The 144,179-nt window shown below is 44.3% G+C and overlaps 1 protein-coding gene, 1 non-coding gene and 2 pseudogenes across 3 annotated transcripts; 2 read left to right on the top strand and 2 right to left on the bottom strand.

Moving 5' to 3' along the window:
• The first annotated feature begins 10,360 nt into the window (after positions 1-10,360).
• On the top strand, positions 10,361-10,480 carry LOC113834010 (annotated as a pseudogene).
• A 4,743-nt stretch (positions 10,481-15,223) lies between these two features.
• Positions 15,224-15,306, bottom strand: Mir101a (microRNA mir-101a). The gene has a single exon (NR_162748.1). It is a non-coding gene; the product is annotated as a microRNA mir-101a (primary transcript).
• A 59,090-nt stretch (positions 15,307-74,396) lies between these two features.
• Positions 74,397-126,458, top strand: Ak4 (adenylate kinase 4). 2 transcript variants are annotated; one of them, XM_035439774.1, is made up of 5 exons: positions 74,397-74,560; positions 104,946-105,065; positions 119,198-119,370; positions 122,154-122,272; positions 122,838-126,458. In XM_035439774.1, exons 1-5 carry the CDS (start codon positions 74,512-74,514, stop codon positions 122,950-122,952), a joined length of 576 nt encoding a protein of 191 aa, XP_035295665.1. In that variant the 5' UTR covers positions 74,397-74,511; the 3' UTR covers positions 122,953-126,458. The 2 variants fall into 2 exon arrangements, with proteins under 2 accessions (XP_035295665.1, XP_027256304.1); XM_027400503.2 differs by having other exon boundaries at positions 74,397-74,656.
• A 7,257-nt stretch (positions 126,459-133,715) lies between these two features.
• On the bottom strand, positions 133,716-134,569 carry LOC100755115 (annotated as a pseudogene).
• Positions 134,570-144,179: the final 9,610 nt, after the last annotated feature.

Genomic DNA, 144,179 nt, shown 5'->3' with positions numbered 1-144,179 from the left:
ATTTAATTTTTTTGTTTGTTTTGTTTTTCAAGACAGGGTGTCTCTATGTAGCCCTGGCTGTCCCAGAACTTGCTCTATAGACCAGGCTGGCCTCGAACTCACAGAGATCCACCTGCTTCTGTCTCCCAAGTGCTGGGATTAAAGGCGTGTGCCACTACTGCCTGGCTGAAACTTAAGTTTTTAGAGGAGGAGGCCAAGCAAGAAGGAGGGGTGGGGAAGAAAGAGAGGAAGGAGGAAGAACAGAGCGAGGCCCAGGAAGAATGAAAATAGAAGCTGCAGACTGTAAATTGTATCCTTGGCAGTGCCTAAGCGCATTCATCAAGCCTAGGATCTGCAATCAGACAAAAATAGATGATGATCGACACAATCTTAGACACTTGTGACTTTAGCCCTCAAATACAAAATAGAACCAACATCTCTGAACATAGTCCAGAAGCTAAATGAGCAATGTATGTGAAATGTCTGGGCTAGTAAATACTCCTATTGACATAATGGCCCTGTGTGTGGCAGGAGGGCACAGAAGGGGGTGGGTGGGACCTACAAGGATCGTTAGTGTCCGTAATCAGCAGTGGGGCTCAGCTCTATCTGTGGTTGGCTTTTTTCCTTCTAAAGTTCAATAACATCCTCACTCAAACTATGGGACCATGAGCCACTGAAGCAGTGTGATTGCCGGAAGCAGTCCCAGAAGAGACTACCCAGTAATGTGCCAACCAGCCATGGTGTGCTGGGGAACAGCCAGGATGGACAGCAGGCAGGACGAGGCCCTATGAGGAAGGCGTCTCCTGGGACAGGAGAAACGCTTGTCTCTCTTGACCTGAGAAATGACCATCTGAAGGGAAGGCTGTTCCATTCTCTTCTGCTGAGCCCAGGCAGTCAGGACTCACACCAGTACTTACCTGGGCAGACATTCGGTTCAGTACAAAGAATTTCCCATCAATGTGGCAATTTAGTGACCATGCAGCTGTCTGTCAGTGGGACAGGCTGTCTAGCTGAGAGAAAATTGAGGCCCAGAATCTGGCTAGGCTTTCCAAGCCTCTCACAACTTTGAAATTCTATTTCAAGAGAGACTATGGGTCAGGCTGGTGCCTCACATCTGAAATCCCAGCACTTGGGACAGTGAGACAGAACACATATTCAAGATCATCCTGGGCTACATAGTAAGACCCTGTTAGAGACAGAGAGATAAAGTATAGATAAATACACAGGTAGATAGAAGATGGACAGAAAGACAGACAGACACAGAGCACATGGGCTCCAATGGAGGCAGTTTTGTGTTAGCAAGCCATTTCTGTGGATTTTCCCTAGACTTGGGGTTAGCAGCGTAGGGTAGACACAGGGGCTTCCTATTTATTATTGGTTCTGCCACAACTATAGATGAGATGACAAATATATTTATCCCAAAATTAGAATATTTACCTACTTTAAGGAGTGTGCCTGAAGTACCATATTAGCCTCTCTTTGTGTTAAGTTATTTTTATTCCAATAATCCAGTGGGGGCAGGAAACTGCTTTTACCACTAACATTCAAAAAACTGATTTTGAAGTTAAGAAAAACTACTTCTGCTTTTGAGCACATTATTCAGTACAAACTCCAGTTCCCTTATTTATAAATAGATACAACAAATGTTTATTTAGCCTCCATAATTGCCTGTATGTCAACAAACATTTGATCACCTATTATAACACCAGGTTTGAGGCTGGCAAGATGGCTTAGCAAGTAAAGGTCATTGCTGCTGAGCCTGCTGACCTGAGTCCAGTGTCCAAGACCCATGTGGTAGAAGGAGAAAACTGACTCCTACAAGTTGTCCACTGACTTCCACAAGCGCGTGCACACACACACACACACACACACACACACACACACACACACACACACACGCACACACACACACACACCACATAAATAAAGTAAAGCACACACATACCAGGATAGTATGCTTGTCTCCATTTGCTTGGGACATGCATTATCAAATAAAAAACACAAAGCTGCCTTTCTAGGGGAAAATGATGCAGCTAACATTGTTGGTTCATTGATGTACATGTGTGTCTACACACTATAGGAAAGTGAGAACATAAGTTGGGGCAGCTACAATGGAGGACAATGCAGATAATACAGGTCCAGCAGACAGTGTAGATGCTGATGTTGCCACAGTGCCTTCGGGGCTGGCAGGGCCTGTAGGCAAATGACCGCCCCATTTCCAAGTTAAGTGGGTGATGCACGTTCATGGCCAAAACCCAAAAGGGAATGGAAGTGATACTCTTTTCAGGTGGCTGAGAAAGCACTGGCTTCCGAGTTCTGGCATTCTCTCCCCTGCTGGTAAGAATGGGCAGTAATTTGAAAACTCACAACCCCAAGGCTTGAACTGAGTTATATCAGAGTAGTGACATACTTATTTGACTGTGGCTTTTGTGATACCTGGTCATGACCTATGTAGCAGGGCACTGTGGCACATGCCTGTGGTGTCAGCTGCTCAGAAGGCTGAGGCCACAGGATGGTTTGAGTTCAGCAGCTCAGGGCTAGCCTGATTACATACTAAAACATTAGGGATACTGTACAGGGACGACATTGCCTAGCATTCTTGAAGCTCTGAATACAATCCCTAGGTCTGAAAACACACACACACACACACACACACACACACACACACACACACACACACACACACGATGATAAACACACAGGCAGATATACATAAAGACAGATATCAAATACCAGGCATACAGCACATTATGTTAGCTCTCATTAATACCCCAACCCAAACAAACTCATCTGAAGTTGAATCTGAAAATAATTTCTGCGTATTTTCAGCCTACTCAGGATGAAAAAATAAGGCAGTATTTCCCAGGAGGGTACATTCCACAATCATGTGCTACTAGCAGTTGGGCTAAGGTCACTTTTATGAGCACGAACCAGGAAAACATAAGGAAGTATTCAGCCAACTAAACGCTCCAGCCAATACTCAGCCTTGCTAACTAGCTGAGGCCTTCAGAATTCCAAAGGATGCCAACAAAGACGCATGGATTGGCAGATCTGAGAATTTTGCCAGAAGGCATGGGGAAGGATTTGCATTGTGAACCTAGCCTGGTAAACCTCTCCATTCAGTCACCCACTGGCACCTGGGTGGCACTTCTCGGCTGTTTGCCATTCTGAGTCCTCAGACCTGGGCATTTTAACGTGTTCACTGGACTCTTTCCTGTGTGGGCAGCTTCACAGGCAGCTCAGCACACTGCCAGGGGCAGAGCAGACATTTACCCTGCCACTCCCTTTTCCAAGTCCTAGGTAAACAGAAGCCTCGGGGTGGACACTGGTGTTGGTGCCTTGTCTACTAGCCATCCCCAGGGTGAGGGGAGTATGTTTAGAATTGGAGGTTCCTAATTGACACAGTGTCTCCTGTTCTGCCTTGAGGGGGGGGGAGGCATGTTGTTTGAATAATCAGTCATTTCTAGCAGTATCTGTGACCACCTTACATTTCAAAAGGACTATGGGGTCATCAAGGACAAAACTCTTCACTCTGCTGGGTCTAAACCTGTGCACACTGCAGTGTTCCTTATACATTTTGTGGTGAAGGAAAAGTTTGGTTTGTTTGGTTTTTCGAGACAGGGTTTCTTTGTGTAGTCCTGGCTGTCCTGCAACTCACTCTGTAGACCAAGCTGTCCTTGAACTCACAGAGATTTGCCTGCCTCTGCCTCCTGATTGCAGGGATTAAAGGTGTGTGCCACCACTGCCTGACTCATTTTGCTTTTAAGAGTCAGGGTTTTACTAATGTAGACAGACTTGTCCCAGACTTCCAATTCTCCCTCAGCCTCCTTAATGCAGTAAACAAGCATACTACACCAATGTTTCCATCATTAGATTTAATTGACATAAAATTACTCTGTTAAGCTGGGCAGTGGTAGTGCACGCCTTTAGTCCTAGCACTCAGGAGGCAGAGGCAGGTGGATCTCTGTGAGTTGGAGGCCAGCCTGGTCTACAAAGCAAGTGCCAGGATAGGCTCCAAAGCTACACAGAGAAACCCTGTCTCAAAAAAAAACAAACCAAACCAAACCAAACAAAACAAAATAAAAACATTATTCTGTTAAATTTCACGCCTCCCCTTTTGATACAGTCTGGCCTTGAACTCACTGAGATCTGCCTCCCCTCTCCCTCCCCAGTGCTTGGGACTAATGCCCTGCCCTCATCGAACTCACTGTAGAGAGACAGGGTAATAGATAAGACTCAGGTTTACTATTTTGTGTGTGTGTGTGTGTGTGTGTGTGTGACAGGAGGGGGTTAGTTGAGGGCTGGAGAGAGAGGTGAAGGAGAAAGGAAAGAAGAAGGAAAAAAAATTAAGTAAAGTGGATAGTGTGGATGTCCCGGGCAGAAGGAAATGTTCCTTCTAGAGAAAAGGTCTTCTCTGGGAAAAGGACAGGGACAGAGCAGTTGACTATGTACAACAGTTGGGACATGCCTTCAGGTAACACCTGTAATCAAAGCCTGTCTCAAAACAAAGTTAAAATGTAGCTCAGTGGGAGAGTGGTTGTCTAATATGGAAGAAGATACAGGCTCAATTGCAAGTACTGTAAGGGAAAGGAGAGAGAAAGGGAAGGGTTGTCAAACAGTAATGTCAAGGCCACATTATCATTTAAAGAAAGGAATGAGGGCCTACTGTGGTAGTGCACAGCTTTAATCCCAGTAGATGGAGGCAGAGGCAGGTGGATCTCGGTGAGTTCAAGGCCAGCCTGGTCTACTTAGCCATTTTCAGGCCAGCTAGGTTTATAGAGTAAATATATTTATAGCACTGAGATGGCCAGCTGGTAAAGGTGTTTGCTGCAAGAGCCCCACAACCCAGAACTCCTGTAAAGGTGGAAGGAAGCAACTGCCCCAGGCTGTTCTGTGATCTCCATGTGTGCCATGGCAAATGCAGCTAACATTCTCTCTCTTCATCTCCTCCCCCCACTCTTGTTTTTCTTTTCTTCCTTTCTTCCTTTGTTTCTTTCTTTTTTTCTGAGACAGGGTTTCTCTGTGGCTTTGGAGCCTATCCTGGCACTTGCTCTTGTAGACCAGGCTGGTCTCGAACTCACAGAGATACGCCTGCCTCTGCCTCCCGAGTGCTGGGATTAAAGGCCTCTGCCACTATCCCTTGGCTATAGAAAAACTTTTAAAGTAGTTAGGGCAAGGGATGTAGCTCTGTCATGGGCTATTTGATCACACTGTGAAACCTGAGACTGTGTTAATAAAATTAAACTTGGATTAAGAGGTGGAGCCAGCAACTAGTTGACAGGAATTAGCCATAGAGAATACAGAGGAGCTAGGAATACAAATCAGGAAGCACTTGGAGTTTTGGGGTCTTTTTAGTTTGGGATGGCTGGGGAGATGCTCTCTTGCTGGGTCTCTGGCCAAAAAGGAAGGTCAGCTGGTTGCTTCTCAGCCTCCCTGAGCTAGTCACCCCAACATCTGACTCCCAAGTCTTTAGTAAATAGAACGATAGAGACTACATTTGGTGACTGAGTTTCTGGGACTGGAAATCCCTCCAGGCCACAGCTTGAGCAGTGTGGGCTCAGATTGAGGGACCATGGGGCTGCAGAAGGAAGTTAAAATACCAGCAGATTCAGGTGCAGCCTCTAAGCAGACAAGGGAAAAACACAGCTCAGCTGGCAGGGCACTTGCCTAGCATGTTCAGAGGTAAATGTCTAGCATGCTGAGTTTGATTCCTAGCACAGCAGAAACTGGAAGTGGCAGGAAATCCCTGTAAGCCTTGGGTAGGAGGATCATCTTTAGCCACATAGTTCAAGGCCAGCCTAGAAGGAGACAGTGTGTGTGTGTGTGTGTGTGTGTGTGTGTATGGTAGAAGGTGCCACAGTGATTTTACAAATGACTGATCTGGCTGTTTCAAATTTTCACTTATTATGATGATATACAAAAGCCAGTGGGAGCCAGCAACATTGCTCTATGGGTAAATGCACACGTTTCACAAGCTTGGCAAATGGGGTGAAACCCACAAGGTTGTCCTTTGACCTCGTGGCATTTCTGTGTAAACATGCAGTGCAACAACTTTTTAAAGCAATGCTATATTTATGTATATAACTTGTGTTTGTATGTTTGCACATGTGCTTGCCTGCCTGCTGTGTGTGTTCTGAAGTCATGCCTCTACTCTCAATTCTCAGGCACTTCATCATACAAACTCTTCTTCTCTTCAAGGGTGAAATGGGGTGACGGATTGCACACTTGCTAAACAAGTACTGAATCACCGTAACCAAACAATACTGTCAATTAACAAATAAAAGGGCTAGGCACTAGTTCCTGCTGGTAATTGCAGCACTTGGAAGTCTGAAGCAGGAGGATTTCCATGAGTTTGATGCCAGTCTGGGCTAAAGGCATTTTCTTTTTTAACGTCTTGCTTCACCAAAACATACATGTTGTGGAATATGACTTTAAGGTGTGTTACATTTGTTTATGCTGTGGAACATTTAATTATGCAAAGATGTGTTGCATTCTTTTATGTTGCATTTGTTTAACTCTGTGAGGCTGTCTAAAACACCTGATGGTCCAATAAAGAGCTGAATGGCCAATAGCAAGGCAGGAGAAAGGACAGGCAAAGCTGGTAGGCAGAGAGAATAAATAGGAGAAATGTGGGAAGAGAAGAGGAAGGAGCAAGACAGAACAAGGAGTGGAGGACATCAGGGGCCAGCCACCCAACCACCTAGCCAGCCAGCCACCCAACCACCTAGCCAGTCAGCCACCCAACCACCTAGCCACCCAACCACCTAGCCAGCCACCCAGCCAGCCAGCCAGCCAGCCAGCCACAGAGTAAGAGTAAAAATAAGATACACAGAAATATGAAAAGGAAAAAGCCCAGAGGCAAAAGGCAGATGGGATATTTTAAGTTAAGAAAAGTTGGCTAGTAACAAGCCAAGCTAAGGCCGGGCATTCATAAGTAATAATAAGCCTCCATGTGTGATTCATTTGGGAGCTGGCTGGGGAGCCCACAGAAGAACAAAGAGCAAAAGATCCCAAAGAGCAACAACAACAACAACACACACATACACACTATACAAGGGACTGATGAAAACACATTAAAGTGGCAAATTTTATATAAGAAAATGACTTGACAAGTGGCTTTTCCCCACCTAGTGCTGAGGGTGAAACTCAGGGCCACAAGCATGCTGAGCCACAACACTCAGGTCTCACAGAAATGAGACAACAGTAAGTGGGGAAGACAAAATACATTCCACTGTTTAACTTTGTTATTAAACATCCATTGATGCCCTTCACAAAAAATGGCTCTCTAGTCCCAAAGGCATGCCTTTCTAGAAGTCAGTCCATATTAATAGTTACATCTGGGAACTTCTGCCTTCTGTACTAAAGCTTCAGTTTTATAACACGTGGGTAGCAATACAGAGAAAACCTGTCTCAAAGAACAAAACAAACAACAACACACAAAAAACAACAAAAAAAAACCCGCATGGGTGGCTGTCAGATATGAAGCCTTGCTCCTCGGTTTGATGCCCCCAGCACTGCCAGAGGATCACAGAAGAGGTGGATTGGTGAGCAGTTCTGGTACAGCTTTTCAAACTTCAGTAACACTCCAGGAAGCCACTACTAATGGTCCCTAAGGTTGTCTCTGCCTCAAGACACTGTTTTCAATGTGAGAATACCAGGAAACTATCTCCATCGATGGGAATCCCAGAAATTCTGCCATTTCACTTCAAAGATAGTAGCAGAAAAGTGGATATGGATTTTCTTTTTCCTGTTTTGGTTTTTCAAGACAGGGTTTCTCTGTGTAGCCTATTCTGGAAATCACTCTGTAGACCAAGCTACTCTTGAACTCACAGAGATCTGCCTGCCTCTTCCTCCCTAGTGCTGGGATTAAAGGTGTGCACCACCATAGCCGGGAGACGTGGATTTTCTAACTACATTAGAACTTGCACTCTTTCCACTTTTCAACGTTACTCATCCCACATGCTCGTGGAAAATAAACGTATAGGAATAGTCCACACATAAAGATATATAATCCCTCTCACTCTATCCTAGTCAGGTGACTCTATCATAAATTATACTTTACATTATAGGCATGTAATCCAAACTAAAAGAAACGGAGAATGCTCCAGGCATGCCTTCTCTCATCCGTGGCTCTCTTCAAGCAAGGATGTATGAGTTATATGCTGGACAGGGCAATGAACAGACAAAGTGGACTTCCAGTCCAGTGAACAGGAACCATGCCTGACAAAGGAAACAACCTAACACAGATTTCTCCTGCAGTCTGCTATTTTCTGGTGAGCTTTTAACATCAGATCTGCAGAGACACAATGAAGCTCCTACAGAGGGTGTGTGTGTGTGTGTGTGTGTGTGTGTGTGTGTGTTATGTTTGGAGACAGAGTGTCACTCTGTAGACCAGGCAGGCTGGCCTGGAATTCAGACATCTGCTTGCCTCTGCCTCCCCAGTACAGAGGTTAAGGCTATGTGCCACATACCCACTGGAGTTCCTTGTTTTTGATAACAATTGCAGTTCTTGAGAGTACTGGTCAGATGTCTGGTACAATGCTGTATTTGTTGGGTGTTCTCATGGATTTTTGAGTTTTTAAAAGAGACCATAGAAGTGAAGTGCTATTTCATCACACCCTAGTAAATGAATGCACATGTTCACTGTTGTCAACCTTGGGTACATGGCTAAGGTCGTACAAGTCATGTTTATCCATGGCAGTTGTCCCCTGGGCCATTCTTCACTCTTTCTCCAGAAGGGAACAATTTTTTAAAAAAAATCAGCCATGTGTAATGGCACACACCATTAACCACAGCACTAAAGTAGGAGAACTGCCTTGAATTTAAAGCCAGCCCTGGCTACAGTAAGAAACTTGTTTCAGAAAAACAGCCAAGGTGGGCTCACCAACCCTGCAACTTCTCAGGCCCAGAACCAGGGTTATGAGTTGGTCCATCCCAACACCCATCTCATCTATGATCAGCTGGAGCACATAAAGGGGCATGTCCTACACACCCAAAGCTGTAGGATCTCCACAAAACAAGGCAACAACAGGATATCCAAGAGGAATCCCAGTGAGGGCCCAGAATTGATGGTGTAGTAGAAACCAGAGGCCTTGAGCCAGACCAATGACTCCTTACTATGAACACTTGCAAGTAAAGATATATGGATAGAAGGGTTTGCTGTGTGACCCACTGTGTCACACTGCAGCTTCCATGAGGAGATCGATTTTTCCTTTTTTTTTTTTTTCTCTTACATTTTATTTTGGGGAGAAGGTTGCAAAGGCAGAGGGCAGATAAGAAGGGACAGGGAAATGTATGGCATGATATGAAAGACACAAAAAATAAATAAAGTTAAACAAAAAAACAAACAAGCTAAGGACTGGGCATGTGGCTCAGCTGGTAGAGTGCTTACCCAGTGCACACAAAGCCCTGGATTTTATCCCCAGCACTGTATAAAATAGCATGGTGTTGCAGGCCTGTAATCCAGGATTTGGAAGGTGTAGGTGGTAGTCTGAATGCAACTGGCCCCCATAATCTCATAGGGGAGTGGCACTACTAGGAGCTGTAGCTTTGTTGAAGCCAATATAGCTTGTTGGAGGAAGTGTGTCACTGTGGGGGCAGGCCTTGTGGTTTCCTATGCTCAGGATACCACCCAGTGTTTTAGTTGACTTCCTGTTGCCTGCAAGATGTAGGGCTCTCAGCTCTTCTTCCAGCACCATGTCTGCCTGCCTGCCACCATGGCCTCCTCATGATGACAATGAACTGAACCTCTAACTCTAAGTGAGTTACCACAATGAAATGTTTTCTTTATAAGAGTTGCCATGATCATGGTGTCTCTTCACAGCAACAGAAACCCTAAGTGTAGAAGGCTCATCACTTCTGGGTCATCATCAGAGAGCCTGGGCTACATGAGACTCTGTCTCAGAAACAAAACAAACAAACCCTCAATAGGAACAACAGGACGCTCTTATTGCCACAAAGAGCAACTGATCAGAAAGAAAGAAAATCTAAGAATGATAGTTTGTCACCATATAACTAGCTTGCTATTACTCTCAAGGGCTTGCAATGTTCTAGGCACCGCAAAACATTTGAAGTCTATGTGGCATGAACAAGAGTTAGCTGTGTGCTCCAACTCCATGCTGACTGTGGTAGAAGGCCTGGGGTCAAGCGGGGTGGCCCAGTATCCTAACTATTGATGACATCCACAAATAAATGCTTACTTGTGGCTTTGTTTTGATTTTTCGAGATAGGTTTCTCTGTGTAGCCCTGGCTATCCTGGAACTCTGTGTAGACCAGGCTGGCATCAAACTCATAGAGAGCTGCCTGCCTCTGCCTCCCAAGTGCTGGGATTAAAGGCATGTGCCACCACTGCCAGCTGGCTTTTTTTTTTTAAGTGATTTATTTACAGCCAATTAGGTTGACCATCTCCATCACTGGGTCTGGTGTGGAAACAGCAGCTTCCTAGGTAGTGTATCCAGCCTGCTGCTTCTATTGGTTGTCCTATGGGATGTTGAAATTGGTTTCCTGGTGGATACTTGTATCTCTGACATCAATGTCGTTCCCAGCTGAGGCTCCAGACAGGTACCCAGAGTGCCTTTAGAAAGCTTCAGGGCACACTGACCAGGAATCACATGGCAGGTCATCATATCATCTTGCATCAAGGTGCAGATGAAGAAACACGTAATGGATGTCTTCAAGGACAAATTCAAGTTCCCTGGCCACCGGAAGAGTCACATCTCAAAGAACTGGGGCTTCACCAAGTTTAATGAAGATGCATTTGAAGACACAGTATCTGAGAAGTGGCTCATCCTCTATGGTGATATGGTCACACACATGCCTAACTGTGGTATCCTGGACAAGTGGTGTGCCCTGCCCTTCTGGGGGCTTTCCCTGTGCTGAGCCGAACACCCTACCAAACATATCCACTAATATATCTCACGTTTAGTCTCAAAAAAAAAAAAAAAGACTATTTAGCTTTTTTTGCTCTTTCCAGTCTTAGGTTTTGTTTTCCTTTTCAAAACTAACATTTTTTTTAAAATAGGAAAGCCATTCATGAATGATAGAGAGCAATAAAAGAATGCCCCTTCAGTGAACAGGTTGTATCTGAGGTTCGTTAAAACCGAATTCCCAAAACATTCCAATAAAACAATACGCTATTACCTCAGACATGGATGCAGTATGTTTATGTCCTAACAAATAACATGCCACACTTCATTACTTTGGAGAGAAATATGACTTTAATTTTTGCAGTAATTGTCAGCGCAGGTGATGTATGTGGATCTCGGGCAAACGTCAAAGTCAGAGGACAACTTTGTGGAGTCAGTTTTTCTTCCCATCTTTACAAGTGTTCCCTCGGACTGAACTCAGAAGCCAAGCACCTTTACCCAAGGAGCCATCTCAACAGCCTGAGAGACTGATGTAAGTTTTAGCTTTACGACTGTACCACAAAAGTCCAAGCTGAGGAGACCGCCCGAAATCCAGTACTGCTCGCTTCCGCCAGCAGAAGCTGCCATAAACAGGCTTCTTGTATAAAACCTTCTCTCGTTCTGTTTTAGTACTCTTGTTTTTCTATTTCACTAAACAAACACTGCCTTAGGTCTGGACATATACCCAAGGGGCTACAGATTTGAGGACTTTAAACACAAAAGGACATAGCAATTACATTTTAACTTCTTACTTTGAACAGTAAGTTCTAGTGATACCTTCACAATGAAAATGGAGGCAGCAGGCCACACAAGTCTTATTGCTGGACATCCAACAGCATCATCACCCTAAATGTTCTATTGTTGATATGCATAAAATTTACCCTTTTAGCTAGCCAGTCCTGTGGGTGTCAAGTACATTCATATTGGGCAACCATCACCCTCCCCAAATGAAACTCTGTATGCCTTAAGTACAAACTGCCCACTTCCTCCCTGCTCTAGACTCTGGTAACAGTAACCTTTTCTAAGATCCTCAAGTGAGTGAGTCATACAGTATCTGTTCAAAGTTGCGCCTGCCTTCACTTAGCATTATCATAGGTCCACTCCTGGTGGATGGTGTGTCACAACTCTCTCCCCTTTAAATGCCTACTATTTTAATGTCTGTACCCATCTTTCATCCATCCATGAACACTCTGGCGGCTTTGACCTTTCTGCTAGTTCTAATAATGCCATGAATATGGATACACAAGGATCTTCCTCGGCCCCTTTTTTCACTTCCTTTCTATACGTACAGATATGTAATGAATATATTGACCAAACGTAAAAGGCTGTGGGTGCCAGCAGCTTCTTACATCACAGTTACATCACATTACACATGTAACTGGATCAAACTCGTCTGTCTTACACCTAAGAACTACTCACAAGTGTCCTTGCTGTTGAGATAGGGCCTTACTAGGTAACCTGGATGGTCTGGCACTGTGTAGACAAGGCTCACACAGACCAACGTGGCTTTGAACTCATGGGGAATCCTCAGGCTTCTGTCTCCCAAGAGCTGAGATTATAGGTGTGCACCACACCCAGCTTTTTGGAGACGCCAAATTTTTCAAAAGCCCTAGGCTTGGGTGAACTTCTGGAGCCACTGCCTCAGTACTCTTGGCCCAGCCTGACTCCTGCCCAAATTACAGCCAATATTGTGATAGTTTCGTAAACTTGACAAGTCCTAGAAACACCTAGGAGAGAGCTTCTGGGCATGCCTGTGGGTGGGGGTATTATTTTGATTACATTCACTGAAGTGGAAGAGCCGCCCACTGTGGTTGGCACCACTCCCTAGGCAGGGAATCCTGGATGGGATAACGGGAGGAAGCAGGCTGAGAGCTGGTGTGCTTACACTCATTGATCTCTCTGACTATGGACAGAATGTGGGCAGCTGCTTCAAGCTCCTGATGCCTGGGCTTCCCTCAAGTGATGGGACTATAATCTAGCACTGTGGTTTAAAACAAACCCTTTCAGGAGCGCTGACTCAGCAATTAAAGAGTTTTGGCTGATCTTCTGGAGGACCCATGTTCAATTCCCTGCACTCACAGGGAAGGCTCACAAGCGTCTGTAGCTCTAGTTCTAGAGGATCTGGCACCTTCACATAGACATGTGTACAAAACACCAATGCACATAAAAATAAATAAATCTTTAATAATAGAAATAACCCCTTTCTCCCTGAATTTGTTTTTGTAGGGCCATTTTATCACAGCAACAGCAAAAGGAACAAGACAACCACAATGACCCATGCACACGAATGTGGCTTCTGAGGTCAAGCCCGGGCAAGTAAGAAACCTGATGAATTTTTGTAAAGTCAGTAAGAGGGAAAACAGGAAGGTCAGGAAGGTGGTGAAATCCACACGAAAGCCAAGCATTACAAAAGCGGTCCTTCTTCAAGCCTTTTTTCCATCTGCTAAAACAATGAAACTTAGAAGTGTTTCAAATTACTTGAAGACTCACCAATCCCAAAATGCTCCCTTTGAGTTCTTTCAGGTTTTTTTTTCTTTTCTTTCTTTTTTTTTTCTTTTCTTTCTTTTCTTTTTTTTTTTTTTTTTTTTTTGGTTTTTCGAGATAGGGTTTCTCTGTGTAGCTTTGGAGCCTATCCTGGCACTCGCTCTGGAGACCAGGCTGGCCTCGAACTCATGGAGATCCACCTGCCTCTGCCTCCCGAGTGCTGGGATTAAAGACGTGCGCCACCAACGCCTGGCTCTTTCAGGGTTTCTGTCAAAAGCTTTTCCAAGGAATTTCAAGAGTGGCTCTCCCTCTCTGTAACTGATGGAGCAGCCTAGCTGATGGTTTATGAGAAATTGTGAGTGTGAATACGCTTGAAGTACCGGGCTGTAAACACAGTCAGTGTGTTTCTGGCCAAGCAGGTGTGACCCAAGTCACTGCTGGCTTGGCTCCCTTTTGGATGGAGAAGGGAAAGAAGAAAGAAACCAAGCCAGCAGAGAGACAGTGATGGCTCCCAATGCCTGGTTTTCCTCATTCTGTCCTGTCCCGTCCTGGTAGGGAAATGATCTAAGACACTAAGTGACAATGTCCATTCTTAAGGTTCAGCATACGCTACAAGTCCCATGTGGTTTTGCCCTCCCTGGCCCATGTGGGCCCTTGTTGTAGGTAAGTTCATTTGGGGCTTGAGTTGTTCCTTCACTCCTCAGCCATCTACAGGGAGTAAGGTTCCCAGGCATACATGTTAGCCTATGAAGAGAGAATAGGGCCCTGTTTAAGCTTGGAGTCTAAAAATCACATTGCATGTGATTACCTGAGCCCTGCAGTGAACTGTGACCCAACAATGTCATCAACTGTGGTACTCATTGGCTTGTCATATTCAGTGTCCTTGGGAAGAGGGATAACTGACAGAATGTGATAAACCCTGGGTTCTCTAAGAGCCCTACCCCCATGCCAATTATACTTCCTGCGTGTACGTGCATGTCTACACATTCAACGTGAGTGTGCACGGAGAAGCCTCAAGTGTTCCTCCTCAGGAAGCTGTCCCCCTTGTTTTGTTGAAGTTTCTCACTAAGATTTGTGGATTCATTGAGGCCCAGGGATCTGTCTGTCTCTGCCTTCCAGCATGGGGATTACAAATGCATGCTACCATGTCAGGATTTCCAGACAGGTGCTGGGGTCCAAACTCAGGTCCACAAGCCTGCACACGCATGTTAGCGACACAGCCACCTTCACAGCCCCCAGCCACGGTACTGGTAATGAGGACTGAAAATGCATGCTCTGTTAAGGTTCTAGGTTTCCACACAACTATGATACTAGCTGGGATCTAACTTCATATCCCTGAAGTTGACTTGTGCTGCTGTCCTTAGCTACTTAATAGAATAAAATATTTAATTTGCATGTAGAGGTGATATACCACAATGTTTTTGGTTTTTTTTTTGAAGAGCCACATCACTATCTATTCCTAAAGTATGGATGGAATTTTTTTCATGTGACATTGATAGTTTGCCACCTAACACTAATCTTCTCCGTCTTTAACTTTGAACATCTAACAGTGAAAGGGCTAAGTGCAAAGCTATCAAACAAGTTACCCTTTTCATTTATAAAATGACTCATTTCTCTCAATACCACTCTAGATATATTGACTTGTCCTTAGGACTTCCCTCATAGCCATCTTGCAAAGACCCAGCCCAATAGTATTCCCATGCAAACTAGTACATTATTTTACTTCCCGTTACCAACTGGAGCCTAGAAGAGGTAAACACAGGAACACTGTGATGTGTTTGGTCCTGCCCCGGTGTGCTGCTTCCCATCCTCTCCTGTGTTCTGTGACGAGACTTCTTGTAAGGAAGAAGGCAAGATGGCTACCATCCTTCAGTTATCACAGTACTGTACCTTTAGAATGGACAGCATCAGCACTGTGATAACTGAGCCAGGGCAGCCTGTCAGTCACCATGTCTGGCAGGGGCATCATTTCCTTCAGAGGTGCTCCATGGAGTGAAGGACTGAAAGAAAGACGGGAGGAACCAGAAGAAGAGGGGTGAGACCATGAGGGTGAAACATGAAAATTACACTGAATCACACTAGAACAAAAGCACATGACCCGTACACACCAATGGAATAAACACAACTCAATTTTCCTCCTGGTATCCATCCATCACACGCCTCCCAGCTACAACTCCTGTGTTCACAAACCTCATCTCCACAGCCTCATTCATATGGCAAGTTATTTCTTCAAGAAGATTACATTTTAAGACCTTTCCTAGAGCCAGGCTTGCTGGAGTACATCTTTATCCCAGCACTCAGGAGGCAGAGGCAGGAGGATCTCTCTGAGTTCTGTGAGACTTGGTTCCATAACTAACATGACATTATACTTCACAGCTGCCTAAGATTGAATAGCTGTGAATAACACAGTTAGTGGAGTTAACTATAAATCGCTCATTGATGTTTTGCTTGCATGTGTATCTGTGTGAGGGTGTCAGATCTCGGAGCTGTGAGCTGCTACATGGGTGCTGGGAATTGGACCTGGATTTTCTTGAGGAATAGTTAGTGCTCTTAACTGCTGAGCCACTTCTCCAGCCCCTACAAACATTTCTGAATGCCTTGTTTTAGGAACCCAGAACATTTAACAAAAATTAGTAGTTTGTGCTGTAGGAAGCAATTCCTTCCAAGTAATAGACTATTAATGTCATGGCTCTTGATGCTAAACAGTCATGTGTTGACACCACTGGGCAGTAGTCAGTGCACCCATTGCATGTTTTTCACTATGGTTTATGTCAATTCCACAGTTATAATGAAACAAGGCTAAAAATCTTTGGAATGCCTTATGTAATATGATGATGATATTTTTGTTTTTGTGAGACAGGGTTTCTCTGTGTGGCCCTGGCTGTCCTGGAACTCACTCTGTGGACCAGCCTGGCCTCAAACTCAGAGATCCACCTGCCTCTGCCCTCTGAGTACTGGGATTAAGGCATGTGTCACCACCACTCTGCTGGAATACCTTTTTTTAAAAAAGGCAACACACATATGACTTTCATTATTATTAACTGTACCTTTGAACAGAGATAAGCCCTGCTTTTAATAAAAGGTACAAAACAGGCTGTAGTCCCACTAGGGAGGCAGAGGCAGGTGAATCTCTATGAGTTCTAGGCCATCCTGGGCTACATAGTAAGACTTTGTCTCAAAAAAAAAAAGTACAAGAAGCCTTTAAAATTAGAATGGCAGCATCAGAATGCCAACTTATTAAAGGTGTGATTCATTCCAACTTTCCACGTCAGTCATAATGTCTCAAATTGTTTCAGCATGAGCAGAGCTTGACAGGTATTTTTAAAAAATCATGTTTTCAATTAGGAATTGCTCAATTTCAAAGAACCGTTATATGCAGATCAGACATTAACTCTGCCTCAAATAAGTTCTTTAGGTCAGGGTCAGAAACCAGAACAGCACAGTGAGTCTAGCTAAACAATTAACTCTATGTACTGTGAAACTGACCTTATATTTAAAAAAGTAATAGCAAAATGACATAATCCACCTCCACAGAAATCAAAAGCAATCTCTCCAAAGTACAAAAATAGCTAAAAGTTTAGCTTGCAGGTCTTACCAAATGGCTGCAATACCAAATTGAGACACAAGGTGGCAGCCAAGATTAATACAAAAAGCGAGTTGGATCCCACAATCCATGTTTCCTGGAAATGGTTGCGTGTTTTCACCCAAATCATAAACATGTTATGTGAACAAAGCTATTTTGATTGTTATAAGGGAAATTTTTAGAGAGCTGAACCACCAAAAAGTATAATAATGCTAACAACTTATTTCTCCTGACCACAGGATCTTCTCCACTTATGGAAACATACTTGAACTCCGGCATTCACTTAGTTGAGGTCCCTGCCTGGATGAGTAACACTGAAACTGGATGTCTAGAACTCCAACAGGAATTTAATGTGTGTCATGCACATCAAAGCTGAAGTTCACTGTATTAGCCAAGTTCACTCTACCATGGTGAAATAACATGATAGTTCCTTTTTTTTTTTAACTTATTTTTTTTCTTTCACTATTTTCATACTGAAGTTAGGGGGAAAAGGTAAGCACTCAAAATAAGAAAAACATTCACTACTGTCTCAGGCCAATAGTGAAGACGTCTCAAGAAGAAACAATATGGGTTTGCCAAATGGCCCCTTATGGTGGCATGTCTGCAGTCTGAACATTCAGAAGGCAAAGGCAAGTAGTCTAAGATCACCCCGGGCAGCTGCCTCCAAAAATGAACAGAAAAGAGTTGGGGATGTAGCTCAATGTCTTGTCTCTCATGTTATGCCCAAGGCCAATTCTCAGTACCTCAAAATGAACTCTTTCTTCTTGGAAATTCCCTTTCTAAACTCAGATTCTTGTAAAACTAAATCAGAAACACTTCTTCAATATATTTCTCTTTTGCAACTGAAATTATTTTAATGAAAAACAAGAGAGTCCAGATACTCAGGCTACAGCAAGAAAGTCTATCACACTGTAAGAGAGGAACAAAGACAGTAACACTGCATGCCTTCCTCTGGGTGGTAAACCCAGTTCTCATGTGAAAAATGACCAAACAGTCAGGCATGGTGGTTCATGTCGATTTCATACCAGCACTCAGGAGGCGAGATGACTGCTTTGAGTTCTGGGTTAGCTCGAGCTACAGAGTGAATTCTAGGCCAACCTGAAGTAGAGAGGGACAGACCCTGTCTCAAAAACAAACAAACAAAACTAATCCCACCAAAGCTAAAAACACAGCAAAAAAGAGAAGAACCAATTTCTTCATAATGCATGTACAAAATTTCTTAAAATCCAAGTTGTTCACTGACAATGCTGTGCCTTAAACCTTGCCCCTGAATGATACTGAATACAAATGATCAGACTACAGACATGTTTCACCCCTGCCATCCGTGAGCTAAAAAATTAACACATGACCTAAAACCATTAAATGCTGACTGTATATTACATAACTGCAGGCATATGAAGTTGCCAGTAAGTTAGAATGTTTTAAAACTGTTGCTGGCTAATTTAAATTCACAATCCCTTTAACTTGAAAAACGATAAGCCACCTCAGTAACAATATTAAATATTATATCAATGTATTGGGAGCAGGGGGGCTAGATGTCTGTACCTGCTGGGCTTGGAGCATGCAGTATGTACATCAAGTATGCACCTTGCTGCAAACTGCTACATTACACTTTGAGAAACTAACTTGCTAGCCAGGTGTGGTGGTGCACGCCTTTAATCCCAGTACTCTGGGGGTGGAGGGTGGAGGGTGGCACAAAGGCAAGTGGATCTCTGTGAGTTCGAGCCCAGCCTGGTCTACAAAGAGAGTTCCAGGACAGCCAGAGTTGTTGTAACATGGAGAAACCCTGTTTTGAAAAACCAAACCAAAAAAAAGAAAAAGAAGAAAGAAGTCTAACTTGTGCCAAAGACTTGTGGGAAATCTGTAGAGGGTTACAGGTTTTTCTCCCTCAAGGAGAAAGATTGGTTAAAAGTCAAGGCAAAAAGTCTTCTTCAAAGCCAGCCGTGACATTCAAGCACAGCCCTCACCAGAAGGGCATCACTGTTCCATTCTCTCTGAGGACTAGCCTCAAAAAAGGTCCCTGCCGCATCGGAACAGGCCTGTGTGGATGAGAACAAGTGAACACCCTTTCAGAGAAGACATGTACAGGGTTGCACAGGCAGAGAACTGGCAAGGTGGCTCAATGGGTAAAGCTGCTTGCTTCTAGGACTGGTGCCCCCATTCCATCCCTGAGGACTAACATGGTAACAGACTTCCACAAACTGTCCTCTGACCTCCACACAAGTGCCATGGCTCACACATACCAGAACACCCCCCCCACACACACACACACTTTAATAAAAACAGTTAAGGACAGCAAAGTAAAACAAGCAGAGAAAATAAGCTTTGTTCCTCAAGATCATCACGATTTTAGTACAAAAAAGCTCAGAGACTAAAAACTAAGTAAACTGCCCCACATGCTCTCTTTTAAGAGCCTTTCCTTTTAATACATGTACTCAGTGTATTTAGTCTACTCAAGTTACTTTACTTTCTGAGTCTGCTCTGGATTGCATTTTATACCCAAAATTTAGATTTTATAGTTTACTCACAAGTTATTTCCACTCCATGTTTACCTCTACAGAATATGCTTTTACAATAATCAAAACCATACCAATCGAGGCAGTGTGTGCTGGTACACGCCAGTAATCCCTGCCCTTGGGAGGCTGAGGGAAAGAATACATTTGTTTGAAGGCAGATTGGGCTATATAGTAAGTTTAAGACCAGGCTAGGCTACAGAGCAAGACCCCATCTTAAAATAACAACAATAATAATAGGGGCTGGAAAAATGACTAAGTACTTAAGAGCATGGCTGCTCTTCAGGAGGATCTGGGTTCAATTCCCAGAACCCGTAAGGCAGCTCACAGCTGTAACTCCAGGCCCAGAGGATCTGATGTCCTTGTCTGACATCATACACAGACATGCATGCAGGCAAAACATCCACACACATAAAATAAAAGTTAAAAAATTTATACAAATAATAACAATAAAAGCAACAAGTCAGGCACATAGCTTCTCTTACAAAGTTACTCATTACAAATAGAAAAAAAAAAGATTAATTGTTGCTAGGCATAATCCCAGTATTAGAAGGTTACAGTTATGGCAGGGAGATCTGGAGTTCATGGTTGTCTTGGTCTACATAACAAAACCACTCCTATCAAAGAACTAAACTTCAGAATGATCACTCAGCACTAGCCATCCCTAAAACTGTCTGATGGTTTTCTGCTAGCCTACAATGGCCTCTTTCCTGCAGCACTGCCATTTGAGCATTGGCTCTTAGGTTTTGAAATTCCCCAAATGCACAGATAAAGGGGATAATACCAAAGATTTAACACTGATCTCCAATTCCAGAGCCTTTTGGCCAGACTATAAATATAATCACATACCACTTCTCTGCAAGGTCCACCATTCTCACTCCTATCCCCATGCCTGTGACATGAACACTTTTCTACTGGTAAGGCATGCCATAGTGACATCTCACTCAAGTGGGGACATTGGACACCCTGACACTGTGTGCAGGTAATATGTAGTCAACTCTTTCTGAAGTCACACAATGTTCTTTTCATGTCCCTTCAAAGCAGGTATCAGTCATGCCCACAAGTTCAGCAAACATTGGCTCTTCATTTCCCTGGCTGTCAACAAAATTGTATATCTGATTGCTTTCTTTGCATCATATTGGACAGTTGTCATTTATAAAACAAGAAGACTGCACACTCAGGAGGCAGAGGCAGGTTGATTTCTGAGTTTGATGCCAGCTTGGTTTATGTAGCGAATTCTAGGCCAGTCAGGGCTACAAAAACAATGTCTCAAGACACAAGCAAACAAATGCCCTCCCAGTGCCATTACTGAACTTCTTTAGACAAAACAAAAGCCCCAAAGCAGGGCTCTTTATTCTTTGTTCTTACTGTATTGTAGTTTTTGAAGGGTAAGGAGTAGGCAATCCTAGGAACTAAAGTAGGGGCATAAATTAAAGGGAAAACAAAGAAAATGAAAGTAACAGGGCTGATCGATCACTTTATCAACACTGTCATAACTACTACCATGTCACTTAGCATCTTCTGATACATTTTGTTACGCTCCCTTTTAAACAAGCAACTGCTGAAAGGTACTTCAGTTCTTCCAAACTTCCCACAATTCACTGCTAGCCCCTTTAGGACCCTTCAGGTTTCTTTGTTTTAAACCTCCTGAAAAGCAGACACTGGGAGCTCTGAGCTAGAGCAATACTTTCAGGTGCTTGGGTTCCCAAGTCTTTACAAACATCACAGCAGTAGAAAGTAGACAGCTGATGAATTTCTTTGCAATTAATCCATGCCCATAAAGATGGACTACTGTGGACCAAAGTAGCCCCAAAGAGGCATGGCATACAGGCTGCAAAGGCACATTGCATCCATGAATAGAGTGAAGGTGTTAAAGTAAGATTTATAAAGTTACAAAGTTTCATGTGCCTTTAAATTCTCTGTAGCCACATTTTTTTAAAACTACAATTAGCTTGGTGTGATGGTACATGCCTTTAGTCCTAGCACTTGGGAGGCAGACACAGGTTCTCTGTAAATTCCAGGTCAGCCTGGTCTACAAAGAAAGTACCAGAATATCCAGGGCTACATAAAGAAACCCTCTCTCTCAAAAAAAAAAAAAAAAAAAAAAAAAAAAAAAAAAATCAACTACCAACAAACGCCCCTAAAATTAGATAAGGGACATATTAATAACCTGCCTTTTTTTTCTATACTGTCTTCAAAAATCCACACTGTATCTTACATTTAAAACTAGAATCTTGATTCCAGTACTGAATTTTCAAGAGAGATTTAATCTATATTTAGATTCCAAAGTATATGTACATAGTTTAAAAGTAGACACATATGCTAATGTTTGTTTCCCAAACATACTTAAGTTTACAATACCTGAGTCACGTATGAACTTTAAAAATTAAATAAGTTCAAAACTTCAGCTCATCAGCCCCTCTGTATTTTCAATGGCTGATGTCCAGGGTTGCTAGGGCTACTGTAGTGGCAGATACTATCCTGTCAGTCACTTGACTCTTTTAAACATGAATCAAAATAAAAGACGTTACCCCACTGACCAACAAGTCTTGCTACAGTATATACCAAGTATTCCAGGGTTTTCATTTCCTATAATACTCTGTTAAGCAGCTGTTTCTGGAAAGCCTGCTTGGTAAGGAGAAAGTCGAACCACAATCCAGGGGCATAATGGAGACATTAAGATCGGAGATACCAGCCAAGTAAATCGGTGCATGCTTTAATCCCAGCACTCGGGAGGCACAAACAGGTGGATCTCTGTGAGCTCAGGGCCAGCCTACTCTACAGAATAAGTTCCAAGACAGCCAGGGTTACTCAGAGAAACCTTGTCTTGAAAAAAAAAAAAAAATAGAGATACTAGGGTTAATTTCCAAGGAAAAGGAGAGAAACTTTGACACTGGGGCTTCTTTGTCTAGGACGTTAGTCACCCTGTGAAAGTTACAATTATTGTTTATACTAAGTCTCTGACTTACACAGAACAGCTGTCACTGCATACACATGGTCTGCCCTTCCTCCAGCAACCCTTCCTAGCTTCTATATTATTGCAGCACTAGCCACAAGTCCCTCTCTTACACACAGAAATGAGCTTCTGTTTACACACCAAAACAATAACAAACACCACACCAACTTAGCATTCACTAGCTCCTGTCTCCCAGCCAACCTTGTGAAAAGCATTCAGTAATACTCCAACAGCGTTCTCTCGCTCGTGTCAAAGTTCACTTTGTTGCCCCAGCAGCTGATTTAAAAGTTGATCTCGTAAAGGAGATGGATTCCTAAGGTAGTTCTATTTTGAGCTTTCTTCCTGTTCTGAAGCTAAAGTTGGAAGGGTTTAGGTGGTGATGTCATGGAAGGGAGAGGTGGCTTTTTCAGAAGGGTCTTCTCTGGCAACTCTGAGGACACTTAGGCCGTGAATGACTGCTCCCTTTTCACCCTCTCCTCTCCTTCCCACTGGAGTCCCAGTTAGTCACTAACTAGCCAGGAAGAAAATGAATTCTAATAGCACGCAATCACACTTGCATATTTTACATGTGAGACATAATAAATGAAAAGATAGAGAAGAAATATGCCTAACTCTAGGAAAGGGAGGGGGCGGTGACTATCTTTCTCCACCCACTCCCTCCAAATATCTATAAGGCCAGGAGCAAAGAGGGCAGCAGAAACAGCTGTTAGAAAGAATTTAGGAATTACGTGTAGGAGGCTCAGAGAGGGGAATGTTACTGGGGTATTCGGAACCGGAACCCTAGGACACCCCCCCCTCCGCGCGCCGTCCCTTCTCTTTCCCTCCCTCCTATAAGAGACTTGGGGCTGGGTGTGCCTTCTGCTTGGGAGGCATTTGGCTCTGGAGAACGGCAAGGGGCCAGGGTGCGGCCCACAGGGAATAAAAGCTTAGGCCTGGTTCTGGGCTAAGTTTAGCGGAAGAGTAGAGGAGACTGGGGAAGTGCAGATCTGAGTGGAAGACCCGCTGTGGAATTTAAAAAAAAAAAAAAAGCCCACTGGAGGCGGGGGGCATCGCTCTTTCTCGACTTAAGCCCAACAGTTCATTGCTGGTGGGAAAGAGGTGAAAGCAGAGAAAAATTCTAACGTACACTGTAAACTGCAACTTCTTGGGGGTTAGAGGGCTGACGTACAAACTCCATCAGCGGGTGAAAAGAAGCACCTTTTACCAATTCGGGGGTGTAGAGGTCTGGTTAAGCCCTAGTGGGCAGGTCACAGCCTGGCTTCTTAGCTCACCTCGTCTCCAAAGCGGGAAGTAGTATAGGTGTGGTTTTTCTCCAAGAAGGTGGCAGCTGGCTACTCGGAGCGAGGGAAAGGATTCCTCACCGGGAAGGAGGGGAGGAGCCCGGGGTCAGCTGCGGCCAGGAGCCAGGGTCTCCGCCAAGTCCCCTCCCCCTCCCTGAAAACCGACCTGGACCAGCATCGATTACAACATCCTCTCACCTCCCCAATAATCTTGCTAATAATAATAATAATAAACCCAGCCCCTCTGGCTCACGCTTAAAACAAACAAAAACCCAGACCTTTGAGCGATAGAAATAAGCAGGTGAGTCCAGGGAGAAGCGGGAAAGAGTGAGGATGGAAGAAAGGGGGAGGGGGCGTTCCCGAACGTGCGGGGAAACCGAGGCTCTCACCCTCCCTCCACTCTCCTCCCTGTCCCCGAGAGTCTGCGTGACAGGCTACGAACCGCAAACCCCACTGTGACAGCCTTCCCGCAGCCCGCGCCCTCCGCTTGCCTACCCTAGGCTCCCGCGTCCTGGCTTCGGGGACCGCGCGGGGCTCGCCCGCACCCCGGCCCCGCCGCCGCCGCCGCCGCCGCCGCCGCCGCCGCCGCCGCCGCGGACTCCTCTCTTCCTCTCTCCGCCTCCTCCTCGCAGACTCCTCCCGCCGGATCCGTCATGTAAACAACATCCCGGCTCTATTTCCAGCGGCCGCCGGACGGCGAGGGAACCGCGCCAGCGCCCAGCCACCGGGCGGGGGTGGGGAAAAGCGAGTGCGCCACAGCTCTTGGCCGGCCCCGCGCCGCCGCCCCGCGCTGTTCACCGCCTACCCGGGCTGGCGCCGTGCGCTCCTGGGCGTTCGGCCGCAGCCTCCGCCCCCGTCCCCGCCGCCTCCGGGCCACGGGGCACCCGGCCTGCCGGGTGCGAGCGCCGTGCGCGCTCTGCACAGTCGCTCTCCGGGCCCGGCCAGGGCGCGCCATCAGCCCGGGCCCCCCGAGAGCGCAGTACCCGGAGCGCGCACACGGACGCCGCCCCCGCGGCCGCGCGCGCCCCGCACCCACCTGCGCCCTCGGGGGTCCCGGGCCCCCCTTCCTTTGTTCTTCCCGCTATTTGCATGAGGATTATCTAATGACGCAGCAAGGCTCGCCACAACGTGACCGTCGCCATTTTTCTGTTTTTATTCTAGCTCTGCCATGTGATAGATTGGGGAGGGGGGTGGAAAAGGAGAGACAGGATTGGGAAAAAAAAAAAAAAAAAACTTCCGGGTCTCATGACCGGGAAGGGAGAAAAACAAAAGGGAGACGAGACACAACTCCCGGCAAAGGCCGTGGTGCGTGTGCGCGCGTGCGCGCCCGCCTCTCGGTGCCCGGGAGCCGGAGGCTGGGACACTCAGAGCATCCTCCCGCCAAGGCCTGGTGATCTGGGCCAGGCGTGGCCCGCGTGCTCCATCCTTCTGCCGGGTATCCGGCTGCCTGTCCTCGCCCGGCTCCAGCGGCCCAGGGTTCCATTCAATTGACAGAATTGAAAGACCCCTGCATTTCCTAAGTTGTATAACAGTTCCTTTCGATGCTGGTCCTTGCGACCACCGCGTGGCGAGTACACGCAGAATCGGACCAGTTCAGATTTTCTTTCTGCTGCCTTTTTAAAGCTCTTTTCCTAAAGCAGGACGCTCAGCTTAGGTGTGATCTGTGGCGTTGCTGATTATGGGGGTGGGGGTTGGGGACATGCATCGCTGCTGGATTTATTGAGGTAGAATTCTTAAGTAAACGGTTATTGAATGCCAGGGAGGGTTAAGAAGACAGTTGTAGCGCACTGGACAGATTCGTGTTTTGCCGTGTGAATTCACATTCGCAGGACGTGAAAGGTGTCCCGAGTTCATGGCTGCTGAAAGGAAAGGATAAATGCGTGGAACTCTGCCAGGTCTCTCAGTGACAGAATTTGGTGCTTTAGGTTACTAGTGTGTTTCCTGGAGCTTTCACTTTTGTTTCTCTTCTCTGAGTGCCTCTCTTATGATTGAAAACAGAAGTGGACAGGTGCATTGGCTAGGGCGCTTCAACTTACAGATGAAGAACACAGCTCAACACCAGGCCAGATATTGTATTAGACCCCAGTTTGGACCGAAGTTCCCTTGCTACCCGAGGGGGTAAAGGGGAGGATAGTACTGTGCAGCTGTGATTCCATTTGGTAATGTTTGTGTGCCTACAACTTAAGATGGAAAACTCAGAAGTGCTGACCCCTCGGGACTGCTGTGGGTTCGTGACCTCTCTCCAACCTCCTTTCTTGAGATTTGATTCAAATACATGTGAACTCATCTCCCCTTCCCCTTCTGCTGGGGAGCTTGCTTTGTCATTGAACATGGCTACATGTTTGCTGTGAATTGTGTCTGTTATGTTCACAGAATTGACAGGTCTCCTCCTTATGTCATTGTGTCCTTGTAGTATTTATTACGAGGTGCCTTCCATCAGCGGTGATCAGGACAATGACTGTATTTTCTGCTACTGGGGACAAGCTTTGAGAAACACAGCTATCCACAGTCATCACTATTTTCTTACCGTGAAAATAGAGGGAGGTCTGAAGCAGACCTTTCCCACAATCCCATCCTGACCAGTCTAGGAAATTCTTTGCATGTTTCCAGCGAAGGCTGGACACTGGAGACATTTCATGGATCTTACACCTTTGCGGACCATTCTTGGCAGGCTGCTTTAGTTACACATCCAAGTAAAGCATACTTTGTTCTCTCAATTTTTTTTAACTAACTACTCTTCCCCATCTTATTTTTACTATATTTGGCTCCTCTTCTTGAAATTCCTTCTGGTTCAAATAAATAAATTAGTTATGCTAACTCTTGCTGTTTTGCTTTCATGAACTAGACTACAAATGCTTCATTAAGTTTGAGCTGTGATTTAATCTTGTTGAGTCTGGAATCAAATCTTAGGCTCCATGTTTTCCTTGGGAGTGGAAATCGAACCCAGGAAACACTGCCCCGATGGGCGCCCTGAGTCACAGAACCTCTAGATCTGGTATTCTGTGAACTAGTTGCCAACACTGATGGTGAGCAGGCCAAAAGGGCTGTTGAAACAATGATGCCCAGATTTATAACTTCAACCGACTGCAAAATAAATGCTACATACAATCCTATTTACAGCTCCAAGGAGCGTTATGCATTGTTAAGGTCCAGGTCATACATATCTGGACCTGGGAGATTCCATTGCATAGCTGAGTTTATATGTGTCTATGAATAGGACAAATAATAGCTAAAGGCCCCCATGTGCCACTCCTGATAACGTCAGGATGGTCATAACTTAGCTATAACACCATCAGCTTTCACTGAGGTGGGGAGAAGCCTAATTATATAACTAAATCATCTGTTCTTTTGACTATAAAGCTGAAGAGAAAAGAATGGATAGAACTCCAAGAATGTTATGGGATATGCCCCCATGTCTCTCGCCATCAATATATGAGTGCTCACACACCATTTGAAGATCAAACATTAGTCCTCAAGATTGCTACATAGCGGCTGATTAAATTAAATACTTAACAGGAACCCCAATAATCTCCTTCCAGTTGTCAAATCTATGCTTGAAAACTAATAGCCGGGCGGTGGTGGCACACGCCTTTAATCCCAACACTCGGGAGGCAGAGGCAGGCGGATCTCTGTGAGTTCAAGATCAGCCTGATCTACAAGAGGTAGTTCCAGAACAGCCTCCAAAGCCTTTCTCGAAAACAAACAAACAAACAAAAAACAAAAACAAAAAAGAAAACTAATAACTGCTTGTGTCCTCCTAGTGAGGGTATAGGCTTTGCTGCCATTCGTTAGTTACTTAATCACTTGTGTCCTAGTGAGGGCAGGGGCTTTGTTGTCATTTGTTAGTTACTTTTGTGTTGCTGCCATAAAACACCACAATCAAGGCAACCTATAGAAGGAAAGGTTTATTTGCGATTGTAGTTCCAGAGAGACAAGACTCCATCATGGAGGGGAGGCATAGCAATAAGCAAACCTGGCAGCAGATGCAGGAAACTGAGAGTTCACATCCTCAACAGAAAGCACCAGAGAAAGCAAACTGGATGTGGTAGGAAGCTTCTAATTCCAAAGCCTGTCCCCAATGACATACTTCCTCCAGCAAGGTTCCACACTCTAAACCTTCCCAAACAGCACCATCAACTGCAGATCAGGTATCCAAAATGTCTAAGGCCATGGGGAGCCACCGCCCCCCTTCTTTGTTTTTTTTTTTTTTTTTTTTTTTTGGTTGTTGTTGTTGTTATTGTATTGTGTGTGTGTGTGTGTGTGTGTGTGTGTGTGTGTGTAGCCTGGCTGTCCTAGAACTCACTCTGTAGAGCAGGCTGGCCTTGAACTCCAACTGCCTCTGCCTCCTAAGTGCTGGAACTAAAGGCCACCACTGCCAGACTGACATTTCTCTTTCAAAGCACCACAAGTCAGTGCTAAGCTCAGCTCTAACAATCCGTTAACTGTGCTTTCTTGAGCAAATTATTTATCAGTTGTGGTTTTTACTTCTTTGCCCATTCGATGGGCATAACACCTAACTTTAAATTAGGAGAATTTTTAGCATTGAAGTTTAATAAAAAATACATGGGAAGCACTAACCATGGTATTTGGAAATAATATCCAGTAAAGAGTGCCTATGCCAGCAGTGGTTCATGCTCTAATCCCCCAGTACTTGGGAGGCAAAGGCAGGAGGATCTCAAGTTCCAGGCTACCCAGGGCAATATTGCTGTAGGAAGACCCTGTCTCAAATAAACAGAAGGAAAATTCAACACAGTTACTACTAGTGAAAAGTTGTGTTATATAAAATAATCCAGAATAGGTTCTGCCCTCAAGACATTCCTATTGTAACCTTGGAAAGATGTATACAAGTGACTAGGCAAACAGGTGGGCTGGAAAAACAAATCAAAATACTGCCTACTGCTTTTCGGTGCTCTGCCTAAGATGTAATTAATATCTAGACTTATCACTATGCACACAATAACGAAGCCTGTAGTAGCATATGCAAAGTGCTTCCTCGTCTGAAAAATGAGAAGTTATCTTTTCATACCAGTGAAGAATATTACCTTTGAAACTCAATCTAATTGGTGTGATTCTGTGGTTTTAAAGGGCAGTTTCTCAGCGGGTTTCCTTCACCCATGAAAAGTATGCCAGCTTGTATCTTTGAAGTACTGTTGGAGAAATGTAGTTAATAGGAAGCACTTCTGGTTGTTAATTAATTAAAACAGTTTAATCAAGAACCATTTTCGAAGGAACTTGTTCCCAGCCCCGAGTCAGGTGCTAAGAAACAAACAGGATGAAGATAAGGACTTTGCTCTGCAAGAACTCATAATCCAGCTGGACTTTATTAAACAAATATGTATTCATTGTTCAGCATGGAGAATTCAGCAATGGACAAGACACTGAGCTTCATCTATTGGTAAACCTGGCAAGTTAACAATACACATATTTGTTCAAATTCCTCAAGAAGTGTGTGATTGGCTGGTGATAGCCCACACCTGTAATTCTAGCATTTGGGAGGCAGAAGAGAGAGCCTTAGGAGTTGAAGGTTATTCTCATCTATAAAACAGGTTTGAGACCAGCTTGGGTTACATAAGACCCTGTCTGAGGAAGTAAAGAAGTATAAAAATGAAAAAATGAAAAGTGTGTGACTGGCACAGAGTTTGAGCAAGAATACATACATACATACATACATACATACATACATACATATATATATATATATATTTATGCCTTTTCAAGTCTCCATAAAGCTTTTGTTTCTCAAGCCAGAAAAGATAGTTTGATCTCTATAACCCAAGTGAATTTGGGAGTCTCACTTACGTAGCAGTATACTAGTTTTCCTTCATTCTCTCTCTCTCTCTCTCTCTCTCTCTCTCTCTCTCTCTCTCTCTCTCTCTCTCTCTCTCTCTCTCTCTCTCTCTCTCTCTCTCTCTCTCTCTCTCTCTGTGTGTGTGTGTGTGTGTGTGTGTGTGCTTTTTGTCAACTTGATACAAACTCTGGTCATTTGGGAAGAGGGAACCACAATTGAGAAATACACTTTCAGGTCTTCCCCAGGCTCTGAGGAGAAAACATGGTCCTGCCCAGCACCATGAGCAGGGCAAGGAGACCCACAGGAATGCCTGGGGCAGGCTGCACCGGGCAGTTGGGTACTGTTATAGTGAGCTGGCTGAGATGGGTGGATAGTTTGATTGCTACCCAGGGTCATGGTAATCTTGGGGTTCATGGCCCTGTTGCAGCTGTGGCTGTGTTGTTGTCCATGGCTCCTGATACCACCCAAGGCCCAAAGGATAGGGCTATACAGAGTTGTCCCCGCCTCTCACTGGCTACAACACTAGGGAGAACTAACTGGTCCTGTCTCTCAGTGACTGCAGCGCTCAGGAGAGAGAGTCCTGGGCAGTACAGTTCAAGGGGGGCATGGGTGAGCTGGCCCTGAGGGCACGAGAATGGGAGACAAGGTCATACCCCTCTCATCTGCCATGTGGTGGCATGGATGAGGGAAAGTTGTCTTCCTCCTCTCACCCCTCACCCCCTGTGGCAGGCAGGGGAAGCTGACCCAACCCCTCACCAGCTGCAACACCCGGGAAAATGGGCCCTGTGTCTCACTTAGGTAGCACAGTAGAGTTGACCCTGCAGACAGGGGTGGTCCCACCCCTAGACTGCTATATGGTGGTGTGGGTGGGGGAGAGAGGCCCCCTACCCCTCACCGCCTGTGCCAGAGGCCATAAGGTGTCCCTGCCCCTCACTAGCTGCAACACTCGGGACAGTGGCCCCTGAACCTAGCCAGGACAACATTGTAGAGCTGGCCCTGCTGGTGTAGGTGTGTGTGAGCCAACCCTGAGGGCATGAAAGAAGGAGAACCGGTCCTGCCCCTCACTCATGGCTGCAAGGGGTGAACTGGCCAGGGCAGTGCCAGAGAGCTCACCCTAGTCGTGAGGGTGGGGGAGAGCTGGCTGGCTGGCTGACCAACCCTGAAGCTACCCAGACCAGAACCAGGGTTATAAATTGGTCCGTCCTATCTGTGATCTGCTGGAGCACATGAAGGGGCATGTCCTGTAGAACCAAAGCTGTAGGATCTCCATGACACAGGGCGACAACGGGATATCCAAGAAGAGGCCCATTGAGGTCCCAGTATTGATGGCGTAGCAGAAACCAGAGACCTGGAACCAGGCCAACGATACTTTGCTATGAACACTTGCAAGTAAAGATACATGAACAAAAGGGTTTACTGCATGAGTTACTGTGTCACACTGCAGCTTCCATGATGAGATTTTTCTTTCTTTTTTTCCTCTTAAATTTTATTTTATTTGAGGGGGGGCTGGGAGGGAGGTTGCAAGGGCAGAGGGTGGATATGAATCGATGGGGAAATGAATGAGATAGAGATGGATGATGTAAAAGACACAAAGAATAAGTAAAAAGTTGCTTTGGGGCATAGTGTTTAATCACAGCAAACTAAGATAGGCAGAATTATGAACTTGGGGCAGGAGAGATGGTTCCGAAGTTAAGAGCATTGGCTGCTCTTCCAGAAGTCCTGAGTTCAATTCCCAGCATCCACATGGTGGCTTACAACAATCTGTAATGAGATCTGGTGCCCTCTTCTGGCCTGCAGGCTGACATGCAGGCAGAAGACTGTATACATAATAAATAAATCTTTGGGGGAAAAAAACAGTATTATGAACTATGTAAGGTATTTTCAGCACCCACAGCCAGGCTATTTTAGATAGTGCTCTGGTCTCTCAGTTCTTGTCCTCTGAACTCTGATTCTCCCAAAGTCTACTACAAAGATGCTTCAAAAAGCCAACCCTGGGGCTGGAGAGATGGTGATAACCATTATAACTCCAGTCCTAGGGGGTCTGGCTCCTTTTGGTCTCCATAGGCATTTCACGAGCATGAATCATAGACACACTTGCAGGCAAGATACTGGTACACAAAATTACAATTAATAATCATAATCATAATAATTTTTTACAAAAAGTAAACTTCATTTTATTTTTTCCCTCCGCTAAAATGTGCAGGAGATACCACATACACTACTCCTTCTCTTTTCTTCTGTGATGGACAAGAGCTCGAATGGAATCTAGTCTGGGAAGGTGGTTTGGAAAACGTATGGTACTAGTGTGGCAATTTAATTTACAGGCAAATCTCAAGCTCTTCCGGGCATTGATGGTAACAGCACCTCCCATGCAGGACCTGGCATTACTTTTGCTTCTTCTCATGCCAGGGGACAATGAAGGTGGAAGTTTCCAAACGTCCTCTGTTCTCTCTCTCCCTTCCCCCATTGCCCAGGAGGATAAAGATTGTTTTAATTTTGAGCTGCATATGCAGCCTGTCTTCTGTGAACAGTGTATTTATTCTTCAACCCTGGTCATTGAATTTCAGTGCACAAGTGACTTTAATTGTTTAAATTCTGATCCAGGAATACCTCATCACAACTGAAACCAAAGTCTCATGAACTGTGTCTTATCCTGAGTATGAATAATACACTTTGATTTTTTTCTTTTTCTTTTTTGGTTTTTCGAGACAGGGTTTCTCTGTGTAGCTTTGTAGCCTGTCCTGGAACTCACTCTGTAGACCAGGATGGCCTCAAACTCACAGAGATCCGCCTGTGTCTACTTCCCAAGTGCCAGGATTAAAGGTGTGCAACACCCGGCTGATGTTTTCTATTTTTAAAAATGTTTTATTATTAAACAGTAGCTATGAATTATGGGTCTCATTGTAACACTTTCAAACATGCTTACATTGTATCTTGATTATACTCACCTTTTTAAGGATTTTTATCTTTTTAAATTGTGTGTGTATACATGAGTGCAGATGCCCATGGGGGTCAAAGGATTGGAGTTACAGGTTGTGAGCAGCCACAGAGGGGCTCTGGGAACTGAACTCTGGCCCTCTGCAAGAGCAGTCAGTGCCTGCTTTAAACCGCTGAGCCATCTCTCCAGCCCTTGCTCACTTGTCTTCTCTTTCAGATAGGGTCTCAAATTTCCTAACCGAGGATGACTTTGAAGTCTTGCTCTTCCTACTTCATGGGGCTATAGACATGATCCACCAGACTTGACTGATATTTTCTCATTTACTTAACTTTTTTAAAAGTTAGAAGGTGGCCAGGCATTGGTGGCTCACGCCTTTAATCCCAGCACTTGGGAGGCAGAGGCAGGTGGATCTCTGTGAGTTCGAGACCAGCCTGGTCTACAAGAGCTAGTTCCAGGACAGCCTCCAAAGCCACAGAGAAACTCTGTCTCGAAAAACAAAAACAAACAAACAAACAAACAGAAAGTTAGAAGGTGGGAGAGCTTCTTGGGGTGGGGGGGCAATTACTTCTTACCCCAAACCCTCTGGCTTAATCTATGCATTTATTTGGAGAGGCAGTTGGGTTAAGAGTGCAATTGGTAGAGAGAAGACATGGAACCAAGTGGCTTATGACTTGCAGCCAGAGCTCTACACTGAGGTTTAGTGCAGACCCAGAGGGACCCTCTATTCCCATTGAATGGGGGACCAGTCATGGGTCCGGGCTGATAAGCGTAATGGTTCTTCCCAGTAGCAGCAGCCAGTCAAGTCACAGCTGGGTGGTGGCCTGTCCAAGTGCCCTCTATTTCCTGTTCCCTGCTGTCTGTCATCCTCCATGCTTCTTGCTCATCACCACCTATTTGATCATCAAATAATGGCAGGTGTATATTTGACAAATGAAGATGCTTTAGGGACTGGATTGTTAGCAAATTGGCTGGATGTTCTTCCCGCATGGGCCGTGACATGGCAATTTTGAGTGGCATTATAGTTCCTCTTACCGTGCTGTGGCACCATCTATAATGTCATACTGGAGCAATACTGGTGCCAAAAGTCATGGTTGTTGGTGGTCTGTCTGCAATGCTGAAATGTTGGAACTTTGTCAAATGGCAACGGTCACCGAGTGGTGGTCCACGCCACATCCCCTCCTCATCAATGTATACTCAATAATGTAAACAAGTGAATAAATAAATGGATGGATGAAAAATGAATAAAAAAGTCATGGTTGTTTTCTAATAATAGAAAAGAACATTGGCATCTACTCAAAAGACTATGAAACTATTACATGGTTCAGATATATCTCATTTTCATGCTGGAGGACCTACAGAGCACCATTCTAGAGTCTTCCGTGTTGGAAAAGCTTGAGTTTTAAGTATCAAGTGCTTTCTTAAATGTGTAAGATGTTCAGCTCATCTGTTTACTTTTGTATGTTGTATTTGTTTGTTTGTCAACTTGACACAAGCTGGAGTCATCTAAGAAGGAACTTCATTTGAGAAAATGTCTCCAGAAGGTTGGCCTGTAGGCAACCCTGTGGGGCATTGTCTAGATTAATGATTGGTGTGTAAGGGCCAAATCCACTGTGGATGGTGCCAACCCTGGGTAGGTCATTCCAGGGTGTGTAAGAAAGCAAACCAAGAAAGCCTGTAGGAACAAGCCAGTAAGCAGCGTTCTTCCGTGGCCTTTGCATCAGTGGCCTGTGGCTCAGGATATGTAAGCCAAATAAATTCTTACTCCTCCTTACACCACTGCTTTTGGTGGTGGTCTTTATCACAGTAATAGAAAGCAGACCTAGACATATGTGTAGGTTTTTTGTTTGTTTGTTTGTTATTGTTTTTTTTTTTTTTTTTTTTTTTTTTGGTTTTTCGAGACAGGGTTTCTCTGTGTTGCTTCGGAGTCTATCCTGGCACTTGCTCTGGAGACCAGGCTGGCCTTGAACTCACAGAGATCCACCTGCCTCTGCCTCCCGAGTGCTGGGATTAAAGGCATGCACCACCAACGCCCCGAATATGTGTAGTTTTTGAGGTTCTGTTGATTTCAAAGATAAGAAAATATAGCTCCAGGTTCAGGGAGTGTTTTAGAAGACACCCAATGTTCTCTGACCTGCACATATGCACACATGGGTGGACATACATGTGCACTAACATTATATAACATATGCATAAATTGGTCAACTGACCAAATTCATAGCACAACCCACTAGGATGTTGTGACTCATGCTTTCCCAAACACTGGTCTGAACTGTCCAGTGAGATTTCCTCTATTAACCACTGAATGGGACAGTTGTCAAACATTTACCTCATCTGGTGCTCTCTCCAATAGGACAAACCTTGCCTGTGGGTGGAGATAAAACCACCTCACTTCCCTGAGTCACAGTGGTCCCCATGGAAGTCAACAAGTGCTGTAGCCAGGCTTTCAAGGCCACCTGAGGTCAAGATATGTAACTCCAGGCTAGGCTACTTATAAAATGGAACAGCTACAAAATTACCACAAGCAGGCTGGGGAGATGGCTGAGGTTTGCCTCAAGAGCAGGAAGACCTGAGTTCGAATCCCCAGCACCAATGTAAAATGCCAAGCACAGTGGTATGAGTGTGAGTCTGCGACCCTGGGAGTGTATGGAGGGTGTAAGGGAGGTGTAAATGGATGAGCTTCAGGTTCCATGAGAAACACTGCCTCTAAAGTAAGGTGGAAAGTAACCAAGGAAGGTACCCAGTGGCAACCTCTGTCCTTCACAGGTGTGCATACACACTTACATACATGTATATACCCAAGTGAAGACTGCCATGTAACATATACTCACAAATAAGCACATATAAATAAATATTTTATATGTATATATAAATTAGCACAAACCTGCCAAGGCTTTCATGTTAAAACGGCTGGATTTTGTCTGGCAATGTCTTTCCCTCTGACTCTGAATGATTCCTAGTTTAGGTGAGGTTCTTTGTGGTTTCATTCATTTCAGAGCTGAGAGCAGTAAAATGAAGAAGCCCTGTACACCTCACTGGCCTTTTCCCTAAAGGATGAACAGGGCTGTCGGATACTCACTCAGACCCCCTGCTTAAATAAGCTGGGTGGTGGTAGACTCCAGAGGGGTGGAAAAAAAGAAAAGAATGAAAATAGTGCATATGGAGAGAAAAGAATTCTTAAAATACAGGTATCACCCAGTTGCTATCATTCAGGGTTACTCTCACACCTGTTCCTAACTTTAAGTTGCTTCTCTTTTTTTTTTTGGGGGGGGGGTTCTTGTTTTTTGCCCTAACTGGAAGGTTTTGCCTTTTATTTTGTTGAGGGGGCATTTAAAAGACCAGAATCAGCCAATGGTGTCACACAAGCTAAACTGAAAGGAGTTTTTTTGAGTCAGGGTTGTAGCACAAATAATAAAAACCCACAGATAGATATTCGTGTTCAAGCTATAGATCAGAAAAGCAAAGCAGCCAACCACTAGAGATTTCTTAACTCTATCAAGATGGAGCGATCCTATCTTAAGAGTGACTGAAGCCTGAATACAGACTGAGACCCTGAACTCCGTCTTACATTCCTCTCTAGTGCTGGGATTAAAGGCATGTACCACCTTTGCCCAGCTTCTGTGGCTAACTAGTGTGGCTGCTGGGATTAAAAGTGTGTGCCACCACTGCCTGGCCTCTATGGCTGTGGCTAGCTTTGCATTCTGATCTTCAGGCAAGCTTTATTAGATCATAAATAAAATATCACCACACAGGGCCTCTTCATGCCACCCAAACTGATCTTATTCAAGCTCCCAGGTCACATGAGGGAAGAGCTCCAGAGAGAACACTTAGAAGAGATTACTCAGACCCTGATTGGTCATAGAAAAATAATATGATGATCCATGAGGGGAGCAGAGCCAGAAGTGACTCTTCTTTGTTTTTAAATGGTTGGCATGACAGCATAGTCATTACAGTGAGGGAAATGATCTGGGAGGGGAAACCTTGGTGACAGAGAGACTAGGGCTTGCTGTGGGGTTTTGAGGTTTTTAAAAATTATTTATTTGTATTTTTATGTATATTGGTGTTTTGCTTGCATATATGTCTGTGTATGAATCCGCTGGAAGAGGAGTTACAGACAGTTGTGAGCAGCCATGTGGGTGCTAGGAATTGAACCCTGGTCCTTTGGAAGAGCAGCCATTGCTCTTAACCGCTGAGTCATCTCTCCAGCCCCGGATTTTGAGTTTCTAAGGACAGAATCTAAGACTTCTTGGTGTTCTGGGTCAGGGTTGGAGATGCAGAACTTGTATGGGTGCAATAAGACTGAGTCGTGCTTATTTTTTGTTTGTCTGTTTATTTATACAAGGTCTGGCTGTGTAGACTAGGTGGAGCCCTTTTTGTCTCCACCTCCCAAGCACTGGGGTTCCAGGCTTATAGCACTACACCCATCAGAAGCTCTTTCCTTAGTTTTGGCTTTTCAGTGAGAGTGGCATAGTCCTCAGGCAAGGAGTGAATTGGGGATAAGAGAGACTTGAAGTTCATTATGCCTGTAAGAAAGGGAAGAGATCTGAGAAACACAGGGTGTTAGCTGGGAAACGGTACAGGTATGACTTGGTTAAAGTCAGCCAGCCAGCCTCTGCTTATGTGTGTGTGTGCATGTGCTTGCGTGTTCACGAGTTTGCCACCTATCACCAGCTGCAAAGGGTGTAGGAATAGTAAAGTGGAAAGCTGGAGTTAACTGAGATTATGGCTTTTTCAATAAACCTGACACAATTAAAATGGTTGAGAGAGTTTTATTGTTCCTGAAATTTAAGTGTTGTGAAGAGGGAATGAATGGAGGAGGATTTCAAGTGCTGAGGACAGTTTAAAAAAAAAAAAAAAAAAAAAAAGTCTAAAATGCTCCTCCCTCTGGTCTTTGCATGACTGGCTCCCTCTTGTGGTTTAGTCGCTCATTGCTGTCATTCTTTTTGTTTCTTATGTTTTTGAGACAGTGTTTCTCTATGTAGCCCTGGACAGGTGTGTGTATGTGTGTGTGTGTGTGTGTGTGTGTGTGTGTGTGTGTGTTTGTGCGTGTGTGGTGTGTGTGTGTGTGTGTGTGTGTGTGTGTGTGTGTGTGTGTGTGTGTGTTCAAGGTTTCTTTCTCTGTGTTGTTTTGGAGCCTGTCCTGGCACTCGCTCTCTAGACCAGGCTGGCTGGCCTCGAACTCACAGAGATCCGCCTGCCTCTGCCTCCTGAGTGCTGGGATTAAAGGCGTGCCCCACCAATGCCTGGCCATTCTTCTAACTCTACAGAGAATTTATTTCCTTAGTACTTTACTTACTCTATCCTATTCTTCCTATCTGTCTGACTATGTATCATCTATCTATGTATCTATCTATGTATCTATCTATCTATCTATCTATCTATCTATCTATCTATGTATCATCTATCTTCTGTGTGTATTCATCCATCCACCAATTCACCCTTATCTCTATCCACCAATCCATCCACTGATTTATCTATCCATCCTTTTGTCCATCCAACCATTTATCCATCTGTCTGTAGTTTGCTTTATGATGCAAGAACAGAAGCTCCAAAAGACAAGGACCTAGTCAGTAGTGTTCATTGTTGTATAGCCACCACACTCACCATGGTAAAGATCAGAATATTTGATAAGAGAGTGACGAATGTCATGGGAATATAGTGCAATGGTTGAGTGACTGCCTAGCAGGCATGATAAGGCTCTGACTTTGACCTCCAGCACTTCATAAACTGAAAGTGGTGGTGCATGCCTTAAATTCCAACACCAGGGAGGCAGAGGCAGGCGGATCTCTGTGAGTTTGAGACCAGCCTGGTCTACAAGAGCTAGTTCCAGGACAGCCTCCAAAGCCACAGAGAAACCCTGCCTCAAAACCCTGCTCCCTTTCCCCCAAAAAAGGGTTATGGGCTGGAGAGATGGCTCAGAGGTTAAGAGCACTGACTGCTCTTCCAGAGGTCCTGAGTTCAATTCCCAGCAACCATGTAGTGGCTCACAACCATCGTTAATGAGATCTGGTGCCCTCTTCTGACCTGCAGGGATACATGCAGACAGAACACTATACATAATAAAAAATATCTAAAAAAAAATCCTTTCTTAAAAAAAATGTTCAAAGTCATCCTTGGATACGTGAGTTTGAGGCCAACCTGGATTACATGAGATGAAAGGAAATGAGGGGGCATAAGAGAGATGGGGAGAGTGGGGAGGGAGGAAAAGAAGATGAGGAGGAGGAAGAAGAAGAAGAAGAAGAAGAAGAAGAAGAAGAAGAAGAGAGAGAGAGAGAGAGAGAGAGTGATGAATGCTTGGGTCATACATTTAAGGCCTTCACCATTTTATACATGGTTTTTCTGAATGGGTTCCTGTTCCACAGTTATCTCTGTCTAACCTCTACCGAGAGAAATAATATCTTCCTAGGTTAGAGCCGCTTGATAGTCCGCTCACTCTGGTCTCCTCCCTGGCTTCCTAAGAGTGTGAGAGGAGAGCTTAAGGAGAAGGGCCTGGAGGGACTCAGGCTCCAGGTCCTTCAGAGGTGTGAGGCGAGACAGGTACAATATGCAATAGCTGTCAGTTTTGTTTCTAGACATCTTTGTTGGGGACGGAACCTAGGGCCTTACACATGCTAAACATACACTCTACCACAGAGCTGCACCCCATTTAAACTGTTACCTTGAATTTTAGTAACTATCTGAATATACAACCAATCCTACAATTCAGTTGTAGAATATTTTCATCAGCAGAAAGACTCCCTCCTGCCTGTCTGTTTCCATCTCTGCTCCCTCCCCAGCCCTAGGTGACCACTGAGCTGATTGTCTCTAAGAAGTTAGCCCTTCCTGCCTAGAGTTGTTATAGAGATGGATACTTAAATCACATAGTCTTTTGTGCCTGATTTTTTTCATTTTGACATTTAATTATTTAGTGTGTGTGTGTGTGTGTGTGTGTGTGTGTGTGTGTGTGTGTGCTGTTTTTCCATGGTGTGCATATGAAGGTCAGAGGACAACCCATAGGTCAGTCAGCTCTCTCCTTCCACCATGGGGGCTCCAGGGGTTGAACTCAGATTGTCAGGTTTTATGGCAAGTGCCCTACCTGCTACACCATCTCACAGGCCCTGGTTCTTTCCATTCCTTACAAGGCTGTATTGTGACAATACCCTACTCAGGGCTATACAAGGTTTTATCAACTTGACAGCTGACAGAGATTCTTTCTCACTTGTGGCTTATAATGAATAATACTGCAGTAAGTATTTTAAAGCAAGTCTGTATGTAAACATACAGGTTTGTTCGCTTTTTAAAAAAACATCTAGCAGATATATCTAGAAGTTGAATTGCTAAATGCAATAAATGTGGGTTTGTTTTTTTTGTCTTTTTTTTTTTTGAGACAGGGTTTCTCTGTGTAGCTTTGGAGCCTATCCTTGTACTCGCTCTGTAGAGCAGACTGGCTTTGAACTCATAGAGATCTACCTGCCTCTGCCTCCTGAGTGCTGGGCTTAAAGGCATATGCCACCATCACCCAGCATGATTATTTTTGAATTTTGTGTGTGTGCGCACGCGCGTGTGGACATGTGCATATTACTGTAGGTGTTCATGGAGCTCAGAGGCATCAAATTCTCCTGGAATTGGAGTTACAGACAGTTGTAGCACCAATGAGGGTACTAGAACCCAAACTTGGGTCTTTTGAGAAAGCAGTATGTATGCTCAACCACTGAGCCATTTCTCCAGCTCCTTAGATTCTTTGAGTCAGTCTCACTTAGCCCAGTCTAGTCTCTAGCTCTCTCTGTAGCTGCCACTCCCACCTCCCAAGTGCTGGAATTACAGGCATGTGCTGAGGTTCCAAGTGTGTGCAGCCGTGCCCAGTTCTTTATGAGGCTGCTGTGATCTGAACTCAGGGCCTCAAGTTTGCCCAGCAAACACTCTTACCTAGTAAGCACTCATTCCAGCTCCAACCTTCATAATTCTTAAAGGAAACCTATTATTTTTTTTACTTATGTGCATGCATGTCTGTGGGTGAACTGATTTTATGTGTCCTAGATTCCTGCTAAGTATGTAGACATCACGAGTTCCCCAGAGACTGATAGGGCAATCCATCACCTTAACCACCTGGCCACACTGTGCCCTGACTCTCAGAAAGCTGTGCTCCTCTATAAATTGTGATGTGTGGCTTGGTTTTTCAGAATAACTCTGCAGGTGAGAACTTGTGCTTATCACAGGTTTTTCCTTTGATTTACATTTTGCCAAGACTGTTGTTCAGGCATGCAACGACCAATGATGAAACTGTTTCTGTGGGAAAATTGTCTGCTCCCTTGTGATTAGTTGTCTTGAGGAGCTAGGACTCATGGTAGTGGTAGCCAGATAGGGCTTATCAGATCGCAATACTCCTTACATGTGAAGGAAAAGCTGTCCTGAATACTGAATGTGTGGTTTCTGTAATCTATGCAATTCAAAAGCAAGAGCTTTATAACACCTAAAATCAAGGTTTAGATTCTTCTTTTTTGGGGCTTGATTTCTTGAAGTAGTTCATACTAAGCACCATGTGTCAGATTTCCTTAGTGTCGGCATGCATGCTAATGTTATAAAGCCTTGCAACACCTGGTTCTTATTCTCTGTTCACTGTTAAAAAATTCTCGCCGGGCGTTGGTGGCACATGCCTTTAATCCCAGCACTCGGCAGGCAGAGGCAGGTGGATTTCTGTGAGTTCGAGGCCAACCTGGTCTCCAGAGCGAGTGCCAGGATAGGCTCCAAAGCTACACAGAGAAACCCTGTCTCGAAAAACCAAAAAAAAAAAAAAAAAAAAAAAAAAAAAGAAAGAAAGAAAGAAAGAAAGAAAGAAAAATTCTGGACAGCTTCGTGTGGTGGCTCATGCCTATAAACTTAGTGCTTGGAAGGTAGAGGCAGAAACTCAGGAGTTCAAAGTCATCTTCTGTTATATAGTGAGTTTGTGACCAGACTAGGCAAACAAACAAATAAAAAAATCTGAATGACATTGTGGCACATTATCTAAATTTCAAAAATTTGTATATATACCGGGTGGTGGTGGCGAACACCTTTAATCCCAGTACTCGGGAGGCCAAGGCAGGCAGATCTCTGTGAGTTTGAGGCCAGCCTGGTCTACAGATTGAGTTCTAGGACAGCCGGGGCTGCCCAAAGAAATGCTATCTCAAACAACAACAAATTTTACGTGTGTGTAGCGTGTGTGTGTTGTATGCCACGATGTTCGTGTGCAGGTCAGAGGACAACTTTGGGAATTGGTTGTCTCCTCCCATCAAGTAGATCCAGGAACTGAACTCGAGTTAACAGGCTTGGTAAAAATACCTTTATGTCCTGAGCCACCCACCTGGCACATATGACCTCGTTAAAAAATGTTTCATCTGATTGTTTTTCCAAAATGGAGATAATTACTGAAAGGATATTTCAATGATTCCAGGGGTTCGGCCTTTTATGATACAATGTTGTCATCTACAGGTGTATTAGGCTGCTGTATTTATAGCTATCCCAAGATTCACTTAGATACATTTGTTTTTCTTATGTGTTTGAGTGTTTTGCTTGCTTGTTCTGAGTACATGTTTGTAGGACCCTTGGAAGTCAGAAGAGGGCAATGGATCCTTGTTGAACTGGAGTTACAGACTGCTATCAGCTGCCATATGTGTGCTGGGAACCAAACCAGGATCCTCTGTTCTAGGTCAGCCAGAGTATATAGTGAGACCTGGTCTCAAAACAAACAAACACCACACACACACACACACACACACACATGCTCATGAGTGTAAAAGTTAGAGGTATGCATGCACATGTACATATTTTACGGTATGCTTTACTGACTTATTTTTCTCTCTCTATCCCTGGTTAGGTTTTGTTGGTGGCATGAACAATATTCTATACAGAGAAATTACTCAATTTGTGTTAGTTAAATGAAAAGGTTTCACCCCCCCACACACACACACACTAAAAAATAAATAAAATATGTCAAAGCTGGCTGGTGGTGGTGCACACCTTTAGTCCCAGCACCGGGGAGGCAGAGGCAGGTGGGATCTCTGTGAGTTCGAGACCAGCTTGGTCTACAAGAACTAGTTCCAGGATAGCCTCCAAAGTCACAGAGAAACCCTGTCTGGAAACTCCACCCTACCCACACCCCCGCCAAATAAATAAATAAATGAGCAGGTTTTTCAAAGCTACTTGGATTCCTGAAGTGTTAGTCATGTATAGAGGTCTATTACTAAAATAAAATTACATGTGTGTATGTGTATACATATAGAATGCATGCAGATACAAAGCTCTCAGTAGGATCTGCATGCAGGAATTAGGAGAATAAAGAGATTGTTGGGTTAATACTTGCAAAAAATAATAATGATGCAAACGAATAGGCTGCATAGGAATGCCATAATGTAGACCTAAGACATCCTTTGTTTTGTTTTGTTTTTTCGAGACAGGGTTTCTCTGTGTAGCTTTGGAGCCTATCCTGGCACTGGCACTGGAGACCAGGCTGGCCTCGGGCTCACAGAGATCTGCCTGCCTCTGCCTCCCCAGTGCTGGGATTAAAGGCGTGCGCCACCAACACCCGGCCGACCTAAGACATCCTTAAGTGACATACTATTTATTACACTTTTTTATTTTATTTCAACTCAAAGTTCCTTCTCAACATTATTCTTTATGCTGGGCACTGCTAGGTAAGCCCTAGTGTCTCAGCCAGGCTGAGTTCTCAGTCAGCAGCTAGACAATGCCCAAGAGCATGGATGGCCTCAGCTCCAAAGCTCAACTAGGGACTGGGGATGGAGCTCATGGGTAGAGCATTGCCTAAAACTGGGTTTGATTCTAACTCAAAGAACAGCAACCCCAGCCCCTGAAGGTGCTCACTCAAAGATGCTGGCTGCCTGCTTTGCCTGCTGGGTGATTTGGGGGTGGGGTGGAGTGAGTTTGAAGCTAGCCTGATCTACATAGCCAGTTCCAGTCCAGCCAGAACTATGTATCAAGACCCTGTGCCAAAAACAAAACAAAACAGCAACAAAAAATATTTAAGGGATCTGGAGAGTTGACTCAGTGGTAAATTGCTTGCTGCTCTTCCAAAAGACTGGGGTTTAGTTCCCAGAAATTGTGTCAGATGGCTCACAATGTGCCCCACCCCCAACCCTAACTCCTGAGGACCCTGTAAAGAGTGGGATATTCCTGTAGGTGGGCACATGTTCTTGCCTCCTCCCTTAACAGTTACTCCAATAGGGCAGATCAGAGATCTAAATAGTGGTTTGGCTGGGTCTCTACACCTTTCTGAAGCCTGACTCCGAAAAGTGTGTTTATTTCTGTTTCTTCTTTTCTGCCTCCTTCAAATGCTGGCCAGAACCTTTAAACTTTCCAGCTAAGGCTTTGGGTTTCTTTACTCTTTTTCTGAGCTCCCCTCTGGGTCATGTGTATGCTTGCTGTTGGATAGCTGACCTCCGTGCTTCTTAGCCCAGAAACATGGCTGTGGTTCCGTCTCTTCTCCAATCTCCTTCTTTACAGGCAGCCTTGAGAGTTATACCTTGCCTGCCAGGGGTTTCCTTTCTAAATACTAACAAATGGTCCCTAAGCTTCTCTTGAGTCTGATCTCTGCCCTCGAGCTTCTGACTGCATGTTCTTAAATTACTTTATTAATGAACCCCAAGAGAGGATCCTGATTTCCCAGCTACCATTTGATGGCTCTACTGGGACTCCCCAAGACTCCCGATAAAATTTCTTTCCTTCCTCTTAATTCTTTTTTTTTTTTTTTTTTCTCGAGACAGGGTTTCTCTGTATTGCTTTTGAAGGCTGTCCTGGAACTCATTCTGTAGACCCGGCTGGCCTCAAACTCACAGAGATCAGCCTGCCTCTGCCTCCCAAGTGCTGGGATTTGGCCGGCTTTAAAAAAAATTTTTTTTTTGGTTCTTCCTCTTAATTCTTAATTGGCAGAGAAAATGAACCTATGCCTGAACTCCTAGACATCAGTCTGACTTCTTCAGACATCTTTGGGCATCTGCACATCACACACATACAGATAAATAAAAATTAAAAATCTTAAAAAACAAAACATATTAGACAGGAAAGATGACTTATCTGATTTTTAAAAAGTGCTTGCTGCACAGACCTAATAACCTGAACTAGATCCCAGAACCCATGGGAAAGTGCTAAATGTTATTCCAGGGCATGATGTCCCCAGCTTTTTGTTTTGTTTTGTTTTTCGAGACAGGGTTTCTCTGTGTAGCTTTGGAACCTATCCCGGCACTCGCTCTGGAGACCAGGCTGGCCTCAAACTCACAGAGATCCACCTGTTTCTGCCTCCTGAGTGTTGGGATTAAAGGCATGCACCACCAACGACCGTCTGATGTCTCCAGCTTTTAATCCTAGCACACCAAGGCACTGAGGCAGAAGCAGCTGGATCTCTGTGAGTTTGAGACCAGCCTGGTCTGCACAGTGACAGTAATAGTGTCCTGCCTTAAACAGACTCAAACCCTGCATGCTGTGGCTCTCATCTGTGATCACAACACTCCTACAGTGAGATGCAAGTCAGAGGACAGGAGAATGGGCTAGAGGATCTTGGGCCAGCCAGCACGGTTGTATACAGTGCAGCAGCAGAAACAAGAGAGACCCTGCCTCAACGCTGTGGGAAGACAGAATAGACTCCTGCTCACTGAGTTCCCTTACATGCTATGACACATGCTGAATTATCTCTTCCTCCTCTGATGACACAGTTCACTGGGCCAGCAGTTGAGGAAATGTGTTTTGTTTTTTGAGATCCGAAGAGATGGGTGTCAGTGTCTCAACTTTAAAGGTTCTTTTTTCAAATATTTATTGCTCAGGGCTGGAGAGATGGTTCAGTGGTTAAGAGCATTGGCTGCTCTAGCAGAGGACCTGGGTTTAGTTCCCAACAACTCACAGAGTGGTTCACAACCATATGTAAGTCCAGTTCTGGGGAGTCAACGTTCCCTTCTGACCTGGTGTCTGGGGGCTCCGAGCACACATGTGATAGACAGATATAAATACAAACCAAACATTCATACAAGTGAAATAAAACATAAATATTTAAAAACTATATTAGCCAGAGATGGTAGCATATGCCTGTAATCCCAGCACTCCATAGGTGGAGGCAGGTGGATTTCTGTAAGTTAGAGGCCAGCCTGGTCTACAGAGTGAGTACCAGAACATCCTGAGCTACATAGTGAGATCTTGCTTCAAAAAAATCAATATATGTGTGTATATATTGTATACATACATATGTATGTATGTATGTATGTATGTGTATGTGTACATACATATATCTACATACATATACACATATTTGTATATATATATACATACACACACACACACACACATATATTTCTCTACCATCTTCCTATATTTGGCTTTCATATTGTAGCCTAGGCAGGCCTGAAACACACTATCATCCAGGCTGACCTCATACTCCCAGCATTCCTCATGCCTCTGCCTCCCAGTGCTGGGATCAGGTGTTCACCATTGTGCCTGGCTGTATCTGCTGCTCCTCACTTGGTGAGACACTGTCTGAGGGATCTTTATACTGTCTGGGAAGAAGTACTTCCATAGTGAGTTAGGAAGAGAGTGTTATAAACTCATTATTTGAGTAAAAGAAACAACCTTGGACTTAAAATGAAGACATAAGAATTTAAACTCTGACTGTGGGGCCGTCAAGATGACACAGTGGGTAAAGTTGCTTGCAACCAAGCCTGATGACCTGAGTTCAGTCCCCAGGAAAGACCTGATTCCTGCAAGTTGTCCTGTGGCTTCCATATGGATGTTGTGTAAGTGCACACACACACACACACACACACACACACACACACACACACACAATTGATGTGTTTTTCTGATCAGTGATTAGATATTGATTAGGGATTGTTTATTTACCTTTTCTAGATCATAACTTGCTGATCATAAAATGAAGGCAGAAAAAAAAAAGGTTATCCAGCCTTCTTATGCCCAGGAGACTGGTTCATTCCTTAATGAGAGAGTGTTTAGCTTTATTGTATATGTAAGAATAACCCTGTGAAATAATATTATTCCCATTTGATAGATTAAAAAAGGAGAGTTGCTTCAGGAACCAGGATGACCTCAAGTTTGAGGTCTAAAGCCCAGAACTTCTAAGGCTCCTTCTGATTGCCACAGTCTGTAGTTAATGCACCATGCCAGGAACACCAAGGGTGCACAGTCACACATGTTTAATCCAGGTTGAAGAGTGCAAACTCTCGGCCTTGCAGTGGTTACTGGATGGCCAGGAAGAACCATGTAGTCAGTGCCACTGGCATTTGGGCATTAGTAGATGTTAAAATTGTAGACATCATTGGTGTGGAATCTGCCTCAAGCTTTGGGGCATGTACTCCTATCTTGTGGAAATAAATGCTGCAAATTAAGTTATACTCAATGAACCTCTTTTAATACCACTGCTGCAGTGTTGATGAGGATAATGTTGGCCCCACTCGAAGCCTAGCATCCTCTGTCTGTTCTCCAATGGCTTGTACATGATGGTACACCTTCTCATTATCCATCATTCACCCGGCAAGCCTGTAGTGAGTACTGAGTCAGCCCAGGGCTGTGTCTAAGAACACAAACAGTTGTGTGCCCTGACCAAAGCATGTCTGGGGCTCAGAGAATGCAGGCAGTACAAGAACACTAGCTTCTATTTTCACATCACTCTACAGTGTAACCAAACAGTTTGTCATCTCTTATCTTGATTGAACCATGTCATAGATAAGACAAGTGAGCCTCAGGAAGCAAGTAACTTGTCACAACCTTGCAGGAAGTTTGTTCCTGGCCTTTGATCCCCAGTTCAGGGGCCATGGAGAATTGAGGGCTCCTTGCTAGCCTTAGTTGTGTTTCCTGACCCCAAGTATGAGCCACAGTTGCATGGACCTTCAGGGTGATGCTAGCTCTGATTGGGCCTTGTGGGGGTAAGGACCTGATAAAGAGAAGGGAAAGGCCTGAATGTTCTTTCTATCTCAATGCTCACCTCTTTTGCTGTGGTGTTGTCAGCCAGGTCATCTGGCTCTTTTGGCTTCAGGGCACTCTCTGAACACTGAGGCCACAGTGTCTTTACTGACTGCTTTAGGCTCTAAATGTCCCCTGGGAGAGTGACTCTCTAACATGTCTTCTAATGGTTTTGGTGGCTAAGTCCCCCAGCGTCTCTCTTTTCTGTGGGATAGCTACACTGTTTCCAGAGTTTCCCAGTAGAGCCGAACTCCAATGGCTCTAACTTGGTCTTTCCCTCCCTAGCTTGAGTCTGCTCTTCCCTCCCAGGGTTTCCTGGGATGATTCCCAAGTACATGTGACTGCCATTGCATTCTTCATATCAAAGTTTGCTTGTGGGGAACCCCAAAAATGACCAGTCCCTCTCTGTCTAATGAGTTCTTTGCTGATCCAGACACTGTGGAATCAGCTGTAGAGGAAAAGAGTAGGGGGCTTAGAAATGCAGTTTTTCTTTTCATTCATAGATTCTTCTTGCAGCCATGAAGCATATGGCTTCATCTCCCTGGCTCTGAGGAGCCATCATCACTCAAGGCTTGGCTAGCATATGTCAGCAGGCACTACCACCTGAGAGGTGGAGGAGAAGGAGAAGGGGTAAGTGAAAGCTACTGGGGGAGCTGGGTTGGGGGAGCAGGCCTGTTATCCTGGATACTCAGGAGGCTGATGCAGGAGGATTGAAGGTTTGAAATTCATTCTGTAGTGCAAGACCAGCCTGTCAAATTCTCTCTCTTTCCCTCTCCTCTCTCTCTCTCTCTCTCTCTCTCTCTCTCTCTCTCTCTCTCTCTCTCTCACACACACACACACACACACACACACACACACACACACCACAAATAAATGAACAAGCAGAAAACTAAAAAAGGGGCTGGAGTGCAGCGCACCAAAACATTGGATCAAAAAAAAAAAAAAAAAAAAGCATGAATGAGCCGGGAGTCGGGTGTTGGTGGCCCATGCCTTTAATCCCAGCACTCTCAGGAGGCAGAGACAGGAGGATTTCTGTGAGTTCCAGACCAATTCATTCTGTAGCTCAGACTGGCTTTGAACTCACAGCAATCCCCCTGCCTCAGCCTCCCAAATGCTGGAACTACAGGCATAAGCCACCATGTTCTTTCTTATGAAGGAACTATTGGTACATCGTGTTCCTTACAATTGTCTTTGTGGCTATCCCTGGGCTCAGGAGATTTTAGACCGAACTCCTCATGACTCTCTTATGGTGATGTCTCAATGCCAAGTTCTACTGAATCTCATTTATATGAGATAGAGCTGTTTAAGCTCTTCATTCATAAAAATAATATATATATATATATATATATATATATATATATTCAACTTACAAGATCTAGGATCCACCCCCTTGGGGGCGCTATTGCCCTGAATTAGAATACATCTTCTGAAGAGGCTGGATGTCAGAGTATGAGACAGAGAAACTGATTATAATGAGATACTAATACTAATACTAATACTAATACTAATACTAATACTAATACTAATACTAATGGTGCCTGGGGGGTGGCTAAAAAGTAAGGGAAGTGTCTATATCCACCCAATGCTGGGTACCTGCTTCACTCCAGCTCTGTGGATATGTAGCTTGACCTTCCCTTGCCTCTCCTGATGCCGTGCTAAGGGGCATATAATATCAGTTCTCCTAAGTCTATGATAGGTACAGGTATTATCCTCATTTCATCTGTGGGCTAGTGGAGGCACAGAAAGTGTCTTGCCTATGAGCACAGAGCAGTGATGATGGAGCACAGATTCACATGCAGATGTCACCTGCAGAATCAATGTGTCAGGTATGCACTAGGACCTGACCCATGAGCTCTTTGTACCAGGGGTTATGACCTTTTGTCAGTCTGCAGTGCTGGAAGCCAGCACATGTCTTCAGGCCTCTGGTGGTAACTGACAGAGCCAAAGGCTGTAAGTTGATAACTACTACATTAAGGATTGTTTTGTTTTGTTTTGTTTTGAGACAGGGTTTCTTTGTGTAGTCTTGGCTGTCCTGAAACTCTCTCTGTAGACCAGGCTGGCCTTGAACTCACAGAGATATGCCTGCCTCTGCCTCTGCCTCCCAAGCGTTGGTATTAAAGGTATGAGCCACCAATACCCAGTTACATAAAGGATTTTTAATATCGGTTAGTTTGACTCTAAAATTCCTAATTTATATAGAACTGTCTTTCTCTTTCTCTCTCCGCCCCCCTTGGATACACATTGTGGGTGTTTGGGTGCTTATATCTCATGGTATACACATGGAAGTTAGAGGTTGGGAGGGGGGGGGAGAAGTACTGGGATTATAGATACATGCTGCTGGGGTCAGCATTACATAGCTTCTGGAAATCTGAAACTAGACTCCCAAGCCTGTGCAGAAAGTGCTTCACCCCCTGAGCCATATCCCCAGCCCCAAGCTTGCTTTATCCATCCATCCATCCATCCATCCATCCATCCATCCATCCATCCATCTATTATGTATACCGTATTCTGCCTGCATGTATGTCTGCAGGGCAGAAGAGGGCACAAGATCTCCTTATAGGTGCTTGTGAGCCACCACGTGGTTGCTGGGAACTGAACTCAGGACCTCTGGAAGAGCAGCAGTGCTCCTAACCTCTGAGCCATCTCTCTAGCCCTTGTTATTTATTTTTGAAAATTAAATGTTTATGTATATGGGTGGGTTTTTTGCCTGTATGTATGTCTGTACACCAGATGCATGCAGAGCTCATGGAGGCCAGAAGAGGGTGTATGATCCCCTGGGACTGGAATTACAGATTGTTGTGGGATATTTGTACACAGTGTGAAGGTGTATTACTGTGACTGGTATAATAAAAAGCTGAATTGCTAATAGCTAGGCAGGAGGTATAGGTGGGATTTCCGGGTAAAGAGAAATGTGAGGAGGAATCTAGGCACGTAGGGAGATGTCAGGAGATACAGAGAGGAAATGCCATGTGATAGAATGTAAATTAATATAAATGTGTTCATTTAAGTCTTAAGAGCTAGTAAAGAACAAGACTAAGCTATAGGCTGAGCTTTAATAACAAATAAGTCTCCATGTCATGATTTGGGAGCTGGCTGGTGGGACAGAAAAAGACTTGTTATAATAGACAATTGTTAACAGCTATGTGGGTTTTGAGACCCAGTGCTCTTAACTACTGAGCCATCTATCCAACCCCTAATATGTTTTCTATATATTTTTTAATTTAAAAAATATTTTCAGCCAGGTGTTGGTGGCTCACGTCTTTAATCCCAGTACTCGGGAGGCAGAGGCAGGTGAATCTCTGTGAGTTCGAGGCCAGCCTGGTCTATAGAGCGAGTTCCAGGACAGCCTCCAAAGTCACAGAGAAACCCTGTCTCGAAAAAAATCAAAAAAAAAATAATTTGAAGCTGGGCGTTGGTGGTGAACACCTTTAATTCCAGTACTTGGGAGGCAGAGGCAGCCGGATCACTGTGAGTTCAAGGCCAGCCTAGTCTACCAAGCGAGTTCCAGGACAGGCTCCAAGACAATACAGAGAAACCCTGTCTCAAAAAAAAACTTTTTTTAAAAAATAGAGTAGTATTTATCCCAAGCTGGCCTTGAACTCACTTGGACTTCTGGATGTCCTGCCTTTACCTCCCAACTGCTGGGATTATAGGTGTCTGCCACCATGCCTGGTTTCAGGAATTTTTTTCCTCCACTTGAGACTTTTGAACATGCTGCTCCTGGTAGGAAGGTTTTCCTAGCTCTTTGGCATGCTGACTTCTGTGGGAGAGACCACAGCATAGGAATCCCTAACTCAGTACTGGGACACCAAACTTCCTGGAGGAAGGATGTAGAAACAGACTTGAAGGAGTAGCTTAAACTTGGACACTGTCTCTGGTTAACCTTTTCTTTCTTATTTATTTGTTTATTTATTTATTTATTTATTTATTGTGTAGTGTTTTGCCTGCATGTATGCCCTCAGTATAGATGGTTGTGAGCCACCATGAGGTTACTGGAAATAGAACTCAGGTCCCCTGTTCAGTCAGTACTCTTAACCTCTGAGCCATCTCTTCAGCCCCCTCTGGCTAATCTTTACTCCATTGGCTACCACATCCAGTATGGGTGCTGGAGACAGAGCCCAGGTCCTTGTATTTGTTTGCATGACAAGCCCTCACTTTCTGTTGCAGTTTTTAGGCTTTTGAGACAGATTCTCTCTAAATGACCTGGGCTGATTTGTACTCACAATCCTGGCCCCAGACTCCTACATGCTGGAATGAGTCCTGCATCATCAGGCCAGAAAAGTAGATTCTTCTTCAGCTACTCAGTGAAGGCTGGGTCCATGCTTCTCATCCATTTAATGTTCAATAGAAATCATCTGTTTACTCTCCAAGGATGCCATTTTAAGGAACACAAAAATACCCAGGCATGATGGTATCTACCTTTAATCCCAGAACTGGAAGGCAGAAGCAGGCAGATATCTGTCGAGTTGGAGGTCAGCCTGTTCTTTTGTTTGTCTGTTTGCTTGTTTTGTTTTGTTTTTTTCATGACAGGGTTTCTCTTTGTAGCTTTAGAGCCTGTCCTGGAACTTGCTCTGTAGACCAGGCTGGCCTGGAACTTACAGAGTCCCGCTTGCCTCTACCTCTGCCTCCTAAGTGCCGGGATTAAAGGCGTGTGCCACCTCCGCCAGGTGGTGGAGCCAGGGCTTCATGAGACTCAGTATCAAAGACAGGGTTTCTCTCTAGACAAGCCAGGGCTACATGAGACTCTATATCAAAACCAACCAGTCAAGTAAAACAAAACAACAACAACAATAAGCATAAAAATAAAATGAGAGGGAATTAGGGAGTTGGAGAGATGGCTCAGTAGTTAAGTGCGTGTATTGCTCTTGCAGAAAAAGTGAATTCAGTTCCCAGTATCTACATCTAGCAGTTCACAACCACCTGCAATTCAAGCCAGGGGCACCCAACATCTCCAGCCTCTGCAGGCACCTCCATTCATGTGCACACACTCACATATAGACACAAACATGATTAAAAATAAATTTAAAAATAAAAATAAATACAAAGAAGCATTAAAAAATGCAATGCTTGAGCTAGGCAAGGTGGCACACACCTTTAATCCTGTACTCTCAGGCAGAGACCAGTGGATGATCTCTGTGAGTTTAAGGCTAGGACAGCCTGGTCTACTTAGTGAGTTCTAGGGATAGCCAGGACTACATAGAGAGGCTCTGTCTCAAAACAAAAACAAAAGGAAAGGAAAAGCAATGTTTGTTTTAGGAATGAAATCGGTTCCTTTCATTTGTAATTAGCTGGGTTTTTTCCCCCTCAGCCTACTGCTTTATGACTCATCGAGTCCCTTTATAAGGAAAACCACAGACACATTTAAATACCTGCATCTTACAAATAGCTCTTCATAAACTAAGAATTCCCTGAGTAAACAAACAAGTCACTAGAGTGTGAGCTGTGCATATGGTTTCGCAGGGAGGGGAGGGACTGAAAAGATACTGCAGTAGTGGGAAGGCTGGCAGGGTGAGGGTGTGGAGAGAATGAGAGGAAGGGCGCTGGGCATAGCTGCATCCACTAACTCACTGTGAACTCTGGGGCCCTGAGTGTAGGCAGATGGGTGGGGAGTATCGGCTCATCATGCAAGAGTTCCTGAAGTCTCTTTTGGATTCTTAGGAAATCTTTTAGTTTCTTTCACTGAAGGTCTAAAGCAGATAGATAGCTGAAAAAAAAAAAAAAGTCAAGATGTGTTTGTACTATAGTGCTTATTGAGAGTTAGGTATTGTTAAAACTGTCTTTAAAAACATTTCCATGGGGCTGGAGAGATGGCTCAGAGGTTAAGAGCACTGACTGCTCTTCCAGAGGTCCTGAGTTCAATTCTCAGCAACCACATGGTGGCTCACACCCATCCATTATGAGATCTGGTGCCCTCTTCTGGTGTGCAGATATACATGGAAGCAGAATGTTGTATACATAATAAATAAATAAATAAACATTTCCAGGGTCTGCGGCGATGGGTGGTGGTGGTGAAGAGCACGTGTTGCTCTTAAAGAGGAGCCTAAGTTTAGCACTTGGCACCCCCATCGTGGCTTACAACCATCCATATCTCCAGAGGATCCAACACCGTCTTCTGAGCTCTGTGGGGACAGAGGGAACATACAGACCCCTCAGGTAAAACATTCACATGTAAAAGAAATAATACACATTTTTAAAATTTTATATTTATTTATTTGGGGGGCATTTATAAGGGGTGGCAGATACATGCTGTAGTGCATGTGCCATGACACACATGGAGAAGTCAGAGGACAACTTGTGTCAGTTCCTTCTTTTCCTCCTGTGGTTCCTGGGGATACAACCCAGGCTACCCGGCTTGGCAACAAGTAACTTTACCCACTGAGCCACCTTGTTAGCCCTTATTGTAAATACTCTGACAGGTACCTTTACAGAACTCTTATATTTGTCTTCTTTATTATTGTTGTTATAACAAAAATGTCTGTGACTGGGCAATTAAGACAAGAGGTTTCTTTTGTCCCACAGTTCTGAGATTGGGAAATTCAGGTGCATAGTGCTGGTACAGCTCCCTTTGATGGCAGTAGATAGAACAGCAAAGGCACACTGTTGTGGTTTGAAGGAAAATGGACCCAAGGAGAACAACATCACTATTGGGAGGTGTGGTCTGTGGAGTAGGTGTGGTCTGTTGGAGGGAGGGCATCACTGTGGAGGGCTTTGAAGTCTCATATATGCTCAAGCCATGCCCAGTGAAACAGTTCACTTTCTGTTGTCATTGGATCAAGATGTAGAATTCTCTAGCACCGTGTCTGCCTGCATACCACCATACTCCCAGCCACCATGCACCCCACCATGAAAGTGGACAGAACCTCTGAAATTTTAAGTTGCCACCTGAATTAAATGCTTTCCTTTATATGAGTTTCTGTGGTCATGGTGTCTCTCTCTCTCTCTCTCTCTCTCTCTCTGGGTTTTTCCAGACAGGGTTTCTCTGTATTGTTTTGGAGCCTGTCCTGGAACTCTCTCTGTAAACCAGGATGGCCTCAAATTCACATAGATCCACCTGCCTCTGCCTCCCCAGTGCTGGGATTAAAGGCGTGCGCCACCAACGCCCAGCATTGGTGTCTCTTTACAGTAATAGAACCCCTAAGACAGGGCTGGAAAGCAGCAGGAAGTGGTCTGTCTCATTGGGTATAACTTGAGCATAGGAGACCTTAAAGCCCACCTCCACAGTGGCACCCTTCCTCCAACAAGTACACACCTACTTCAACAAGGCCACACCTCCCATTAGTGCCACTCCCTTTGGGGGCCATTTTCTTACAAACCACCACAAGCAGTTACCACTCTAATGGTAGGCATAGTGACACACATCTTTGATCCGTATACTCTGGTGATAGAAGGAGAGCAGGAGAATCTCTGTGAATTTCATGCCAGCCTGATCTACAAAACAAGTTGCAGGCTTGCCAGGGCTACAGCAATAAGACCTGTCTCAAAAAAATGAACAAGTGAACAACAAAGAGCTTTAAGCACTTTAACTACTCAGCCATCTCTCTGGCTCCAGCTCGTTGATTTTTAGGCTAATATCTTGCCTATTGCTCAAGTATGTCTTTAAATTCAAGAGGTTAATTTCTTTGTTAAACTCTCCCATCCTGTCTGTCTGTCTGTCAGTCTACCATCCATCATCTCTCTGTCATCTATCATTGATGGAAGCTTGATGTGGAGGAGGAGTACATGTACAGAAACCAGAGAACAACTTTATATAATCAGCTCTTTCTTTTCACCTTTCACATAGTTTTCAGGAATCAAATTCAGCTCTCTACGCTTTTGCAGCAAGGACTTTACTTGATGGGCCATCACACTGGCCCTCCACTATGTTTTGTAATAGTGTCTGTGTCCTGATCCCACTGTCCTGTCAATATTTACCAACAACTTTTCCCTACTGGACTGTGAACAGTTCCTGGGCAGCCACTGTGTCTCTCTTGACTGTACTGGCAGGGTCTTATCACAGTCCCTGGAATATGTGACATGCTTTGGATGTGTCTGTCTTTCTGAAACCCAGAGGAAGCCTGGCCTGGAGCCATCAAATTGGCACCTACCTTGCTTGAGTCTCTCTGTGGCATCAGGTTTCATAATGGAAGGCTGTGTGCTGTGTGCTCTGCTCCTGGCACTGTTGCTCTTCTACGGGCATCCTCCAGCTGTTTTTCTAGATGTTTTCTGTAGCAGAATAAATAAAAGACCCAAAGACAGATACTGGGGTTCAAACTTCAAGCTGCAGATCAGAAAAGCAAGGCAGCCAGCCACTAGCTCTTACCTCTACCTCAGAACAAAGGGACCATTCTCAAACTGTCCCAACTTCACTACTCCCCAGATTCACTCAGACTGCTATGTTCTCCTCAATGTGGTTAGAGACTAACTCTCAGACTGAATGCTATCTCTGAGACTCTGCTCCTGTTTTATATAGCTCCTCAGTGCTGGGATTAAAGGTGTGTGATCCCAGGTGCTAAGATCACCTTTGCGTGAGCTGTTTCTTTTAGGATCAGTTTTATGAAGTCAGTGTGGCATTGAACTAACAGAGATCCGTCTTCCTCTTAATCTTGAGTCCTGGAATTAAAGGTGTGTATCACCACTGCCTGATCTCTATAGCTTGAGGCCGGACTTGCTTTCTGTACTCCCAGGCAAGCTTTAATAAATCATAAATAATATATATCACCTCAGTTTCTTTCACAGCAAAGAAAAGTGCTTAGTTTATAATGCCTATTGTGAATTCATTTTTAATGCAAATACTTTAAGACATTTAGGGAGCTGGAGGAGATGGCTTAGCAATTGAGAGCACTTGTTGCTCTTGCAGAGGATCTGATTGCATGTTGTACTCTTTTTTTTTTAAAGATTTATTTATTATGTATACACACACCAGAAGAGGACACCAAATCTCAGTATAGATGGTTGTGAGCCACCATGTGGTTGCTGGGAATTGAACCCAGGACCTCTGGAAGAGCAGCCGGTACTCCTAACCTCTGAGCCATCTCTCCAGCCTCCCCTGCATGTTGTACTCTTGAGTGCTTAAACTGCATACATATGAACTTATGATGGTAGTTATGCATTTATTTTTAACTATTCATTGCTATTATTATTATATTGCATGCATGATACAAGTATGTGAGTGGGGCTGGAGAGATGGCTCAGAGGTTAAGAGCACTGACTGCTCTTCCAGAGGTCCTGAGTTCAATTTCCAGCAACCACGTTGTGGCTCACAACCATCTGTAATGAGATCTGGTGTCCTCTTCTGGTGTGCAGATATACATGGAAGCAGAATGTTGTATACACAAATAAATAAAATCTAAAAAAAAAAGTATGTGAGTGTACATGTCACAGTTTGTATGTGGAAATCAGAGGAAAACTGTGGATTTGGTTTTCTCTCATCATCTTTACTTGGGTTCTGGGGGTTGAACTTAGGTGGATAGGCTTTCTTGGCAATCACTTTATCTGTTGAACCATCTCAGTAGCCCTAGCAGTAATTAATTTTCTTGGAGTAAATTAACAATTTATTAAGAGTTTTTCATGTTTTAGGCATCTAATATCCACTATCAATTGTGTGTGTGTAATGTGTGTAGAAGTGCATTTGTACATTTGTGTGAGGATCAAAGGTTGATGTATGGTACCTTCCTTGAGTTCTCGCTACTATATTTGTTAACATGCTTGCTTACTGAGGCCAGAGCTCACTGATTGGCTAGGATCACTGTCCAGTAAGTCCCTGGGATCCCCGGACTCTGCCCTACACTCCCAGTACCAGGGTTACAGACATACCCCCAGACTCATATTTTATGTGGGTGCTTGGGATCTAAACTCAGGTGCTCAGGCTTGTTCAGAAGCTTTACTGACTTAGCTGTCTCCCCAGTTCCCACTATCACTTTTTAACCTCAGAGCACTCCAGGGACAAAGGGTTTTCATCCCTACTTTACTGATACTGACAATAAAAGGCGAGAGAGGTGATGGGTGAAAGTAGAGTGTAGTAGAACTGAGATTCGTGCCCTGGTACACACTGGCCAAGGGTAACGATCATTTTCCTGTGCACCCTGCCTCTATCCATGGCATAAAGATGGAAACAGTCCCTTTTACCACATCAGCACGAGGAGGAACTGCTTGTCTGTGGGTCATTTTCATGTGTATGTCATGGGCATGTGTATATATATGCATGCTTACTTTGGGTGTGTATGGGCACCCCGATGTTAGAGCATGTGGAGGCCTGAAGTTGATATCTATAATCACTCTTCCACTTTACTGAGACGGGGTCTCTCAAAATCCAAAGCTTGCTGATAAATCTATCACTGACCAAGACTGCATCAGCCAACTGTGATAGCATCTCCAGTGGGGAGGGGAGAGCCCTGCTCTGTTCTGTACTGAACATTCATCTAGAAGATTTAATCACACATTCAGCAATTGTTTCACGTGAATCCTTTTTGACAGGACTGAGAATTTGGTGGCCTGGACAGTCACAGCCTCTGCTCTCACAGAGATTTACATCCGAGTAGTTATTGTCTGAAGTTCTGGCCAAAGTGATTGAGTGGATTTTTGACAGTCAGGTCAGGAAAGAGGAACAGGAAGTGAAAACATGGGAGGGACCAGCCGAAAGGCACAAGAATGGAAACAGAGACCTAGAGATTAGACACACTTGTCATTTAAAGTTGTGAATGTGATCAATGGCAGAAAACAGCCAGTGTTTAAGGAAATGATTATGACAGCTGCCAATAGACTGCCTAGACAAGCCATAGGTCCTCCTCCTGCAGGTGTTCAGCAGAGACTGCTCATATTCCTAGGATGCTATTCAGAAATACTGTGGAACCATGGGGGCTCATGGTTGGTGGCCTGGTCATAATAACTTACTCTCTGGGTGACCTCAGGCAAGGTACTGTGTCCATTTCTTCATCTGTAACCAGGAGAAAAGCAACTCCTCTCTCTGAGGAATGTTATGAGTTGCATGAGATGACAGAACCAATAGTTAAGGCTCACCAGCAGCTCCCATAGAGCTGGGGTATGTGGCTTTTACACTCTTTGAAGTATATGAATCTGTGTTTGTATATCCACCCTCCCTGAATCCATTTTACATGGATTTCTATCCAACTGTCTTGGCTATGGGATGGCAGGACAGCGTCTGTTGGTCCCCAAATTCTCTTCCCAGGAAGCTGCAGGGTTTTATGAGGCGTAAGTGGAACACCCAATTCTTCTAGAAGGAATAACTTTCCTTGCTGAGCCAATGGTTCTTCATCTCAGGATGGCCATACCTGGAGCTCTCCCAGGGTGTTTGTAATTTTGAAAGAAATGACTTCAAACTTGAAGGCAAAGGGAAAAAAGAAGGAGGTGTGGTTGGGTGATGGAAGGCTTGCCCAGCTAGCTGGAGGTTCTGGACCATAAAGGGAAGAAAAACAGGAATGTTGTGGGGTACTTAAATGGTCCTAATCAAGGCATGACTTAATGAATACTCTCCTGTACAGCTAGGGCCCCAAGATCTTCCTGAACAAATAGGCTCTGTCAGTGGGAAATGTGATCTGATTTTTCCTCTTCCTTTGCCATGAAGAAATTCCACTCTGACTAACAGCTCTTTTGGCTCAGAACCAAGTGGCAGGAGCCTCTTTTCATACTTTTACCCTTCCCGGGCCACAGAGGCCCAGAGGGTGATTCTAGGGCTTGGCCTCCTAGGTTTCCCTGCTGCCACCAAAGACCTGTTAGTGCCAGAGGAGATTTATTCAGCCCAGGCAGAGAACTGGAGCCTCCCTGCCCCCTCTCTTTTAGGTGTTCAATGATGAGGAGTCACCAGGGAAACCTATCGGAGGCTGAAGGGTGATCCTGGATGTTAGAATGGGTTTTAGACTTAAAGCACCAGTTGAGAGCTTTTCAATCTTCAAAGTGTGTACTACATTTTGGTTTGCTTTTGACTTATTTGTTTTGAGATAAGTTCTCAGTAACCCAGGGTGGCCTGGAATTCACTACCTGTTGGAGGATGACTATGAACTCATTTCTTGCCTCTAGGTCTTGAGTGCTAGGATTGCTGAAGTGAAACACCATATGTCCTTTCAGTTTACTTGTTTTGTTTTTGAGGGAATGCCTTACTATGTAGCCCTATCTAGCCTGGAGTTTGATATGTAGATCAGGCTGACTTTACATACACAGTGGTCCTCCTGCTTCTGCCTCCCAAGGGCTGGGATTGCAGGTATGTCACACAATATACCCTTTTGTTTGTTTGCTTTGATTTCAGTTTTGAGATAGTCTTGCTAACACTCTAATGATCTCTTACAAGCTTATTATCCAAGTGAATTTCTCATCAGGACATAGATGTGTACTTACTTTTTATAATAATTTCATATTAATTATCTGCCACTCCTGCCAAAATGCAATGGCTATATTCCCAGGGCTGGACCAAAGAGGTCTTCAGAAAATGTAGTGACAGATTAAATGACTGAATGGCCATTTTGGTAAGAGATAATGAACACAATTCTTTCTAGAAGGGAAAGGAAAAGGACTAAGGAAGGCAGGGCATTGGTGATGGGAGAGGTTTGAGTTGGGGTGCAGATTCAGACAGTAGAGAAGAGAGATGGAAGAGCTGAGGAGATGAAATTCACTTAGTACTGGACCAGTTTACTTTGTGTGGGCAGAAGAACTTCATGGAACTGAAGCAAACAGGAATAATGACATCGAGTATGAAATCTGGTATGTTAGGGGCAGGCCAGAAATCTCAGCACTTGGGAGGCAGAGGCATGTAGATCTCTGTGAGTTCGAGGCCAGCCTGGTCTACATAGAAAATTTCAGGCCAGTCAGGGTTACATAAAGAAATGCTGTCTTTATTTTTAAAAAATGGGGGGGGGCATCCTGAGCCTCAAGTTCCACTCAAAATCTAATGTGAGGGAGTCACAGAGGCAGTTTTCTCACCCCCTTCATATTTCCAGTCACCCCACCAACCACTGAGTCTGGGACCAGGACCACATGGAACCGGATCCCAAACTCTACTTGAGACCCCTATAGTCAGTCCCCTTCCCCAAGTGCTCACTTATCACCAACCCCTCCCACCATGTCAATCTGGGACAACTTAGAGTCAGAACCCAGAGTCCTAACCAAAACTTCAGCCATCCTACCTACTGTGCTGATCTGAGACCACTTGGAGTTTGAACCCTGAAACCCAGAGTGGCCCCAAGAATGAAGGCTAAGCATCATTCAGCTGGTTGAATTACCTGACAGATTGGGTTAACAGCAAAGACCCCAACATCTACTTAACCAGCTATCCAAGCCAAGATCCCATCTCAGAAATGCTACCATGAACAAGAACAATATGCCTCCTCCAGAAACCAGCACCTATTATAATATTCCTTCAGAGATAAGTTTATATGAAACACAAGACAAGGACTTCAAAATAGCAAGTATTAATATGTTCAATGACCTTAAAGAGGCTATGAAAAAAATGCCTGAATGAAGACCGTGAAAATACAAACAATTGAATGAAATAATGAATACGATTTAAGATATGACAAAATTTAACAGAGGGATAGAATTGCCAAAGAAAAGTCAAACTGAAGTAAAACTTGAAATGAATAAGGCAGAAAGTCACACAAAAAACTCAGAGACAAGCCTCACCAACAGATTGGATGAGGTAGAAGAGAAAATATTAAGTCTTGAAGGTAAAGTAAAAGAAATTAATCAATCAGTCAAAGAATTTGTTAAATCTAAATTTAAAAAATCCAGGCAAAAAACATTCAGGAGACAGGCAGTGGTGGTGGTTCATGCCTTTAATTCCAGTACTTGGGAGGCAGAGGCAGGTGTATCTCTGAGTTTGAGGTCAGCCTGGACTACAAAGTGAGTGCCAGGACAGGCTTCAAAGCTACACAGAGAACCCCTGTCTTGAAAAACAAAACAAAACAAAACAAAACAAAACAAAACAAGACAAAACAAAACACATTCAGGAAATCTGGGACACTATGAAGCAACCAAACCTGTGAATAATAGGTATAGAGCAAGGAGTAGAAACCCAGGTCAAGCAACAGAAAATACCTGTAATGAAATTATAAAATGGAATTCCCCCAAATCTAAGAAAGAGATTTCTATCAATGTGCAAGAGGAATACAGAACACCAAATAGACAATACCAGAAAGAAACTCCCTTAGACACATACATGTATAGAACAAAGGATATTAAAAGCTAGGGAAAAAATTAAGTCACATATAAAGACAGGGTCATTAGACTAATTCCTGTCTTTTCAATGGAGATTCTGAACGCTGGGTCTGGACAGACATTCTGCAAGCTCTGAAATATGACACATAGCCAGCCTAGACTATCATATGTAATCGGATGTTTCTCTCCCACCTGCCTGTTCCCAAATACCCAGCAGCCACTTCCCAAATAGTTGACTTGTAGGCTTAATATAAATTATAAATGCTCGGCCAATAGCTCAGGCTTATTACTAACTAGTACTTACATTTTAAGTTAACCCATATTCCTTATTTATGCTCTGCCACGTGGTGGTACCTTTTTTAGCATGGCATGTTCATCTCCTACTCCCTCTGTATCTGTCTGTCTGGCAACCCTCTGACTCTACCTTTCTCTCCCCCCCCCCCCCGAGGTATACTTCCTCCCTGGCTGCTGGCCAACCAGTGTTTTATTAAACCAATTCGAGTAACAGATCTTTCTGGTGTACAAGAGGACTTTTCCAGCCGGGTGTTGGTGGCGCATGCCTTTAATCCCAGCACTCAGGAGGCAGAGGCAGGTGGATCTCTGTGAGTTCAAGACCAGCCTGGTCTACAAGAGCTACTTCCAGGACAGCCTCCAAAAGCCACAGAGAAACTCTGTCTCAAAAAAAAAAAAAAAGAGGATTTTTCCACAGAAAGAAAAACATTTTCATGATTAAAAACAATTTATATCTATTATCTCTACAGGAGTCACTAGAAGGAAAGCTTCAATATGAAGAGGTTACCTACGTTCAAGAGGAGAAAGGGAATAAATAACCCCAGGACAATTTACCTCAAGATCACTTATGGTTGCGTATCACTGTCCTTGGTACTTTTTTTTTTTCTGACTAGGAATTTAATTTTGGATTTTTGAGATGCAGTCTCTCATTGTCCTGGGACTTGCTATGTTAACCAGGCTGGCCTCGAACTCACAGAGGCACTTGCCTCTGCCTCCAGAGTGCATATACCATCACACCTAGCTCAAAATGTTTTTCTCATTTATTTACTCATTTGAGGGGAGGGGGCGGGGTGTGTAGGCCCCTGTAGGGATATGGAGATCAGAGGACAGTTTTTGTCTTTCCTTCCACCACATGGGTCTTGAGGATCAAAGTCAATTGGTCAGGTTTGGTGGTGAGCCACCTGGCTTGGCCTGTTCTAGAGTCTTGAGCATGCTAGACAAGTACTGAACAATATCCCTCCCTAAGAAAGTTTTGATTCATTCATCCAAGTTATTTTTGGCAGCCATGTGTCAGCCTAATCAATCAATGCCCTGGGACATGGGATGACAAGGCAAATAAGGTCCTTAGGAGATGAGAGTAAGAATTTGGAGCCAGACTGGTTGGCTTGAATCCTCTCTTGATTCATTGTATAATCATTGACAACCCAGTGATTGTGTACCTGTTTCATGACCTGTAAAACAGAGACAGTACAGCACTTTGATTGGATTGTGTGTTGAATTGCAAAGGAGTTAACTCTGACCTTATCATGTGAGTAGCACTCAGGAAACATTAGATGTTAATGTGACTCTTCTGTTCACTTTGTAGCACAGGCTGGCCTGGAACTCATTTTGAAAGACCCCTGGAGGCTCAGGCCCCCAGGATTCCAGCCTAGGACCTCGGCCACCCCAATCACAAGGTGGAGTTGAAAACTTGATGCAAACAGCATGAGGCTTTATTGCAGTTGTTTAATGAGCTAACCCCATTAGCTCGGGCCTTTCATGGTGAATGGCTAGGAAAGACACCAAGAAATCATGGCATAGAGATATTATTGGGCAGCATAAGGGGAGTGTCTGGGGGTATGCACAGGCTCAGGATTGGTGTGCCTCAAGGCTTGCCCTGTGTTGATTGGTCAACTGGTTGTCATAGCCCATAGGCCCTCCCAGGGGAATTGCTATGCTCTGCGCGTCATTGCTGTGCACTTGTCCGTAAAGCACACCCACAGCCATAAAGCATAGCACCACCAGCTAACTTCTGATTGGTTCCTTGCCATGAGGCAGGCATCTGACCTCCTAGTGACCAAGGCAAAGTCAGGCAAGCACATGTTAGGCTGCCATGGCTGCCGAAATGGGGAGCTGGTCCCTGCAACTTGAGTAATATAAGCTGGCTTTGAATTCATAGTGATCCTGTTGCTTCTGCCTCCGGATTGCTGGGATATTTTTTTTTTTCTTTCAGGACAGGGTTTTGCTATGTAGCTAATGCTACATAGAACTCACAATGGCTCTAAATTGATGATTACACTGTCACTCTGACTTTAACATGATTCTCCATGGGGCCAAGTGGGGGAGGGAGGTAAGAACATTTGTCTGCTTTTTATAGGTAGAGAAGCTAAGGTTGGAAGGTTATGCATACTTCCTAAGTCAAACAGTCAAATAGAAGGGGTAGGGGTGAGACTTTGCCCTCTGTCCCATTGGACTGCAGGTCACTGTCTGCCAAGCTGAACAGACTTCTTCATGGGGTTTTTTTTTCTCAAGGGAGTTTCCCATGTTCTATTGATTCTATTGGCAAGGGTTGGAGTTCCTTTTGTTGTTGGGTGGTGGTTTGTTTGTTTGTTTGGTGTATGTTACAAAGCTTTATGGAGTTCAGGCTGACCTTGAACGCCTGACCACGCTCCTCCACCTCCCAAGCCCTAGGAATACAGGCTTGTGACAACCTGTCTGGATAGAGGTGGAGTTCTTACTTTTTGTTTCCTGAACTAGGACACTTTAGTATCTCCTTTGATAGGCAGTCCCTGCCCCCAGCAACCCCACTCCCTGCTTCCACTTTTTGGAGATAGAATTTTACTCAGATTTATTTTGAACTCATTCTGTAGCCCAGGGAAAGTTTGTTTCTGTTTTTGTTTTTGTTTTTCCAAGACAGGGTTTCTCTGTGGCTTTGGAGGCTGTCCTGGAACTTGCTCTTGTAGACCAGGCTGGAAAAGTTTTTAATTTACTAAATCTTTGTACTTTTAAGAGAGATCTTACTGTTTGTCTCACTTCATGTATATTCCTGGCTGACCTGGAACTCACTATATTGAAGGGACCAGTTCCCCATTTCTGCAGCCATGACAGTAACACGTGCTTGCCTGACCTTGCCTTGGTTACCAGGAGGTCAGATGCCTGCCTCGTGGCAAGGAACCAATCAGAAGTTAGCTGGTGGTGCTATGCTTTATGGCTGTGGGTGTGCTTTACGGACAAGTGCACAGCAATGACTCGCAGAGCATAGCAATTCCCCTGGGAGGGCCTATGGGCCATAACAACAGTTGACCAATCAACACAGGGCAAGCCTGGAGGCACACCAATCCTGAGCCTGTAGGTGCGTACCCCTAGACACTCCCCTTATGCTGCCCTATAAGATCTCTATATGCCATGGTTTCTGGGCATCTTTCCTAGCCATCAGCCATGGTGGATGAATGAAAGGCCTGAGCTAACATGGTGTTAGCTTGTTAAAAAACTACAATAAAGCCTCATGCTGTTTGCATCAAGCTTTTGACTCTGCCCGGTGATTGGGGTCATCTTGGTCCTGGACTGAGATCCTGGGGGCCTGAGCCTCCGGGGGTCTTTCAATATAAACCAGGATGGCCTAGAACTCACAGAGGTCTGCTTGCCTTTGCCCATTGAATACTGGAATTGAAAGTGTGTCCCACCACATCTGGTTTCTTAAATTTTTTTTTTTTAATTAGAGGATTTAGAAATAAAAGCAAAGAATGCATTTTGCAAGATTTCACACCCCAAGTTATCTGAAGGGTGAATTCTGCAAGGACCAGTTTCTGTCTATTTGGGGTAAACAACACCTCTGAAACTGTAAATACCCTGCCTAGAAGGATGAGCCTATACTACAAAGCTAGTTGTGTACTTCCATTTGACTATCAGATTATTGAAACAATAGACACGAAGACATTGAAACCTCCCCGCCCCCAGGAATCTATCTCATCCTGAAAAAGGAAAAGTCTCTCTTTTGGGCCAGCCAGGAGCAGATCTTTCCTCCTTCCAAGAAGTTTGTCAGACCACCTGATAGGAGAATGGAGCTGAGATGATGGGTCAGAGCTGGGCAGGACCACACTTTTACCACTGTCACAGGGCCCCAAACCTTAGTAGGCCCCCAGACCTTAGCATGACTGACTCTGTGATGGAAGTACCATTCAGCCTGTAAAACTCAGCTCACAGACAGAGCTACCTGCCAAAACTAAAGCAAAGACCCTAATCCATCAAGTCAATAGTTCTTTTTTTTTTCTGTTTTTTTTTTTTTTTTTTTTTTTTTTTTTCTTCAAGACAGGGTTTCTCTATGGCTTTGGAGGCTGTCCTGGAACTAGCTCTTGTAGACCAGGCTGGTCTCGAACTCACAGAGATCCACCTGCCTCTGCCTCCCAAGTGCTGGGATTAAAGGCGTGCACCACCAACGCCCAGCCAAGTCCATAGTTCTGAGAAAGTCTATAAATGAACAAACTTTGCTTTTTGCTTTTATAGTTCTGCTTCTGGCTAACTGTTCTTATTCTGTGAAGTCAACCCAAGCTTTTAAGCATATGTCAACCCAAGACATGTGCTTAAAAGCTCACCCTGAGGAAATCTCTAGTCTACACTGGGATCCTGAATGCCCAGTGTAGTTGCTGACCACCCAATAATGACTTTCTTTTGGCTTAAACCCATGTCCTAGCAGTCTTCTCTGGTGCATACGCTACCACAACCATGATTGCTTAGTTATACATACCTCTTGCCTTCTAGTTAAACCTAAACCATATGTCAGGACTCCCCACTGTCCCTCTTCCTAGCAGCCACATTGAATAAATCTCCTCTCTCTGTTTTTCAATATTAGTTTGCTTTCTACTCCTTTTATTGGCTTATTGAGACCCTCTTGTTAGAGCTGTCAGGGGCATAGACTCTGACCCTAACTCTGGTAACAAAATTGTCTGTCAATCCTTCTGGAAGTCAGAAGCAATGCCCATGAGCTGCTGCTTGCCTCATCTTCAATAGAACATATAAACAGATCTTTTGCTTGCTTGTTTTGTTTTTGTTTTGTTTTTGTTTTTTTGGAGACATGGTTTCTCTGTGTACCTTTGAAGAGTACCTATCCTGGCACTCACTCTGGAGACCAGGCTGGCCTGGAACTCACAGAGATCCACCTGTCTCTGCCTCCCGAGTGCTGGGATTAAAGGCGTGTACCACCAAGGCCCGGCTTGCTTGCTTGTTTTAAACTTCGATGTTCTAGGCACTTTTCTAAGAGAGGAGTCTATCGGGTCAGGTGCAGTGATCTTCATCTCTTCATAGTTAATGGGGTTCTAGATGTAAAACAAGAGAGTTCCCCACAATGCCAACCTAGTAACAATATGTAAAACCTGCTGTGTGCTTAACTCGGCTGTAGAGCATGGCAGGGCTCCAGGAAGGGTAGTGAATAAGCTGGACTTAGAGGAAGAGGTAGACACTCCCTTAATGTGGACTATCGGGTATTGTTCTTAACTTTAATTAAAAAATTATTTTATATGTATGTTTTGCCTGCATGTCTGTGAGCCACATGTGTGTCTGGTGCCCAGGAGGCTAAAACAGGGTATTGGATCTCCTAGACCTGAAGACAAGTCCAGGTCCTCTGGATGAGCAGCCAGTAAATACTATTAACTGTGAGCCATCGCTCCAAGGCCCAGGTGATTTGTTTGCTCTGATTGGTTTTTCAAACAGCCTCTCTGCCTTGACTGACCTATAACTCGATATATAGACCAGGTTGGCCTTGAACTCAAGTCATTTCTCCTGCTTCCGTCTCACCAGTGCTAGGATAAAGAGTGTGCACTAACCTTCCTGACTCAGTCTCACAAATGCTAGGATTCTGGGTGTGCTCCTCCATGCTTGATTAGCAGGCCCCTCTTTAGTCAGACAACGGGAATACCCAGGGTGTGAAAGTGCCAGATTGGAGTGAGAAAGAGAGCTGGTCAGAGTAGGTGAGACACAGTGAGGCAGTGTCTCAGTGACACTCAATGAGACAGTGTCACAGTGAGGTCAGAGTACAGAGCCTGTTTAATCATCGGTGCTCACTTGTTGGGTAATATAAACATGAAACACTGTATTTTTCTCTAACCCTTGGACAGTTAGTTGGTCTGTGTAATAGTCAGCTTTGTGTCAGTGAGATAATGGACAGTGGCTACTCATGAAATCAGAAGAGGTTTTTGTTGACCTGTAGCTCTGGAGATCCAAGTGGAAGATTAGGTAACTGCCGGGTGTTAGTGTGAGTTGAGAGAGAGAGAACTTTTGAATGTATGGTTCCCAGTGACCTAAGAATCTTCTTGTAAGGCCTATCTCTTACAGCACCTCTGAGTACCCCCCACCTGTGGATCAAGCCTTCACATATGGACCTTTGGGAAACACCAGAGAACACAGCTCAGGTGATTCTAGTACATTTCTAGGTGTGGGACCATTGAATGGTGTCAAGCAGTAGACACAATTTGTGTTTCTAGTTTTTATTGAGTCAAATGCTCTTACTCTATATTCATTGACTGGCTGGGTGTGGTAGTAAATGCATTTAATCCAAGCACTTGCAGGGCTGAGGCAGCAGAATCAAAAGTTCAAAGTCATTCTTTGAACTTTTAAGTTTGAGGCCAGCCTGGACTATATGATAACCTGCCTCAAAAACAAGACAAAACAAACTGGGTGGTGGTGCACGCCTTTAATCCCAGCATTTGGGAGGCAGAGGCAGGTGGATCTCTTGCGAGGTCAGCCTGGTTTATATAGTGAGTTCCAGGACAGCCAGAGCTACATAATAGAAAAAACCTTGTCAAAAATCCCCCAATAAACTGGCAAATAATCAAAAATGATTTAAATTTTGCCTAGACTCCCAGCATTTGGGAGGATGAGGAATTCAAGGTTATCCTTAGCTACACCTGGAGTTGAAGGTTAGCATATGTTTCAAAAACAAACAAACAAATAGCCAACTAACCAAAGAATTAAATCTTTTCTGAATATTTGATAGTTCAGGACTAAATAAAAATGGGTGCAGTAAAGAAACCAAAATAGCTTCTCCATGGGTGAAAAGGGAAAAGTTTATTCCAAATTGTCAAGTTCCCAGAAAGCAAGGAAAATCGACAGAGGAAATATGTCTTTTTGTTTGTTTGTTTTTCGAGACAGGGTTTCTCTGTATTGTTTTGGAGCCTGTCCTGGAACTCGCTCTGTAGACCAGGCTGGCCTAGAACTCAGAGAGATCTGCCCGCCTCTGCCTCCTGATGGTAGGATTAAAGGTGTGCACCACCACACCCGGTGGGAGAAATGTCTAGAGTTAAATGGGAACCAGACCAAGGGGGCTTGTGAGAAGGGACTAAGGAAGTCCAGAGGCTCTTGACCAGTTAATGGGCACCACAGTCATATGTTAATGGAAAGCCACAGGTTGCAGAGATAAGGAGAATGATTCCCTTTTAGCAAGCCTGAACTTTCTTCAAGCCCCTGAGGGAATGGTGGCTTTTGTCTAAATGCCCAACCTGGGGGGAGGGGGAAGGGATTTCTTAGGGGACCAGACTAGGACACAGAACACCTTCAATGTCTTTTTGAGATGATCAACATTTTGACTTACATTAGCCAATGCTCTTCTAGCAAACCCAGTAATTAATAACACAGTAAATGTAAACTAAGGACTGGAGAGATGGCTTAGATGTTAGGACCTGAGTTTGACTGTCAGTATTCCCATGATGTCTCACAATCATTCTAACTCAAGTTCTAGGGGATCTGACACCCTTTCTGACCTCAGTGGGCACCAGGCCCAAGTGTGGTGGACAGACAGACATACAAGGAGGAAAAACATTCATACACATAAAATTAAGTAAATCTTTAAAAATGCCTTCAATAAGTTCAAAATTACTGCAGGCAGTCTCTCCAACTGATGCCCCTGCCTCAGGCCCTTACTGATTAAGCAAAGACTCAACTAGAGTCACCCCTGCTAAACTCCATGTCTCCAGGCTGTAGCTCAACTGATTATCTGACCTTCTGAGAAATCAGGATTGGAACAGGCAAATCTTCCAAACAAGGAAATTCCTATCAATCTGACAATCAAGAGCCTCAGGTGCTGGGTGCCTTTAATCCAGCACTCGGGAGGCAGAGGTAGGTGGATGTCTGTGAGTTCGAGACCAGCCTGGTCTATAAGAGCTAGTTCCAGGACAGCCTCCAAAGCCACAGAGAAACCCTGTCTCGAAAAACAAAAACAAAAAACAAACAAACAAAAGAGAGCCCTCAGATTTAATCCTTACACTGATGAAGTGACTGAAAACGACCTGATGTTAATGGTCATCTTCCTATTGTCTTCCTGCTGCCACCTTACACAGAATAGAACTGTCAGGTCTGCTGGCCCAAACCTGTAGTCCTAGCCCTCAGAAAAAGGTATGGGGATCTAGTCCTATGCAACATTGGGCTGAGACTTTTTTTTTTTTTTTTTCAAAGGTCAAGGAATCTCAAACCAAAACAGACGTCATAGGTGTCACCTTGGGTCATCAGGAGCATCTTGGGACCAGGGACCTGCAAGAGTTCACAGTGAGGTCTAGGGTAAAGCATAGTAATACAGGGTGCAAGGAGGTCACTGTTACTATACCATTAAGGGAGAACTGTAAATTATATGGAGTATACTTTCTGGTAATTGTTGCAGCAAAAGAATGCCTGCGTCCCTTTCTAGCAGAGTACTCCATCATATAAGGATGGTGATTCAGAATATTTAGCACAAATAAGAGATGGTAATAGGGTGAGGTGGTGTACACCTTTGATCCCAGCACTTGTGAGGCCGAGGCAGGAGGAGATCTGTGAGTTTGAGATCAGCCTGGTCTACATAGTGAGATATAGGATAGCCTGAGCTACATAGTGAGACACTGTCTCAAAAAATGGAAAAGAGAGCTGGTTCAGACCATTATGGTCGGCCCCCTGGAATGGTGGAATGAAAAGGGTGATGCCTGCAGGCTGTCCCCTGGCCTAATGCATGTGAATGTCATTTGTGTACATCTCCTATAAAAACACAAGCACACAAAATAAGAAAATAAATTAAAAAGAGCAAGTTCAGTGGTACAAGATGACCATTTCAAAGATGTGGTCTTCATATAAAAAGAAATCAGAAGAGCCCTGAGACTTCTCAGTAAATAGTGGAATAAACTGTCCTGGCATGGTATAATTTATTACAGATGCTGTATATTCATGAGTGTGTGCACATATATGGGAAAGCCAGAAGTTGACGCTGGTTACTTTCAAGAAATACACTCTACCTTATTATTTTTAACAGTCCAAGCAACATATTTACCATCCATTAACAATTTACTTGCTTCTCCTGGGACTAGAGAGATGGCTCAGCAATAAAAGGTACTTGCTACTCCTACAGAGGACCTGGATTAATATCCAGGTCACACATCAGATGGCTCACAATTGACTTTAATTCTAATTCCTGGGGAACCTAATACCCACTTCCTGAATCTGAGGGCACATGCACACATATGTCACACACACATACACTCACACATATACATATAAAATTTAAAAAAAATCTTTATTTTACCTGCCACCCACCTTCCTTTGTTTTGGAGATAAGAGTCTCACTGTGTAGCCCTGGCTGTCCTGGAACTCACAGAGATCTGCCTGCCTCTGCCTCTCTGGTGCCAGTATTAAAGGCATGGACCACTACACCTACCCACTCTTCCAATTTTAACAACAGAAGTATAAACCCAATATTTATCTTAGCACTTCGAGGCAGAGGCAGGTGGATTTCTGTAAGTTCTTTTCCAGCTTGGTCTTAGTGACTCCAGGCTGTCCAGGGCTACATAGAGAACCTGTCTCAAAAAACAACAAAAAGTAAACTTCCTGTTAGGTTTCACAATTTTATTTATTTATTTATTTATTTATTTATTTATTTAGTGTTTTTTGAGACAAGGTTTCTCTGTGGCTTTTGAGGCTGTCCTGGAACTAGCTCTTGTAGACCAGGCTGGTCTCGAACTTCAGAGATCCGCCAGCCTCTGCCTCCCAAGTACTGGGATTGAAGGCGTGTGCCACCAACTCCCGGCCCACAATTTTATTTAAAATCTATTTTATGTAGATGGACGTTTTGCCTGCATGTATGTCTGTGTACCACATACATTTCTGGTACCTGAGGAGGTCCTGGAAGTGCTTCTTGGAACCGGAGTTAGATGGTTGTGAGCTGCCATGAGGGTGTAGGGAATGGAACCTGGGTCCTCTGAATGAGCAGGTAGTACTCTGTTGAGCCATCTCTCTACCCCTGTACTGTGCTGTGTGTATGTGTGAGTGAGAGGGAGAAGGTCGGGGAGGGCCTCACTATGTAGCCCTGGCTGTCCTGGAAGGCTGGTCTTGAACTACTCCCAGTGTTAGGATTAAAATTGTGAGCCACCATGCCAAGCCCCTACTGGGCTTTTTAAAGAGATAAAATCAGGTTTGTGTTACTTCAAAATTATGTCACAGTGAACAGTTTCATGTTGTTTTCTCCAAAAAGCACTTCTGTTTGTGAATTGTCTTCTCGAGGTTCCCTGGAGACAAGCAGCAAGCAGTTGAATTCCCCGTCAAAGGCACCATCATCATGTGGAGAAATTGTCAGAGCCATCCTGCTGAGTGGACTGAGGGACGGTGGATCCCCTTATATTTTGAGATACGGTTTCTTTCTCATTGATCCCAGAACTCACCTATCTGGATGGACTTGCTGGCCAATAAGCCCCAGGAATCCTCCTGTCTCCATCTCCCAGCACTGTACCCAGTCTTTTATACATGGGTGCTGGGGACTGAACTCTGGTCATCATGCTTTTGTGGCAAGCCTTTTATAAGTGAGCCACTTCCCTGGCCCACAGCAACATGTTTTAACAAGCTCTCCAGGTGGATATGATGTGTGCTCGTATCTAACAATCATTGTAAAGAACTATCAGCTGTTTATCACATACATATGTCAGGAATATGAGAGATTTAAGCCCCTTCACCACCCAGCTTTGGTGTTTCCTTTGTTCTTCAGCAAAAGGCTCACCGAAGGAGTTCAGAATAAGGTCTGTAGCACACTGGGATATTTTAGGAAATGAGTCTATGGAACAAATGTTGGCCCAGGGGTTGCTGGCCTGAGTGTGTTGTCTTGCCACAGCTGTGTGTGAAATGGCAAGGAGGGGAGCTGGGTTGGCAAGACACCATCTCAGGCTCTGTCTCCTGCCTCCACAACACACAACTGCCAGGAATCTAGAGGAGCCTCTTTCCCACGATGCCCCTGCCGTGGTGCTGCTCCTCACCACCTCTCAGTTACAGAGAGCACCGGTGAGAGCTCTGCAAAACATTCTCGAAAGGGAGGCAGGAACCTTAGGAAGGGAGGCGGGACACACCAGAGTGGGCAAGTAGTGAAAATGGGTTTTTCCTTTAGCAGTCTTCCTAGTAAGAGAAGGGTGCAGAAGACAGATTTGCAGGAGATTCTCCCAGGACTTAGGGTGGGAAATTGAGGGCTTGCATGTAACTTGGAAACAGAATTGAAAGAGGAGGCAGAAGGGCTTGGTGACCCATTCCTGTAATCTTGGTATTAAGAAAGCTGTGGCAAGAGCATTGTGAGTGCAACACCAGCCTAGGCTACAAAGTGAAACCCTCACTCAAAACAAAACAAAGGCAGAGGCATGAAGAAGCATGGCTTGGTATATGTGAGGGGCAAGGAAAAGAAAGCCTCCATTTGAGTTGGTGAGTAAAGAAAGAGTTGGGAATAACACATCCTGGGCACAGAAGCCTTGGAATCATCTGGCTATAGGTCGGTGCACAAGCGAAAGGCATCCTTTTGTTCCTCATTTCCAGCTTTGGAGCCAGTCAAGGGTTCAAAACCTCGGCTGCAACTATGGGGGCAGGATTAGAACACTTGTTATTGCTGTATACCCAACACACAAAATAGCGTTAGGCACACAAGAGAGGTGTTTCTTTCTTTTTGGTTTTTTGAGGCAGGGTTTCTTTGTATAGCTCTAGCTGTCCTGGAAATCGAACTCTAAGTGCTGGGACTGAAGGCGTGGGCTGCTACCACCAGGCTTTGATGTTTCCTTTTTTTTTTTTTTTTTTTTTTTTTTTGAGAACCGGTATCAGTAAGCAGTAGTTCAGGCCCGCCCACAACTTTTTATTCTCTTTCCAGGACTTGCTGTGAATACTGGTGTAAGATATCCTGGCTTAAGAGATAGTCTCAGGGGGTTCGATTCCCCCCACAAGGATTAAAACAAGAAGACCACTCAATACTGCTAAGTGTATGAATGGTTCGTATTCCAAGCCTTTCTCCATCAGTACCTGCAAAGGTTGCATAATAATATCACACAGCCTAGAATTGGACGCAGAGTAGGCGCTCAACAAGTTGTGTTTTTCCCTTCCCTTTGACAATAGACTGGGTCCCCAGGCGGTTCCTTTCTCTCAGGGCGTCTCCATCTCCGTTCGCCCCCGCAGCCTCAGTCTAGTCCGGACGCGCCGGGAAGGGAGAGGAGTGGGCTCGGCGGCTGTAGCCAGGAGCCGGCTCCCGGCTTACGTAAGAAGCGAGTCCCGCGCGGCCGGCCGGGCAGAGGCGGCGCCGCCCAGCGCGATCCTGCTTAAGTCAGGCCGCGCTCCTTTTCGCCGAGGTGTTTCTCTCTCCGGCTGCTCGGGGCAGAAGTGGGCACCCCCTAGTTTCAGGCAGCGGCCACTCTGGGGATGCGACTCACTGAGAAACGGCCGGCGAACGGCTCCCGCTCAGCCCACGTGCGGGAACCGGCGGGAGACCCCTGGGATCGCTCGACTGGGCTGGGGTGCAAGGAAGGACCCGGGTGGGTCTAACTGACCTCTGACCCCAGAGGGCCGAGCTCGCAGGGCGGGGGCTCCGCAATGCTGCACCGGCGTGGCCCGGGGCGAGGAGGTGGCGGAGGGCGGGGCTGAGGGGCGGGGCCGTCTTAAAAAGCCTCTCCTTCCCCAATAGGGGTGGCAGGCGAATCCCCGCGTGCAGAGGGTGCCGAGGCAGGGGCTGTCGGGCAAAGCGCGCGGGCTGCGGTCGAGGCCACCCCTTCCCCTCCAAAGCCATGGCTTCCAAACTCCTGCGCGCGGTCATCCTCGGGCCGCCCGGCTCGGGTAAGGGCACCGTATGCGAGAGGATCGCCCAGAACTTTGGCCTCCAGCATCTCTCCAGCGGCCACTTCTTGCGGGAGAACCTCAAGGCCAGCACGGGTGAGGGGCTGGGGCGGGGGAGCGAGGGTGGAGACGAGCTGGAAGGAGTGGTAGGGCCGGGAGCTGGGCGGTCGCGGGCACGGGTCCCCTCGGTGCCGGCGCCCTGCCCCCGCCCGCCCGCGTGTGCCCGTGCGGGCTCGTACGTGCCGCGGCGCATGCAGCCAGCCGCCCGCCCGCGCGGCTTAACCGCGCCCGGGGGAGGCCGAGGCTGGCCGGCAGCGCCTCCCACTGCATCAGTCGCTCGCGCCTGGAGAGGACCTTGCGCTCCAGGCAGGGGGAACACGAGCCCCTCGGCGGGAACCCTGACTGGCCTCTCATGCCGCCTCTCGTATGCAGAGTCCCTGGGTCCTCTGTTGCAGTCTTGCCGTGCCGCGCGTCGCCTCCCCCGGCGAGGAGCTGGGGACCGCGCGCCTCCCACCTGTGGGAGTCGCGTCCGCCGGCGCGCTGGGACTCTGTGGCACGCTCCGGCCTGAAGCTAAGCGCTGCGTGGAGGTGAAAGGCCTGTGGTCGCTGCCGGCGTCCGCGGCAAAGTGTCCCCGCTAACTCCCCTCCTCCTCAATCCCGGCTTGGTCGCCTGGAGACTCGTTCTGTTCTGATAAATTGCATTTTGAGTTCTGCCTTTCTGCAAATGGCCTTTTGAGACTGGCTCTGGGCGGATGCGGTGAAGTTGGGGATCTAGATTGCCCCATCTCTCCCTAGTCTTGCAAATTCCCGGTTTTCTCCCCTCTTCCTGGGCTCCGGGTTCCAAAGGAACAAGCGTGAGAAGGCAAAGCTACAGCGGGGAACTGCGGGGTTTGTACACTTCTAGGATGCAGATGAGGGTAATTAGCAACTTCTGTCCTCATCTGTGGCCAAGGTGGATATTGCTCCTTATGTGCTAATTGTTCCTGAATCTGCATTTCAGAGGCATCTCAAGTGTGAACAGGTGGGTGGAGGACAATAATGAAAAGCAGATTAAAAATCAACAACTTTAAGCATCTGAAAGGCCGCTTATTCTTTCTGAAGCAGGTTATAAAAGCCAGCCCCCCCCCCCTTTTTGGATTTTTTTTGGGGAGACATCTTTCCTCACACCTGTGTCCTAGATAGATGCATTTATGTATAACAGATTGTATAGTTTACCTCTAGTGACTTTCAGATAGGCTAGGCAGGTACTGCACCACTGAACAACACCCCAAAACGGTTAAATTTTAAAATCTTATTTGTATGTGAGTGTGGTCCTACCATTGCGCACAGGGGGCTCAGGTCCTCAAACTGTCAAGTGTCTTTATACTTCAAGCCTTCCCACCAGCACTTAGATTTGAGATAGTGCCTTATTAAGTTAATAGTCATTTTTCTGTCCTAGTAGCCGGGTTTATAGGCGCACCCCATGCCCCAGTTAGATTCTTATTCTCTGCTGAGGATGGAACTTCATGTGGATATGAATGCTGCACTCCTGAGCTCCATAATTCCCTTGTCTAGTGGGGGGCGGCGACCTGAGGGCTTGTATCTAGGGTTGGGCTTCTTCCCGGTGAGGCTATATAGAGGAGGTTAGCTGAGACACGCTAGCATAATATCCATCCCATTGCGCAACACTCTCTGCACTTGGAATATGAGTTTTACACTGAACCTGTGTGGCTGGACTAGTGGCCCTTTTCTTTCTTAGATGGGCAGTAGAGGTATCCACCTTTATCAATGACTTTAGGCTGTCTGGCTTCACTCTAAGCTCATGCACTTGATTTCGAAGTCACCGAATAGTTGATGGCCTTCATGCTTAGGCAGTAGGGGAAATCTGGCAGCTTGATGATCAGGTTAGCCTGGTTGAGGAGATGCATGCATCCACGATGCTCCTCCCAGGTTGGAGAAGGAAGGCAGTCTCCTGGTGCTCTGTTCTCCCCGGCTCTGCTGTCCTGGCTGTTTGTTGTACATGAGGGCAAAGACTTTTGATTAGCGCCGGGCGGTGATGGCGCACGCCTTTAATCCCAGCACTTGGGAGGCAGAGGCAGGTGGATCTCTGTGAGTTTGAGACCAGCCTGGTCTACAAGAGCTAGTTCCAGGACAGCCTCCAAAGCCACAGGGAAATCCTGTCTTGAAAAACCAAAAAAAAAAAAAAAAAAAAAAAGAGGACTTGTGATTGTTCATCAGCCCAAGTGTGTCATCATTGTACAAGCATAGCCCTAGGTGCTGGAACTAGCTATGTAGATTAGGTCCACCTCAAGCTCAGATCCATCTGCCTCTACCTCCCGATTGCGGAGTTTAAAGGCCTGTGCCTCCATCCTCCACACCTGGCTTCCTTTCCACTTTTTAAAAGAGCATTAAGAGAGGAGGTAGCTTTTTCCTCTACTTAGAGAGTTTTGAAAGCTTTTTACTTGGCTGTCTTTTGTTCTCATTTTAAAACAAGGTTAACTTATTTTACATGTATGAATATTACATGTTCATGTGTGGTTCCTACAATAGTCAAAAGAGGGCGTCAGGTCCCCCGAATGTTAATGGGTGGTTGAGACATCATATGGATACTGGAAACTGGATCCAGGTCATCTTGAGCACCCAGTGCTTTTAGCCACTGAGCCACCTCTCTAACCCCCATCATTTTAAAATTTTAATTTTCTTAAAGATAGCATCTCACTATGAAGACCAGAGTGACCTGGAAACCAGATCCACCTACTTCTGTCTGCTTAGGGTTGGGATTAAGGCGTGCTTCATCACACTCTGCTCTGTTCTCAGTTTTAAAATACCATACCAGCCAACTTTCCTCTGTTCTGAACTTTTTTGTTTCTTTGAGACAGGGTTTTTCTGTAGCTCTGGCTGTGTTGGAACTCACTCTGTAGATCGGCTGATCTTGAACTCAATCTGCCTGCCTCTGCTTCCCCAGTGATTAAAGAAAGACATGCACTACCACTGGCCTATAGATTTCTATCCTTTTAAATGCCTTCATTCCTTTACCCTTTCCTCCCATAGTAAAAGTGACTTAAATGTTTTTGGGAATCACCTCCTTCGGCCTTTTTTTTTTTTCTTCCAGGGAAAGGAAAGAAAGACTGCAATTTGAGCCTGGCGTTAGTGGTGCATGCCTTTAATCCCAGCACTTGGAGGCAGAGGCAGGTGGATCTCTGTGAATTCGAGACCAGCCTGGTCTACAAGAGCTAGTTCCAGGACAGCCTCCAAAGCCACAGAGAAACCCTGTCTCTAAAAGCCAAAAAACAAAAACAAAAACAAAAAAACTGCGATTTGTCTTGAAAGTGGCTTCTTCCTAGTGGACTTGGTGTATATGATGCCATTCTATCTCTCTAGAGGCTTATGTGGGAGTCTTAGGGTCCACTGTCTTGTAAGTAAGAACACAATTACTCAGTGTTATTTTTCTTGTCACTTGCTGCTTGCTCTTAACCTCCCCGTGAAGCCAAGAACGCTTTTGAATATACAGTTTATAGCTGAAATTTGAAGGTGATGATGAAACAGCAACCCAGGAAGTCAGTAGCAGTTTCATTTAGAAAGTAGCTGAGGCCATCTGCTACAGCCTGGATTTGGACAGGCTCTTGCCTCCTGCAGCCAGGTCTGGCAAAAAGCTGCCCTGTAGGAAAGGGACTATCTGACCTCACTGCTCTGCAGAATCCATCTCCTTCCTCCCCACTTTCCATGATGATTGTATCAGCTGTTTGTTGAATATAGTAAAATGAAGGCCAGTAGGTATTGCTTCATCCACTGGCTGCATATCTACTGTGTCAGTGAGCCTGGTGCTGCGGTAATCATACTGCTTAAGAAAATGATTTACCGCTGGGCGTTGGTGGTTAATACCAGCACTCGGGAGGCAAGAGGTAGATCTGTGAGTTCGAGGCCAGCCTGGTCTTCAGAGTGAGTGCCAGGATACCAGGATAGGCTCTAAAGTTACACAGAGAAACCCTGTCTCGAAAAAAAAGAAAAAAAAAAGAAAAAAGAAAATGATTTAACTAAGCTTTTTTTTCCTAAAAAGTTATTATTATTGTTATTATTTTGAGATAAAGCTGTGAATTATGTTGGCTTTTAGCTCCCCAGCTTGAATTCCTTTTTTTTTTTTTAAATCTTGAGACAGGGTTTCTCTATGTAATAGCCCTGGCTGTCCTGGAACTTACTCTGTAGAACCAGGCTTGCCTCAAACTCAGAGATCTACCTGCTTCCACCTCCTGAGCGCTGGTATTAAAGGTGTGTGCCAGCACTGCCTGACTGAACCTGAACTCTTAAACTCCAGTCTCTATCCCAATACCAGGTGCTAGGATTATAGGCATGTGCTGGTCGGAGCAGCTTAATGGTGTGCCCCTTACTGTACCTTCTCCCTATAGCATGTGTTTACCCCTGAAATTGTGGTCTGGCAAACTATAATGCAGGAAAAAGGGTTCATGTTGTCTGTATTAAAGGTAGAAATCCAGTCATAAATTTGTGTGTATGTGTTACCAGAAGTTAGCCTGCTTCAGCTTGATTAGTTTGGTGGTAAGTGTGATGCTCACAGAGAACTTGAGATTAGCTTGGCGATAATTATTTCTCTCTTGGCCTTTCCCAGGCTGCCTGGAGCGGTGCAGGCTGAGGCTTATCAAATACCTTATTTGAGGACCCGCCTCCAGGTCTTCAGCTTGTATTTGCTTAGCACACGCTATGAAGAAACAGAAAGACTTGCCTTAAATTGCAAGGGGCTGAGCCCTACATTCTCTCACAGGGAATGTAGGGAATGTTAGCTACCCCCCCCTCCACCCACCACCCAAACGTGTGTATGTGCAAGTACTTAATGTGTACACACAAAACTGGTACGCTATAGAATGTGTCCCATCAAAAGTTCTGTTTGTGACGGGAATGCGGTTTGGTTGGTTGCATGCTTGCCCAATACTGAAGTACTGGAGGGTTTGAGTCCTAGCACCGTGAATGCCTGTAATGTCAGGGTGTGGTAGGTTGAATTAGGTAGGGCTAGGGCTACATAGGGAAAGTGTGTCTCAGAAGGAACACCCCCCTCTTCCTGAACTCTGATATTTTGTGATAGATCTCTTTGTTAGGTTTTATCTGAAGGATCTAAAGATCCCATTCTAAGGACCAGACAGTGGTATTGAAAAAAACAGACACCTTTTAATATTGGAGTCTAGTATCTCAAGGGTAGGAGAATTGGAGAAGTTCCATTTGGAAGCATCTTGAACTTGACTAAAGAAAAGATGTTCAAGAAGGAACCTGTTTCTGCTCTTAATTAATATTAACTGCAGCTCTTGCCAGGGTTTTACAGATGGACTAGCACTTCAAATGAGGCTCTGAGCTGATCCTCTCTGAAGAGATGACCTCGTCCAAAGGGCTTGGGCTTTTAGGTACTCATTAAGTGTAAGTGTGCAACTTATGTAAGAGTGAGATTTTTCTGAGAACTGAGAATTTAGGGGTTTGGAGAACCGAGTCAGAGTTCAGTATTACATCTATAGCAAATTTAAATGGTTAACCTTCCCTGGTTCATCCTGGGTTTGGCCCATTTCAGGATTTCTAGGGTATGCTACATTCCAATTTCTGCAGTCTCTTGGAGCATGGGTTTAGCTCAGTTGGTAGCCTGCCTAGCCTGCAGGAAGCCCTTGGTTAGATCCCATGCTCTGTGTAAGAGAGTAAGACATCTTGGGTTCTGGGCACCTGAACTCAAAGCTTTTCTACTAATGCACAACAGGGACTTGACCCACTGAGCCCTTTCCTAAACCCCATGGTCTTGAACTTTTGGTCTTGCTGCAACTTCCTGAGTGCTGCCATTGTAGGCAGGGGCCACATGCCCTGGTGTGTGAGGGTATCAGAAGCTCTGGAACTGGAGTTACAGACAGGTGTGAACTGCCATATGGGTGCTGGGAAATGAACCCGGGTCATCTGGAAGAGCAGCCAGTGTTCTTAACTGCTGAGCCATCTCTCCAGCCCCATGCCCAGTTTCATGTGTTGCTCGGGATTGAAGCCAGAGAGAGCTTCTGCATGTTAGGCAAGCTGTGGACCAGGTGGGATATATTTAAATTGTTTCCATAGTTTATTTTCATAAGTAAATAACTCAGTAAAATTAATATTGACAGTGTCATTACCCATTTGCAGATATTCTTTGAATGCCATTTGCTTGTCCACTAATGTATTTTCTAAGATCCATGTTAATAACGCCACCGAAGGAAGTCAGGACAGGAGCTTACACAGGGAGGAACCTAGAGGCAGGAGCTGATGAAGGAGGCCTGCTTACTGGTTTGCTCCTCATGACTTGCTCAGCCTGCTTTCTTACAGAACCCCAGACAACCATCCTAGAGGCGGCCCGCCTACAGTGGACTGGGCCCTCCTCCCACATCAATCGATAACTAAGAAAATGCCCAACAGGCTTGCCTACAGCCAGAACTTTTTGTTTGTTTGGTTTTTTGTTTGTTTGTTTGTTTTTTGTTTTTTTGTTTTTTGAGACAGTTTCTCTGTGTAGCTTTGGAGCCTATCCTGGCACTCGCTCTGGAGACCAGGCTGGCCTCGAAACTCACTGAGATCTGCCTGCCTCTGCCTTCTGAGTGCTGGGATTAAAGGAGTGGGCCACCAACGCCTGCAGCCAGATCTCATGAAGGCGGTTTTTTTTTTTTTCAATTGAGGCTTCCTCCTCTTCTAGGATTCTAGCTTGTGTCAAGTTGACACAGAACTAGCCAGCAGAAGATGTTTCTTAACTGAATTTGATAGATGATACCAGTTATCAGGTGAGGAAATGGGCTTAATTTTTTTCCCCCTTTGCATGTTTTCAAGACAGGGTTTCTCTGTGGCTTCGGAGGTTGTCCTGGAACTTGCTCTGTAGACCAGGCTGGTCTTGGAATTCACAGAGATCCACCTGCCTCAGCCTCCCAAGGGCTTAATTATTATAGTGTAACTGGATACTGTCTCTAGAACTGTTGTCCACTAGAGTTCACAGACACACATTTATTTATTTATTTATTTATTTATTTATTTATTTATTTATTTATTTTTTGGTTTTTCTAGACAGGGTTTCTCTGTAGCTTTGAAGGCTGTACTGGAACTAGCTCTTGTAGACCAGGCTGGTCTCAAACTCACAGAGATCAGCTTGCCTCTGCCTCCCGAGTGCTGGGATTAAAGGCGTACGCCACCACCGCTGGGCTAGACACACCTTTATAGAGCATCATTTTAGTCTTCATTAATATCTCTACTGTCAAAGCAAAGGCTTATTTTATCATTGCGGTGCTTTGCACAAGCCAAACCTAAGCCTGGCTGCTGAGCTGCACTAAGTCCAAGGCGTGTTATTGCATTTGCTCCATGCCCCTTGCTCCAGCTCCCGTTGCTAGTGCTTTCAGATGCGCGCGCGCGCGCGCGCGCGCGCGCACACACACACACACACACACACTCACACACACACACACACACACACACACACACGTATCGGGCTGGAGAGATGGCTCAGCAGTTAAGAGCACATAGTGCTTTTGTAGAGGACCTGAGTTTGTTTCCACAATATTCACGGGAAGTTCACAACTGCCTTTCAACTCTAGGGTATCTGACACTTACCTTCCATAGGGGTGTGTATGTGTTCCTTAAACACACATACTCACTCACTCTCTCTCTCTCTCTCCCCCCCCACACACATATTTTCTCTTTCACTTTAAAATAGTATAATGTAGTTTATGAAACTTTGAACTTTCTGGAGTTCAAGTGATGGTTAATGATCATGAAGCTGGTAAATTGGGGTTCAAACTATTAGAAATAGACAGATTATGAACTTTTTGCCAAAAATGTTATTAAATGGCTCTGTACTCTGCTGTGTTTCTCTGTGTGATTTGTAGAGTTGGAAGTATGTTTTCCTTGTGAGGTTTTTTTGGGGCTTGCTCCGTGAGTCAGGCATTCAAACATGGGCTTCCTTTATTTAGCAAATTGAATTCGGTCTTATTTATTTATTTATTTAAGTAGGTGCTAGAGTTTTTAGGGTTACTCTGGTCCCCCCTCCCCCTGCATTGACATTTAGTTCTGGTTGGCCTTTCAGACACAGTACAAAAGGTCTCATTTGTACAGCACCATGAAGTCCGTTTTGGATGGTTGATGTTACATTTTAACAGCTTTACCTCCAAGGCTGAGAACTTTTGTACTAGGGAGATGGCATTTGCTTCATGTGGAAATATTGCAGCATTAGTCCTGATCATCAGATTCTGAAGAAGCTAAAGATTAATTATTTTCTAGACTTAGCACTTTAATTGACATCACTTTTTAAATTTTTTATTTGCATCACTAACCAGGGACCCTGCCTTTGTAATTCTTAAGACTTGGGCCCTAAGTTTGCAGTGAGCCTAGCCTGCTAGTCTCTGGGCTGCCTCCTGTGTTGTTGTTAGCTAGAATCTACATGCTTGTCTACACAGTAGCTGTGTAATTTTAAAATAAGTAAATGGCCCCAGAGGTTGAGCAACTTGCCCTAGGTCAGACAGCTAGATAAAACTGACATTCAAAGTCGGGGCTCTTCAGCTGGACTCATTATGTCATGCTACCTTCCTGGCACTAGTAGAATGTGTTTGTTTCAAGTTCTACCTCCACTGCTCTTTCTGTTTTTGCTGAGAGGGAGTCTATGCCAGTTTGAAATTGTCTGTAGCCCAGGCTGTCCTGAAACTCTAGGAGTCTAGATTCGTCTACTTCTCACCTGGTTAGAAATGCCTTTTGAGATAGTGTATCTTTAATCTGTTTGCCTGCTAAGACAAAGCGTTTCACACTGTAGTTTAAAACAACCCGAATCCATTTCAACATTTTTTTGGAGCAGGTAGACAGAAAAAAGGGTCTTTCTGAGAAGTCCTGACTGACTGGCCTGGTCTGGACTGTAATGTAACTCTGTAGCACAGACTGGCTGTGAACTTGATCTTCCTGCCTCAGCTCCTTAGCATGCTGGAATCACAGGTGTCTGTCACCTTGTCTGATCATTTCACACATCCCTGAAGACTGGCAGTTTCCAGGATCAAGGTGTCCTTAGGGGCTTTGATTGATTCTTTCTGTTCTGGCTCCCTGAGTGAGCACTGCCCATGTGCTAAGGGCATGAAAGGGTTAAGTGCTGCTTAAAGCTTTTTGTTGCTGCCATTTTTGAAAATTATTATTAACATGTGTTTAGTGTATTTATGTGGGGTGGTGTACTCAAGGTCACAGGACAATTTATAGGAGCCATTTTTACTGTAGGGCCTGCCATTGAGCTTGACACAGAGACCATCATGCTGGATGCCTCCCCTCCCTTTGTTTTTTGGCATGTTGTCTGACCTTGTAGCCCCAGATAAGCTTCATAGTCAGGATTTATCCTTCTGCCTCAGTTACCCACTGAGTGCTGGCATTACAGGCTTTGCCATCATGCCCAACTGGTAAATTGCTTCTCCTGCTCTTATACTATGACTATACCAATAAACTGTGCTATAAACTATAATTGAGCTATACCCCCCAGCCTTGTACCTTTTGTAATAGGGTAAGTAACCCCATTCTCAAGGGAGATCAGGTGGCTTCACCTTTTAATACTACCATTGCAGTTATCTTAAAGCTTGAGGTACAGGGGACACAGTCGACAGAAGCATGGCAGGTGGCAGACAATCCCAGCAATTTAGTTCTCCACAAAAGTTGCAAAAGACACTTTAGGTTGGGAGGGCAGGGTGGCACATACTCAATGCTAGCACTCAGGAAGCTGAGGCAGGAGGATTGAGAATTCCAGACTAATCTGGGCTGTGGTCACAGGGAACAAGTTGGGTAGGCTAGAGGTTTGTGGGGTTTTGATTTTGAAGCTCTGCCCTCAAAACTTTTTTTTAACATCACATCTGTGAAGAAGGAAGCACCACCCCCAATCCCCAAAAGGGCTGAAAAGGTCTAAAATGAAAACCATCTTGTGGTGGTAAGGGGGTAGAAATGGGTCTTCCTTGTAGCAGGATGAGGTCTGGAATATTGCCAGAGCCTGGTGTTCCTTCATTCGGCATTTGACAGCAGTTTCTGTGCCAGTGTTAGGCATGGGGAGGCATGTACGCAAAACTTGTTCTCTGACCCTGCTGCACTTATGGCTCAGGGTTCAAGTTTCAGGTCTCATGATGTTCCAGCAAGGTGTACGTGTGTGGGTGGAGTGTTGAAGTCAGAGACCCACCCAGTGGGCAGGGGGCATTGCTTAGATGTGACTTTCCCCTGGAGTGCCTTTCATTTTCTGACTCTGTTTTCAGCTTTGCCTTTGAAGCTCTTCCACACTGTTCCCACTGCAGGTGGCTCTTTTCTGGGACTTCTTCATACCATCTGTACCTTCAGTTGGGTGTTCACTCTCTCCTCCCAGTGACAGGCTCCCTTTGGTTGCCAATGGCTTCAGCTGTGGTCTCTCACCATTGAAATAGTGAGCTAATTAATGGCAGTTGAGTTCAGAGGCTTTCGACAGACATAAGCTCAACAGGGTGAAGTGTGACATTTCTTTATGTTTTATCTTCTGTGTAAGTATATCAAGAAGGTAACATACCACAGTGACTGGTCACTGGAAGGCCACTTCATGAAAGGTGGGCAAGCACTCTACCACAGAGCTACAGTGAGATCAGACTGAAGTCCGGTCTCAGGAGTTGTTTCACCTGAGCTCCTGGTGGAACTGTGATCCAACACCAGTTCCTTTTTGGGGTAGAGCGAACTTGAAGTGGAAAAGGAGGAGGAACCTGCTCCACTCTGTTTATGATATGGATGGAGGGAACTGTAGGCTCGGGGGAATCCTGAGTGAGTGGTCAGATTTGTTATTAGAGAAATGCATTTCTGTTGCTGTTAATATATAAATCAGCTTTACTGAGAAAATTTGCATAAAGTAAAATTGGCCTTTTATTTATTTTTTTTGAGACAGGGTTTCTCTGTGGCTTTGGAGGCTGTCCTGGAACTAGCTCTTGTAGACCAGGCTGGTCTCGAACTCACAGAAATCCACCTGCCTCTGCCTCCCTAGTGCTGGGATTAAAGGCGTGCACCACCAATGCCTGGCAAATTGGCCTTTTAAAAACCTTCAAATGGGCTGGGCGGCAGTGGGCATGTCTTTAATCCCAGCACTTGGGAGGCATAGGCAAGTGGATCTCTGTGAGTTAGAGATCCAGCCCTGGTCTACAGAGTGAGTTCCAGGACAGGCTCCAAAGCTATGGAGAAACCCTGTCTCGAAAAACCAAAACCAAACAACAACAAGAAAAAAGCCATACAAACAACCCCCGCCTCCAAATGTTCAAATGGGATCAGTGGGTAAAAGTGCTTGCCATCCAAGCTTGATGACTTTGAGTTCAAGTCCTGGAACCCACGAACCCAAGTAAAAAGCTGCATGTGGTGACAGACATGGACCTGTAATTCCAACACTCCTATAAGCAGGTGGGAAACTCCAGGAAGCTTGTGGGACTGTAACACATGCACAAGGAGCAAGAGAGACCCTGCCTCAAAACAAAACAAGACAGAAACAGAATCAGCTAAGACACTTTAAAGGCCACAGGTTCTAGTTACCCACCACCACAAACCAAAAATAACTGTACAAATCAAGCTAAACATGGTGGCATAGGCTGCAATCCCAACTTCTTCAGAGGCAGAAGGACTGTGAGTTCAAGGCCAGTCTAGGCTACAAGGGGAGTACTCAGCTAATGTAATTTAGTAAGATTCTCAGAATAAAATGGAAGGGTGGGGGCATAGCCCAGTTAATAGGCTTACCTTCCTTGGCATGTATGAGACCCTCTGTTTGCTCTCCACCAGTTTACACAGAGCAGCTGAGCACCCCATCCTACATCTGTAATCTCAACATTTGGGAGGCCGAAGCAAGAGGAGATTGTGAGTTCAAGGCCAACATGCTAAATGAGTACCACCACCACCACCATAACAACAAAACAAATCAACAACCAAAATCCAGAAGAAAAGTGCTCCCAAAGAATAGTGTTTAGTGTATTTTACCACTCTTGGTAAAGCCACTATCATCATGTAATCATAAAGTTTTCCTTGTCTCAGACAGACCCTGTGCCCATTAGCAGGCAGCCCACACCTGATTGCTGCTTTCTTGTCTCTGTCAATCTTGGAGTATTGCTTGTAGGTCCTGGCTTCAGATCTTCTTCTGCCTTTGCTTCCCGAATGCTGGGCTTGCTCCACATGACAGTAATATCAGCAAGAGGGATCCACTTTACAGCACCAACATGTGAGTTTTGTCTGACTTTGAGTATTGGTTCCTCTAGTTCTGTAGAGCGGGTAGTTTGTGGAACTTCTGTCCCTGTGCATATGACTGCCTGTCTTCACTGGAAAAGTCAGTTCAGATCTCTCCCCTGTGTTAAAACAGGTTCATTCATCTTCTATTCAGTTCTTCTTTTGGATATTAGTCTTCTTAAAGAGCAGCGGGTGCTTGGTTAGAATAGCCAGGTAGATTGAATATGTGATCTAGTTCCAGGTTTTTCCTTAAATGGTACCGATGGGTAACATTTTAGGATGTGCTTTCTTTTTTTTTTTTCCAGAAGAAAGGTTGGTTTGTGACTTGCACAACTCTATCCAGTTCCTTAGTTTTAGGGAAATGAAGCCTGCATCTTGGAGGTGGTACAAAAATCTTTTTCCACAGTTTTGTTTTGGTTTTCCAAACAAAACTTTGGTTTAGCCCCTAAGGACTAAACGCTATGCATAACAATGAACCTGTTAAGTTTTAATTATTCAGTTTCTTAAATGTCTTAGAAGTGGAAGGGATTTTTGGGTCATTCTGTCCAGTTGGCCATTTTAGCTTGCTTACTTCTGCAGCAGCTGACAGCTCACCCCCCACGCACCGAGAGTGGCCTCTTCCATTGCTGCATAAGTCCAATTGTTGGGAGATTTTTTTTTTTTTCCCCCTCATACAGAGGTGAAAGCTAAGTCCTTGAAATGATCATCAGGAAGCCGCCATCCATTTGTCTAGCTTCTGTCTTCCGTGTCACGTAAATTACATCCACTGGCTATTCAGATAATTGAATAGTTTCAAGGCACCTCTGAGAAAAATAGCCCTACTTTCCTGCACTATTGTTCCTGTGATTATATATCTGGACTGACCTAGCTTGCTTGCTTTCTCCATCTCCCCAACTCCTCCCTCCCTCCTTTCTATTTATCCATCCCTCTATTCATCTGTCCTTCCTTCCTTGTGTGTGTGTGTGTGTGTGTGTGTGTGTGTGTGTCTGTCTGTCTGTCTGTCTGTCTGTCTGTCTGTCTGTCTGTCTGTCTCTGTGTGTGTGTGTGTGTGTGTGTGTGTGTGTGTGTGTGTGTGTATACACACATGTATGGTGCGGGTATGTGTTTTGTACAGGCAGTAGAAAAGCTGTGCTTTTAATTTTGAGTGAGTGAATTCATTAAGAATGTAGCAAGCAAAGAAGGTAACTAAGAAGTGACAAAGAAGAGGGCAGATCAGGTCTCAAACTCCATGGGCTACATACACGATGGAAATGCACCGTGTAGCCCAGGTGAGCAAACAGAGCCAACACCATCAAATCAGAGACTTACAAACATCCAGCAGAGAGTGACTGAGGAAGCCGAGGCAGTCAGTTGGAGTTCCCTACTGAGCTTTCTTTCCATGATTCAGCTACCCATGGCTGGACTGCTGACTTCCCTTCCCCACTGTAACCACTTTATCATGAAATAGACAATAGTAACATTGGTGGAAATGGCTCACCTCTAACTGTTCTCACATACATGATGTTTTTACTCATGGGCTGTTGTGCTGTTCTTGTCCCTTCATGTTATGGAGTTGGGGGACCAACCAGTCCATCCCCAGGAAAGGAGCCTTGGCTTTGAAGTGGGCACAGAATGTAAGAGAGGGCAGCCTCTCTTTAGATCTAGCTTCTCTGGTGAGCTCACACAGCACAGGACAATTTACCAATGTACCCGAAGCGTACCTGTGTGTGTGTGCTCACCAGAGGTCAACTCTGGGTGTTGTTCCTCAGGAGCTATTATTCAGCTGGTTTTGTTTTCCTTTAAGACAGAGCTTCATTGGGATCTGGGGCTCTCCATTTGGCTAGGTTGGCTGGTCAGAGAGCCTCAGGAATCCAGCTGTTTTGTATCTAGTTCTATGATTGCAAGCATGTATCCCCATGCCAAAAGCTTTTTATGTGTGCAGTGGGATTGAGTTGAAGTTCTCACGGTTGTGGAGAACACCACACTTCCTGACTGAGCTATTTTGTCTACCTAGCTCTTAGATTCTTTTTTTGTTTTTGTTTTGTTTTTTTTTTTGTTTTTGTTTTGTTTTGTTTTGTTTTTCGAGACAGGGTTTCTCTGTGTAGCTTTGGAGCCTATCCTGGCACTCACTCTGGAGACCAGGCTGGCCTCGAACTCACAGAGATCTGCCTGTGCCTCCCGAGTGCTGGGATTAAAGGTGTGCGCCACCAATGCCCAGCTCGTTTTGGTTTTTAATATAGGGTCTCACTATGTAGACCCAGGCTGGTATCAACTAAAGGCCTATCTCTTCCTTCCTTCCTTCCTTCCTTCCTTCCTTCCTTCCTTCCTTCCTTCCTTCCTTCCTTCTTCCCTCCCTCCCTCCCTCCCTCCCTCCCTCTCTCCCTCCTTCCCTCTTTCTTTCTTTCTTTCTTTCTTTCTTTCTTTCTTTCTTTCTTTCTTTCTTTCTTCTACTTTTCAAGACTGGGATTCTCTGTGGCTTTGGATGCTGTCCTGGAACTAGCTCTTTTAGACCAGGTTGGTCTTGAAAGGTCTTGAACTCACAGAGATCCACCTGCCTCTGCCTCCCGAGTGCTGGGATTAAATATTTTTTTAAAATATTTTCTTTTTCTTTTATTTATTTTGTATACAGTGTACTGTCTGCATATATGCATGAAGGCCAGAAGAGGGTGCCAGATCTCATTATAGATGGTGGTGAGCCATCATGTGATTGTTGGAAATTGAACTCAGGACCTCTGAAAGAACAGCCAGTGCTCTTAACCGCTCATTTCTCCAGCCCCGATTTATTTTTTTTTAAAAATTATGTGTATATGTAGTGTGTGTGAGAGTATGTGCACATGAGTGCAGGTTCCCAGGAAGGCCAGAAGAGGGCAGCAGGTCTTGGAGCTGGAGTTAAGAGTTGTGATCTGCCTGACTTGAGAGCTGGGAACTGAACTTGGGTCCTCTCTCTGTAAGCACAGTAATTGTTCTTAATTGCTGAGCCATCTCCAGCATCTATGAAATAGGTTTTTTTTTTTTTTGAGCCAGCGTGGTGGCTCATGCCTGTAATCCTAGTACTTGGGAAGCAGGAGGGTTGCTGTGAGTTAGAGTCCAACCTAGCTTTTATAATAAATACCAGGACAGCTTGGACTACAGAGTAAGACCTTGTCTAAAAAAGAAAAAAAAAGAAAAACCCTCCAATAACACAAGTAGTAGTTTAACAAATGAGCAGAATGCCAAGAGTTTTGTTTATTTAAGAGAGAAGTCTTTTGCCATGCCCAGACTGGGTCACATTTAAGTAGGTGTCTCCAGATACAGTGACACCGTTGGTACCTAGCATGGACACAGGTCAGCACAGTACACAATTGCTTTGAACTTCAGGGCTCAAGAAATCCCCCATGTCAGCCCGTGGAGCAGGTAGCTGGTTCCAGCTCAGAATGCCAGTTTGAGGTCAGGAGGTCCCAATACTTGAGGGGCTGAGTCAACAGGGAAATGGGGACTTTCAGGGCAGCCTGGGCTATGGATCGTTCATGAGCCAGGTGTTGTGTATGGAGATCAGGGGACAACTTTTGGAAGATCTCTCCTTCACCATGTGGGACCTGGAGCAAGGACCCTCACCCACTGAACCACCCCAGAGGCTCCAGAAGTTAAAATTTTAAGACCAGACCCAACAAACTTGAGAATTGACTTGAAGAAGTACAAGGTTAAGTCCTGTTTTGGGTTAGAATTTTTGGAGCTCTTTATTTTAGTTTTTGGCATTTCTTTTCATCCTGAAAAATGCTTCAATAAATGGGCCTGCTGAGTGTGCATCTGGCATCTGCAGTGGGCCCAGTTATTACAGAGGCTCAGGATTGCTGGAGTTTGAGATAAATCTGAACTCAAGGTCTGCCAGGGCTAGAGAGTGAGCTTGTCACACAGACCTCAGTGGAAAATTATAATATACCCCATCATTACCATCTGTCTGGCTAGTAGGGGCTAAGGGAGGAGGCTGCGAATCATTGTCTTACACTAGAGGTGTTTTGAATGTCATGTTGCAGCATCAACTACCCTGGCTGATGGGCAGAGGAGCCTAGCCAAGTCCAGCCTCTTGCCTGAAACTGCACTCCTTTCTATGCTGTAACTGTGAAAGGCAGTCGCAGATGGTGGCTGAGCTCTAGCTGGAACTGCTGTTGGTGGCAGGATGTTCTGGGGACAGAAGCCAGGAACTCACTGGAGCTGGCAAGCGTGTTTCTGGACCTTAAGAGAATATTTTTGTAGTTCTGGTTCTGCTGCTCTTAGCTTCTTAATGTTTTGGAGATCTGTAGCTCAGTTTGGCCCGGAACTCAACTAAGTAGCCTAGGCTAGCTTTTTAATTCCAGCCTCAGGTACCAGGGCTGGCACTTTTAGTTAGTTAATCTCTTAAATCTGTCTAGTGATAAGTGGCCACTGAAGGGAGGCTGTAAGAAGGTGTAGAATAAGCTCTTTTAACACTGCTGTAGAAAGTCCCAAGTGTTAGTTAAGCGGTACAGACTAGTGGTCTGTTTAGGACTCTGTCATGGCTGTTCCCTCTGAGGACCCAGTCCCTGCTGTAGTGGTTTCATTGTGATAGTATCTCCTCTTTGAGACAAGGCTGGCCTAGAACTCAAGTTGTGAGGATGGTAGGTGTGCACTACTGTGCTCAACTCTATAATTTTCAAAGTACAGATGTATTTTGTTGATAATATACACAAGTGTAGTTGCTCTTAGGCCATACAAAAGACAAAGGGAAAATAGACTAATTATCACCAAAGTGGGCACAAAAACGGCATCATCATTTATTTTATGTGTATGGGTGTTTTGCCTGCATGTATGTTTGCTCTATGTGTGTCATGATGCCCTAGGGACAAGAAGGCATTGGATCCCCTGGAACTGGAGTTACAGAGGTTTGTTAGCTTTTGGTTGGGTGCTGGGAATTGAACCCAAATCCCCTGGAAAGCAGCCAGTACTCTTGACCATTGAGCCATATCTTTAGCTCTTAAAATTAAGAAGAAAAAAAAAAAACAACTTGTGCACAGCTGCACATGTGTGTGTATGCCACGGCACATGTGTGGAGATCAGAGGATGGTTATGGGACTTATTTGACATTTTAAGCTGCACAGCAGCAGTGTCTATTTATACCCTTGGAGTGGAGTGGCTTTAAAACAACTTAATTTCATTGGCTGCTTTATTCAGTGGCTGCCTTGGAGGGTGAGGTGAGTAGTGTATACTGCCTGGGTTTTTTTGGTCAGGGTTTTGGTCATCGCTAGAGGCTCTTAGGTGTCCTGGTTTAAGGAAAAAGGGAGGAAGTCACTCTAGCGAATGTGCCTTTCTCTTTGTGTACCCTTTGGAGAGCAGCAGGGCAATGCTGAAGTGTGCCTGTGTTGTTTCTCTCCTTTCTCTGGCAGTGGAATACGTGTGAACATTTTGAAGTGTCTCTAAAATTAGTCTCCCTGGTAGAGCATTCAGCTTCAGGTATGTGATATTTGAAAGAACAGTGTGACTTTGGAGACCACAGACTTGTTTAGAGTAAGCTCATGGCTGGAAGTCAAGGGGCTGGGACCCTACAGGCCATTGAGTAGTGAGAGAAGCACCATGGGGTTATCTAGGAACCTGTCGGAATAGAAGTAACTGTGGGAATGGATGTCCCCCCCCCCCCCCAGAACAGGCTAGAAGTTAACTCTTTTTTAGTTTAATTTTATTTCATGCATAGGGGTGTTTTGTCTGCATGTATGTATGTGTATCTGTGTACCACTTGCATGCCTGGTGCCTGAGAAAGCCAGAAGGGGCGTTGAGACTTTTTTTTTTTTTTTTGGTTTTTGGTTTTTGGTTTTTCGAGGCAGGGTTTCTCTGTGTAGCTTTGGAGCTTATCCTGGCACTCGCTCTGGAGACCAGGCTGGCCTCGGACTCACAGAGATCTCTGCCTGCTGTGCCTCCTGAGTGCTGGGATTAAAGGCCTGCGCCACCAATGCCTGGCCACGTTGAGTCCTTTGGAACTGGAGTTATGGTGTTTGTGAGCCACTGTGGGTGCTGGAATCAAACCTGTTTCCTCTGCAAGAGCACCTAGTGCTCTTAACCTCGGGGCCATCTCTCCAGCACCTGGTTTAATGGGTCTTATTGGGCATTTTCCCAATTCATCTTTCGTTAGTGAGGTGAGATTTACAGTTTCAAGATGAAATCCAGTGCTTCCCCCCACCTCTTCTTCCCTTTGTTTCTGGGCCAGTGTAGTCTGAGATTCCAAAAGATTGTTAAATCACAGCACAAATCCTGGTCTCATGTTGAATCATTCTGATAAGGCGTAATAGGAAGTGTTATGAAGGGAATAGATGCAATTGGTGACCCAGCCTGTTCCTAACTGAGCATTAGCTATTCTCGGGTCCTCCATTCAGTATTGTCTGAAAAGATGTAAGTCAGGCTGACTCAGTGGTTAAGAGCACAGATTATTCCTCCACAGGACCTGAGTTCATTTCCCTGTAACCACATTGCATGTGGTCACACCTGCCTATATCCTATTATCAGCTTTAGGGGGACCTAACACCCACGTGCACATCCCCTCCCCACCTCCACTCTCACAAGTAAAAAATAACGGATATAAGTCTTAAAATACGTGGTACATTCCTATAATATCAGCTGTTTGTGTGGCTGAGGCAGGAGGATGGCAATTTAAAGGGCTGCCATGGCTGCTGAGCTAGTTTTAAGGATAAGGCTGACCTAGACACCTTATGGAAGGGTCAGGGATGTAGCATGTGGAAGAATTGTTTAGCTTGAAGCCCAAAGAAAAGACAGGACTCCGGCCCATCCCCTATGAGGTAGCTTTTGTCCTGTGGGTTGAGAACCCTTTGGGGATCAAATGGCCCTTTCACAGTGGTCACCTAAGAACATTGGGAGACAAGGATATTCACAATTTTTAACAGTAGCAAAATATCAGTTATAAAGTAGCAACAAAGTAATTTTACGGTTAAGGGTCACCACAGCATGAGGAACTGTCTTAAAGGGTCACAGCATTAGGAAGATTGAGAACTGCTGCTTTAGTGCCCCCTTCCCCCCATTTCCTGCTTACCTGGCATTCCCTTCTGCTTTCCAGTCTTTCTTTGCTGCATGGCTTCATCCTATGCTGGACACCGTTCTTGTAAATTTCTTAGAGACCCTTATGGGGATGATAGCTCTATCTAAAATTTTAATACAGTTTTTAAAACTCCTACTTCTGCTTCCTCTAGTGTTGCTGTTCAAGAAACACAATCAGATGAGTGTTTGAACCAGCAAGTAGAGAGGCAGGGCTTACATTATTTTATTCATGTAGATACCTGTTTGGCTGTGTGCCACATGTATGTGGATACGTTACAGAAGCCAGAAGAGAGCATCAGGTTCCCTGGAGCTGGAATTATTTGAAATGCCTGATGTGAGTGCTGGGAACTGAGCCCAGGTCTTTTGAAAGACCAGCAACGGCTCTCAAGAGCGCCTAACTGGAGCTGTCTCTTCAGCCCCAAGTTCTTAGTGCTGGCTATTGCTGCCAACTGCTTTTGTTGAAGGCTGACTGCAGGTTGGCCCATGAGTGTACCTCAGTGGCTTAGGAAATCCTGTGGGAAGTCCTCAACATGAGCTTTTGCCTGGCCTCCTAGCCTGCTTTGAGAGGCTGTGTACTAGGCACATTTTTTGGTTTGTGAGTTTTTTAGTTCTCTACCAGGTTATTTTGAGAAAATTGAAGGACAGAAAGGGGAAGAGTCATGCCTCAACAGCTGGCAGCTTGTACCACCTGCACAGATGGCACGGAGAGCAGTGGCTTCTCTTGCTGATCCACAGCCAAGATACTTCTTGCTCAGGGGGTGGCCCCCGCCAACTGCCTGTCAGCCTGCTGCCATGGCCAAGAATGACTTTGGGTCAGATTAGAAATGAAATTCCTCTCTGTCTTCTGAATGGGGGGTAGCCATCAGACTGGGATCAGGTTACATACAGGGAGGCTGTTCCTTGGTTTTTGTAGAGAAAATCAAGAGCGCCAGAAGGAAGTATAATCCCACTTCTCAGGACTGTTGTGTCTGGGATGGTGGGTACCAGGGCTGATATGCATGCTTGAGCCTGAAAAGATGCTTCAGTACTCTGGGCCTAAACATCTTCAAGTTCTGACTGACTTCCAGAGTGCTTGTCCTATCTGTTTCCTTGTGGTCTTCTACTGCCACTGTTTTTCTTGGCTGAGTGAGAGGCAACGAGTGGTACCGCCCCAGATGTTCATGGTACACGTATTCTGGTCCTGGCCCAAGACAATGTAGATATCTGCATTTGCTTGGCTTATGCAGTTCCATCATCTTTATGATGTACCAAGCTTTTAAAAATGAGGGCTTGTACCGATGTGTTGTTCAAATCAGTAGGAAGGGCGGGATGATTAACGTGCTGTGGGTGGGGGCTCTACAGAGGCTCCTCTTGCACTTGGGTATTGGATCCATTTCTTAGTCATGGTCTGCCATTCCCCTGTCCAGATCATAACTTGTCCATTCCCTGTGTCTTGAGGGACATACCATTTGCCAACACATTCTTGAACTCAGACTACAAAATACTTATTTCAGTGCATGAAAATATCTATTCTGATTGGAAAGAAAGAGGGGGAGGGGCCTGGGAAAGCACCATCCCTAAACCCTCCGGGCCAAGTACAATAAAAAGAACATTGAAGAAGAGACAACAATTTGCTGTGTGCAGCCTGAGTTCTAAACATGCCATGAATCCGGAAGGCTACAGTGTTTGGTGCCTCATCTGCCCATGAAAACTGACTCTCTTTAGTCATTAAAATCCTTCTCACATCATGGGACCCTCAGATAAAAGGGAGCTGGTGCAGTTTGAGAAATACTTGGCTGGGAGTAGGTTGCTACCCTGCAACTTTCATTCAAAGTCCAAGGATCTAAATTTCTGTGATCAACAGATCAGGCAGATGTGAAACTCTGAGGGCCCAATGAGTTGACTGAATCATTCGGGCAGAGAGGTAGAGTCAGTCATGTTCCCTAGATGCCTGCTGCTCTTAGATTGCTGGGCAGTCCTTGGGTCAAATTTGTTCCTTTGATCATTATGGAACCATCCCAGTCTTTGAAAAGACATTAGTGGGATACAAATCACATTACTGATTCTTTCCCTTTTAGTCTTAAGTGATATAGTGATTTCATACATTTTGGCTTAAATGTAGGTTAAAAAACAAATTATCTTTTGTCAAACTATCTTTTGTCATTGCCCCTGATTTTGACCAGGGATAAATGACAGCACAGATTCAGATAACTGAATATTTTACCACACAGATTCCAATAGCTTTCTGTGGCTAAACACCGGTGATCTTCTCCCCACCCTCCTCTCCTCGATGAGAAGGTATGGAGGCATGACCTGGTCCCACAGGCGTCTTTAGGACAACTTATGATGTCTTAAATAAGAATGAAGAGGATTAAATTCTTGAGTTCTAAGTTTAAAAATTGTAAGTTATAAATGGACCCCTGCCATGTTCCTTAGAAAAGCTCAAGTCTCCTGGCATGGGATTTTTGCAGGTATACCTTATCTGTGTCTTGCAGACGCCAAGAAGGAGGCACAGACTGGAGGGAGGCAGCTGGAGTTTCTGTGTGCTGTTGAATAGAGCCCTAGGCAACTACATGTTAGTTTGGGAGTGGTGGGTGTATCTGGGATGATACATAGGAGTCCTAAGAGTTTGGAATCTAAGAGTGGACACAAGCATTCTGTAGGTGTTGAAGGTTGTCAGCTCTGAGAAGAGCTCTGTGTGGTCAGGCTTTAGATGCAATGTAACCCGTGGTAATGACCTTTCCACATAGTTTGTACAGACCTGAAGTAGTCTTTGTGAGCATGGCAGAATGCACTTAATGCCCTTTTATGTCATCTACGTGGGTGAAAGAATGCTTAATTCAGTAATCTCAGAGCTTGCCAAAGAATTGGGTTAGAAGATAGTGTTTAAAGAAAGCTTTGTCATATATAGAATGTTTTGTTCTTTGTGTGCAGATGAAGCATCTCTGAATTTCAGAGCTGTCGACAGTGGATTTGGGTGGATGTAAAGGGCAAGCAGGAGTAACTGAGTGTGGCTCCCCAGCATTTGCCTTAAAAAAGCTGGGTGTGGTGGCGGGCACCTGTAATCCCCTCACTGGAGAAGAGGACCCTTGGGGTTGGTTGGCCAGTCATAACGTTTGAGTCAACGGTGGCCATGGCAGGTGTACAGTGGTGGCAGGCAAGTGTACAGACCACAGATGTTGGCAGGTGAATGTACAGAAAGATCTATGTGGGGCTGAGGGGTGGGGCACTCTTGGTTTTTTTTTTTTTTCCAGACATGGTAGTCCTGGCTGGCCTGATATGTAGACCAGGCTGGCTTCAAACTCACAACAGATTTCTCTGTATCCGTTTCTTTTGTATGTTACCATGCCCAGCAGAATGGGGGTAGTCTTAGTTTGAAGCAGAAGAGGAGGTGGAGGGAAGCTTTGCAGGTGGGGTTTTCAGTGGAGGCTTTGGTAAGTGACAGTGATTTGGACAACTGGAAATGGGAAACCAAGGAACTGCCATGTTTGGTATCCCTTCTACTTGAAAAGTGACTTTATGCAGTGGTGGCGCACTTTAATCCCAGGCTGGCCTCAGTACTCTAACGCAGTTTGCAAAGAGGCTTCCTTCCAAGTCTTTCAGAACATGGGTAGTGAGTGAGGCATAGCCATTTGCAGGGTGTATGTGATCAACTCCTTATATATAGGGCATAAGTGATCAAATCCTCTATAGTAGCCTTAATTGTCAGAGCTGAGACTTGAACACAGGCCTCTGCCTCCTAGTGCTGGGTTTAAAATCATGTGTCACCATGTCTGGCTAAGTGTATTTTCCTATTAGAAGAGATTTAGAATATAATATGAAGGACACACAGTTTATAGGAGGACTCAATATTTTTCAAGTCAGTGCCTAAATATTCTTGCACATGGAAAGAGAAAGAACTTAGGCTTTAGGATCAAAAAGCTACAGTTTGGGTACCCCAGTTTCCTCTAATTTTTTTTTCCCTTCCACATTGTGTTTGGTACTAACAGGGTGTGCAGTCTTGGGAAGGAGTTGGTTCCTTGCCAAGTCTGTTTTTCAGAGGCATTGAATGGGCACAGAAAGTTTGTCTTTAGGGACCCAGCTAGGCACCGTGGGAAGTTGCTGCATAGCAGGCATTTGACTAGCTTGTCTTCTGAATCCAGTTTGCTCTCATTTTGTCAGAATAGAGATTTGGGGGGGGGGGTAGGGAGAGAGGAACGAACGAAGGAGCAGATGGACGGACAGACAGACAGAGAAAGGGAGAGAGGGAGGAGGAGGAAGAAGAGTGTAAAGATAACATATATTTTCTAGCCCAAGAAACAGAACATTACTGGTAACTTCTAAATGTACCCTTTCCACCCTTGCTCCTGCCAGCCACTGCCCTGTATCTTATCATCTTGATTTCTCATAACATTTTGTCAGATGTAACTCATTGTTACAATAATTTTGTGTGGTTTTTAACTTTTTGAAACTGGCCAGATTCTTTTTTTTTTTGTTTGCTTGCTTTTGTTTTTCAAGACAAGGTTTCTCTGGCTTTGTAGGCTGTCCTGGAACTAGCTAGCTCTTGTAGATCAAGCTGGTCTTGAACTCAGAGATCGGGCTGCCTTTGCCTCCTGAGTGCTGGGATTAAAGGCATGCGCCACCACCGCCCGGCTCCTGGCCAGATTCTTTAGGAAGAAAAATATTAGACGCCTTTGTATTGGGATTTTGCCAGTAAAAGGCAGGTGAGCATTGTGTTGCTTGCTTTTCTGTTGTTGTGATGCAACAACATGAAGAAAGCAGCTTACAGAAGGAAGGGTCCATTTTAGCTAATGGTTCACCGAGTCTATGGCAGGGAGGCATGGCAGTATGCCGAGGACGGAAGCGTGAACCTGACAGCTCATCCTCAGCAACAGGCATAAATCAGAGAGCAAACAGGGAAGTAGGCAGGCTTTTTAACTCTAACCCTCCCCGTGCATATGTTGCATGTCATACTTCCTCTAGCAAGACTGTATCACCTAAAGCTTCCCAAACCATACCCCCCAGTATGGAGGGGTGATGGTGGCAGTGGTGCATGCCGGGCTGTGTATGGGAGGTCAGAGGATAACTCGAGGGAGTCCTTTTCTCCACTCTGTAGATCCTGGGCATCTAACTCACTCAGGTTGTCAGACTCCGTGGCAGATGCTTTTACTGGTTGAGCCATCTTGCCAATCCTTGTCTGTTGGAGACAGGGTTTTGCTGTGTAGCTTTAGGTGGCCTGAAACTGACCTTGACCTTGTGACAATCCTCCTAACTTTGCCACACAGGTATTAGGATTATAAGTGTATGCCACTATATATGTATGGTCTTTGTAATTTGTGTTCATTACTGGCTTTAATTTCCTTCCCAATGACAGAAATTGCCATAACATTTCACTGTTGAAAGCGTGAAGCATTGGGACAGGCCTAGTGGTAGGCTGGTGCAGGGCCTGGTGTCCATCACATCCCAGCTCAATGAATTCTTAGTGGAATCACAAATTATTCCCAGACAGTACTGGTTCTTGCTCTAACTGCCACATCCCTCTGAAATTCCCCCATTATTCGGAACTCATTCCTTCTCTGCAGTGGTAAATGTGACTCTGCAGTGTTTGAGGTGACAGTATGAAACAGGTAGTTGTAGGGTGAGCTTCCTACTGCCTGAGTTTCTTTGTTCATCTCATGAGCTTTCCAAAGAGTGCCCCCTACATACTGATTTCCCTAGTTCCATAGAAAGAGGCATTTTCTTTTCATCTTAGGAATTTCCACAATGGGTCCTGCATGCTGAACATTTGCGGCTGGCTGTGTGGTATAGTTAACCACAATAATCTACTAGTTTCCATGGATTTGGGCAGCCTTAAAACACCAAACACGAGAGAGCTAATGGAATTTTCTTGAAAGTATGGATTTTGGAAGGATGAGCCACTTGGCAATCTTTGGACTCCTTGGGAAGTTGGATCCGCTCTGTAATTCATCAAAACAAGCTGGCATTAGCTTTATAATGATGAGCACTATGTCTTCTAAGTAACCTGGCTAGGGAGGTGCAGGGGCAGTTCTTGGGGTGACCTGTCTTGTGACAAGGCACTGTCTTCTCATGAACTTTTCTTATGGGCTGGTTCTGATGGCTGTGGGTCTTTGTGATGGGTGGAGGTTGAGAGTGTCAGGGCAGTGGACATGTTATCCTTCAGAGGGAGGCTACAACAACTCTCAGGAATAGTTGGGGAAGAATGCTGCACTGAAGTCTTCGACGGGTTTGTTTTTTTTGTTGTTTTTTTGTTGTTTTTTTTTTGTTTTTGTTTTTGTTTTTGTTTTCCCCAAGATAGGGTTTCTCTGTGGCTTTGGAGGCTGTCCTGGAACCAGCTCTGATGACCAGGCTGGTCTCGAACTCACAGAGATCCTCCTGTCTCTGCTTCCCGAGTGATGGGATTAAAGGTGTGCACCACCACCTCCCGACCTCGACAGGGTTATATTAAATTTGGTTTGGATCACTCCTTCCCTTGCTTGTGCTTCTTGTGTCAAGGCTTTGTCTTGTGCTTGGGGCTCTCACAGCCTTCCATTCCAGTGTCATCTGGCCCTGTTCTGTGACATACACCTCTGTCAAGGTTCTGCCATGCCATCTTGAAGTTCTTTGCTTTCCATGGAGGGCTCTACTCCCATTTTGAGTTTGTACCAAGCCCCCTGATTGAAGTAGCTGGTCTTGGGTCTGGGAATGAGCTTTCTAAAGCTGCCTTAAATGCCATGCCCTTCATTCAGAGTCACCTCTAAATGTGGCCCCATGTCTTACCGGTATGCATTCCATCTTGAGTGCTTGAAGCTTCTCCATGTATACTGAGTGCCTCAAACTCCTGCATGTGCTCCCCGTGTGCCTTCTCTGTTCCTTCCCTCTCTTCTTTAGGGCTGGGCCAGTGGCTGGGGTGTAAAATGCTCCATGTGTGAGGCTCTGGGTTCACCCCCAGCACTCCAGTATTGACATACATGTCGGTCATCCAGCCAGCTGCTTGTTCTAGTCATTCTCAGCGCTTCAGCTCCTTCGAACAAGATTCTGTCTGGGATTAATAGTTCTTTTTGAGAGGGTCTCTTGTAGCCAAGACTGGCCTACAATCTCTTCTGTAGCCAAGGATGTCCTCAAATTTCTTATCTTCTGTCTCTACTCACTCAAGTGTTGGGATTCCTGCGTGCAATACCACGCTTGGTTTTATGGCCCACTGTGGTGGTACCCAGGGACTTGTGTATGCTGAGCAAACATTCTACCAAACGAATTTGATCACCAGCCCCATCACGATGATTCTCCCCACTCCCCTCCACCTCTCTCTCCTCCTCTTCCTTGATAGTGTCTCCTTGGCCTTGAACTCTTGACACACCTGCCTCAGCCTTGCCTTTGGGATGATAGCTCTATTTTGCTAGAGTAAAATTTGCTTTTCCCAATCCCCAGAGTTTTCATCCATTCATACGTGCACCAAATTTTTATGAGCACTGAAGATACGGTATTGAACTAAGTCTCAGTGTGTCTGCTTTGTGTTTCTGCTTCTCCCTCCCTCCCTCCCCCACTCTTTATTCTTCTTCTGTGCCTCTCACTGTGCACGCACACACATGTGTGCATGTGAGTGTATGCAGATAGCATCAGAGAGTAGTTAGTGTTGGAGGGGAGGGAGTTGGGGTTGCTAAGGGGCATGTTTCTGGGAAACAAAACTTTCTAAAATTCCGAACTGGTGCTGGTATCCACCAGTGGTGGAGTGCTTAACTTTCAGGCACAAGGCTGTGGATGTGTTCAGATGCAAAGAATAGTAGCAGCAGCAACAGAAGTCTTAATTCAGCACTGGTAACAGTTGTACCACATTAAGAATATACTGAAAGTCACTGGGTGGTATGTCGTAGAAGGGAAATGCTATGGTGTGTGTGAATTATGCCAGTGAAGCCTCCACATCTCATCTCTGGAGGTGAGAACCGTAAGGAGGGTTTCAGGACATAGCACTGACTACCTGAAAGCACAGTGCTTCCCTGTCTTAAGTACTTAGCTAATGATGTCATTGTTCTCAGGGAAATAGACTTCCATGCTGCTGTCAGTAAGCTGGGAGGAGCTGTTCTTTATGGCTGTACACCCAAAGTATTAACCACCATGTAGTTTGCAATTAATAATACTTACTGAATAAATGAGATTCCTTCAAACGTTGTTAAGTATGTGCCATGGCAAAGTGTGTCTGAGAAAAACTAGGAGATCAATTCTTTTCTCCCATTATTTTAGCCCTAGGAATCCTCAGATTCTCAGCTGGTTAAGCCTGGCAGCTTTACCTACTTACTGAGCCATCTCAGGTGCCTATGGCTACCAATCTTAGAGAAAGTGCATACTTGCATACGGCTGAGTTTGGGTTCTTATGCTGGCATGACCTCCAGGCTTGGAATGTCTTGACTGTGTTGCAGTTGGTTTTCTTTGAGACAGGGAGGCCTGGATAGCCTCCATGCTGTATGTAGTCTTCTTGCCTTAACCCTCCAACAGCTGTAGTTAGGCATATACCACCATATCTGGCTTAGACCTGTGTTTTAGTTTTAATTAAAATATAATGTGAGTTTGAGGCCAGCCTCGTCTACAGAGTGAGTTACAGGACAGCCAAGCCTACACAGAGAAAAAAAAAACAGATAAATATAATTGAATCATTTATTCCATCCCTCTCACCTCTAATCCCTCCCATTCTCCCCCCTCAAATTCATGGCCTCTTTATTATTGTCACATACACACATGCAACAAATACTCAGGAGTGGTGTGCTGCACTTACGCACTCAGGAGGCAGAGGCAGGCGGATCTCTGAATTCTGTTTGATACAAGAATGAGTGAATATATAAACACAGCCATTTGAATATTTTAGTGTTGCTTGTATGAATTTGCTTTTAGAGCTGACCACCTCTCTCATCAATCGTTACCAGTCTATGAAGAGATTTCTCCATCGGTGTTAATCAAATGGTCAGGTCTTGTTTAGGTAGCCAATTGTTGATTTCATGGGTATAGCTTCATTGTCATGTTGAAGGCACATCTTACTGTAGAGTTCTGGTCCTTTGGCTCTTATCTTTCCCCTCTTCCAATATGTTCCCTGAGCCTTTGGTATAGGGGTTGTATTGGAGATGTATCAATTGGGACTGGGTAGCCTGTGTGGACCTGCATTATTAGCCACTCTGCAGTAGTTGGGAAGAGTGGCGTGGAGATTTCTACAGCCTGTGGTTCAGTGCTTTTCGCTTGAGGATAAGAATGTAGATTCAAGCTGGGGAAGCAATGGGTCTACACAATTTCAAGGGGAGACTGGGGCCAAAATACTTCTCAGGCACTTTCCTAGTATTCTTTTTTTTTTTTTTTTTTTTTTTTAAGATTCATTTATTATGTGTGCAACATTCTGCCTGCATGTATTCCTGCATGCCAGAAGAGGGCACCAAATCTCATTATAGATGGTTGTGAGCCACCATATGGTTGCTGGGAATTGAACTCAAGACCTCTGGAAGAGCAGTCAGTGTTCTTAACCTTTGAGCCATCTCTCGAGCCCCCCAGTATTATTCTCAAATATCCTTCTTATTCTGTCTATCTATTGATCTATTCATAATTCTCAGGCATTTTCTTGACTGTTAATATTCTTAGATATCTACCTACCTACCTGACTGCCTGTCTGCCCATCCATCCATCCATCCATCTATCCATCCATCCATCCTAGTGAGCATGTGTGTGCCATAGCATGCATGAGTGGAGGTAAGAGGCAATTTGCTTGAGTCTGCTCTCACTACCCAAGGTTTTAAAATCTCAGGTGGTCAGGTTTGGCAGCAGGCACCTTTCCCCACTGAGCCATCTCACCTGCATGATTTTGTGATTTTTGTAAGAGCTTAATGCCTGTGCAAATGTGGTTCTTAGTGGTTCAGATCCCTGGTCAGCAGAGGACTTCATTTTTGTAGAAAATGTTCAGTTCTTAGAAATATGTAGGTTTAACCCAGTGCTGTCTGCCAGTCTTAGGCAACATTAACAGTTTCTTTCTTCTCCCCCCCTCCCCAGGGTTTCTCTGTGTAGCTTTGGAGCCTATCCTGGCACTCGCTGTGGAGAACAGGCTGGCCTCGAACTCAGAGATCTCTGCCTGCCTCTGCCTCCCGAGTGCTGGGATTAAAGGCATGTGCCACCAATGCCGGTCCAACATTAACAGTTTCTACATACAAGAAATTATTATTTTTTTCCTAAAGTATGTTTTAAAAACCCCAATGCCATTACAACTGTGCTATCACTAGATAATCATCTAATTATTGAGACTCAGGAAAAACCTGTGTGTGTTTTGGGAGACAGGGTCTTTCTAACGTAGCATTACTTTAAACCCTTGATCCTTCTATCTTGGCCTGCTGAGTGTTGGGATAATAGGTCATGTCTGCCTATATGGTGTTCTTTTTTTGAGACAGGGTCTAAATATAGCCCTAACTGGCCTGGATTTTGCTTTGTAGACTATACCAGCCTCATTCTCAGAGATCTACCTGCCTCCTCCTCCCCAGTGCTGTGATTAAAGTCATGTGCCAATTGGAAAGGTTACTTTCCCTCTGGTCTCCCAGAGAATGGTTGAGCCTTCTGTCTTCCCAAACTGCTTGATGAATGCCTGTTCCGGGGGTAGGGCGTGGGGAGGGGAGTGGGTTTGGGGCCTTTGTCAAGACAGTGTCGTCCTGTGTAGAGCTCTGGCTGTCCTGGAATTCACTATGTAGACCAGGGTAGCCTCTGGAATTCGTAGAGATCCACCTGCCTCTGCCTCCCAAATACTGGGATTAACGCGTGCAGTACTATGCCTGGCAAACACCTGTTCTTGTTACTGTCCTTTGTTGGGGCCTTGCTGCCCCAGCTGTGGCTTACCTCCAGTGCTTTTTTTCTGTTCCACCTCCCTCCTCATTTTAATCTTGGCTATTCTTTTTCTTGTAGTTTTTCACTGTGATATCCTTAAGAGTTGCTTTTTATAATCCACCAGGCATTAAACACTGTAATAGTTACCTCCACTTAGCTTTCTTACCATGTTATGGGCGATGAACCAAAGGCTAAACTGTCAAGCGTCTATTAACTTTTTCTCCCACATTTTGGAAAACAGATCTCATATAGCCCAGATTGGCCTGGAACTTGCTGGTAATTGAGGATAATGTTCAACTTCTGACCCTCCTGAGCGCTGGGATTATAGGCTTGTGCCAGTACACCCATCTTGGAAGCCTTCCTAAGTGTTTTTTTCCCCTTTTTTAAACAGAAGTTGGTGACACGGCAAAGCAGTACCTACAAAAAGGTCTTTTGGTTCCAGATCATGTGATCACACGACTAATGGTGTCAGAACTGGAGACCCGGAGCACACAGCACTGGCTACTAGATGGTGAGTGGGTAATGGGCAGGCTGGACTTTAGCACCCTTGATCAAGTTCATAGTTTTACAGTTCATTAGCTGCCCCTCCCCGAAATCTGTCATGGATTTAATATTATAATTTGGCATCATGTAAAACTGGTATGGGGATGGCATTTAATTTTCTGCCTGCTGACCATTTCTGTAAAAGCTTTAATTTGAGGGAAGCATGCTGCCATTGCCTTAGCTGCATGATGTCTGTGATGAGCTAAATAAGAGGTGTTTTCATTTACTGGGGTTGCACAAATTCCAACTCTGAGTTTCTTTGTTTTTGCTTGACTGATTAACAGAAAAATGGTGTCTAAAAATCTTACCCTGGTTATATAGGAAGGTGATTATAAAAATGGTAGCCTTAGCTAGGGGATACCTCTTATCTCTGCACTTGGAAGACTGAAGCTGGGGATTACAGCAAGTTGTAAGCTAGCCTGTGCTATAATAGTGAGTTCTAGGCCACTGGATTACAGAGTAGAGCCTTTGTGGGGTAGTGTAGTGCTGTGCATTCTTATGATCCAGCCATTCCATTGTTGTGAAATATTAAAGATGTGTTATATTCTTTTATGCTGTGGAATGTTTGTTTAGTAATGAGAAGATGTGTTCTTTTATGTTGCATTTGTTTAATTCTGTAAAGCTGTTGTTACTCTGCCTGTCTAAAACACCTGATTGGTCTAAAAAAGAGCTGAATGGCCAATAGCTAGGCAGGAGAGAGAAATGGGTAGGGCTGACAGGTAGAGAGAATAAATAGGAGAAAAAGGAGAGAGAGGACACCAGGGGCCAGCCATCCAGCCACTCACCCAGCTACTGAGTAAGAAGTAAAGAAAGATATATAGAATGGAGAAAGGTAAAAGCTCAGGGGCAAAAAAAATAGATGGGATAATTTAAAGAAAAGCTGGCTAGAAGCAAACTGAGCTGCTAAGGCCAGGCATTCATAAGTAACAATAAGCCTCTGTGTATTTATTTGGGTGCTGGGTGCCAGGCCCCCAAAGAGCAGAGAGTAAAATAGCCAACTACATTTCATTCTGAATTTCTTCCCAGGGATGTGTCTTCAAGGATGCTTATTTGGCCTCTCCTTTGGTAAATAGTTTAAGACACTTTTTTTTTTAAAGGTGTTAATAGCTGTCTCCAGAAAGGAGTAAGCTATGTAAATAAATGTTTAAAAAAAAAGTTACAAATAGTGTAAGAGAAAATACATATTTTTATGGTTCTCTGAGGACACAGGGAAGAATATTTTACTGATGAAAGAGTTAGGTTAATGTTTTGGAAGTGAGTGGGGGTCTGGAGAAGGCTCAGTGGTTAAGAGCATTTATTTGCTGTTCTTGCTTCCCAGCACAAACATGGCAGCTCACTTGAGTCTATAACTACAGGTCTAGGGGATCCAGTAACTTCTGACCTCCCAGGGCACAGGCATGTACATTGCATACATGGCAATATGCAAGCAAACATTCACACACATAAAATATAAAATGAATGTTCCCTAGGTAGAAAAGTGTGGTTTAGAAAATATGGATTTGAGTGGGAGGGTAGGCACAGTAAATGGGGCATGACTCAGCCTAGTATTCGCTGAGCTTTCAAGAAAAAAGGCAATGAAGGTCCTTTTGATTTTTCTGCATGTTACTCAAATTGTATGTCACTGATCAAATAAACAAGAAAAGCATCTTAATATTAGGGAGAATTAAAATACCTTTGGTATAGATTATATGATTTCCATTATGAAATTGTGCACAGAAACGTGTTTTGATCATATTTATTCATCTGTTGTCCCACCCCAACTGATCTCCCCTTTCCCAGCTAGTCCCCCATTCTATTTTTGGTTTCATTTTTATTTTTTGTGTGTGCCCCAGTGAGTTTAGCTAAGGAGCATGGGTGAGGACTTATTTACAGGAGACAGGACAACTTACCAGCCACTGCACCACTGAAGAAAGTGTCTTTTTCTCCGGTAGCAGTCCCACTTAACTGCCTGTGAGTCCCCAGGGAGTGGCAGAGCCCTGTGAACCTCTCCAGGACAGAATGCCAACAGTCCCAGTATTAGGCAGGTCCTGTGTAAGTAATAACAACTGCCAAGAGTTCAGAAGTGCAAAGGCCATCCATGTCACGCTTAGAAGACAGCATTCCACAACTCTTTTGTCTGGCTCTTAACGCTTCTCATCCCGTTAATTAGTGTTTCCATTGCTATGATTAAGCACCATGACCAAAAGCAATTTGCTTACATTTTGACATCACAGTTCATCAGAAGGAAGTCAGGGTAGGAACCTGGAGGCAGGAGCTGATGCAGAGACCATGGATTTATTTTCATGTTCAGCCTGTTTTCTTGTAGCACCCGGGACCATCATCAACCTAGGGGTGGTACCACTTGCAATGGTCTGGGCCCTCTCACATTAATCACTAATTAAGAAAATGATCTACAGGCTTGCCTACAGCCTGTATGGAGACAGTTTCTCAATTGAGGTTCTTTCCAATCAGGCGATTCTAGGTGTGTCAAGTTGACACAAAAGTATCCAGCACACACTGCAGTTCTGTGGTATTTTCTGCGCCTCGGTGGATGTGGTTATGGATGCGGGTCGGTTGGTAACACTAATGCTCTGTTTAGGGATGAATACCAAATAGTCACTTATTCTTAGCTCTTTGAACAGCTAACACCTTCTACTTTAACTGCCACCCATGGCACATAGAAGCTTCTTTGACCAAATCTGACGGCAGCACTAATCTGTGGTCATAAACATAAATATTTAGAAGTCGGTTTGACAGGCAGGACATATCATGTCCACTTATGGAAGCAGCAGCAGTCACTTACCCGCTAGACTTTTGATCAAGTTTAGAGTACCAGATGTGAATGATTGAACCTCGCATCCAACCAGAAAGCAGTTGGTTATTATCTCTATAACAGGGATGCCACTATTGCCTAGCAAGTCTCATGCAGGGTTCACAGCTGAGTGACGCTTTACCCCCAGCAGTGGCATTATAGGCGTGTACTACTATACCCATTTCCCAAATATTTGTTTTTGTGTGTGTGTGTATTTTGGATGAGCTCTAGCTTTGCCAATACCTGTCAGTAATTCCTTTAAAGTTCTTTAATCATAAGGCCTCATGCCTTGTAAAATAAAAATCTGTGTACATTTAGGGATCATGTCTCTATTAAATTCCCCTCAAGAGGTAGCTAATGGGTATTGATTCTTACTTCTTCTCCATGTGAGGGTGTAACCCTCATCATGCTTTTTTGTGTGTTTGATTCATTGTGGAAGATAGATTAGGGAAGAGCTAAAGGATGAAATGACTGGATGTAAAATGCTCAGTGTAACATTTGAATAAATGCCATGAGGTTTTGTTTGAATATGTCATGGCTAGAGTAAATATCCATGGCCCCCCTGGATATTTGTTGTTGTTGTTGTTGGCTACTATGAAGTTCAAAAATAAGCTGGCGATGGTGGTGGCACACACTTTTAATCTCAGTCCTGGGAGGCAGACGCAGGTGATCCGGTTCGAGGCCAGAAACCCTGTGGTGATGGTGGTGGTGGTGGTGGAGGGAGTTAAAAATGTAGCCTTGCAGAGTTGCAAAGTCAGTCAGTCAGTCAGTTACGGACTCTTTCCCTGCTTGCTTTTGTCTTAACTGTTCTCTCAGAGAAATAGCTGGTCCTTTTGCATCACGGGCCTGTTTTTAGTGAAGTACGTCAGTCTCCCAACTGATTTAGTTTTCATCTTCCGGAAAACCCATCTGGTCATTTTCAGTTTTGATTTTTCTTCAAAGCTCTGGAATCTGTCCATTTGGCAGTGAGGGTGTAAGGGCTGCCTGGTCCCCATGTTCTGCTTTAGACCCCTTATGTTGCAAGGAACATGGTCGTGCTTCGCAGAGGGTGTGCTTGCTGAGTGTACTAAAGGTGATTGAATGTGTAGAGGCCTGTCTTAGAAGGAATTCTGGATGACAGATGATTCATCATCTTGGTGCATATGGCTGTGGAGAGGCACTCTGCTAACCGTGGGTGGAAATCCGTGCAGTGGATGCAAGCCAAGGGAACACCAAGTTTGGTGGGGGATGGTGTGTGTTCTGCCTGGCCAGCACCATCCTTGTTAAAATGTTCAGCCTTATCTACCTTCACAGCCCTTGGAAAAGAAGCACCCATTTTGTTTTTCTCTTTGAAGTAGAGCCTCACTGTGTAGCTCAGATGACTTCAAACTTCTGGTAATCTTGTCTATAGCCTCCCAAATGCTGGGATTACAGATTATGAGATATCGTGGTTGGTTTTCAAAAGATTTTTATTTGGTGGATTGGTCAGCTATTGCCAATATAACAAGATTTAGATGAGTAATGGGTGAACAAAAAGTTTTATTTACTTTGAAGTGTGGTGTGTATATTTAGCTATCCTTCTGTTGCTGCGATAAGATACCATTACCAAAAGTAGTTTATGGGAGAGAGAGTTAATTTTTCCTAGGGCTCCAGAGTTCAGAATGACAGGAGAAACAGGCAGCTGGAGCAGGAAGGAGAGGGATCACACCTTCAACAGCAGAGAGAGCAAATGGAAGCGTGGCAAGGTTCTGCCTGCCTGCCTGCCTGCCTGCCTGCCCCCCAAACAGCATCACCAGCAGGGGACTAAGTATTTCAATGCCTGAGGTGTGGGGAATATTTATTTGTTATTCAGATCACAAGATCAAACAGCATAGTGAGAGCCCCCTCTACTGCATCTTAGCATGATTGATTGCATCTTAGTAAGAGCACAAACACAAGAGGTTGCATGATGTAAGGAAGCCAGAGTTGGTAGGGGCCATGCTCCTTGATGCTGTACAAGTCTCAGGGAATTAACTGGCATCCTCAGGAACCATAGTAATCACTTCCAAGGAGTGTGCGTGCATGTACACACACACACACACACACACACACACACACACATGTTGTGTGCACCTTCCCTAAAAAACCCATGTGATCTTGCATGTTGTCTCACTGGTTACTACGCCTCAGGACATAGACCTTTGGGGGATGTGCCCAACTCATCCAAATCATAGCATTAGTTTTCATGGAAAGCACTCTTGAAGTTTGGAAAATAATAGGTATACAAAGCTTTCTAGATTGCTCATCAGGTTAAGGTGCTTGATACCAGGTTAAGGCTAACTACTTGAGTTTGACCCCTTGGACCTAATGGTAGAAGAACAGAATTATATCCTGTAAGTTGTCCTTTGACCATCACAGGCATATTCTTTCCTGCCCTCTCCTCCCAAGTAAATGAATGTAATATGAACTTCTAAAATAGGGATACAGACCAAACATTTGCTGGTAATAATCATACATTTGTTTGCTTATTTATTTTAGGGCCAGGATCTGTGTAGCATTGGCTGGCTTAGGACTCTCTAGACCAGGCTTGTCTCTAACTCACAGAAAGCCTCCTGCCTCTGCCTTGTGAGTCATAGATTAAAGGTTCGTCACACCACAAACAGTACCATATGTTTCTTAGAACAGAAATCTTTGTGTGCATGGTAAGCACACTGCAGTTTGCTGGGTGTGGTGCTAGTCTTGGATGTATGAAAGTAACAATCTTTCCCCTTCCCCTGTTCTTGATACAGGGTCTCGTGTAGCTTAGGCTTACCCTAAGCTCATTATGTAGCTGAGGGTGACTTAATTCCACCACATCTGACACCTGACATGTTTCAGGTGTTGGCCTTGAGCATAATGGCCGGTGTAGTGTAAAGAGTGCAAGGCAGCAGTGAGATGCCTGTAGCTTACTTCCTTACATGCTTGAAACTTTCTGTTGCCAGGTTATTTTGCAACTCTGCAATCAGCTGCAATTTTAAGAAGCTGGAATTGTATTAAGCGGGCTGTATTTCATCCTTGTGAACAGTACAGAACTCACTGGTTCTTTCTGAAGGGAATTCTATTTTTACAGATTCATTTTTTTTTTTTTTTTTTTTTTTCTGCCCAGAAGTCGGGCTGTTTGAATGCATAGCCTTGCCATGCCTGCTTGTCTTCCTGGAGAGTGATCTCAGACCTGAGACATCCCAGCATGCCTGCCCACCCACTTGGAAGAAGACGCATGTAGAGAAAGTGGAGCAGGGGTCCTGGGGCTGAGGGTTCTGCCCCGCCTTGTGCAGAGTTGTTTTTAGCAGATTAGCCGGCTTTGACCTCATCTCCTCTGTGTTTTCCTTTGCAAGGCCGACCTCTGAAGAGTTGCCATTCCCCACTGGGCAGCAGCTGTCTACTGGGAATGAACACTCTGTTTCATCACATCTTTTAGCGAATGCCTAGAGCAGTTTTTCCTGTTGCCCTTGTGATAGTGCACGATTCTGGATGCGATAGATCTGTTTAGAAGGTTCCTGCAGGGTTGCTGTTGGGTGAAATAGAGAACAGTCCCACTTTGAGACTGTATGAGCTTTTTCCATGTGTTTATAAGACTGTATATTTCTAAAGTATATGGAATACAGGTGTAGCTGATTCTGCACTTGGCTGGTGGTAGTGAAGAAGAAAGGAAAATGTTTTAAGGGGGGATTATGGCAGGTGAGATAGCTCCATTGGTGAAGTGCTTGCCACTCAAAGCCTGAGGACCTCAGTGTGATTCCTGGAACCCACAATGGATAGAAAGAGCTGATTCTGAAAAGTTGCCCTCTGACCTCCACAGGTGAGCTATAGCATATGTGTGTGAGCACTGGAGTGTGTATGCATACAAGAACACATGCATATTAGCATACTTAAGCTCCCTGAACACAACAGGGATGCACATACTGCCAACCTGTTAGATAAGGTGACATCCATGTTTAGGAGATAAATGAAGTTGGGCTTGTGTTTATAATAGTTTTGGTGCCACATATCTGGATACCCCAACACAGGGCATACATGTTTGATAGTTTCTTTCTACCTAATGTGAAGAATTCTAGCAGTGGTGCTTAATTGGCTATGGCTAAGCCAGCATGGTGACATACACTCAGGGTGCAGAGGCAGGCAGATCTCTCTGATTAGCAAGTTCCAGGCCATCCATGGCTACTTAGTGAGGCCATATCTTTAAAAAATAAAAATAGCCAGGTGGTGGTAGTACATGCCTTTAATCCCAGCATTCGGGAAGCAGAGGCAGGTGGATCTCTGTGAGTTCGAGGCCAGCCTGGTAAGTTCCGTTTACTTTTTTATTTTATTTTATTTTATTTTATTTTTGGTGGGCACATTCTTTTTTTTAACCCTGTTGTGTCTATTTTTTTCTTTTATGCACTTCTATGGAGATGTCTCTCTCCTGTGTGCTTGATTCTTTCCTGAGGGATCAGTGCCATTACTTTAATGTTGCTGTGATAAAATGCCATGATTAGTAGCAACTTAGGGAACTAAAAATGTTAGCTTATGGTTCCAAATTGTTAGAGCCCATTGTGGTGAGGAAGGCGTGGCATGTGGTGGAAGCAGGAACCTGGCTGAAGCAGGAACCTGGCTGATCACTTTCTATCACATTTCACTTCCACACAAGGAACAGAAAGGAGAACGCTCTAAATCTCTCAAAGCCTATCCCTCCCATACTTCCTCCAGAAAGGTTCCACCTCCATAACCTCCTCAAAAACTGCCAGTTGGGGACCAAACTTGCAAAGTTGTCATGCAAATCACAAGAATCAGATTTTGTTTGTTGGGTTTGGTTAATTACCGTGGTTATTTTTTGTAACAAGGTAGCCATGATACTATTACCTAGATGGGCACATCCTTTAGTTTGTGCATTAAAATCGATCAGGTAATTTTGGGGTAGGAGGGGTTTTGAGACAGGGTTTCTTTGTGGCCCTGCCCATCCTAGAGCTCACTCTGTATTGAATTTAGAGAGTTGCCTGTCTCTGCCTCTCCAGGGCTGGAGCTAAAGGTATGTGCCACCACCACCCAGCTTGATCAGATAATTTTTCATTCTACTTTTTTAAAAAAATATCTTTTAAGTATATGTGTGTGTGTTTAAGTGTATATCATGTCTGAGCATGTGCCTGAGGAGGCCATCTAATGTGGGTCCTGGGAATTAAACTCCGGTCTTCTGGAAGAACTTTCTTAACTGTGGAACCATCACTTTGGTCCCCAAGATTCTATTTTTTAACAAGCTCATTAACTATCCTTATTCTTATAATTCTGTTTCCATTTAAATGTTGTGCTGAGGATAAGCACAGAGTTTCGAGAGGCGGAAGAGTCTAGTTTTAGTGAGACAGCTAATGCTTTTCTAAATAGCAATGATTGTTGAGTTACATTGGGGAACTGAAGAGACATTGTGGTGATACCTGACTTGAGTTTTTCTCTTTATGCCCTGTCTCTTTTTGACATAGTCTCTTCTGTATCCTAGGATGGCTCCCAATTTCCTATGCAGTAGAGAAGTTGACCTTGACTCCTAATCCTGTTTTACCTCTTGAGTGCTGGGAAGCAGGCACACTCCATCACAGTCAGTTCATCATAACCCAGTAACTGTTAAGTTGCTCAGGCCAGCCTCCACTGCCTTTCCCTAGCTAGCCTTCCAAGTAGGCCTGTGTGCGTCATGATTCTTCTTCTTCTTCTTCTTCTTCTTCTTCTTCTTCTTCTTCTTCTTCTTCTTCTTCTTCTTCTTCTTCTTCTTCTTCTTCCTCTTCTTCTTCTCTTCTTCCTCTTCTTCTTCTTCTTCTCCTCCTCCCTCTTTTTTTTTTTTTTTTTTTTTTTTTGTCAACACAGGGTTTCTCTGAACTCACTCTGAGGACCAGGCTGGTCCTGAATTCACAGAGATCCACCTGCCTCTGCTGGGATTAAAGGCGTGCACCACCACCACCACCACCACCACGAAACAACCAAGTTCAATACTTTTAAACTGTTTTTCCTCATTCATAAAAGAGGACTGCTCTTGGTATAAGTTTAATAAATACTGGTTAGAAGCCTGGAAATCATTTGTTTGTTTGTTTGTTTGGGACGGTTTTGTGACAGCCCTGGCTGCCCTGGAACTTGATTTGTAGACCTAGAGATCTACTTGCCTCTGCCTCCCCAAGTCCTGGGATTAAAGATGTGCCACCATTCAAAAACACACTTAGCCCACAAGCATGGAACTCTTAAGGGTTTCTGGACATGTATGGTTGAATCATAGGGATGTGTATTGTTATTAATATCATTATTGTACTGTGGTTTTTTTCTTCAAATTTTTTGAGACAGTCTCCAGTCTTATGTAGGCCAGGCTGGCTTTGGATCCCCTAATGTAGCCAAGGATGACTTTAAACTCCTAATTTTCTTGCTTTCACCTTCTTAGTACTGGGATTATAGGATTGTCACCATGTCTGGTTCATTCTTTGTGAGAATCACACGGCATCATGTTTATTTGCATATTTGGTTTCTGAGTTCCCTGACCCCAGTATAGGCTGACACTGTGTATGTTCATAGAGAGATCATCAGTATTTACAGCAGTACTGTACAAGGCAAAGACTTCTGAACGTTATGCCCATTTCAGAAAGACCTCACCTGCAGCCAGAGGCTGAGCCCTCATGGGATGCTTGGCAGGCTATTTTCTTGAGTGCAGAAATGAATAGGCCTATGGTAAAATCATTTGTCCCTTTGTCTTGAGATACAGTGGGACCAGTTTTTCCCCAACTTGTCTGTGCACAGAGAACAGAGGGTTCTTAAACAGAGGAGCCTTTGTACAAGGGTTTGCAGATGGTAGCTTCTGCTTCCACTCGGGCATCTTCCCTTATGGAGAAGGAGGTTCAGTATTAGAATAACTGGTTTAAGAACAAGGATTTGGGGCTCGATAGATGGCTCCATGGTTAAGAGCAGAGGGCTTGTATTCAGTTTCCAGCACCACCCACATGACCGCTCATAATTATCTCTGACTCCAGGGTATCCAAAGAGCTTTTATGGCCTCTGCAGGCACCAGCCATGCATGTGATGCACATACATACTCCTGACAAAAATCTCGTGCGTATAAATATAACTAAAGATCAAGGGTTTGGTTATACTGCAAAAACCCTTCCCAGAGGATTTCAGATCTCAGTGCAGACAGACTTCTCAGTGCAGGCAGAATTCTTGCCTAAGAAGAAGTCACCTTTATTTTGCCAAGGTCCCTTTGAAGAGACAGACTTTTTGAAACAGGGCCTCCTTCCATAGTTTCTGCCTCTATTCCTGCCCTTGATGTCCGTCAATAATGGGCTCTTTTTTTTTTTTTTAAAGCTACTTATTTCTTTTGTTTAATACCCCCTATCCCCCCCAACAAGGTTTTTCTGTAGACCAGGCTAGCCTTGAATGCAGAGATTGCCTACCTCCACCTCCTCTAAGTGCTGGGATCAAGGGTGTGCGCCACCACTGCCCCATAAATAATGGACTCTTTTGGGCACATGTAAACCAAATGATAAATCCTTTCCAATGTAATTGCTTTCAAAAGTGAACTAGGGCCCTTCCATGTGCTGGGACTGTAGGTTTTTACCATCCTGTTTAGCTCACGTTTTTTGGGGGGCGGTGGTTTGGAGTCAGGGTTTCTCTGTGGGTGTGGAGGCTGTCCTGGAACTAGCTCTTGTAGACCAGGCTGGTCTCAAACTCACAGAGATCTGTTTGACTCTGCCTCCGAGTGTTGGGATTAAAGGTGTGAGCCACCAATGCCTGACTAGCTCACAATTTTTGAATTTGAAAGTGTGTGTCCTGCCCCCCCCCCCCAACCCAAGCATGTGTCTCTCAGTTCTTTGCTAAGTCACTTCCTACTAACTCATAAGCTCCTAACGGCAGGGCCCCGTATTACACATCCCTTATCCCAGTGCTTGAGGTTCTAGAGCAGTGGTTTTCAACCTTCCTAGTGCTGTGACCCTTTAATACAGTTCCTTGTGTTGTGGTGACCCCAACCATAAAATTGCTTCCTTTGCTACTGTTATGAATCATAATGTAAATACCTGATATGCAGGATAAGAACTGCTATTCTAGAGCATCTCTCCGTGTATCCCAGGACACTTGCAGTGAGCTAGGGGTGAGGGACTCTAGAGCACTTGGCACAGAGGGGTCTGTAGAGCCCACAGCTCTTCTGTTGATTTACCAAGCTATCGCTCACTTTTTTTTTACTGTTAATAAGGACGGAATGAGAAGGACTCCAGACATGCACGGGTAAACATGGAGTAGTCACTTAAAGGGCAGAGCAAAGGCCCTCTGCAAAACAGGATTCACTGTGGTTCCCAAGGATTCTGGGCTGGTGTGAACTCTCACTAGGTAAAGCTGGGGGAATGCCACCTGCCTCCAGCCATGGCTGGTCCCTGTGGCTCATGACCAGGAGCGGCCCACAGTTGGGATGGTCAGAAGTAACCATAGACTTGAGAGGTGCGGGAGAGACCCCTACAAGGTGTCAGCCAGTAGGGGCAGATGTTGGCTGTTGCCTTGCAGAACTGTCCAATTATTTCCATCAGGCAGAAGTCCTGTTCTTCCTGAGGATGTGGCAGTACACCGTGGCTCTGCACCTCCCTGTGACTGCATGCCAAGTTAGAAAAACAGATGTACCCTGCTTCCATTGCCCTCCTCTGCCCTGGCTGTTGCTGTGGCATTCTGCTCTAGCTGCCCTCCTTGGGCCTGTGGCATGGTTGGGAGGACCAGGTGCCAAAGACCAGTGGCCAGAAGGAGCTTAGCTACTTCTCACTGTTGCACAAATCCTTGAGCATCTGAGAGACAGACCTGTTGGTGTTGTGGTTAGTGGTGCAATGTGGTGGTAGTTCAGCTTTCTACCCAGAGTGGCTGTTTGGACTGGGCAAGAGCATGTTTTCTAGGTTGGGTTAAAGGGCACGTGCTGATAGGCGTGCGAGAATGAGGAAGAAAATTCCTGTAAGCTGTGAAGCCATTCTCAAGGGAGAGAGGCAAGCACCTGGTGTTAGCATAGCCTTCATTTTACTTTGCTGAGTAACCATACACTAGGCAGCTAGCATACTGCCACCAGAACATTCAGTATTCTCTCTCCCTTTCCCTGATGGTATCTGAGTCTAGGTCTTATTTCAGAGCCAGACTGGCCTGAAAGTCAAGCAGCTCCCCTGCCTCAGCTCCTCCCAAATGTTGATTACAGGGTCAACTTCCCTGTCCAGTTGGCTCTATTCATGGAAAAATTGTAAATGCTGCCACCTGTTGACCAAATGTGCACGTGCATCGAATCCACTTTCAGCATCCCTGCCCAAGTAGCATCTCCCTGTGTTCTGGGCACTTCAGAAGTAGGCACTACCAGGTCTCTTAGGATCTTTCAGCAGCCGAGTTTCATGGGATAAATACCACACTGGGTTGGCAGTCCCTCTGAGGTCCCCATTGTGAGTAGTAGCCTGTTCAGTCAGGTTAATATTTTCTGTCTTGTCTCTTTCCCTCCTCCTCCCCATTTCTCAACTCCCCCATCACCCACTCACTTGTATGTGTCATGGGCATGTGCAAATGCAAGTTCTGGGTTTTGATTCCTGAGTCTTATAGCCTCTCTCTTGTTAAGTTGCTCTCCACACCCCCAGAAATGGCTACTCTTAAATATGGATTTTTCTTTTCTTTTCTTTTTTGAGATATGGTTTCTCTGTGTAACAGTCCTCACAGAGATCTACCTGCCTCTGCCTTCTGAGTGCTGGGATTAAAGGTATGCACCACCACCACCTGGCTGATAAGGATTTTTCTATTCAAAGATTTTCACAGATCATATTTTAACTTGAAATTTAGAAGCTCTTTTCACAAGCCAATATTCCTAACAATTCAGTCATTGTTCTGAGAACTTGAGTCTCATTTAGTTCCAAGGGTAAAGCTCTAGAAAGGAGATTGATTGGACCAATAGATATCAAATGCTAACTATATAGATCAGAGAAGCAAAATCCATATAGTTCTTTACTCTCCCTCCCCCATCCAAATGAATAGCTCATTCACATAGACATTCTTGATTGATAGGTCTTCACACTGTAGTCCTGTCAGCATGTTCATTTCAAAAATACATGTGCCACCAGTGGTTGAAGAGCCAGGCTCCCCCATGCTTTCCCTCACTGTGTTCTTGGCAGCTAGGACATTGGGAGTTACACCTGAATGGCTCGATGTGCTCAGACCAGCTTGAGACAGTGATGTAGATGAGTTTGCAGAAAACACAACCTACCACCCTTGGAATTCAGGCCTGAACCCTAAAGCAAGACTAAGAGTTGTAATTGAAAATCTTGAAAGTAGTTAAATGGCACTTTTCAAAGCCTTGCCTTTACGTCTAATCAAAGTGTCAGCCTGTTTTCCAGTGCCTGTGACAGTAGCCTAGGAGGCTCAGACTATTTCCAGGGCCTTTGGTCTAGGATATACCACACCTATCCTGCTGAGTCTGTTCAAGGCCTGTCACTTCTAACCCCCCTGCATTTCTTGAGCTCCTCATACCTTATTAAGGGGGGAAAAATTGGCAGTGCTCACGAGCCCAGATTTATATTTTGCTATTCTTCTGCATTTAGAAAAGTGGGCAGACCTGTAATTTTTGCAGCGACCAAATTGTTTTGAAAGGACTAGCCACTTTTGAAATCAGGCTTAACTAAAGATAGTCTCCCTGTATATCCCTCACTGGCCTGGAACTTGCTATGTAGACCATACTAGCCTCAAAGATCACCTCTACTTACCCCAGTGTTGGGGTTAAAGGTTCGTTCCACTACATTTAGTCAGGCTTAGGTATTTTAGGTAATTTTTTTTTTCTTTTTGAGAGAGGGTCTCACTTATTTCTCAAGCTGGCCTAGAATTCATAGCTCTTAGTATAGCCTCCCAAATGTTGGAACCTTTTCCTGGCACATTTCAAGTGTACCATGTGGAATTGCTAAGTACAGAAAAGAAAGTACAGGTGAATATCTAGGTAAAGGCGCCTATTGATTCAGGATTTCAAGCCTATAGTTGCTTGTGGTAACCTGAGAATAAAAAGCTAAAAGGCCCCAGATAGGAGTCTGTACTCCATCTGTGGCAGAAGAGGAAATGGAGAAAGCACAGCTTGCCCAATAGCATATGGGGGTGGTTAAGGCAAAGCTCTTAGCCTCAGCTGGGCTAGTTGTTTTCAGTTCAGTGAAGTCTACTATCAGTCACATGACCCTTGGACCAAGCATATAAGCTGGGCTATAAAAGGGCATATTTACAGAGGTAGTTAAAATGCTTAGTTAACTTGTTTTGTATTATGTAGATTTTATTATTCCCCACACTCAGTGGACAGTGCCTTGCAATTAATTTTTGTTTGATTTGGCCTTTAGGCTTCCCGAGGACATTAGTACAGGCAGAAGCCTTGGACAGAATCTGTGATGTGGACCTAGTGATCAGTTTGAATATTCCCTTTGAGACACTTAAAGACCGTCTGAGCCGACGATGGATTCACCCTTCTAGCGGGAGGGTCTATAATCTGGACTTCAACCCACCTCAAGTACTGGTAAGATACACTGAGTGCTGGGTAGGGGACATGAGTATACTGTTCAGGAAACAAAACAATTCTATATGGCTAAGAAGCATAGAAAGAGCTTAAATTCAGTAGTCTTCAGAGGGGAGAGCTTGGACTATAAGGCTTACCAAGGCAGCATTGCTGGAGACCTGGGAAAGTAGTAGCACTCTTATTTTTGTTTCATGAATTTAATTAAACTATTGATGGCCTGTCCTCTCTCCCTACTCTTCTCTCTCCCTCCCACTCTCCCTTCATCCCTCCCTCCCCTCCCCCTTCCTCATCTTTTGAGAAAGGGATTCTCTGTGTAACAGTAACAGCCTTGACTGTCCTGGAACTCATTCTGTAGACCAGGCTGGCCTGGAACTCAGAGATCCTCCTGCCCCTGCCTACTGAGTGCTGGGATTAAAGATGTGCACTACCAGCTATTGATTATCATTGATTCATTGATTGAGACAGAGCCTCTTACATAGTTCTGGCTGTAGGCTGTAGTGGATCTTACTACATAGACATGGCCTTGAACTTGTCCAGTGCTGGTCAAGCCCTTTTAAAGCCAAGGTATATTTCTGAGGATGGCCTGACCAAGTGAAAATGATGTGTTTATGGAAGTGGCCAAAAAGCAAATAAGAAGGATTGTTCATCTAAAGGACTGTTTAAATAAACTGGACAGTATCTGCATGGTCTTAGGTTACAGAATTGGTAAAAAGAATGAATATGCCCTTCAGTGTTGGGGGTCAGAATCCCTGAGCCTTGTGTATACTTATCAAGAACCCTACCACAGAGTTTACGCCTCCATTTCCCTCCACCCCCATAAGTAGCCCAGGTTACTGCCTCTAACTGAAAGTTTTCTAGCCTTGGTCTTCCAAATGCCTGAGAGATTATGGGTTGTGCACTCCATGCCTGGTTCAGACTACTTGTGATTATCTTTCTCTGACTCCTTGATAATGACTGATTGAACTAATGCACGAACTTGTCTGTTATTTCTGGAGTGGAATAGGTAGCATGGTATCAAATCTTTACAAATAAAAAGCCTTGTATGTAGATGGAAGCAGTAAAAAATTACAGTGGTATCACCATTACTGGTTGCCACTGTGCCAATAATGCTCTTTATGATGCCAGTTCATTTGTGATAAGCATTAGTTCCCTCCTCCCTTTTTGTTGTTATTTCCCCATCCTAATCTTCGTTCATTTCATAGACCCAGTTTCATTGGGTTGACTAGATGGGTTCTAACCTTCTGAGTGGCTGGGTGGACAGTATGTCACTGAAGTGTGACAGGAAGATAAAGTGGGAGAGAAGAAAGGAGTTTGAGAACACAGACAGAAAAACAGAAGCCCATCTCAAAGGCTCCTGTTCTGGCCTCATTAAGACTTGCTCATCTTTTCTTATAATATCTGAAAAGCTTTACTTGCTAGCTTGTTACTTTCCAAAGCCCAACTCTACCTGAAAGAACCCCCAATGACAATGAATGCTGTTTTCAGAGACAGCCGTGGAAGTGAAAGGCCAGCTCCACCAGCCACTGGTGTCTCCCCATGATAGAGTGAGGTTGCTGCCCAGGTATCTTTCTGCTGTGTTTGCTGGCACTCTCAAATGAGTTCTAAGCATTGTGGCCATCAGTAAAACATTGATTGATCATGGCCTCTCCTCTTCTGCCATGCTGACACCCTACCTAATGGTGTGTCTTGTCCTGAGTCATCAGTGTAAATTGTATACCCAAGGCCCCCAGCTGCAGCAGGATTTTAAAGCCATGTGCAGCTTCTAATGGTCTGAGTTGCCTGAGTCCTATGGTTTCTCCCCAGCCTGTCTTTGACAGATTCACTCTGCAGCTTTCCCCAGGAAGAACAGTATGGGCCTGGGAGCAGAATTCTGATGCTCCTGCTGTGCCCTGTGTAGAGAGCTATGCTTTCTAGAGGACTCAAAGTTCCAAAATGGAAATTTGTTGGTTTGTGTAGCCCTGGCTGGTCTGGAACTAACTCTGTAGATCAGTTTAGCCTTGAACTCGCAGACAGAGACAAATCCACCTGCCTCTGCTGGCATTCAAGGCATGTGCAACCAGAGCCACTGAAATTTTTAGATATTTAAATTTCTCATTTCTTTGAATGCTTGTCTCTGGTCCGGGGAATTTGAATGGTGCCTATTTGATATACCTTAGGGCATGTCATTAATTTCAGAGACTGCTCCATAGCAGTGTGAAAGCTAGCAGAGATGGTATTGAACAGATTTTTAAAATGTTTTTGCCCTTTTATAACATTTATATCCATGTACATATGGATGTTTACTTATGTGGGTGCCATGGCACAAGTGTGGAGGACTAAGGTTAATTTGCAGGAGTCTCCTACCTTGTGGGTTTAGGATCATCAGGTTTCGCAATGAGAGCCTTCACCTGTGAGCCACCTTGCTGGCTCCCCAGTTCGATTCTTTAAGTCAGTTTGTTTTCCATAAGAGGGCCAGAATTTAGAAAACAAAGCAGTTTGGGAGACATTTAGTGGTCCCAGCATGGCATTGCGTAGGTATGTTGTTTAGGGAGGATTCCCAGAATTAGGCAGAATTGAAAGTCCCACTTAGCAGTAGCACTGGGACATGTTTGTAAAGATGTGTGAGTAGTTAAGGAAGATTTAGTGCCCTTCTCGGGACATGAGGTCAGCATGATGAAGCCCCAGGCCTGTTGGACTGTGGGTGGAGTTCACTTTGATCACTTGGTTTTGTTTGTATAAGGAAGTTCTGACTTTGGAAAATGCCCAGTGGTTGCCCTTGCTAACCGGCTCCTCTGGTGTTTCAGGGGGTTGATGACATTACTGGTGAGCCACTTGTCCAACAGGAAGATGATAAACCTGAAGCAGTTGCTGCCAAGCTACGGCAGTACAAGGATGCAGCAAAACCAGTCATCGAACTATACAAGTGAGTGTGTGTCTAGTGTGTTCATGGTGAGCTCCTACCAGAAAGTAGGGCCTGACTGGACATCCAGACTGGATGTCCACCAGCGTTGAGCCTACACTCTCATGGGTTGACAGCCATATGCTGCTATCCTATCCTTTTTGCATGCAAAGTAGGGCCTCAGAAACACTGGGCTGAGCTAGGTAATGCTTCTAGCTAAACACGTCTGAAGGCCCACACCTCCCAGAAGGTGGGTCGAGTGGTGGAGTGTGGTGTATGTATGGGAGGTAAGGTCCAGTTTGTTTATTCAGGAACTATTAGAACATAAAGACTCGAACCCAGGTATCTCTGTTTATAGTATGTTTGAACTTCTCATTTTGGGAGTTGGGGTGGGGTTGGGTAGGTTTTGGTAGTTGAAGTTGAGGCTTCATGCATGTTATGCAGGTGTAAATAAGTGATTCAGGTATGGTAGGGCTGGCTGTAAAACTATAAACAGGCCAGTGGATAGTGCCTGCTTTTAACCTGGAATCTTTGCCTGACCTGAGATGTTAAACAACCTAAATGACATTTATTTGGATTGTCTTTTCAGGAGCCGAGGGGTGCTCCACCAGTTCTCTGGGACGGAGACTAACAAAATATGGCCTTATGTTTACACACTTTTCTCAAACAAGATCACACCTATTCGATCCCAAGAAGCATACTGAGCCTGCCATCGGAAGAACCAAGAAGACATTGTCGTTCACTCAATCATGCGTTTCGTCCTGGTGCCCTGGCCAAATTAGAAGCTAGCTGAGATAGCTTGCAGCATCTTTACTAGTTTAAGTGATGAAGTAATGAGGAAAATCTAGTGGGTAGAAAGAATTCACGAAGAAGAAATGCTCCTCCTGCCTTTGAAAAGAAGCTGTAGCTCTCCCGGTGGGAGAGCAAGTCCAGACTGGATGTCCACCAGCGTTGAGCCTACACTCTCATGGGTTGACAGCCATATGCTGCTATCCTATCCTTTTTGCATGCAAAGGTGGTGTAATCCCTGGTTCATGCCACCTTCCACAGGCTGTTGAACCACAGCACTGTAAGCCTGAGAACTTGAAGGGCTGTGGTTCCAGCTTGTCCCCTGCCATATCCTCTTGATGATAATTGAATTGATGCTAATTGCACTCAGCGACTGTTTCTCCCTCCCGTCTTAGACATCCTAGTTTCTGCTGACTGTGTCTTCTCTCATCTGCTTGCTCCCTTCATATGCTACTCAGTAACACACTAGTTTCTGCATTTTTCCCTCTAACTTCCTTCTACAAGCTGAGAACCAGGGGAACTGGATTCAGTCCCTTCGTACTGGGAACTGAGCCAGGCTGCTCTGCCTGTCTTGAACCCACTCTGTACCTTTCATTGTTTAAAAAAGATTCCCCGAAGTCTCTGGGAGTTCTCAAAAGAAATGTTGGATGATCACATCTTCTGCATAGAAGTAATTATATGGAAATCACTGGACCAATGAGATGGGTTAGGCTTCTTTACTCAAGGCAAGATGAGTATTGAACTTGCTGCTAAATATTAATGCTGACAGTGTTGTCCTTCTGTGAGTGATCCAAGCCAGATGGTATGAAGTCAGTAAAGGGAACAAGCCTGTGGGCTTGGAGCATCTTGCACTAGATGTACATTGCACCTGCACTGAGTAAGACAGCTTTACCATTGTGGGAACTCAGAATCTTTTTGTTTTCTTCCTATTCCAAAGATGCAGTCTATAGGTGGCCACAAAGTCCAGAAATGAAGATGCTAATATTTTGTCAATCATCACATGTCAATAAAGCATTTGTTAAAAGACTTCCTTGGTTTCCAGACTTGTTGGCCACCTTGTATAATTCTTACTCTTCTCTGGAAGAATGGTGAGATTTCTTCCCGCTGCCTTAAAAAGGTGTCCTGCACCCACCTGTCCCCAGGGAGTGTCCTTTATTACTGGTGGTTTAGTGTGATTACTCATAGTCTGTGTGGGGGCGGAATGTGGGGCAGACTTAGCACTTTAGTGGTATTGGAACATGTTATCACATTCTGAAGGTGTCCTGTGAATCCCCAGTCCACTCACTGCCATATATTCTGTGTGCTAATGAGTCTGTCTTCCTTATTGTACTGCTCGGACTCTTGTGTGGTTCCTCTCAATTGTCCTTCCACGTGCATGTTCTTTGGCTGCCTTAGTGGAAATGTAGATCAGCTTCCCTCCTCATACTCTCAATATAGAGAAATCAGATGGTTCACTTGGTAAGCTTCTGAAGTGTAGGTGCCTGATGGGTCTGTGACCATCCAGGCATTGTCATATTGATGCTAACTACTTTGGAAGCTTGTACTTGGTGTAGGGGCCAGGTCAAACAGATAAAGCCCAGGCTTCCTGGGGAACACAGGTGTGGGGAACTGTAGAGTTTAGAGGAGGATCACCCTGAGATTATTACCACAAAGCAACGGAAGTAGAGAATTAAAGGAATTTGGGGTAACTCGAGAGGGAGGGGGGATATCTTCCAACTTCTTTCTTCGCCTCTTGTAGAGACTGGGGAGAGCAATGGGTGTGACCAGGTCTTTGCCTGCACACCCTGTTTCTCCACCTTTTTCTCTGCATTTCAAGTTCCATAGGCTATGGTAGCTAGCACTGGGACAAAGGGCCAGGAGTGTCTGCCTGCTGTTGAGACCAGCAAGGGGCAAAAGACATCTTTTCCAAGGTCTTTGCTGATTTTCACGTCCATTGGCCTAAAAAACATCTGGTTTTCTGCACCAGACTCAGCTGCTCCCTTTTTAATGATTTTGTAGAAAGAGTGTAAATACTGAAAATATCTTGACAAAGGTGAAAGAGCGTCTTTTCCTTCCCATGCCATGCATGCCTTCCCTTCAGATGGAAGCTAAGAGTGTGGGTGATTTCTGAGAATCTAGTCTGACCTTAATTCACAGGCTCCATCCGGCTCTTAAGTTTGCTTTCCACAATCCTTTGCTTAGAGCTTGAAAAACCCTGCACTTCAGTATTATGACAAAAAGGTGCTATGAAGGCTTTCTGAGTGGATTGTGCACTCTCTGGACCTCTGCAAGCATCTTGGTGAATCTTCCTCGCACCCCATGAGGTAGACAAAACCAGTCTTTCCTATTAAGCAAGGAGTACAGGTTATGTAGTTTTGCCCAGGCTCTTGATACAAGTAAACAGTGCAGCAATGACTCAGGTTTTCCTGTATCGGAAACCATGGCCTTTATTGGGTGTTAGCTGTCTGCTTGCCCTAAGCAACCCAGGGCCATGAGCCTGCTTAGTTCTGCTTGTGGGCTCAGGAAGAGTGGCAGACATCATTGGAGACTTTACTTACTCTTTGTTTAAGCAAAGAAAGTTGCTAGAAGAGTCCTCTAAATACAAGGCTTTTGAGGTAGGCTGGGTTTGGATACAGATGATTGACCTCAATTCTGGGTGTCAGGAAGCCATGAAGCCATATGAAGAAAACCTGCATTTATTAAAACATGAAAGTTAACCATAAATGCCATCCCTTATTTTTGGTGTGGCAAACTGCACAATTCTTGCCAGAATAAACGCCATCACCTGGACCTTGGCGCTTCTTGGTGTGGCATTCTGTATGTGGTTGGGTATGAAGGAAGACAGGCAAAGGTTCATGTGTGACATTCATATGGACTCTATAGTGACAGGCAACTATAGCAAGCACAGCATCTTTAATAAAAAAAAAGGTTCTTGTTTAAAACCTTTGGAAGGATCATCACCTCTCTGGGATTAGGGAAAAGGGAAGGAAATGGAAAGCTTGGTCTTTGTGTAAAGTGCAAGCAATGTTAGGGCTCAAAGCTTTTCTAGTTTTATGAGAATTTGTACTACTGAGTTTATTGATTTTTTTTGTTTGTTTTTGAGATGAATAGATCTATGGGGGAGTATGTTGAGCTATGATAGTGTTTCACTGTGATCCCTCAAAGTTTAAGGCAGTCTTCTAACCCCGTGCCACCTGTCTTCAGTTCACTGACCTGTGAAAAATGGTGGCTTACGTTTCCCAGGAGCCAACAGGTCAGCTTTTCTTCAGTGTGACAGTTGGTGTTCTTCTTGATTTGGGCATATATGCTTAATTCAAAGTATCTGAGTGTGTTCTGTATATGCTATCCTAACTATTCATTGTATTAATTGATTTTTTTGTTACCTTGCTTGAAGATTGATTTGTATTCAATTTGATAGAAATAAACGGTTTTCTGCTTAATATGTAATCGGGTCATTTAGTGCTTGTGGCTATTTATCCACTAAAGTTTTCAGGTTGCTTGTTCATGCCACACAATGGCTTTTCCATTATCCACACTTGTCCCTCATTTGCAAATGAGGCAAACAATGAATGTAACCTAAACAAATTAGTGGTGGCAAGCAACACTTCCTGCTCCTGTTGTTTTCCTGCCGTTGCCTTGTCTGTGTACCCTTGTGTTCCTTGTTTGCCCTGACCTTTACCAATTAGTTTTATTTCTACAGAAGCTGGATTCACTGAAATGAGGGTAGACAAATCGTGCCACTTCAGAGCTCACAATGGGAGAGTCAAATCCTAGTGAGGTGAACAATGCCGTAGGACACTTACGTTTCTGTTTTTTTCAAATCAGGGCTTCTCTGTGTAGCTTTGGAGCCTGTCCTGGAACTTGCTCTGATGACCAGGCTGACCTTCAACTCACAGAGATCTGCCTGCCTCTGCCTCCTGAGTGCTGTGATTAACGGTGTGGGCTACCACTGCCCGGTGCCATAGGACTCTTAAAGGAAAAAACTTAGAGCAAAGATGCACCTGATCCATAGTGGGCCAGTAGGAGTAGAAAATGAAATTGGTTTTTTAAAAGCTTTAGAGACTTAGGTTTAATTTAACTTTGAAAATATTTGTTGTATTGCAGTGATGTCAGAGGACAACTTGTGGGGAACTTAGTTCTCTCTTACAATGTGGGTCCTAGGGATCAAATGTGAGCTATCAGCACTCTTGCGTGCTGAGCCATCCTGCTGGCTCTGGGGTGAGTTCATTACTGCAGGATGACACAACCTAAATAGACCAAGGGAGCTGGACCTAGGAGTGCAACTTGTCATCCAGTTATTATTGATTCTCTTGCCAAACTTCATTAGGCTCTAAGGGTATAAATGTAGATAGATTTTTGTCCTTGACTTCCTCAGTTGTCTGGAGATCATGGGTGATTATACTACTAGAATGGACCCATTCATTGAAGCTAGAGCAGCCACTGTCTTCAGGGATTGTCTATATATACCGACAGTCTAGATCCATTGATTAAATATTCCCTTTCAGATGACTCCACATAGTGACAACATGACAAAATTTAAACTTCCCCCTTTATTTTCACATTTACTTGTTTGAATCTTTTTCTGTACACACACACACACACACACACACACACACACACACACACACACACACACCTCATTATATGCATTGTGTGTGGAGTTGGTCTTTCCCTTCTACCATGTGGGTTTCCAAGGATCAAACTCACTTGGTAGCAAGCACCTGTACCCTCTGAGCTATCTCACTGACCCTCTGTCATATCTGTAGAAATAAATCTTTATTATGAAGCCTATAAACCAGGCCTATTGTGTAATTTCCATATGAAAGTCTTGCCTAACAATTTATCAATATTGGTACTGACAAGTTTTGGCAAGAAAATGAGGACTTTGAAAATAATGACTACTTAAATCTGAGTCCATATTTTTTTTTTTTTTTGAAAAATGAAGCCAACAAAAGCAGGATAAAGTTGTATTTAACTCATATATAGTCAGGCACAATATTGCAAACCTCTATTTCATTTGGATGGGGAATAAATATCTGAGATCAGTACCAGCTCTAAAGCCCTTATTGAAACGAGTTAGACAGGATTTATATGAGATGAGAAAAACCCATAGAAACAAAGACCCTATGAAATCTAAGACACCAAACTCTCCCTAACATTGTGCCAAAAGATACTCTTCATTAAGAAATGTATTTCAGGGAGCTGGGGGTGTAACTTTCTTTGTAGATGTTCCCATATTCAAGAACCCAGTACCACATAGTTGGATTGGTGGTGTCTGAAGTTAATAAACAGTAACATAAAAAAAAAAATGTATCCCAGTGCACTAACAGAAGAGGGTGCTGTTGAGTAAGACTCCATCCTTACTGTGGAAACACCAGGTTCAGGAAAATCCAACATCTTGAATAAGCAGAAAAACATTCATACTAAAGTTATGTGTGTGTAGGTGACACTACTCAAGTGTAGAAGTCTGAAGACAATCTGCAAGGTTGTCTTATCCTATTATCTTATTCTAGCATGTAGGTGCTTGAAATCAAACTTGGGCCTGGGAGCAAGTGTCTTTAGCCCCAAGCCATCTTTCCAACACTCTACAAAGTTATTTTTAAGAGGAAATAAATTGGAAAGTTAAATTCTATAGCTTGTAAAGAACATTCAAGACCCAACTTCAGAGCAGAGGCAATTGTAGTCCACCACTCTAACAGTGAATCAAACAACCAGGGAAGCAACAACAGACAGGAAAAACACCACAGATCAGAAATGCAGTCCCAACCAGGACACAACAAAGGAGCTGCAAGTAAGAGTTGATAGAGAAAGACAAGGGACCTCAGAAGTGACTTGCAAGGTATACAAGAGAGTCCAAATTCAGCAGGGCATACAAAGAAGACATGGACATGGAGAATAAAAACTCATAGGATTAAAACAAAATTATTAAAAAGGTGAAATGTTCTGAAAGAAAACAGCTATAGGGCATGGAGAAGACCCAACACACTTAAAAGTGAATTCCCTAGAAGAAGAAAACAAAACCAGCATTCAAATTCATAATGTAGTATAGCTTATAAAAATAGGTTTAAAAGCTGGGTGCTGGTGGCACACACCTTTAATCCCAGCATTTGGGAGGCAGAGACAGGTAGGTGGCTCTCTGTGAGTTCCAGGCCAGCCTGGTCTACAGAGCAAGTGCCAGGATAGGCTCCAAAGCTACACAGAGAAGCCCTGTCTCGAAAAACAAAAAACAAAACAAAACAAACAGAAAGTCCAAGCTTCTGTGCAGAAAGTCCAAGCAATTCACACACAGGCACAACAGCAATAGAATAATATGAAGAACAGAAACATCCAGCTTGCTGATCTTCAGTAGACAGGGTTATGGATAAGTAACAAATAAGCAACAGAGTCCTCGCTTAGGACAAGCATCACCAAAACTGGGAGATGAATTCAGGGAGTGCAGCAAGAACTCTGGTGTATATACAGTTTATTTAGTTGAGGAGACTAAAATGAAAGAGTCATAGAGGAGTAGAAATGGTGTTGTGCAAAAGAAAAACACAAAAGAAGCAAACAGGAGAGCATGCTAAGTGACTCAATTGCTAGCTATAGGAAATAGGTGGAAATGGAAGGGTTTTGTTTAAAGCAACAACTCAGCTAGTTCAAGCCAAAGTAAAAACAAGAGAATTGGCTCCCTTCGTGCCAGAATGATTTGTGGGCAAGGGAAATGGTTACTGGGAGGGATCCCAGAAAAGACAAAACTGCCGGTGTGGAAGCAAAGGAAAGGAAGATCAGTCATCACGGTAGAGTTGAGACTTTAAAGATGAGGATTTTGCTGTTGATTACAGAATTTCTCAGTGGCCAGTAGAGGGATGGATAAAACAGCTCTTTGTTCCTCCTAAGAACAGCTCCTCAGTGTGATGAAGATGGTGTTGGCTCTGAGCAGGTGACCTCAGGTCCAGAAGCTGTGTGAGAGCCAAAAGCAGAAATAGATGCAACTAGCAAACCATTTGCCAAGGTGTGACTCACTTGTGGGGAGCTACTCCCCACATCTAAAGTTCAGAAAAGACAAGATGTAAACAGTTGCACTCTTTATCATCATTGGTGATTCAGATAGGCCAAGTGATACTTAGTGTTCTAATTCTGAAGAGAGATTTTAACAAAAGGGCAAGGGGCAGGAAAAGTTCCTGAAACTATAAAAAATAAATCCCCAAACAACATTTAGTAAAGTAGAGCCTAAAAATCCTGAAGAACAGCCCCTGTCTGTCTGTTGTTCATGTGGAAGAGACCCCTTCTAGTACCAGAGAAAAGGCTTCCTAAAGCAAATGGCAAAGAAAGAAAAAAATGGGGTGGGGTATGGTGACTCCCAGCCACTTTCTACAGAGAAGACTCTTAGTTACTGGGTCTCACGGCAATAGTAAAGGAAGAGGACATAATTGAACTCCTAAATGCAGATCAAGGAACTGTTTCAGACATAGTAAAAATCCTCAGCATTAGAAGCAAGAGACTCAGAGTTCAGAGAATGAGGTGTCAAGAGGCAAAGGATGGATCGAAGGGATGAGAGTATGGGAATCAAATCAAATCAAATCAAACTTCTCCTCCTCCTCTTCCTCCTCTTCTTCCTCCTACTATAACTGGGTTTCGTTTGATTTGGACACGTGTCTGATAACAGACACACCTGAGAGTCCAGACAGAAAAGAGAAAAGGAAGAGAAGGTTAAAACCATATCTGAGTGCAAAGAGAAAGACTTTAGAAAGGAACTCAGAGAAAGATGATAAATACAATAAAAACAAAGTGAGGAAAGAAGGCAAATCAAAAGAGAAAGAGATGAGGCCAACAAGAAAAGAAGGGGGTCACAAGAACGTTAGAAAAGTTTGCTTCTAAAGAAAGGAAAAGATCAGGGAAGGGTCAGAAGTCAAGAGAAGATGAACAGAATCCAAAAGTAGTGAGCATGAGCCCAGTCCATGCTACAGCAAAGGGTAGCTGTAGAGATCACGGTCCAGCCCAAGAAAAGGGTAGCCCATAGCAACCATGGTCCAGCCAGAGCAAAGGGTAACTGTAGAGACCATGGTCCAGCCAAAGCAAACACAGTAGAGCAAGGGCCCACTGAAGGAGTAGGCAGGAGCGTGTGATCTAGGAATCATGAAAGAGATCTCAGCAGAAGCAAGGAGTACTGTAGGTAGAGGGCAGTACAAGAGGAGGGTCACAAAGCTGAACAAGAATACAGGAAAATGGAGAAGGCGGGAGAGATTCAGAGTAAAAAGGCCAAGTAGAAACAGAGAGAGAGAGAAAGGAAAGGAACCAAGAAAACAAGGATTTACAAAGAAATGAAAATTCTGAAGGTGAAAAGAAAATGCCTTATAAAGACCCTGATCATGATAGCTCAAATAGTAATAGGGGAAAAAAGACTAATAGAAATCAAAGTCAAGTATTATGTTGTTTACTTTCCTGTTGTTATGCTAGATCCCCTGACAAATGCAATTTAAGGGAGAAAGGGTTTATTTTGGCTTAGTAGGAGGCACCATCCACCATGGACAGATAGTCAAGGCAGCAGGAGCTTGCAACAGCTGGCCACATTGCATCTACAGTCAGGAAGTAGAGAGAGATGGATGTCCATATGCAGTCCACTTGTTCCCATGTATAGAGGCCAGGATTTCAGTCTAGGGAATGAGACCACCTACTGTGGGCCAGTCTTCCCACGCTAGTAACCTAAGCAAGATAGTCCCCAATAGACTCACCCAGAGGTCTGTCTCCCAAGTGTTCTAGATCTTATCAAGTTAACAGTGGAGATCAAACATCAAAAGTATAAAAAATACAACTAAGCAGCCCAGACAACAAATTGAAGTTCTTCATGTAGAAAAATAAGGAGGCTGGGAAGGCCAGGTCCTGATTGGAAAAAGAATAAAGATCAGAGGGCCAAGAAAATGACCATGTACAGCAATGTACAACACACACAAATAAAACAAAATCAAGATCCAGCAGAGATGAGGAAAAATATAGATGAGAGAGTTGGAGTTGTAAAAACTTCTAAACTTGTTTCCTTCCTGTGGCAAATTGCAAATTTTAGAAACTTGCTGTTAAATCTACCTCTTGCTGTTTTTGTTATCCAGCATCAAGTTTATAGGATTAGAGTTTTTGGCGTTTTTTGAAACTACAAATACTTCTGTTTACTTATAAACTCTATTTTGAAAAAAAGATGTTTACAAGTCTACAAATGAAAATAAAGTCTTGTTTTCTGACTTGATTAGGCAAAGAAAAGACCAAGCTAGGAAAGAATTTGATCACGTTGTTCACTATTCTATATTAAAAGCACATTTGAATTGTGTTTCTTGATACAGGGTAGACATTTTAAAAAACAAATCTATGCTTTAAAAAAATTTTTTTTAAAGCAGGGTTTCTCTGTGTAACAGTTCTGGCTATCAGGCTGGCCTGGAACTCACAGAGATTTGCCTGACTCTGTCTCCCAAGTGCTGGAATTAAAATTGTGAGCCATTACCACCTGGCAAATTTATGCATTTTCTTTGCTTAGATATGGAAACTGTAATGTGAGTTTCTAAGGGATTAAGAAACCTGCACATGTTTGTGCACAACTATAATCCCAGCTGCTCTGGAGGCAGATACAGGGGGATTGAATGTTCAAAGTCTGTCTGGGCTGCATAGTGAGTACAAAGCCAGCCTGGTAATGTAGCCTTATCCTGTCTCAAAATAAAAGTTTTAAAAAGGGTGATGGTGAGGACATAAACCAGGGGAGGGAGCACTGGCCTAGCATGTGAGGCCAGTAGTCAGTACCCAGTATTATAAAAAGAAAAGAAAATTTTTAGTTTTGCTTTTGTTTTTGACAGTATCGATATGTAACCATGGCTAATCCTAGAGCCTAGAACTCCTTAGAGATCCTCCTGCCTCTGTTTCTACAGTGCTGGGATTAGAGGCACCACCACCACCCCTAGCAGTTTATACCTTTTTCAACATAAAATGTTTTATTTTTTCAAAATTAATGTTTAGGATTTTTTAAAGATTTATTTATTTATTTATTTATTTATTTATTTATTTATTTATTTATTATGTATACAACATTCTGCTTCCATGTATATCTGCACACCAGAAGAGGGCACCAGATCTCATTACAGATGGTTGTGAGCCACCATGTGGTTACTGGGAATTGAACTCAGGACCTCTGGAAGAGCAGTCAATGCTCTTAACCTCTGAACCATCTCTCCAGCCTGTTTTTGTTTTTTTTAAATCTACAGAAAATTTAAAAAAATAAAATAAAAACAAAAAAACACATTCCCGGGGATATTCACCTAGAGCCAATAACTAAAATTTCCCCTGTATTTGTTTGCTTCAATTTTTTTGGCTAAAACTGTTTTTTTAAATTTGATTTAATTTAAAAACAACTCTGTGGCAATTTTTGTTTTGTTTTGATTTTTGGGTTTTTTTTTTTGTTTGTTTGTTTTTTGTTTTTTGTTTTTTGAGACAGGGTTTCTCTGTGTAGCTTTGGAGCCTATCCTGGCACTCGCTCTCACTAGGCTGGCCTCGAACTCACAGAGACCCGCCTGCCTCTGCCTCCCTGGTGCTGGGATTAAAGGCGTGCTCCACCAACGCCCAGCACTATGTGGCATTTTTTTTTTGTAAAACTGAGCAGTTTTTCTTTTTCTTTTTCTTTACAATTTAATACTCCTCGATGACTTCACATTGGTAAAGCAGCTTGGTAGTATTCAGAAAGATCACAGTGATGGTATTTTCCTAAAGGCCTGTGGTCTTCAGCAGAAGTCACTATCAAACCAGCAAGACTGCATTTATGCACCCATCATTTTCAGGGTTGTTGGTAACTTGGGCATACTTTCCCCAGATAACCTTGCCTCCTGTGTCACAAGGCCCAACTCGCTCACATTGACTTCAATAATCGTGCCTTTGGTGATTACACCCAGAGTTGTATACAATGGGGAGGATGGGTTCTTTTTCACCCCAAGTATTGGCAGGCAAAAGGTAGCTTTCAGCTCAGGATGTGTGACATGGGCTTTTTTGAAGCGTAGGCCCATTGGCCTAATGAACCTTTCATATTTAGGGGGTTTTCTTGTAAAACCATCACCAACAAAGCAGACTTTAGTAACCATCCTCTTCCATGCCTTCTTTTTTCTTTTCCCTGTTCGAATAACTTTCAATACTTCTGTTTCTCCTTGGGCACGAACTTTGGGTAGAGGGACTTCCCATTTCCCCGTCTTCTCTTTTCGTTTCTGCTTAATCATGTTGGAAAGTACTTTTGCTCTAGACTGTCCCTCTCTGTCCAGCAGATAGGCAGGGACTGCTCCTTGTTGGGTCTTGTCATCATCCTTTTGTTTGATGTTTCTCTTTTCATGCATCTTAATAGTCTTTTTCATTTGTATTTTCTCAGCATGGCGCTGTTTATGGTAGAGCTTAGCCTTCAGGCCAATCTTTGTTTTTTTTTTGCCTTCTTTGAACGTTCATGGGCCTCCCGACTTTCTTTCTTTCTCTTTTTCTCATGGTAATCCAAACGATACCTATAAAGTTTACGGTGTAATTCAATATATTCATTTTGTGGCATGATGACAGCCTCGGAGCAGACTTCCGTGACCTCCCGGGTGCTAAAAACCTCTTCTGGGTCTCACTGGTCCACAAGTCCACTTCGAGGACACTATGTGGCATTTTTTATGGACATGTTGAGTCTATTTATGCAAGCTGCAAGTTTGCTTGCTGCTGGAGTCCCCAAAGAGTGCTGTGACTCAGCTGCTATCTTCTCTGGGATATCAAAGATTTTGATTGTTTAATATGACAGGCAGTCACTAACTGTGGGAATAATGGCATGATTAAATGTTTGAATAATGTAATACCTAGGCTTGATTTTCCTTTTGGTCAGTGTAATCAGCCCAGCACTTCTCTTTCAATAAGCACATAGCTTTCCAGTAATTATGTATGAATACTTTTCTTTTTGTGACAGAGTTTCTCTGTGTCTCCCTGGCTATCCTGGAATTCACTCTGTAGATCAGGCTAGCCTTAAACTCAGAAGACTGCCTGCCTCTGCCTCCTAAGTTCTGGCATTAAAGGCATGAGCCTTTACCTGGCCTGAATAATATTGTAGAAAATAATTTATTTTGTTTTGTGTAGATGTCTATGTACTGATGTGTACACATGGGTGCAGGTACCCCTTAGAGGCCGAAAGAGGGCATTGGATCTCCTGTAGCTGGAGTTACAGGCAAGTTGTGAGCTGCTTGATCTGGCTGTGGGGACTGGTCTTGAGTCTGCTGGGAGAGCAGTCATTTTTCCAGATTCATGTCTGAATAATAATAATAACAACAAATAATAGTTATTTTATGTACGTGAGTATTTTGCCTCCATGCATGTCTGTGCACTACATGCATACTTTGGAGGCTGGAAGATGGCATCAGATCCTTTGGAACTGGAGTTATATAGATAGTTGTGAGATACTGTGTGGGTGTTTGGGATTTGAACCTGGGACCTCTGGAAGAGTATCAGTGCTCTTAACCACTGAGCCATCTCAACAGCCAGGTCTAAGGTATTAAAGTGCTTTAATGAATATGAAAACTAGGGCTCTAGTTATGAGGATTAAAGCATTTTTATCTAATTTTAAATTCCTTAAGTAAAAATTACCGTGTTTGCCTGCACCGTTTTAGGAATGTAGACTGTAGTATCTCCAGTAAGACAGAGGTTACATAAGGTAACTGGAGAGAAGTAAATGGTAATCTGAATGTTTTTCTTTGAACACTTTGGCTTGGCATCTGTGGAATCAGTGAGACAAATCTGGCTCTTCGAGAAGAATCAAGCAGTTGTTACCATACTGTGTGCTGAACTCAGTAGAAGTTGGGCACCCTGAGCAGGAATTGCAGGAATGGCTCTCTTGAGATTCCTCCCAGCCATCACTTTACCCAACAGGTATGCTCATATCCACATTGTACGATTTTGGGTTTTGTTCTTTTGTTTTCTAGTTTGGATTTTTTTCCCTCCAATTTTCCCTTTATTACCCAGAGTGCCCTGGAGCTCCTGCCAAGGAGCTCCTCCATCCCCTTTTGATAGTGGAGGTTACAGAAGTGTGTCACTGTGCCTACGGCATTTAATTTCGACTCTTCTAAAGCAAAAGATCTTTAAAATAAAGATGTCTTCAAGATAAAATATTCAAAGCATGAAATTTGATGCGGGGCGTTAGAGGCACACTTGTTTAATCCCAGCACTCGGGAGGCAGAGGCAGGTAGATCTCTATGAGTTCAAGGCCAGCCTGGTCTAAAGAGTAAGTGCCAGGATAGGCTCCAAAGCCACACAGAGAAACCCTGTCTCGAAAAACCAAAAAAAAAAAAAAAAAAAAAGAAAAGAAAATTGATTTCATTTTCAAGTATACAACAATATGCTCCCACTGCTGAAGTTTCATAGTTTTTTTTCTTAATTGTGGAAATATCTAATAGAATACATGCTTGCTTTTGTCATCTCAGCTTTGAAATACTCGTCACAAATGACTGCTTATGGGTTTTGTTTGTTTGTTTGAGATCATGAAGGCAGTTTTTTTTTTTTTTTTCATTTCCTGTGGTCCCTTTGAGCAAAACACTAGAAAATAATGACACACCTTCTGCCTGTGGGAAACACGTGCATAGAAAGTGTCATGGGGAGCTTCCTTCCTTCTAGCCCTCTAGCAACATGTTTTTGCTTTTCTTGTATAAATCATCATTTAACTTTCTGATGACATCTGTAAGCTTTTTTAATATGGAGGAAATATTTTTAAATACATTTTATTTAAATTAAAAACAATCTTATTTTACATATCAATCCCAGTTCCCTCTCCCTCCCATTCCATCCCCCCATCCACTCCCCAGAAAGGGTGAGGCCTTCCATGGGGATCATCAAAGTCTGTCACATCATTTAGGGCAGGACCTAGGCCCTCCCCCAAGTATTTAGGCTGAGAGTATCCCTCCTAATATGGAAGAATTATTTTGAGGAGTTTTTAAATAAATGAAGGCAATCTATTTGGTTGAAGTCATTACTTTTTTTTTTTTTTTTGGTAAATAATTAGTAATTCAGAAGCCACCATCTTAATCATGTGAAAGAACAGGTGATAACTTCTGAGATAATGACCATTCTAGCTGGAAAAGTTTCCACATGCAAGGGCTTACTATTTTCCTTAAAGTTTGCTATTAATTTCTAGTTTTATTGCACTGTGGTCAAAGAAGGAATTTTAGATGAACTATTCCTACTTTAAGGAACTTTTCTGTTTTGGTGCTGGGATTTGAACCCTGTGCATCACATGCTCAGCTGTAGTGCTGAGTCACACCACCCATCTTTGTGAAAGCCTTGAGGTTTTGGTACTCCCTGTGAATGCTCAGAATGAAGGGGTGCTCTCTATTGCTCATTCATCAGTAACAACTACAGAGGCTTCCATTATTAGTTTCATGTAATGCTCCATGTGAAAAGAGAAAGGTTATTAACCAGGATCACACCACAACAACGCTAGCTGCTCCAGGCTTGTCAGACACTTTAGATGGGACACCCTAACTCACCAACATGGCAGCGAAGCCCTTCACAAACTCAGTAATAATCTCAAATGGTTTTGCTTTTTTTTTTTTTTTTACCATCTGTCTGATATTATTTGGATGTTTTTTTCCCTACTGAGAATTCAAGGAGGGCTATTAGTTGTCTTCTTTCTTTCTTTCTTTCTTTCTTTCTTTCTTTCTTTCTTCCTTTCTTCCTTTCTTCCTTTCTTTCTCTCCTTCCTTCCTTCCTCTCTCCCTCCCTCCACTGCCCTTCCTATCTTCTTTCTTTCTTTTTTTGTTTTTTGTTTGTTTTATTTTGATACAGGGTTTCTCTGTGTAGCTCTGGCAATCCTGGAACTCTCTCTGTAGACCAGGCTGGCTTCAAACTCACAGAATGTAGATGCCTCTGCCTCCTGAGTTCTATGTTTTCATTTTTTTTTCAAATCATGGAAATGGTAAGAGTTTAGTAAACAAGTATAGGACTGAGAGAGGGACGACTAATGATCCCCTGCTGTGATGGCGGGGAGCTCAGTGTTCTTCTGATCTGCCTTATTTGTACAGTCTTTTCTATTTCATGTGGATATAATGGTATTTATTGTGAATTTATATTCTCTTTTGATGCTGTCATTATACAACAGGTGTTTCTCCTAACTTATCGTTTTTCCTCCCTAGTTTTAGTTATTTCATAATCATCAAAGAGGCTCACGTATCAATTATTGTATAGTTGGATTTTAAAACATTTTTACTAAATGAAAGCTGTTTATCTGATTTTAAAAGGAATACAAATTAGTATATAAAGTTCACACAGTATAGAGAAATATAACTTCATGCCTTTAATTCTTTCACCAAGAAAGTGATTCAAGATTTTGTTTTCTTATCTTAGGTGTACTCCATTTCTCAGTCTATAATCTGTTCTACTACTACTAATAACAACAGCATGAAAAAATCCCCATGTGTTATATAAAGCAAAAATGTTTTGTATGACATTATTTTATTATCTCATGTGTATGAGATAATACACATTTGGTATTGAATTTGGTCTGAATACATGTTTATACACCACGCATGGGCTTTGTGCCTGTGGAGGTCAAAAGAGGGCATCAGGTTTCCTAGGATGGTAGATCAAGATGGTTGTGAGTGGCTTTGTGGGTGCTGGGGATTCAACTCAGGAAGAGTAACAAGTGCTCTTGACCCCGAGCCCCTCTCCAGACCTAAGATGTGTGCATATATGTGCAGGAGTATGTGCATGTGTGTGCATGTCGGGGGGACAATCTTGGGTGTCACTCTCAGGAAAGCTATCCATCTCTTCTGCAACAGGTCTCTCATTGGCTTGGAGCTCACCGATTAGGCTAGATAATATCAAGGAATCCCACAACATCACCCCTGCAGGTACAGTCTCAAGGAATCTCATAATGCCAGTCTCAAAAAATTTGAAGCTTCCTTTTCTCTAGTTCGAAAGAGCTGGAAGCTGCTATCAATCCAGGTGAGATTTTTGTTTGTTTGAGATAGCTATTAAGTAACCCAGGCTGTCCTGGAACTCAGAAGCCTCCTGCCTCTACCTCCTGAGGGCTGGAATTACCTTTTGATTCTTAAGTACCATTTGATTGGTAAGGGCATCTGTCAGCATAGGGCAAGGTGCTTACCTCCCTGTCAAATTCTTGGTGGCCAGTTTGCACGGTTGTCCCTGTCCCTGGTTCTTTCTACCACTTCTCCACCCTGCACAGGGCACAGGATTCATTGCACACTTCTGCTCCCTACAGAGCACTCCCATTTGGAAGACTGTCAAACAATCTCATTTGGGTTTTGTGGTTGGGAGATGATGACAGCTAATCTTCCCATAAAAAACAGTCACTTACTAGTATGTTGCCAGCAGTGCCTGCCAGTGTCGGATATTTATTTCTCTCTCAATATCAACTGTACATGTGAACAGAAAGACTGAGCTGCTGGAACAAACGTCTGGAGTGTCTTAGTGCTGGGTCTGGTAAAGGTATTTCTTGGTCATACTGCTATTTTATGTGATTTGTATCACGTTGGTGGTTGAACCCTTTCTTAGAGAAATCACAGACAAAAGTTTCCCCTTCCCCATAGAGCACTAATGGCAAAACAAAGGGAGATTCCATCAGTGTCCAATTTGGGGAACAAGTGAGCTATTGGGCTTACTTATAGAGCATGAGTGAGTGGTTACTTACTGGAGTGTGGATGACTCCCAGAGCAGCTGCCCCACCAGGAAATCCATCCCAGCATGGATGATGACTTCCCCATAACTACATAGATGAAGACCCCACTTTGGTTCACTTTGCTCATACTAGGCCAGAGGCCAAGAGGATCTGTGCTACTGGGCTGGAATTGCATATGGTAGGCTGGGAAGTACAGTAAGGAAGCTCCCGGAATCTCTAGCCAGGGTTCCATGACCCTTCCCACCCCAGCCATCTATGAATGGGCTGTAGTGGTCAACAGGCCCAATGCTGTGGGTCTCTTGCATGTTGTCAGAGCTGCTCGGATGAAAACGATAGCTGTTATGCTGGAAAATAGCACTCCACCACATTGCAGGGACCTTGGCTCCCACCATCTCAGGCCTCAGTTTGATGCTGGATTTTCTGCCTCCATCAGGTTGAGTTGGGCAGAAGAAGAAGCAGGGTAGATAGCACTAGAGTGTTCAGAGGCCATGCCTCCACTGGTGTGCATATTTTCCCTCTAGTTCTTTAGCCAGTCTTGGTCCTGAAGCTGTGAACACCGGCAAGACAGGACTCTCTTTGCACTGACTGGACAGAATAGGCCAATTTACCACTGTAAAAAGTAGTCCAGAAAAATATCGGGTTTTTTTTTCTTCTTTTGTTCTTTTGAGAAAGAGTTTCTCTGTGTAGCCTTGGATGTCTTGGAACTACTCACTTTGTAGACCAGGAACTCAGAGATCTATCCATCTCTGCCTCTTGAGTGTTGAGATTAAAAGCATGCACCACCACCACTAGCCCCCAAATTTAGTGGTTTGTATAGGACATTAGCATGGCAAGTAAGTAGTCCCTCCAGGTCTTTGATACCAAGCCTGATGCTCTTTCCCTAGGCTTAGCTGGAACACAGCAAGTGCTCAGAAGTGGTTTCTAGGTTTCTGATGGTTTTAAGTTGAGACCACATTCAGCCCTGGCAGGATGGCCCTCTTCCTGTGCATGCTTCCCATTTAGTGGGCATTTTCCATTCAAGTAGAGAGTTCAGCCAACATACTGCATCTGATTATTGGTAAGAATCTGCGCAAGGTGATCATCTGGTGGGACTCACGGTGCCAGGTAGCCTTTAGAGACAACCTTGAACAACTCTACACACCTCGAAGTGTGTATATTCCTCTCACCAAGAAGTGGAGCATGTGGCTCCCTGTAGAAGAGCTGAAGGAAACAGTCTGCCTAGCACTTCTGAGCTAAGGCTTGAAGGGAGGCCAGCATCTCTGCCTTCCTCCATTTTGCAACCCAGCTATCACTAGTGAGGAAGGCAACCCAGCCATGTACAGAAAAACCAAGGATTTTGCCAGAGGTAGCAGCAACATGCTGCACCATCTTCCTGCTAACACAGGAAGAGCAAGTCATCCTAGAGTGGGGACTTTGAGTCTAGCTATGGAGAGCTGCCTCTGTGAATATTGCCCAGCCCACTGAACAACCATTGTTGTTTTCAACTACTTTGAGATGGTAGTTTACTGGGCAGTAATAGGTGATTGAATCAAGTTTCTTAGAAGCCCTGAGACATTTTACCTGAACAGGGTCCCCTCTTTGCACACCTGCTGCCACTATTTAAGTTGTCCCAGGTGTGGAGTGGGAGTTTTACACAGGGGTCACTCTTTGTCTTAGTTACTTTTCTATAGCTCTGAAGGTACACCATGGCCAGCTTACACAAGAAGCATTTAGTTGGGGATTCATGCATGGTTCCAGAAGGTTAGAATCCATGGCCATCATGGCAAGGACTATGGCAACAGGCAGGCAGGCATAGTGTTGGAGCAGGAGCTGAGAGCGTTCACACTGAGACATCAACCATGAGCCAGAGCTAACAGGGAATGGTGCGAGTCTTTTGAAACCTCAGAGACCACCTCAGTGACATACCTCTTCCAACAAGGCCACACCTCCTAATCCTTCCCAAACAGTTCCACTAACTGTGAGGGAAGTTGTGGATGGATGGAGTGACCAAGAATTCAAATATATGAGCTTATGGGGGCCATTTTCATTCAAATAACCATGCCCTTTAATCTTGTGAACTGGAGAACTTTATCTTGGAAAACAGATTTAGTTGGGATTATATTCAGCTTGTTCTCTACAGTTCCCTATTGGGATTTCGGTTCATCCAGAAGATCCCAGTGATTTCAGAGGCACTGGCAGTGAGTGACATTAGGATATAGTTCATGTACTGGATTCTTCTGGAAGGGGGTGGGTGGGTAATGGGGACGTTTAGGCATAATAGAAGAAAGGAAGTTTTGCAGGATGGAGCTGGAAGGATTTGACCTTTATCCCAGATCTAGGCCTTCTCGTGTCTCTATCATCACACACACACACACACACACACACACACTTTATTAGTTGAAAACAAAAGATGACATAAAGCCTGTCACTGCTTCTCTAAAGAGCATGGTGTTATAACAGGCTACTGTTATAAATCTGAGCCTATTGGATCCAGAGCAATGAATGCATTAAAATTACTGCAAGCACTTCTCACCACACAGATGAGGAAACAGAGGTTGAGCATGTAGACAAAGGTGGCTAGGATTGTGCTGTTCCCAAAAGGCAAACTCAGGGTTCTCACAGCTCTGTTCCTTCTTTCTATTATCTCCTCTCCAGACATCCCACACTTGTCTGCTACACACACACACACACACACACACACACACACACACACACACACACTAACCCTACATATGTACATAGCTACACACACGCATACATAAATACACACATGCATGAATCTACATATTCCTTAAATCTCATTAATTTTGAGAACTGAAACTTTAGATTTCTTACTTCTGATACTAGTTTGGAAGCAGAATGACAAGAATGGAATTTAGGTTTTTTTTTTTTTCTCTCTGCATAGTGAGCTAAATACATAATTAAGTGGGTTTATTTGGTTTGCATTTTTCATATTTGAATTCTTACATTACATTTATTTGTTCATTTGTGTGTGTGTGTGTGTGTGTGTGTGGTATATGTGCATGATATATGGTGTGTGTGCAGATGTGATGTGTATGGTGTTTATGTGTGTGTTGTCTATGTATGTGGGGTGTGTGCATGTGGTATGTGTTGTGTGTATATGTGTGTGTGCATGTGATGTGTATGGTGTATGTGTGGTGTGTATGTAGTATTTATGTGTGGTATGTGTGTGTAGTGTGTATATGTGTGTGTATGTGTGATGTGTGGTGTTTGTGTATATGTGTGTGTGTATATATGGTGTGTGTGGTGTGTAGTATGTGTGTGTGGTATGTATATGTATATATGTATATATGTGTGTATGGTGTGTATGGTATGTGTGTGGTGTGTATATGTATATGTGTGTGTGTGTGTGGTGTGTGATGTGTGTGTGATGTGTATATGTGTATGTGTGTGTATGTTTGTATGGTGTGTGTGTGTGTATATGTATATGGTGTGTGTGTGGTGTTTGGTACATGTGTGTGGTATGTATATGTGTGTATGGTGTGTGTGTGTGTGTGGTATGTGGTGTGTGTGTGTGCGTGGTATATATATGTATATGTGTATATTGTGTGTGTTGTGTCTGGTATGTATATGTGTGTGTATGTTTGTATGGTGTGTGTGTGTGTGTGTGTGTGTGTGTATGTGTATATGGTGTGTGTGTAGTGTATATTTGTGTGTATGTGTGTATATGGTGTGTGTGTGGTATGTGGTATGTGTGGTGGTATGTATGTGTGTGGTGTGTGGTCAGCTGATAGTTTGAAGAGTCAGTTCTGCTATGTGAGTTCTGAGAGAATGAGGGTCACTATACTTGGCAGCAAGTGCCTTTACCTGACAAACCCTCTCATTAGCCCACATTTTTCTTTCTTTCTTTGTCTTGCTGTATTTTCAGCCCACATTTTTGACCTTTGAAAAGAATTCTTGTCCCTAAGCTACTGAATGTGCCTCAGGGAACTTGGATGTTTTCACTCAGGCTGAATTCTCTTCTCATGGGCTTCCAGGGTTTGTTGAAGAGTGCCCCACCCTCCCCCATCTATCTGTGGCTAGATTTAACTGTGGGAAACAGAAGCTTCTGACCTTGTCCCAGCTCTGAGCTGGAAGAATGTCAGGAAATCCCTCTGATCTTTTCTAGACCAATAAGATCTCCCTTCTTGCATGCGGTCTGTCTCTGTCTGGGCAGGCTCTCACTCTGTAGTCTAGGCAGGGCTTGAACCTGTAACTTTTCTTCCTCTGCTTGCCAAGGGTGGAGCTACAGATACATACTACCACACCTGTCTTAATCAGTAAAATCTAAGTGATGAGCAACTTGGTCCCTTCAGGTGCAGATTGGAGCCTGAGGAGATGCAGACAATGGACACCAAGGGGAGTCTTGCCAGGCCCACTGGCCTGGGATGGTATTTCAGAACTAGTTGGTAAGACTCTGCACATAGGCGGGGCTGTTGGTGTCACACGCCTTTAATCCCAGCACTCGGGAGGCAGAGGCAGGCGGATTTCTGTGAGTTCGAGGCCAGCCTGGTCTCCAGAGTGAGTGCCAGGATAAGCTCC

Source organism: Cricetulus griseus, chromosome 2 (assembly GCF_003668045.3).
Source record: "Cricetulus griseus strain 17A/GY chromosome 2, alternate assembly CriGri-PICRH-1.0, whole genome shotgun sequence".
In the NCBI taxonomy this organism is placed as follows: domain Eukaryota; kingdom Metazoa; phylum Chordata; class Mammalia; order Rodentia; family Cricetidae; genus Cricetulus; species Cricetulus griseus.
This window is presented reverse-complemented; position numbering and strand designations above follow the sequence as displayed.

What these genes read in the sequence shown, in the direction of transcription:
- Ak4 (XM_027400503.2), top strand. Translation starts at nt 74,512, where the DNA reads ATGGCTTCCAAACTCCTGCGCGCGGTCATCCTCGGGCCGCCCGGCTCG. An exon ending in GAACCTCAAGGCCAGCACGG is followed by an intron (nt 74,657 to 104,945) that starts GTGAGGGGCTGG and finishes TTTTTTAAACAG; the next exon opens with AAGTTGGTGACACGGCAAAG. An exon ending in CCAGTCATCGAACTATACAA is followed by an intron (nt 122,273 to 122,837) that starts GTGAGTGTGTGT and finishes TTGTCTTTTCAG; the next exon opens with GAGCCGAGGGGTGCTCCACC.